At 48.3% G+C, this 121,896-nt stretch overlaps 5 protein-coding genes across 7 annotated transcripts; 3 read left to right on the top strand and 2 right to left on the bottom strand.

The window, feature by feature from the left end:
* Positions 1–1,148: 1,148 nt before the first annotated feature.
* On the bottom strand, positions 1,149–11,977 carry CD300LG (CD300 molecule like family member g). 3 transcript variants are annotated; one of them, XM_059906981.1, is made up of 6 exons: positions 11,828–11,977; positions 10,566–10,892; positions 9,804–10,050; positions 9,001–9,113; positions 6,440–6,492; positions 1,149–2,945 (listed from the first exon to the last, which is right to left on the bottom strand). In XM_059906981.1, exons 1-6 carry the CDS (start codon positions 11,868–11,870, stop codon positions 2,832–2,834), a joined length of 897 nt encoding a protein of 298 aa, XP_059762964.1. In that variant the 5' UTR covers positions 11,871–11,977; the 3' UTR covers positions 1,149–2,831. The 3 variants fall into 3 exon arrangements, with proteins under 3 accessions (XP_059762964.1, XP_059762965.1, XP_059762967.1); XM_059906982.1 differs by having other exon boundaries at positions 9,804–9,978; positions 11,828–11,975; XM_059906984.1 differs by having other exon boundaries at positions 9,804–9,888; positions 11,828–11,974.
* A 17,065-nt stretch (positions 11,978–29,042) lies between these two features.
* Positions 29,043–55,159, top strand: MPP3 (MAGUK p55 scaffold protein 3). Its single transcript, XM_059907052.1, has 19 exons — positions 29,043–29,120; positions 30,312–30,368; positions 30,612–30,730; positions 30,921–30,998; positions 32,274–32,354; positions 32,593–32,730; positions 35,754–35,835; positions 37,352–37,437; positions 38,825–38,899; positions 41,966–42,162; positions 43,998–44,062; positions 45,483–45,503; positions 46,064–46,105; positions 47,258–47,422; positions 47,517–47,597; positions 50,663–50,756; positions 50,973–51,081; positions 52,462–52,584; positions 54,614–55,159. Exons 2-19 carry the CDS (start codon positions 30,344–30,346, stop codon positions 54,788–54,790), a joined length of 1,758 nt encoding a protein of 585 aa, XP_059763035.1. The 5' UTR covers positions 29,043–29,120; positions 30,312–30,343; the 3' UTR covers positions 54,791–55,159.
* Positions 55,160–63,589: 8,430 nt separating this feature from the next.
* CFAP97D1 (CFAP97 domain containing 1) lies at positions 63,590–67,155 on the bottom strand. The gene is made up of 6 exons (XM_059908237.1): positions 67,032–67,155; positions 66,463–66,533; positions 66,073–66,191; positions 65,005–65,128; positions 64,407–64,463; positions 63,590–63,900 (listed from the first exon to the last, which is right to left on the bottom strand). Exons 1-5 carry the CDS (start codon positions 67,153–67,155, stop codon positions 64,416–64,418), a joined length of 486 nt encoding a protein of 161 aa, XP_059764220.1. The 3' UTR covers positions 63,590–63,900; positions 64,407–64,415.
* A 1,510-nt stretch (positions 67,156–68,665) lies between these two features.
* Positions 68,666–81,066, top strand: DUSP3 (dual specificity phosphatase 3). Its single transcript, XM_059907588.1, has 3 exons — positions 68,666–68,861; positions 71,772–71,998; positions 77,333–81,066. Exons 1-3 carry the CDS (start codon positions 68,737–68,739, stop codon positions 77,536–77,538), a joined length of 558 nt encoding a protein of 185 aa, XP_059763571.1. The 5' UTR covers positions 68,666–68,736; the 3' UTR covers positions 77,539–81,066.
* Positions 81,067–86,355: 5,289 nt separating this feature from the next.
* Positions 86,356–89,704, top strand: SOST (sclerostin). Its single transcript, XM_059908271.1, has 2 exons — positions 86,356–86,572; positions 89,283–89,704. The coding sequence occupies exons 1-2, from the start codon at positions 86,356–86,358 to the stop codon at positions 89,702–89,704; spliced, it is 639 nt and encodes a 212-aa protein (XP_059764254.1).
* The last annotated feature ends 32,192 nt before the right edge of the window (positions 89,705–121,896 follow it).

Genomic DNA, 121,896 nt, shown 5'->3' with positions numbered 1-121,896 from the left:
GCGGCTTATTGCAATTCTTTTGTTCAAGGGCCTCTCATAGGTACACAAGATCGCAGAGCTGAAGATGTGGGTGTACAAATATAAAACCAAGGTGTATCAAGATGGGGGACTGCAGAGTGGCAGCTGGCGAGGGAGTAGACTTCTTCCCCTGGCCAGGAGGGTGGCGCTGGGCCAGCACTGTGGCAGCACTGGGAGCTAGGACAGTGTGCCAGGGTCTATGAAGGATGCTTGAGCATCTAATAAATCCATGGAAACTTGGAATCCAGTGGATGCCAATCCTAGGCTGCCTTGGAGAGAGCTCTGCTTCACAAAAGACATAGATCTCTTTAGCAGGCACATGGTCTGAAATCGGGCAAGGGGTGGGACTGGGTTGACCCAGCTGACCACTCCTGGTCCCCCAAAAGCTCTGGCTGCTGTAGGTGACAGGCTGAGAGGACAGGAAGTTTCTTTCCCTTCTGAGAAGCCCCTGTTCTCACCAGCCTCCAGCTGAGGGATGTCTCATGGGGGAAGCCTGCTTTGGAGGAACTTCTGGGGTCTCTCTGAGACCACCTGAAACTTGCTAATTCCTACTTCCCCCAACATCTGGGCACACACTGTGCCCAGATCCTGGGCAGAGTCCCTAGAGCTCAGACTCGGGTCTCCCTTTCCACTCAGAGAAGGTAAAAAGTGCTCACTACTTCACCCCCCGGGGAACTGGCTGCCACCTTCTGGCGAGTTTCCCTTGCATCTTCAGACCGGCTCCACCTTGCCCAGCCCCCTAGGCCCTCACTCCATAGGCATTACGGGTGGTTTCTCCTCCCACACCCACTGGGACGGGTGCAGAGGCTGGTGAGGACTTTGAGAAATGCTGGCTGATAGGCCCTGGTGGGGGTGAAACTGGTACTGCCATTTCTCAAAGCTGTTTAGCAATGGGTATCAGTAACTTCAGAAATGTTCACACCCTCTGACCTGGCGCTTCCACATATGCAAATCCTTCTGAAAGAAATCTCCAAATGCAGGCAAAGCTATGTGCCTAGATTCACCATGCTGTTATTTACAACAAAAATAGAAACAAATTAAATATCTAGTGAGAGAGAACTGAAATAAACTGAAGCATACCAATCTGAAATATTATGCTGCTGATCAACATTGAATTTATAAAAGGTTTGTAAAAACATTATGCAAAAACATGCTTATGATATAATAATTAAGTGGGAAAAGCAGGATATAAAGTTGTATGTACAAAATAATTTGTAGAAGCACATCAGCAAGTGATGTGGAGAAAAAAGACTGGAAAGAAATACAACAAATTGCAATAATTTTGTCTTTGGGTAGCGGTGAGATGATGGGTGATATGTTTTCTTCCTTTTATCCCCCCATCTTTCTAGGTTTTGTATATTGAGCAGCCCCCGGTTCATTTTTCAAAAACCCAGTAGTTCTGTTATTCTACCTTCCGTCCGCCCACTCCAGGGGACCAAACTCCAGGTCACCGTCAGGTTCCCCTTAGGGTCCTGCCCTGTCCCCTCCCTCCTCCCTTTTAGATACCCACCTCCACCTGTACCCTGTGTTTTCCTACCCCTTCCCCAGCTCTCAGAACCCACAGGTAGTCAACCCTTTCTTCACAAGGAAGGAGCCGTGCTTTTTTCCATCCTCCTTCCAAAGCCTGGAATGCATGGCTGGGTAGGGAGATCAGAAAGACAACCACTCCCCGCCAGTCCTGGGCTCACCCCTTCCAATGTGCACTTGATCTGGGCCTGGACTCGGGCAGGTCCAGGAAAGCTCCCAGCTGGGTCATGGTGTCATGGGCAGAGTAGGCCCTATAGGGGGCAGAGGGGAGACTCCACACACCAAATGTAGACTCTCTAAACTGGAGGGGCCTGAGAGCTCAACCAGCCCACTGGTGCTCAAACTCAAGAGTTAGAATCACCAGGGCACTTGTTAGAAATGCAGAGTCCTGGGCCCAGCCTCAGAGATGGTTTTGGTAGTTCCTTTTTAAAAATTATTTTTGGCTTCATTGCTGCGTGCGGGCTTTCTCTAGTTGCGGCGAGTGGGGGCTACTCTTTGGTGCGGTGTGCGGGCTTCTCATCGTGGTGGCTTCTCTTGTTGCAGAGCACGGGCTCTAGGCACGTGGGCTTCAGTAGTTGTGGCGCATGGGCTCAGTAGTTGTGGTGCATGGGCTTAGTTGCTCCGCGGCATGTGGGATCTTCCCGGACCAGGGATCTGATCTGTGTCCTCTGTGTTGGCAGGCAGATTCTTAACCACTGCGCCACCAGGGAAGTTCCGTTTTGGTAGTTCTTGATGGGACCCAGGAATTATCCTTTTAACCAGCTTCCTGAAGCACTGGGATGCAGGAGGTTCACAGCCCGGCTTTGAGAAATCAGAATCCCGTCTAACCCAGCAGTCTCCCTCCTCCTCACCAGCTTATGTAGGAGAACTTGACCTTGAGTCTGAGGATGGAAGGAAGGGAAGAGGAGGTAGGGTCTGGAGGGGGAGTTAGGAGCGGCCTGTGGCTGGGCACCCAGGCCCAGGGGAGTTCCCGTAGCAGAAACAAACTCGGACCAGACCCCCTGAGCCCTGCCTGGCCCCTTGAGGGTCCAGCGGCTGCACGCTTTGCCCAGGAATGCGACCAGCTTGGGGAGGTCCCCGTCTCCAGCTGGAACCGTGAAGCCACCACTCCAGGCCCCAGTGCTGACGAAGCCTTCCGGGTCAGCTGGGGCATGCAGGAGGAAAGCTTGGGGAGGGTGGAGGAGAGCCCTGGACTCTGGCAGGAGGACTCTGAAGCCGTAGCAGAAAACGTATCCAAGTTAGCGCAAATTCAGCCCTTCCAGAGATTCACGGAGGGCGTTAGGTGGCTAGACTGAGATGAACTTAGAAAAGTCTGGCTCGTCCCCAGACACGGGGAGGGGAGGGCCTGGGGTCATGTCTCCCTCAGGGGTCTGCCACGAGGCTTCGTCTTCCTTTGAAGTCTGTAAAGACAACAGTAGGGGTTGAAAAGCACAGCCCGGCTGGGGGGCTCTCCAGGTAGCTGCTGGGTCCAGCCCAGTCTTTTCTGCACATTCTGGGCCTGTCCATCTGGGGGACACAGGACTAACCACTCCTTTTTCCCAGAACCCCCAGGCTTTGATTCATTCCCCACCTCCCAGGCCCCCATTCCCTGGGAGATCAACCTCATGGCCTCGGGCCCGGTTCTGGCTGCAGATGTGGGAATCCTGCCACCTCAGAACTCTTTAAGCTGTCACTCCCACCATGCTATTCAAGAATTTTCTGGATCAGAAGAAATGAGGATGTGAGGTCAGGAGCCCTGGCTTCCTGGGTGAAATGGTCTAAGGTCTGGTTATGATGGGGGAGGTGGGTGGATGCTGAGGGCAGAGACCTCCCCCACTTCCTTGCATTGTCTGAGTGGAGCCAGGCTAGGTGGCTCCAGACCCCCAGAGCCCTCTGTCCACACCTGGCTCAGGCACCGGATCTCCACGTTGGGGCTGGCAGAGGGCTTGGGGCTGGCAGGAGGCCCAGTGGGCCCTGCAAGGTCTATCCCAGCATACTCTGGGACCCAGCTGTTCCCCAGTGGCTGAAACACAGACTCAGTCAGAACAGCCTGTTCTTGGCAGCAGGAATGGTCCGCAAGCCGGAGCAGGAGGAGGGAAAGGCAGGGGGGTGGATTGCAGAGTCAGAGTCTTTACGGCCAATTTCCTATGTCTCAGTGTGACCTTGGGCGAGCCACCTAACTTTTCTGAGGCCCAGTTTCCCAAGCTGTAAAACGGGGATAGAAATTTTTCCCTTAGGGTTAGAATAAATATTTCTGATAATGTTTTATGACTCAACAACTGGGAACTCCTGGAATGATTAATTTGTTTCCATGATTATTATTTCTATCCTTGAAGCAGGAAGAATGTGCAGGCTGCAGGTTCTTTGTAATAGGCCCGGAGAGAGCAAAGTTGGACACCTCAAAGATTCACCAAGTAACAAAGAGCACAGGAAGAATTCTTTAGGGATCATGGGTCTGAGCAATCCCTCCCTGATCAGATGAGAAAACCGAGGCCCAGGGAAGAGAGGTGCGTAGTCCAGAGCGAGTGCGGAAGCCCATCTCCTGACCTGGGCTCAGCTGCTCCCATGGGTGCTCAGGTCAGAATGCCGGGCCCCTCCATCTCCTGCTACCTTGCCAAGCAGCTGAGCAGAGTGGAGGCTGGAGCTGGCCAAGGCCCCCAGCCATGTCTCCTAACAGCACAGCTGCTCTGAGGTGGCCCGGCCAACAAACCCCTGGCCTGATAGGCACCGAAGCCAAGGAAAGAAGCTCCGATTTTCTGGATAACTACGAGGTGTCTCATCTCACTTGTTCCTAACCACAGTCTCGTGAGATGGGGAAGCCGAGGCTCAGAGCGGTGATGTAACTTGCCAGAAGTCACACAGCTGGTGAGTGGCTGAGCTGGGCCTTGTATTCGTGATTCTTTGGTCTCAGACTCTTTCCTACACTACACTTTCCTGCCTACATCCTGGCAGGGCGTCCTGCACACTTCTCTTTGTGGCAGTGTCCCTTGTCTACTAACTGGGCCCCTGCTTCTATCAATACCCTAGGTGTGGGAGATGTGGGCAGAGGTAGATGTTTGAGCCACCTCTGGTGACATCTTCAGTTTTACGGGGACAAGGTAAGAGTCAGAACAGAATTCCTCAGGTGAGATGTGACTGGGGGGATGAGGGCCTGAAGGAATAGGGGAGGGGGAGGGAGAATTCACAAATGCTGTCACTCACGGCCCTCGTGCATCCAAGCCTGCCTGTGGGGAGGACATGGCAGAGCTGGGGCTGGACCAGAGAACTCCTGACATCAGGTCCATTTCCCATGGATCCCATACTGACAGCTTTGTGATTTGGTCAAAACCCACCCACTGCTGACCACTGACCACCAACAGCTGCAGAAGTGTCACCTTCTCAAGGGTGACAGAATTTGAGGAAAGAACCTCAGGGGGCAGAGAGCAAACCACACATGTAGGCTGTGGCCAGGACCGCTACCCTCTGTCCGGGGGGGAGTCTGCATCTCTCAACGGTCCCTCTGTCCACGCAGTGGACCCTGGGCTGTTCCAGTGAGCGTGGAGGCATTTTCTGGGTTGTTGACTATACGAGATCTATATGAGAGCCTCTACTTCTAGGCACTAGAAAAACGGTAGCAAGGCATGGAGGGTCTCCCTCCGAGCCCAGCCCCTCTTCCGGAGTTGGGGGAGGGGTGAGCCCCAGGACGCCGAGCCGGGAGGAGGGCCCTGGCAGTGGCCGTGGCAGCCCCTCCATCTGTCTCCATGACCTCTCCCTCACTCCCGTCCACCCCTTTGGTCTTGCTGAGCTTCCTGAGATAACAACAGCTGCTTCCTAAGTGAAGGAAGGCCCAGTACCCCATCCCACCGCAGCCCCTCCCTAGGGGGATCGTGCCTGAGTGTTTTGTCCCTGCTGGCGCCAGGAAAGAAGGCAATGGCAGCCCCCCTTTCCTGCTCCAGTGTTTAAGGGAATCAGGGTGGAGGCATCTCAGTAAACAGCTGAGGAAGGAGAGGCTGGGGCGGTGGCGGGGGGGGCGGGGGTTGGTGAGGCAGATGGGGCTTCAGTTTCCTAAGCAGTGACTCTCTCCGTAAGAGTGCTGGTGTGGGAAGAGGGTCTCTCTTTGCAGGGGTCAGGGGAGGGCCCAGCAGCAGGTAGACTCAGGGCAGCTTCCTCTCTCCAGGATCATGGGCGCAGGGACCCCCATTCTTTCTGTCCCCCGGTCTCCAGAGCACCACCCGCAGCCCGAGTGTCAAGGTAGCCACACCACCTTGGTCTCAGAGCCAACAAAAACTCAGAGAAGGGTGTTCTGGAAAGAGGAGAGATGGGAGTCGAGAGCTCTGGATCCTGCTCTCTATCTGGGCCACAGCCTGCTGTGTGACCTTGGGCAAGACTTTTTCCCTTTCTGGGCCTCAGTTCTCTCTTCTGCAAAAGCAGACTAGAGTCTACTGGTAGTCACATTCTGGTGTGCTATCAGAATCCCCCAGGGCAGCGTTTAAATTTCAGGTTCCTGGCCCCTACCCCAAGAGGTTCTGGCTGGGACCGATGTCGAGGAGAGTGTATTTCTGATAGCCGCTTCCCCCCCCCAACCCCCAGGTGTTCAGTAAGGGATTTTGCACCAAATTTAGAGAAAGGCTGGACTAGATGATATCAAAGCCCCCCTGTGGAGCCAGCTCCAATGTTCTCTGATTCTAAAAGGGGGGATGGGAAGAGGGCCTTGGGCCTGGAGCAGAGCCCCGCTGGCACCCGGTGGGAAGTCTGGGTGAGGAGGGCAGCCTGAAGGGCTGATCTCGGGGCTTACACAGATTCCCTGGATGTGGGAAGCAAGTCCTGCCTTGAGGTCAGCCGTGGAGGACCAGGCAGGGAGACGGAGAGGCAGGGCCCGGGAGTCCTGACTTCTGGACCCACAGGGATCTGAGCTTGGACTTGCCTCCTTCCTTACCAAGTGGGAGAGATGGACCTTCTCCTTCCTCGGTGTCTCCATGGCCAGTTGAGCTGAAAGAGACCAGAAGTGTTAAGGGAACCACTGACTGAAACCGCCCACCCTGGCCAGGCCTGTTAGTAACCACTTGCATGAATTATCTTAAACAGGAGGTCCTGGTAAGGAACGCAGAACTAACAAGCTACCACCAACTGGAAGAATTCGGGAAACGTCAAAAGGAGAGAGGAGACTCCAGTCCATATGTCCCGCCAACCTCCCAGAATCCTTCTCGCTGGAATCCATCTTGGGTGAGTGATGCGTGGGCCACCAGGAAGGACCCTGAGTCAGAATGATTGGCCAGAGATGACCCGGAAACTAACCCTATTACCATAAAACCCGAGACTGCGAGCCACGAGGCAGAGCAGTTTTCCTGGGTTCCCTTACCCTCCTGCCCTCCACCCGGGCTCCCCTTCCCAATAAAGTCTCTTGCTTTGTCAGCACGTGTGTCTCCTCAGACAATTCATTTCCGAGTGTTAGACAAGAGCCCCACTCTCGGGCCCTGGAAGGGGTCCCCCTTCCTGCAACAGAAGGAGCACCTTGAAGCCAGGAGTAGCCGGGAGTAGCCTGCAGCTGCTCCCACATAGGTGGACTGATTTCCTTGCACCTGGGGCTTCCCAGAGGGAGCTGGCAAGCCGATTGGGCCGAGAACCCCAGCACCTCGGCAATGACCTGGACTTTTGAGATTGGTACATGGAAATCCCCTCGTGTGGGCCAGAAACTGGCTAGGGAAGTGATCCTGTATGCCAAGGTCATTGCTTCTTAAATCTCAATGTGTGTACAGGAGCCTGGGAAATTATATTCAAATGCAGATTCTAATTCAGTAGGCTGAGGTTGGGGCCTGAGAGTCTGAGTCGCTAACAGGCTACCAGGGGATGTTGCTGCTGCCAGCTGGGGACCACAATTGGAGAGGCAAGGTGCTAAGAGGCTCTGAGGTTGTGATGGGAACTTTCTCACCCTGTGTGCTCCTCCCGACTCCTCAGAGGGGGCCTAGGGACGTGGGCAAAGCTGACATTTCTTCCTGGGGGCCACACAGAGGGGAGTCAGGTAGCAGGCCCAGCGTTCCCCACCATGGCCACCAGCGCTGGGACAACATTGCCAGTTTGCAAAGTTGGCTTCCCGGTTCTACCGCTTTCCAGATACACAAACACAGGGCAAGCTGCTTAACCACTCTGTGCCTCAGTTTCTTGCCCTGTAAATTGGGGGTATTTGTAGGTGTTGTAATAAGTAGTTCCTAACTCGACAGTATCGAGGAGATTAAAGGAGATAAAAACAACATAAGCCACACCACAGTGCCGGGCACAAGGCAGCTCCCATTACTGTTATTACAGTTAAACCCTCTTAATCTGTGCCATCCACCACGGGAGCTACACACGGCCATCGAGCACCAGAAATGTGACTACTCTGAATTACACTGGGGTTGAAAGACTCAATAGGAAAAAATGAATGTAGAATGTGTATCATTAGTATCTTTTTTTAAAAAATAAATTTATTCATTTGTTTATTTATTTTTGGCTGCGTTGGGTCTTCGTTGCTGCACGTGGGCTTTCTCTAGTTGTGGTGAGCAGGGCCTACTCTTGGTTGCGGTGTGCAGGCTTCTCATTGAGGTGGCTTCTCTTGTTGCGGAGCACGGGCTCTAGGCACGCGGGCTTCAGTAGTTGTGGCACGTGGGTTCAATAGTTGTGGCTTGCAGGCTCTAGAGCACAGGCTCAGTAGTTGTGGCACACGGGCTTAGTTGCTCCGCGGCATGTGGGATCTTCCCGGACCAGGGCTCGAGCCCGTGTCCCCTGCATTGGCAGGCGGATTCTTAACCACTGTGCCACCAGGGAAGTCCTCATTAGTATCTTTATATTGATTCCATGTTGAAATGATAATGTTTTGGATATATCATGTTAAATAAAGTGTATCATTAGAATTAACTTCACTAGTTTCTTCTTTTTTTCGTGTGACTATTAAGGAATTTTAAATCACACGTGTGGCTTCTATTCTATTTCTGTTGGGCATATATCTGAGGAAGCTGAGGCTCAGGGAAGTTAGATGACTTACCCAAGGTCACACAGCTAAAAAGTGGCAGAGCTGGAATTTGAAGCCAAGCCTTGAAAGGAGCTGAGCACCTCTAGAGACCCAGCGGCAGGTGCGGGGCCGTAACGCACATCCTGCTCAAGTTCAAGTGCTCAGGCCTGCACTTCCCCCTGTAATCAGTCCTCGTACAAGAAACAGAACCTACAGAGACTGGACATGGATTCACTGGGATCAACAGGGAGAGAAGCGGCTGATGAGCTTGGTCGGACAGACCAGAGCAAGATGAGAGCCCCCCAGTCTCTTGCTCCCCCATTTGAATTGCTTGTGCTTAGTGTGGACGGCCCTGCGGGTCTCTCAGAAAAGAGGAGCAGGGCTCCTGATGCCCACGTCTCGGACGCATACACTGAGGCCCGCGAGGTCTCTCTGGGGCGGTGGGGGGGACTGTGGGTCTCAGCGAGGCCCCTGGCTGACAGCCTCTCACCCCTCCCGTCTACACTGCTCACCTTTCTTCCTCCACTGGAGCAGGTAGCTGCCGAGGGCGGCCAGGCCCGTGGCCAGCAGAAGGGCCAGCAGCACCAGGACCGGGGCCAACATGCGGGTCATCGGGATGGACACCCTGCGGGCGAGATGGAAGGAGTCTGGTGGCTGTCACCAGACGGCGGCACACTGGGTGTTCTTGTTTTGAGTCCCAGTCATAGCCCTCACCTCTCCCAAGGAGGTCAGAGGGTACCAGGGACCACAGCATCCGGTTAGTTCCAATGGAAGGGACCTCAGCCCCCATCGCCAGCCCCAGGAGGCACTTTCAGCTGGGTCTGAACCTGTGAGCAGTTACCTGGCCACCAGCAATGGAGGGCAGTTATATATAAAGACCCAAGAGCCAGTCCTTCAGGCTGGGACTCCAGTTGGGTAAGAAAACATCACATTGTTTGGTTCCACAGTTTCCTGCTTAGCACAGGGCACAGCGTAAAGTGCACAAACAAGAGCTACTGAACTGGGGTGGCTGTCCCTGAAGCCGGAAAGGGAGCGAGCTGGGGACTGGGGCCATGGTGGACCCTTCACCTTGGGTTGGGCCTGCATGTCCAAGGCAAAAGGGCTGCTGGCCCCCGTAATGTAGGTCGTTCACTGCTCCAGGGCCCTGCTGGGTAGGGGGTGGGATGGGGGCTGAATCTGCCCTCTCTGCATGTCTGCGGCCACGACAAGAAGCTGTGTTCTCCCAGAGGAAGGAGTATTGGGTTCTTATTCGCTCAGGGGCACCTTATGGTTTAGTGATGACCTGAAAAGGTGGCCTTGGTCTCCTGGGGCTCACCTGGGCTTGGAACTGCTTCTGCTGGGGACAAAACTGGTGTCCTCTGTTGTGGTGGAGTCCAGCTGTGTGGCTTGGCGGGAGATCCCTGCAGGAGGAGAGGTTGCCGGGTGAGGAGAGGTCCCTGCATTTGGAAGGGCTGCTGCATACGGAGAGGTCCTTGCATATGGAGAGGTCCCTGCATACGGAGAGGTTGCTGGGTGAGAAGAGGTCCTGGCAAATGGAGAGGTTGCCGGGTGAGGAGAGGTCCCTGCATACGGAGAGGTTGCTGGGTGAGAAGAGGTCCCTGCATACGGAGAGGTTGCCGGGTGAGGAGAGGTCCCTGCATACGGAGAGGTTGCTGCACGCCCGGATGGGGAGGTCCCTGTGCATGGAGAGGCCTCTGCCCCTGTCTTCCCCAGCTTGGCTGTGGTGACTGTCAGGTGGAGACCAGCAGAAGCTACAAGTCCAAAAGCAATGCCTCAGCACCTTCCCTGATCCTCGCTTCCCAGCATTCCCAGACCTCTGACCCTTGACCCCTGAACCCTAATCTCCCCAGGACCAATTTCTCAGAACTTCCCCAGCTACACTTCAAACAGAGGCCTTGAGGAAGCCATTCTGAGCAAGCAGGTCATATCTCAGGAACACCCCAAACCTGTGCGTGGCTCTCAGCTCCCCCCCCCCATTTTGAGCTGCAGCCTGTCCTTTACTGTGGGGAGGTGCCATCCTCCAGCCCCCACCTCCATGACCCTGAACCCCTCCCAGGGAAGGAGGGACATTTGTTACCTGGAAAGACGAGCAAAGAAACCGGGAAAGTCTTATCGAAGCCCACTCTTTTGACCCCACACCAGTACTGCCCCATGTCCTTCAGGGTGAGGTTCCTCAGGACCACCTCAAACCTGAGCTGCCGGGGGTTGTCGTGGACGGACACCCTGCCTTCCTGGCCATATTCTCCAGAGTAGACAGTCCCAGAGCAGCGGGAGATCAAGAACCCGCTCTCCCGGCACCAGTATTTCCTGTACTTCTTCAGCTCTTCCCCGTAGGTGCACTGCAGGGACACGGTGCCACCTTCAAAGCCGCTGATCTCCTTCGGGCCCACCAGGGATCCGTAACCTGAAACCACAGCAGGGGTGAAGGTTGGAATTCCCTGATTCAAGTACCAGGATCAAGGCCAGAAGGCTTTCCTCAGTCACCCACTTCTTGGGGCAGCCCTGGTAGGAGCTGGTACTCCACTCTGCCACCGAGGGACCTTGGGACAGGACTGTTGCTGTTTCCCTAAGCCTGGCATATTGAAGGCTGGTGATGGGGAAGATCTAGATTCAGACAGCCCAGAGTTTGAATCCCAGCACTGCCGCTTAGTAGCTGTGTGACCCTGGGGAAATTGCTTGACCCCTCTGAGTTTTCTCACCTGTAGATGATGACAATGTCCTATTTCAGTGAATTAAGATGCTATCATATGTAAGAGCCACCATAATTTTATATAACATTAAGAAAAAAACACTGTCATTTGAACAACTGGTATCAGTTATAAGGTGCATCCTAATTTTTTATGTTAAAAGGTTAAAAAACGAAAGAAAGAAGAAAAAAGAAAAGCAGGCTTGTGGATTGATGAAACAGGATAATTTATCTCTCGGGGCTGTTGTGAGTGGTACAGCAGAGGTTCAAGAAATACTTGCTGAGTTTAATGTGGCAACATTAAATAAGGGGCGTCTTGTCTGCCCCCAGGCTGGCACAGAGCCAGGAAATGAAGACAAAAGAGGTAAAGGTACTCTCACAGCCACTTGGACATGAAGGGTCTGGAGCCCACAGGTCTGGGGGAAGACCTGGCTCTGGGTTCCAGAAACAGCAAGTGCCGCACCCTCTGAGGGCTAAGGACGAATGGGGTGGGGTGAAGCCTGGAAGGATCGGGTGGCTGGGCTGGGTCACCCCCACAAGGAAATGTAGGTTCAGGAGGTCCTCTCTCTTGCAGATGCAACGGGCAATAAGGATAAGCAATAAGGACGTTGGGGATAAGCCCCACATCGCTCCATCCCCGCCCCCCATCTCACCTGGGAGCACGAGGCAGCCCCACAGCAGGACGAGGGGCCGCATGGTGAGCGCTGGCCAAGCGGGAGTGCACGCCGGGAGCGGGGAGTTCCTCTCCGGGCCACGCGGGACTTTAACTTCCTCCAGAGGCGAGATCGAGAGAAGGAAGGGAAGGGAGGGGCCGTGTGGGTCCCCCCAACCGGGGGAGGCGCCTCTGCTGTTCCCTTCAGTACTTACCCTTGGTTCACGGCGACCCGCACCCGAAAACCCACCGAGCGCTTCTCCCAAACCCATGCCCTTTCAGGGGGTCTTAACCGTGCCCCCAGCCGCGCACCCCAGAGGGCCTGTGTGTAGAATTCAGGGAGTCCATGAATCTGGGTGGGAAAATAGTACATCTTGACTTTTCACTAACCTTTAAGTAACATTTATCTTTCCTTATATGATGAGTGGTGTTCGCAGTGCCGTGACTGTCACCAATGAAAAATCACAGACACTAGCAGTTCAAGTTGTCCCCGATAGCTTGAAATACTGTGTACGCACCTCACTACTTGGAAAATCATTAGTTGTTAGATCTGCCACTGGAGTTGTTATTTAAAGTGCTAATAAAAAAAATCACATTTATTACGGTATTACACAATTATATTTTGATAACCAGTTCATTTATTATTGGTTTTCTTTTAAGCATGTGTATATTATCTTATATGTTTAGAAAGACCATCATTCTGAGACGTGGCGCATAAGCTTCACCAGACTGCTGAGTGGTCGATGGTACAGAAGTTACGGGGTCCACAGGCAGCGCCCACTGCCCCTCCTTCCCATCACCTCCTGGAGGGCGCAGTACCGCCCTGGGCCACGGGGCGGCGGTGCAGGCGGAGGGTGAGGGAAGCTGTCCGGCTGGGCTGAGCCGGGTACCTGGAGCCACCAGCAGGCCGAGCAGAAAGGCTGGGCTCCGCAGCCGCGCTGAGTTGTCTTGCATTTTAAAAAGTTAATTAGCGGCTTCCCACAGCTGAACTGAATCCTTCTTGAAAGGAACAGAACAAACACGCACACTAGAGGGAGCCCTGACATACCGTTTTTCCAAAATAGTTCTGTTGGTTGTTTTTTCTGATTGCAAAGGTTACACAGGTTGCAAGCAAAATTTTACACCGTGCAGATATGTTAAAAAAAAAAAAAAAGGTAACGTTTCCTGTTATTCTCCTCCTCTCTTAGAAAACCACTGTTAATATTTTGGCATATATACTTCCATATATACAGGTGGAATTTTTATCCACTTGCTGGGCTAATATTTGAAGCATTAACTCAGTGGTTCTGGGAGGGGAGATTGTGTGCGTGCGTGTGCGTGTGTGTGTGTGAGTGATGTAGGAGATATGTTTGAATTTCACAATGTTGGCGGGTTGGGGGGCGCTGCTGGCATTCAACTGGCAGGGACAGGGGTTCACATGGGTGAAAACTCTGTTATTATCTCAGACCACAAAAGGTAATCACAGTTTGTTTTTTTTTAATTAATTTAGGCTGCGTTGTTGGGTCTTCGTTGCTGCACATGGGCTTTCTCTAGTTGTGGCAAGCGGGGTCTACCCTTGGTTGTGGCCCACGGGCTTCTCCTTGCAGTGGCTTCTCTTGCTGCGGAGCACAGGCTCTAGGCATGTGGGCTTCAGTAGTTGTGGCACATGGGCTCAGTAGCTGTGGCTCTTGGGCTCTAGAGCACAGGCTCAGTAGTTGTGGTGCGTGGGCTTAGTTGCTCCACGGCGTGTGGGGTCTTCCCGGACCAGGGCTCGAACCTGTGTTCCCTGCATTGGCAGGCGGATTCTTAACCACTGCACCACCAGGAAAGTCCCGGTAATCACAGTTTTAAAAACACAGATTAAAATAATGTTTATTCTAGTGTTTAATAGTATATCTCTGCTCTTTTATTTTTTGGTTCTTATACAGAATAATTTCTGATCTTCTTGCTTTTCTTAAATCCTAACTTATTTGTTATAAGCAGGGGCAAGCATCTGACACTTTATTGTGTTTTCTAGTGCCATGAGGCCTCAGCAACGACACTTTGAGTATGTGTTATTTGGTTACAAATCGTTTTCCTTCGATTTTTTCCCCCTCTATTACAGCTCAGACACTATATTGTGATTTTTAAAAATTAAGTATGCGAGAAGGCATATTATTGATGATTGCCATTTTGGGAGAGTAAAGGAAGCGTTACCCAAATTTTTATTTTTATGAAGAGGGTGTGGGGTGTACCGTGCATCACCCCTGATGCCTTCATGTGTATTGTGAGGTCCTTTCGCTCCACCCCCACCAGCCCCACACCTAGCCAGGAGTGAGGTTTGAAGACTCCGTAAGAAATAGATCCTCCAGGCACTTCCCTGGTGGCACAGTGGTTAAGAATCCGCCTGCCAATGCAGGGTTCGATCCCTGGGCCGGGAAGATCCCACATGCCGCGGAGCAAGTAAGCCCGTGCACCACCACTACTGAGCCTGCGCTCTAGAGCCTGTGAGCCACAACTACTGAGCCCGCGTGCTGCAACTACTGAAGCCTGCGCGCCTAGAGCCGGTGCTGCGCAACAAGAGAAGCCACCGCGATGAGAAGCCCGTGCACTGCAGCAAAGAGTAGCCCTGGCTCTCTGCAACTAGAGAAAGCCCGTGTGCAGCAATGAAGACCCAACGCAGCCAAAAAAAAGAAAAAGAAATAGATCCTCCAGGCCCAGAACTGGTGCGAGAGCTGGGAAGAAGGCCCTGGAGTGAGGCACTGGTCTGGGCCCTGCACCTGGTCCTGCCCCATGGTGTGTAGGGGGGCAATGGATAGAAAGCCCCCCCCCCATACACAGTAGGTTTGGAGATCTGAGAGGAGGGGACACTTGTGTCCTGCTTCCTACCTGGAGCACTGGCAGGTGCCCTGCCATCACAGGATGGGAGAGCAGGGAAGCAAAAGGGTTGCTGGACCAATGGGCTTGCGGCAGCCTCACCACATCCTCGTGACATCCATGTGCCCAAGAGTGGCTTGGCCATGCCTGGTGGTGCCATGGCTGGGATGAGGGGATGGGGCAGCCAACATGGGGAGGAGGAAACAGCCACCCTGGAGCCCACGGGAAATCGGAGAGCCCAGTGAGGCTAGCACAGGCAGACAATGAGGAAGGCTGCCCCCTGGTGCTCTAGGCCCTGATGGTAAGTAAAGACCTCCAGGATTTAGAGTCCTTCAGGGAGAAAGAAGGAGCAGAGAGAACCCTAAAGAGACTGAGTTTGCTCTGAGTCACGTGAGAAAACCCGGGCTGAACGTAAGTCCCAGCTGCGGGGAAGGGTTTAGAAAGGGCTGTTGGCAGGGCAGACAAAATCTGGCCCCAAAAGGGCCTAGCTTGACAGGTGCCACTTTGTCACCCCCAACCATTCCCCTCCGGTTTGGATTTGCTCGGACAAAGTCACTTCTGCTGATCTAAGATGGTCATTTGTTCCGCTTAGATTAGGGTTTCCCAATATCAACACTGTTGACATTTGGGGACGGATAATTCTTTGCTGTGGGGAGTTGTCCTGTGTGTAGCAGCATCTCTAGCCATCACCCGCTAGATGCCGTCAGTCTCCTCACTATCCCCCAGATACAGGCAATCAAAAATCTCTCTAGATGTTGTCAAATATTTCCCTGGGAGGCAAAATTACTCTGGGTTGAGAACCACTGCCTTAGATGATGCATGAACCTTTGGGGAAAAAAACAGTGTAAGTTGTGTTTACATAGGTCCAGTAACCAGGTTTTGGATGTAGGAGAGTGAGCTTTCTACTCCTGAACCTCAGAGTTAGGCACACTATGCATTCACAGGCAGTGCAGAACACACAGTCTCTGCAGGCGAGCCAGCTTCCAGGAGGAAGGGAAGTAAAAAGGGCTGGGTGACACATGCCTTGTTCCTCCTTCCAATTCATCAATCAAATAAGTAAAGGTGTGGGGAGAGACCAAGAGTGTTACACCCAGCAAAGATGGGTGAGCCAAAAGCTGGAAAGAACCTTGATCCTTGAGTCACCACTTGGAAGAGAGCTGACTCTCTTCCATGCCAGCAACAGACTTGCTTTTATGAGCAAGAGAGGCTTTTATGTGTTTAGCCACTGAGATTTTTTTCCTAAGATTTATTTATTTATTTATTTATATTTTTGGCTGCATCGGGTCTTAGTTGTGGCGCACGGACTCTTCATTGCAGAGCGCGAGCTTCTCTCGAGTTGTGGTGTGCGGGTTTTCTCTTCTCTAGTTGTGGCACGCAGGCTCCAGGGCACGCGAGCTCGGTAGTTGTGACATGTGGGCTTAGTTGCCCCGCAGCATGTGGGATCTTAGTTCCCTGACCAGGGATCAAACCCACGTCCCCTACATTGTAAGGTGGATTCTTTACCACTGGACCAACAGGGAAGTCCCTAGCCACTGAGATTTTGCAGTTTGTTTCTGGGGCATAGCCTGAGCCAACACAAAGTTTTTGTTTTCTCACATACATTTCATCCTCTATTCCGCTTACAGCTCCCCCATCCCCAGCCAGTGGCAAACTCAATTGTTCAACTTCCTCCACTATACAAATCTAAAAACTGCTTTCGAGATTTTTATGTTGACTGTTTAAAGGATTTTTTTTTTTAATTTCTAGGAATGCCAGTGAAACAATGGGGGAGGGCAGCAATGTAAGACGAAGTAAATAGGACAATCCTCCCTCAGAAGGTGGATGAAATAGACATATATTTTAAAATAGTCTCAGAAACATTGAAGGCTAACTGCAATGTGGTGTCTTGGATTGGATCCCAGAACAGAAAAAGGATATTAGAAAAACTAGCAAAATACTAAGAAAGTCTGGAGTTTAGTTAATAGGAATATACCAATGTTAATTTCTTAGATGTGACCAACGTACATGGTTATGTAAGATGTTAACATTAGGGGAAACAGACAGAGGGAAGGGTATTCAGGGACTTTCTGTACTAACTTTGCAACTTTTCTGTAAATCTAAAATTATTCCCCAACATAAAGTTTATTTTTAAAAAAAGCACTGAAGAGCTAACAAAAGTGTGAAGGATTACCCGGCTGAGGTCTGCAAGTAAAACCCCAGAAAGATGAACTGAGTAGGCAAGGTACCTTTGTCCTTGGGAGCATTTACTGATTCAGAGGAAGCAACTAAGGGGATGAGCTAGGAGTGCGGGGCCCTCCAAGGGTGAGAAATCTGGTATATATGTAAATTTTTATCACCTTAGGCTAGGACCCCAAAGAGCTGCACTTTGGGAGAAGGGTGAATTGCAAATAAACCAAGCCACATGGACTTCACTCAGCTTCCTGTCTTTTGGGTGTCCCAGGAAACCTCAAACTTTGAACTTGAATTTTAAATGGTCTTGGTCCGACAAGAGCTTAATCTCCAAAATATACAAACAGCTCATACAACTCAACAACAAAAAAATAAAGAACCCGATCAAAAAATGGGCAGAAGCCCTTAATAAACATTTCTCCAAAGAAGACCTACAGATGGCCAGTAGGCATGTGAAAAGATGCTCGCATCACTAATTATTAGAGAAATGCAAATCAAAACTACAAGGAGGTACCACCTCACACCAGTCAGAATGGCCATCATTAAAAAGTCTACAAATAACAAATGCTGGAGAGGGTGTGGAGAAAAGGGAATGGTGGGAATGTAAGTTGGTGCAGCCACTATGGAAAACAGTATGGAGGTTCCTCAGAAAACTAAAAATAGAATTACCATATGATCCAGAAATCCCACTCCTGGACATATACCCGGACAAAACTATAATTCAAAAAGATGCATGCACCCCTATGTTCATAGCAGCACTATTCACAATAGCCTAAACATGGAAACAACCTAAATGTCCATCTACAGAAGAATGGATAAAGAAGATGTGGTACATATATACAATGAAATACTACTCAGCCATTTAAAAAGAATGAAATAATGCCATTTGCAGCGACATGGATGTGACTAGAGACTTTCATAGTAAGTGAAGTAAGTCAGAAAGAGAAAGACAAATACCATATTATATCACTTATATGTGGAATCTAAAATATGGCACAAATGAACCTGTCTACGAAAGAGAAACAGACTCACGGACATAGAGAACAGACTTGTGGTTGCCAAGGTTGGGAGGAGGGAGAGGGATGGACTGGGAGTTGGGGGTTGGTAGATGCAAACTATTACATTTAGAATGGATGAACACCAAGGTCCTACTGTAGAGCACAGAGAACTATATCCAATCTCCTGGGATAAACCATAATGGAAAAGAACATTAAAAAAAACATGTCTCTATGTGTATGACTGAGTCACTTTGCTGTACAGCAGAGATTGCCACAACATTGTAAATCAACTCTAAATAAATAAATAAGTGCCAATAATGAAATTGTCCTGGTCTGGTAACACCCTCCTGGCCCCTACCTCCAGGTATCATAAAGATACCAATGAAACATCGTTTCTGGAGGAAAATAGCAACAGCCTAAGACTCCAATTATTTTAAAAATCATTTTCTTTTCAAATAAAATCCAATATGCAATCAAAGATAACCAGATGTATGAGGAGACAAGAATCCACTAGTGAGAGTGTTCAGGGACAGCCAACAACAGAAACAGACCCCCGGAGAGTCCAGATATTGAAAATAGCAGGAACGGCCTTAACACAACTATTCTTCAAGGAGAAGAGGAGGTAAAAGTCAGGCTGGAAATTTTTGGCAGGTGACCAGAAAGTATAAAAAATGACACAGCAGATTTGAAAAAGAACGGCATAAAATTCTAGAACTGAAAAAATACAATCATTAAAATGAAGAATCCAACAGGTGAGTTTCATATTAGACACATTTGAAACGATAATAGTGAACTGAAAGATGTATCAGAAGAAACCATCTGGGATGATGCACAGAGAAACAGAAGGATGGGAAATAGAGAAACAAGGGTAATAGAAATGGGGAATCAATACGTTTTACTGGAGACATAGAAGGAAAGAAAACAGAAGATGTGACACAAGCAATAATGTTCCAAATGTGAAGAAACACAGTCTGTGTTTTTTAATACGTGAGAGTGTGTGTGTGTGTGTTTATAATATGTGGGATGATAAGCCTGTGGCCTGGGGCATGACCCATCTTCCCTGGGTCCAAGAGAGGTACAGTATGGACACTGGACGGATGACAAAGGTGGCACAGTAGAGTCGTGGGGGAAGGGTGTTCTTTTCAATAAGCTGTGTTGGGACAATTAGGTACCCGTGCAGAAAAATATGAGACTTGACCCCAGCCTCCCATCACACACAAATGTCAGTTTTAGGTGGATTACAAAACTAAATGTAAAAGGCAAAATGATAAAGCTTTTTAAAGATAATAGAGCATATCTTCATGACCTCGGTGTAGGGGAAGAGTTCTAAAACCAGACACAGAAAGCACAGACCACAGAGGAAAAGACTGATAAATTAGACCATGTTAAAATGAAAAAGTGTTCATCAAAAGATGCCTTGAAGAGCGAAGAGACACACCCACAGAGAGGGAGAAAAGATCAGCAACGCACATGACAGACAACATGGATAGATCATAAAAAAAGATAATGTTGAGTGAAAGAAGCCAGGCATATAAAAGACTGATTCCATTTAGATGAAATTTAAAAACAGACCCAACGAAATGGCATTGTATTGTGATATATATACTTAGAGGGTAAAACCAGAAAGCAGAAGTGATTCCTATAAAAGTCAGGGTAGCGGATGTCTTTGTGGGAAGATGTTGTGCTCTCAGGGGTCACATGGGGGCTTCTGGGGCTGGAAGGGTTTATTTCTTCATTGGGGTTGTGGCTACCCAGGTGTTCGTTTTTTATTAATTAGTGAAATTGTCTTGTTTATGCCCTTTCCTGCGAGCATATTTTATATCACAAATCTAAACTTTCTTTCTGAGATGGAGTAACAGAAACAAGAAATAGGAAAAGTTATCAGAAATCTCAAAAAACAAAACAAAGCAGAAACAAAAACCCAAGGTTACAGTACTTTCCCTAGTTCTCACTGAGATGTAAATAGGCTGAGCCCTCCCTTTCTTCAGACCCTCTGACTCACTCTCTTTGTCTGGGAGTGAGCCCATTTCTCCTCTTGGAATCATTCTTCATTCTCTTCGGTGTCTGGGCTGAGTGCCAAACCAAACGATGCAGACCTGTAGCCTGAAGCAGAGATTCTGTCACCTCTAGGAGGATCAAGGACCACTGACATTCTATCTTTGCCAGAGCATGCCTCCTATACTTTCTCTCCCTGCAAAGATGGACCCCCTAGTCATTCATTCCTCTGGCATCAAGCTCATCTTCCTATTCCATTTGTGGCTGCCCTGGCTGGAGCACCTTGACCAAGCCCTGGGCGGGTGAGGTGACCCTGCCTGGGCTTCCAGCCATCTTGGCCAACGCCGCCCTGAGTTATCTTCTCTGTCCTGGGGTTCAGCCCTCTCCTCAGCTCTCCAGGCTCTAAACTCTCATTCATCCAAACATCTAACACTACGTTAGTTTCAGGTGCACAACATAGGGATTTGATATTTCCATACATTGCAAAATGATCACCACAATAAGTCTAGTTACCATCTGTCACCATAGAAAGTTACTACAATATTATTGACTATATTCCCCATGCTGTACATTTCATCTCCCTGACTCATTTATTATTATTTTTATTTATTTATTTATTTATTTTTAAATGTGTTGCTATTTTTTTTTAAATTTTATTTATTTATGGCTGTGTTGGGTCTTCGTTTTCTGTGCGAGGGCTTTCTCTAGTTGCGGCGAGAGGGGGCCACTCTTCATCGCGGTGCGCGGGCCTCTCACTGTCGCGGCCCCTCTTGTTGCGGAGCACAGGCTCCAGACGCGCAGGCTCAGTAGTTTTGGCTCACGGGCCTAGTTGCTCCGCGGCATGTGGGATCTTCCCAGACCAGGGCTCGAACCCGTGTCCCCTGCACTGGCAGGCAGATTCTCAACCACTGCGCCACCAGGGAAGCCCCTCATTTAGTTTTGTACCTGGAAGTTTATACCTCTTAATCTCCTTCACCTATTTCATTCATTTCCCCACCCTCTTCCCTCTGGCAACCACCTGTTTGTTCTCTGTATCTATGAGTCTTTTTCTGTTTTAGGTTTGTTCTTTTGTTTTGTTTGTTAGATTCCACATTCGAGTGAAATAATATAGTATTTGTTTTTGTCTGACTTATTTAACTTAGCATAATACCCTCTAGGTCCATCCATGCTGTTGTAAATAGCAAGATTTCATTCTCTTTTATGGCTGAGTAGTATTCCATGGTATATATGTACCACATCTTCTTATATCCTTTCATCTATTGATGGACACTTAGATTGCTTCTATATCTTGACTGTTGTACATAATGTTGCATTGAATATAGGGGTGCATATATCTTTTTGAATTAGTGGTTTTTTTCTTCTTCAGAAAAATACCCAGGAGTAGAGCTGCTGGATTGTATGGTAGTTCTACGTTTACTTTTTTGAGGAACCTCCATACTGTTTTCCATAGCAGCTGCACCAATTCTCATTCTCGCTAACAGTGCATGAAGTTTCCCTTTTCTCTACATCCTTGCCAACACTTGCTATTTGTTGTCTTTTTGACAGATGCCATTCTCACAGGTGTGAGGTGATATCTCATTGTAGTTTTGATTTTCATTTCCCTGATGATTAGTGATGCTGAGCCCATTTTCCTGTGCCTGTTGGTCATCTATATGTCTTCTTTGGCAAACTGTCTATTTCAGTCCTCTGCCCATTTTTCAATTGGGTTGTTTGTTTTTTTGATGTTGAGTTGTATGAGTTTTTTGGTATATTTTGGATATTAACCCTTTATCAGATGTATCATTTGCAAATATCATGTCCCATTCAGTAGGCGGCCTTTTTGTTTTACTGATAGTTTCTTCTGCTGTGCAAAAGCTTTTTAGTTTTTTTTTTTTTTTTTAAGATTAACAAAAAAAATTTATTTATTTGGTTGCACCGGGTCTTAGTTGTGGCAGGCGGGCTCCTTAGTTGCGGCATGCATGTGGGATCTACTTCCCTGACCAGGGATCGAACCTGGGGCCCCTGCATTGGGAGTGCGGAGTCTTATCCATTGTGCCACAAGGGAAGTCCCAAAAGCTTTTTAGTTTGGTGTAGTCCCATTTGTTTATTTTTGCTTTTGTTTCCCTTGTCTGAGAAGGGAAACAAAAAAAATCTAAAAAATAAAAAATCTAGGGCTTCCCTGGTGGTGCAGTGGTTGAGAATCTGCCTGCTAATGCAGGGGACACGGGTTCGAGCCCTGGTCTGGGAAGATCCCACATGCCGCGGAGCAACTGGGCCCGTGAGCCACAGCTACTGAGCCTGCGCGTCTGGAGCCTGTGCTCCGCAGCAAGAGAGGCCGCGATAGTGAAGAGGCCCGCGCACCGCGACGATGAGTGGCCCCCGCTTGCCACAACTGGAGAAAGCCCTCGCACAGAAACGAAGACCCAACACAGCCAAAAATAAATATAAAAATAAATAAATAAATAAGACCTGGTGCAACCAAATAAATATTTAAAAAAAAAAAAGTTTAAAAAAAAATAAAAAAAATAAAAATAAAAAATCTAAAAATATCTAAAAAATATTGCTAAGACCAATGTCAAAGAGTATGCTGCCTTTGTTTTCTCCTGGGAGTTTTATGGATTCAGGTCTAACATTTAAGTCTTTAATCCATTTTGAGTTAATTTTTGTATATGGTGTGAAAAAGTAGTCCAGTTTGATTCTTTTGCATGTAGCTACACTATTTTTTTTTTAGTAATTTCTCCCCCCCAACTTATTTATAATGTCATCTTTCTTAAAAGTTAAATTAGCATATACATGAGGAATATTTCTGTACTTTCTATTCTGTTCTATTTGTCTAGCTGTTGATGGTTTCTTCTGTATAAAACTTAAAAAAAAATTGTTTTCATATCAGAAATATTTCATATCTGATAGGTCTAATGCCTCCCCACCCCCCAATCTGGTCCCATAACTTTTCTTTTTCAGAATTTTCCTGCTATTCACCAATGTTTATTTTTCATGAAGAACTTCTGTACCACTTAATAAGTTCCCTCTGCAAATCCTCTTTATATTTTAATTGAGATTGCATTGGGTTTGGAGATTATTTTAGAATGAATTGACATATTTAAAGTATTCAATGGTCCCTTTCCCTGAGTTATAGTTTGTTGTATATGTCCTTTACCAGTGTTTTAAAAGTCCCCCCATCTATATCAATAGGTCCTTTACTTTTCCTATTCAGTTTATAACCTGGTATTTAATCTTTTGATTGGTATTTTAGTTTGGAATTTTTTTCTTACATTATGCTTTATAAATATTTTTGTTCATAGGAAAGTCATTGAATTTTAATATCAATTGTGTACTCTGCCATCTTATTTAATTTTCTCATCATTTCTATTTCTATTTTTAGTCAGTTGCCTTGGGTTTCTAGGTATACCATGTGTAATCTGTACTGCCTCCATCCTTCTAGTATTTATGCCTGTTATTTCTTTTTCTCATCTACCCATATTAGCCAACACACCCAGAGCGATGTTGTTAAATGACTCTGGTGATGGTAGGCACCTTGAGATTTGATTATTACAATCATACACATTTAGGGTTGATATATTTTCTTGATTAACTGATTGCCTCATCATTATGAAATATTCATCTTTATGCCTGGCAATAGTCCTTGTTTTGAGGTCTACTTTGCCTTGTATTAATGTAGTCGCTTCAGCTTTCTCAATTAGTATTTCCATGTAAGTCTTTTTTCACTCATTTTCTTTTAACATGTGTGTCTTTGTGTTTAAAGTGAGTTTCTTCTAGCTAGTACATAGTTAAGTCTTTCTTTTTTAAATCTATCCTGACAATCTCTGTCTTTTATTTGGAGGATTTAGACCATTTACTTTTTACAAAAACAACTTTGAGATATAATTTACATAACATAAATTTCATGCATTTAAAGTGTACAAGACAATAGTTTTTAGGATATTCACAGAGTTGTAAAACCATCACTATAATCTAATTTTAGAACATTTTCATCATCTTAGTAAGAAACCTCACGCCCACTAGCAATCGCTCCCAACCTCCATCTCTCCCAGCCTAGGTAACCACTAATGTACTTTCTGCCGCTATAGATTTGCTCATTCTGGATTTTTCACATTAATGAAATCATACAATATATGGTCTTTTGTGACTGGCTTCTTTCACTTTGCATTATGTTTTGAGGTTTATCCACGTTGTGGCACAGATCAGTACTTCATTTCTTTTTATTGCTAAATACTATTCTATTGTATGATTATAACCCATTTTATTTAACCCTTTATCAATTGATGGACCTTTGGATTTTTTACACATTTGGCTATTATGAGTAATATTGCTTCAACATTCTTGTGTAAGTTTTTGTGTTTTCATTTTCATTTCTCTTGGGTATATATCTAGGAGAGGATATATATGAAAACTCTATGTTTTACCTTTTGTTCACCTTCATTTTTGAAAAATCAGCATCTGTGGACATAATAATATGAAAATTTCACTTTTTATTCTATTAATAGATTACTTTATATGGAGTTATAGTAACAGATCTCCAGAGAGTAAACCATTTAATTTCCAAATATTAAATCATTTTTAGAATACACTCTACTTGATCATTTGTATTATTTTTCTGGTATTCTGGTGACACTGTCAGCTAATATAGTTTTTAGGATTTTTTAATAAGGGAGACTGGTTTGTAGGGTTGGTGTGCATGTGTGTGTGTGTGTGTGTGTGTGTGTGTGTATGTTGCTTTCTTTGACAGGTTTTGGTATCAATGTTATGTTCACTTCATAAAAAGAACTTTGAAGATTTCCTTTTATTTCTATGTTCTAGAAAAGTTCAAGATAACTGTTCCTTAAATGTTTGGTAGAATTCTTCTGCAGAACTATCTGGTGTTTCTTGAGGGAGCAATTCTTTGACATCTCTACTCTATTAAAATCAGCCTGTTAGTATTTCTCTTCTGGGGTAACTTGCATAATAATAATAAACTGGGTTTCTGGACCAGCCAGGTCAAGGCCTCTGAGTGCAGTGACAGCATCAAGATCACAACCCCCCAAGAATCATACAGTGAGTATTTTTCGTGTCTTCCTTCTTTCATTCAGTATAATGTTTTGACATTCACCCATGTTGTTGCACGGTGGGGATAATCTTTGAATATTAGTTTTTTTTCACTGATGGTTCAATATACCACTGTACGGACGTACCACAATTTATTTATCCATTCACTTGTAGATGGACATCTGGATTGTTTCCCTTTTTTTGGCAATTTTGAATAAAGATGCACTGAATATTCTAGTACAGATGTTGTGGATAGATGTTTTATTTCTCTCAGATAAATACCTTGAAGTGGAATTGCTAGATCATGGGATAGATGTATGTTTAACTTTTTAAAGAAGCTGCCAGACAGTTTTCCTAGGTGATTGTACCGTGTAATACTCACATGGCAGTTTGACAGTTTCAGATGCTCCCAGTCCTTATGTGTTCTTCAGTCTAACACTCTAGTGTATGCAGAGTGCTACCTGCTTGTGGATTTACTTTGCAATTCCCTAACAAATAATGTTGGATGAGCACTTTCTCATATGTTGCTTATTGGCTATTTAATTATCATCTTTTGTGGAGCATATGTTTACATGTTTTGCCTGATTTTTGGTTGGGTTGTTTTTCTTTTTATTATTATTATTTCTTTTATTATTGGGTGGCAGGAGTTCTTTATTGTGGATACAAATCCTTCGTCATATATATATATATATATATATGTTGTGTTTCCTCTCAGTCTGCTGCTTGCCTATTTATTTTCTTGACAGTGTTTTTTGATGAACAGAAATTTTAAATTTTGATGAAGTCAGTTTTGGTTTTTTTTTTAGAGTCCATGCTTTTTATGTCCTTTCTAGGAAATCGTTGGCTTCCAAAAGATTGAGAAGATAGTCTTCTATGTTTTTCTTCTAGAAGCTTTCTCAATTTAATTTATGTTTATGCCTATGGTCCCTTTTATTTTTTAATTTTTAAAAAGTTTAGTAAAATATTTTATTCAGCCCACTATGTCCAAAATATTATCTTTTCAACATGTAATCATCATACAAATTGTTAATGAAGTATTTTACATTCTTTTTTCTGTATCAAGTCTTTAAATCTGGTGTGTATTTTATAGTTACTCACACCTCAGTACAGAGTAGCTGCATTTAAATGCTCAACATGCTAGTGGCTGTAGTATTGCACAGTGTGTATTATACTTACATGTCTCCTCACCTCATGGATACTCTTGTGTATGACCTACTTGATCATCAAACCAAATACAGTCTTTTCCCCATACACCTGCTCCTCAAACCTCTCCATCTGGACCTATGGTCCCATTTATTTATTTTTGAGAGATGGAAAGAAATTCTCATATATTTCTTTGTTCTTTTTTTTTAATTTTTAAATTTAATTTTATTTATTTTTTTATACAGCAGGTTCTTATTAGTTATCCATTTTGTACATATTAGTGTATATATGTCAATCCCAATCTCCCAATTCATCAGCCCCCCCCCCCCATTTCTTTGTTCTTAATGATATGAGTGTACTTCACTCATCCTCCACACGGTCAGTATAGTGTTACAATATCAAATTAAGATGAGGACACAGAAGCTCTTGACCAGAAGCTAAAGGCGAAGGGGCAAGTCTGCATATTACCCAGGGTCCCTTCAGGAGACACATAGGTCCCTTGGCAAGGTTAAGGGAATGAGGTGAGTCACCCAGGGGTCTGTGACAGTGGGAAACTCTTGCCTTTTACCAAAAAAGGGCCGATGGGAGGGAACTGTGTGGGGGAGCCTGGACAGCTGGAGGTGTGGCAAAGGAGGGGAATAGTCCCTGACCTCTCTCTCCTCCCTCCCGCCAGTTTCCTGCTGTGGCTCCCACTGGCCAAATCCAACTGGAAGTCCAAAGTAAGGGGAGCCCAGGTAACACAATCCATCAGGGTCAGTCTCCAAGGGCACAGAGCAAAGCGGAGTAGGATAGAGAAAGAATCGGGGGCAGGGTGTGGAGGGAGGGACATGGAAAATACCCAGCATGGTCTGATAACCATAATCCTAAAATGTGGCTGACGTCCTCAGCACAGGCTCTGCATTTCTGTGTGATTTTCTAAAACCAGAGAACAGCAGCCCAAGAGCTGCGCTTGGGTGGCCAATCGAACACCTGAAAAGAATCTGTTTTTTCAATTTTCCAAAGAAATTAAGAAATTTCCATCATCTTCCCCAAGGCTGTGATGTCAGACTGTTTTAGTCTCAGCTCAGCTACTTCAAACACTGTCACGTATTTCTATAAACTTGAACCATGGGAGTTCTGCTTTCACGGTTTCAATATACAGTCTAGAGGCAAAGACTGTTGCGATATGTCACGGATGTCCTGGTCGCAGGATGCACTGCCACCCGGCCCGGACGAGGAGCCAGCGGGCCCTGCCAGACCCAGCTGACCTCATTTGGCAAAGCTGGCTTTGGGGGATTTTATTTTAAAACCTGAATATTTATACAGTTTGCATTCTTAGGGAGGTGAGAGATTCTGTGAAACTTCAAGAGCTCTCGTTTGCTTTATCTTTTTGCTAAGAGAAGCCAGGCAGTCTGGCTGAGGGGACCTAGCTGACTTGGCTTAGCTGAGCCATACCTGTTGTTATTAAACACAGAGAAGAATTATTTGAAGTTCAGTTTCTACGTTAAACATAATATTTTGCTCTGTTTGGATTCCTGAGGGCTCTTTGAATTCTGTAATTTATTTCATTGTTATGATGCTGCGCCTCCCCCCTCCCCCTTGAATTCCAGACTCTTCGGCCCCTATGGTCCCTTTTAAACTGAACTTTGTATGTGGTGTGGGGTAGGGATTGACCCCCCCCCACCGCCCCCACCCCAGAATAACTACTTTTTCCAGCACATTGGTTGGTGCCCTCGTCAAAAATCATCTGACCCTATATCAGATGACTCTTGATATCTGTCTAACTCTAAGCACCCCTGGTAAAAAATGTGTCTCATTTAGGCTTTTCCTACTCAAAGTGAGGTCCTAAGACAAGAGGTATCACATCACCTGGGAGCTGAAATGCAGAATCTGGCACCACTCCAGCCCTACACAACCCCCAGATGATTCATAATCACATTACATTTTGAGAAGCACTGGTGTAGATAATTTTTGAGGAAGGAGGGGAAATGTGATCACGACATATTCTGCCACTGACAGCCTCCCCAAGCACCGCCGGCTGTGGGGGCCTATGGATCCATTTGTTCTCCTTGACTCACTGGACTTACTCCCATACTTAATCCCTGGGTCCACGCTCCCGCGGCGTGCTGCGTGCTGGGGGCGAGGGGAGGGGACTCACCGGCCCAGTCCTCACCCTCGAATACCCACAACCACCTGCTCACTCATCCAGCGGCTCTGCCCCCTCCTCCGTACACATCCTTCCCTCTGAGCCTCAGTTTCCTCAATCACAGAGCAGAGATAATAATGGTCTCTACTATCTCAGGAGTTAATGCGATGCGAAGTGATCCGAGGAGTGCCTCGGGCATAGAGACCGCACAATAAAAGTCAGTGATCGTCACGGCTGTTTCAGAGCCGGTCCCCCAGGAGAAGCCCCTGCCCACAAGCCGCCGTTTCCCTGGCAGATCCACCCCCGCCTACTACCGCGGGGCAGAATTGAACCTTGCAGTCTTGCCGACTCGACTTCTCCTCTCTCCCTTCCCCGCTCCCCCAGGAGCCGGTGCACCGATAAATCTTTCCCAGCACCGTTGCATTGTTACAACGAGTTGCCCTCGCATCTGACTGGTCCCCCGCCCCGGCCTGGGGACTCCTCAAATCCAGGATCTCTGCCTTGGTGGTCTCGGAACCCCCAGCCCCTGGCACAGTGCCTGGCACTTGGAGGGCGCGCAGTAAATGTTTGCAAAACCGAATTCTGCGTTAAGCGAGCGTCCACCTTTCAGCACGCGTTTGGGGGGGTGGTGGTAAGTGCGGGCTATTGGGGGGGAGGGAAGGCTGGCTGTGTGCCCGGGTGGCGGACACAAGGCAGGGAGCTCTTCCTGGCTCGGGTGGGAGGACACTGAGGAGGGGGTACTACGCGGGAGAGCGGAGCCCGGGCCGGCAGAGGGCTGGCGGTGCCAGACGCCGCGGGCCCCCTCCGCTCCTCCCCCTCCGCTCCTCCTCCTCCTCCCGGCGCGCCCCCTTCCCCCTCCTCCTCCCCGTGCCTCGCCTCCTCCGGCTCCTCCACCCCCGCCAGAGCGGCCGTGGCAGGGAGGGGCCGGGAAGGCGGAGCCAGCGGCGGCCGAGGCTCCCGGCACCCGCTCGGCTCCCGGTCTGGAGCTGAGATTCCGGCGCGCCGAGGTAGGAACCCGCGCGGAGGACGGACCAGGGACTCGGAGCCGCAGGGGCCGGGCGGGAGGGGAGGATGGGCTGAGACCCGCCTCTCATGCACAGGCAGCCACGCGGCCCACGGGGCCCCCAGCTTGGTGATGGTGGGGCGGGGGGTCTCAGTCCCCGCCCCTCGGCCCCTGGCCTCCTCTCCGCACCCACCCCCTCCTCCGTGCGCCCTTCTCTTTTCCTGCCGCTCCGCATCCTCCGAGACCGCCCCGAGCGTCCCCCCAGGTCTCGCCTCGCCTTCGCCCAGCCGCGCTCCTTGTTGGTCCCACAGGTTCCTTCCCAAAGCGAGCTGGAGTCTCTGCTTGGCTGCCTGGGGGAGTGGGGGGCACAGCTAGAAGGAGCCAGAGGATGAGTCTGGCGTAGGGGGGCGGGGCGTTGGCTGGAGGATCGAGGACCATTCTTATGCATCTCGGTGTCAGCGGGGCTCGGGCGGGCGCTGTGGGGCTGGCTCCATGTTTGCGGAATGAATGAATCATTACTCTCCTTATCTCCTTCTGAAGGAGGACTTTTTGAGGTCCACGTGCTGCAGAACACGTCGGGGGGCCTGCCGAGATAGGGCTCCCCCCGCCGGCATAGTAGACACTGACTCTCATCTCTCCACCTCCTCTCTATACGCTCTGTTTTGGGGGCAGGCTCCCTTTAGGTTGGGGCTTGGGGATGGCGGTGAAGGAGGGGCTTGTAGGCCCAGCCAGGTACTTGTTGACAGTCAAGGGACTTGAGTGAGGCCCCTTAGAAGGTAACAGGGGAGGGGTGCGCTGTGGAGGAGAGCACCCACGGTCAGGCAGGGGCCACTTCTCATCTCTGAGACCTACCTGGAAGGGCCAATCGAGTATGGATTCTGACCTACAATTTACTGAATCCTCCAAGCCTCTGTTTCTTCATCAGTAAAATAGGAATATTAGTGTCAATTCCTCAGGGCTTTGAACAGATTAAGAAAAATGTCATATGAAATCACCCAGGACAATGCTTGACACACTGGGAGCACTCAGCAAAGCTTTGCTTTCTTTCCTTCCTCTCTGAAAAAACTGAGCAGAGAATTATTTATTCCCATCCCCTCTGACCTGAAATTGATCCCCGACAGACACAGTACATGTGTAATCACTGTTTGTTGAATGAATATGCTTGATGGAATTTCACCCCCCCTTTTTCCCCCAGAATCCACAGGCAGAGATCTGACCAGCACAGACATGCCGGTGCTGTCCGAGGACTCTGGTGAGTGTCTCCCGGGGCTGGACCTGCCACAGTCTTGAAGGCAAAACCCTGCCTAGCAACCTGGGGCAGCAAAGAAAGCAGCTGCTACCTAGTGTCAGCTCCAAGCCCTGGGAATGAGAGCTGGGGGAGAAAATATGCACACAGCAGGGCTGAAGTGTTGTTGGAGGGTCCGCTCGGGGGTCCCACAGGGCAGGAAGTACCCACTGCATTGGTTATACTGTGTTTTTCTTACTCTCTCCTCAGGTTTGCATGAAACCCTGGCACTACTGACCTCTCAGCTCAGACCTGACTCCAACCAGAAGGAAGAGATGGGCTTCCTGAGGGATGTTTTCAGTGAAAAAAGCCTCAGCTATTTAATGAAGGTAAAGGCCCCCCTGCCCCGGGAAGGTCTTCACTGGCCCACTGTGCAGGGCTTTCTCTTATGCTGCCCCATGGATGACCCGGTCTGCAGCCCCAGGCATCCCCACAGCCGTGGGTGGGGTGTGTGACGTCCAGGGTAAACCTGGGCAGCTGGCTTGGGAGGCCCCAGCCTGAGATCGGCTGTCTTTGCAGATTCACGAGAAGCTTCGCTATTACGAGAGGCAAAGTCCAACCCCCGTTCTGCACAGCGCTGTGGCCCTTGCCGAGGATGTAAGCCCCAGGTTTCTCCTTACGGCCTCAGCCCCCCTCCCACCTGTAGCTCCTTCATCTGGCCTGCATGCCATTGCTTAGTGAGGGGACATCGGGACTCGGGAGCCCCAAGGTGAAGAGCGTCTCCTCCCCTTCCCCTCCTCCCCGGGCTTCCTAACAGGCAGAGAGGAACTCGTGAGCCTTGGACAGGGCCAGGGGACATGGGGACATGGTGACGCCCACTTACTTTGTGTTCCGGAGAAAGTCTGTTTCCCCAGCTGTGAGATGAGGGCAGTTCCCAAACGGTTGAGAACTGGCGACAAGAACAGGTCAAACACGCACATTGTGTATCTGTGCTTTGGGGAGGCCCAATGTGAAGTCCTGCGTCCAGGAACTTGCAGCTTCTTGGGGTTTTGTTGTTGTTTGTTTGTTTGTTTGTTTGCTGTACCCGTGTGGCTTGCGGGATCGACCAGGGATTGAACCCTGGCCCAGATAGAACCCGGGCCCCGGCAGTGAAAGTGCCGAGTCCTAACCACTGGACAGCCAGGGAATTTCCAGGCTTTGTTTTTTAAAGGAATTCTTCCTCATTTCTTGTGGACCTGTCCGCTGTGTTGTATGGTTGGAAAAGCTGTCCCGGTTGATTACTAAGGCTGGCTTCTGAATAAACTCACATAACCCCAGGAGATGGCCTAGCGAGGGGTTGGGGCAGATCCCCTGCCTTTCTTGGCTGTGGAATGCCATTAGGAGCAGGTTAGGTTGCGAGGCTCCCAGGCTCAGCACTGCCTCTGCTACTAGCTCTGTGACCGTAAGCAAGTGACTTAACCTCTCTGAGCCCCAATTTCCTCATCTGGAAAATGTGGTGAAGGGCACAGACAATAGAGCCAAATAAGCCCAGGTTCAAGTCCTGCCTGTGCCACTTACCAGCTTTGCGACCTTGGGCAAGATACGTAATCTGTCTCATTTACTGCTTACTTCTGAAATGGCAGAATAATAGTACCTGCTCCGTCTAGTTCCTTGTGAGAGTTAATCCACATAAGGCAGACAGCACCCAGGAAGAGCTTAGTAAGTTAGCTCCCATTAGAATTAGAGGCTGCTCAGGGTCTCTGATCTCTGGTGTGATTTCCCTGGGAGTGTCAGTCCTGGGGTGGCTGAGGGTCCAATGCCCCCTGGTGCTGTAGTAGTGGCTGGGAGGGCCCTTGGGTCTGAAGCCCAGGGAGCGGGGTTTCCCCTGGGCGACTCCCAGCAGGCTCGCAGCGCCCACAGCTGTCTGTGGCCTTCTCTCTCCTTTCCCCGCAGGTGATGGAGGAGCTGCAGGCCGCCTCCATGCACAGTGACGAGAGGGAACTGCTCCACCTGCTGTCCACCCCTCACCTCAGGGTAGTCACGCCACAGTCCCTGGCCACCCACACATCTGTGTCTCCTGGGATGAGGGCAGGAGGGAGCGCTTGGCCGTGAGACTGAGGAAATTTCTGAGCAAGCGCTCCTCAGTGCCAGCGTCCAGGGTGGTTGTCTCTCTGGCATGAGATTCGAGACCCCCAAACCACTGCCCGGCCAGGTCCCCCAGACCCATGTAAGCTCTAGGGCCAGCCCTTCTTTTCTCTTGCTCTCCTGACAGGCCATGCTCATGGTACATGACACGGTTGCCCAGAAGAATTTTGACCCCGTTCTCCCCCCTCTGCCCGATAATATTGATGAGGATTTTGATGAAGAATCAGTGAAGATTGTCCGCCTGGTGAAAAACAAGGAACCCCTGGTATGTGGCCCCCACCTCTATGCCCCACCCTCTCCCTGTTTCCCACCTCCACCCACCCAGAAACCCCGGAAAAGACCCTCCTGAAGTCTTTGGAGTGAGTGATGGCAGCTTTGTCAGGGCTGCCACTAGTCCCTGTGACATCTTTGTGTGCAGAGTATCCCTTTCTCTGGGTGATTACAGCTTCCCTCCACAGTGGTCAAGCTCCTTTGTGCAGTCAAGAACCTGCACAGCTGTGCAGGGCAGTCCTGGTCATCAGCTCTGAACCAGGGGTTGGCAGACTACAGTCCAAGGGCCAAACCCCACCCACTGTCAGTGTTTGTAAATAAAGTTTTATTGGTGCCCTGCCATCCCGTTCGTGTACATATTGTCTGGGGCCCCGCCTTTACATGGCAACGGCAGACTCAATGGAAACTGTGTTGCCCGCAAAGCATAAAATATTTACATTTGGCTCTTTCCAGAAAAAGTTGGCCAAGCTTGTTCTGAATTCCAAGGAAGCTCAGGGCAGCAGCCATTCTTCTCCCCAGCTGACAGATTGTTATCATTTTGGTCCTGGTTCAGCACTGATTTACTGAGCAAAGGGACAGAGTTGTTTATGAGATGGAGGGAAGTAATGGCAGTTCAGAGAATTGAGGGCTTGCCCTAGAGAATACCACAGCTGGCCCTCCTTATTGTCAACTTTCACCAAGTGACCTCAGATGAGCCGCTTCCCCTCTGCCTCTGTTTCCTTACCTTCAAAATGGGCCAGTCATCCATCCACTCAGCAAACGTATCGTGATCCCCCCCGCTCCTGTGTGCCAGGCGCTGTGTTGGGTGCGGGCAGGATTAAGACTTAGTCCTTGCCCTCTGGGAGTTCACAGGAGGTAGTGACTGGGGGTTTCCTGGAAGAGGTGATGCCCACGCTGAATTCTAAAAAAAAAAAAGGAACAGGAGTTTTCCAGAAGGAAGAGGAAGAAGAAAGGCATTCCACCATAGAACTGCATGAGCAAAGCCATGGGAAGGTAAACGGCCTGCTATATTCAGGGAACTTGCCGAGTTGAAGGTAAAGTGTGACAGAGGCGAGGCCAGATCAGTGGGAGAGCGGAAAGGTCCAGATTACAACACACAGTTGCTTGGCTGGATCCTGAAGGCAGTGGGGAGCCATTGAAGGGTTGTAAGTGAGGAACGAAATGGCCAGATTTGCAGTTAGAAGTATCATCCTGGCCACGAAGTAGAAAGTGGCCTGGAGGGTGAGACCAGAAGCGGCGGACCAATTTGAGGGTAGGAGCCAAATACGTGAGGTTCAGAAACAGGGCTTGACCTCGGTTTGTGGGAAGAGGGAAGAGAAATCCAAGAAATATTTCAGAAATAAAATTAATGTCACTTTGTGCCCGCCCCAGTTTGGGCAGGAGTCTGGGGAGGCATCTTGGGTAAGGCCCAGGTGTCCAGCTAGGATGATGGGTGGACACTGGGACCATTACAAGGAGGAACTTAGGGTCTGTTGAATTCAAGAGACCTGTGTGCCCGCAAGTGGAAATATCCAGGAGGTGAAGGCTTATGTGTGCAGAGATACGGACTTGGCAGCTGCCATCTTCCAGGAGGGGTTCTCACCCCGCCCGAGAGGTTGAGACCACCGGGGTAAAGCGTATACCCTGGCCCTTTAATCAACATTTAGAAGGCGTATAGAGGAGGACTCAGCAAAGGAGACGAATTGTCACTGAGAAGCACTGGGAGAGAAGTGTCACCAGGGCCCAGGCTAAGAGAGCATTCCAGCGGGAGGGTGAATCAGACAGGAGATGAGAGAGAGAAGACTGAGGATGGCGAGCTGGCAATTGGCGGGTCGTCGGTGCCTTTGCTGGTGCATTCGAGGCAGGCGGGGAGTGAGTCGGAGGGCAGGAAGCAGAGAGAGCAGAAAGGAATGGAGACTGGCGGCTGCCGGATGGGGTTGCCAGCTTTTTAATGATGGGAGAGACTTGATAATATTTTTAGGACTAGGGGAAGGAGCCAGTGGGGAGGGGGCATTGAGAATGCAGGAGAGGGAGGGAGGGGATAGAGGGCAGCTTAGCCAGGAGGAGCCCCTCCCCTGAGATGGGGGAAAGGAGGAAAGGATGGATAGAGATGCTGGCAAGTTTGAAAGTCTAGGCGGCAAGAAGCCGTAGGGTTTTTAGCTGCTGGTCTCTCTTTCCAGCAATATTTATCTTATGGACTTTGAATGAAGTTAATAATGAGTGTGCCAGTGGTTTGCACTTACAGTCAGTAACAAGTGGTTAGCATTTATTGAGCACTTACCGTGTGCTAAGTGCGTTGCATGCATTACCTGATGTCAACCTTGCAACAACCCTGTGAGTTAAACGCTTTCCCACACCCCAGATGAAACAGTCGCAGAGAAGATAAAGAGCTTCCTCGCTAAGGGCACATACTCTTAGTAAATGGCAGGGCCATCCAGCTCCTGACTGCTGCCCTGCCCCGCCACAGTCCAGTCTGTGTGGTGCACGAACTTGAGGGCTTGCTAGTGCCTTTTTCATCCTAGATATCATCTCTGCCATGCTTCGTGGGCCCCATCCTGGTCCCGGAGCTCCGGCTGGGGCATAATTGGTTCCCCTTGGCAACAACAGAAGGCCTGGTAACCCTGTGCTTGGTTAGAGGCAGGTTGGGAATTTGCTGGCACATACTCTCCTCATTATTAAATGTCTTTGCAAGAGGCAAGGGCTGCAGTACAATAGAGAAAGCAGTGGGTGTGGCATCGCAGAAAGCTGGGTGACCTTGAAGTTGCTTTGCTTCTCTGTGCCCCAGTCCCTCATCTCTCAAACGAGATTGTGACAGCATTCTCGTGCTTTCTTTAAACTGTAAAGTGCTGTGCTATACTAATTTGAGATGTGGGTTTTATTTTATCCTCAGCCTTGGAAAGGTGTCCACCGATCTGCCCCCTGGAGTGGCAGAGAGAGGAATGGGGCGGTGGCGGGGGGAGGCTTTGCTGGGTCCAGAGAGTCGGGGTCTGAGGTTCGGGGCTGCTTCTCAGGAGCCTGCCTGCTCTGTCTCTGATGCAGGGGGCCACCATCCGGCGGGATGAGCACTCAGGGGCTGTCGTGGTGGCCAGGATCATGCGAGGGGGCGCAGCAGACCGGAGCGGTGAGTGGCATCAGTGCCGGCCTAGCTGAGGTGATGGCCGTGGTCCCCCAGCCTGCCCCCTTTGGCCACGGGTCTCCTTTCCCTCTCCTGTCCACTCACCTGTTTGGGATGTGCTTTGCTTTCTGGGAGTGGGGCTGGAATTCTCTTCTTCTTCCTAAGCTCGGTAGAAAATTTAGTTGTTTGAAAATATCTCAGGCATGGAGTACTTTGAGGGTGATCAGGAGGGTTTGAGCATTGGCTTAACCTGAGACTGTGGTAGTTAAGCTTGGTGTAAATCCTAACTGGGGGGGCAGGGACACCCTTCTCCGACACCCCAGTTGCCTTAGCAAGCCACAGTTACTGAGGGGAGGGTGTTCATGTCCCAGATGTGTTTAGGTGGAACACAGGTTAAGAATCACTGGTGTGAAAGAGACTCACAGACTTAGAGAACGAACTTAGGGTTACCAGAGGGGAAGGGTGGGGGGAGGGATAGTTAGGGAGTTTGGGATTGAAATGTACACACTGCTATATTTAAAGTGGATAACCAACAAGCACCTACTGTATAGCACAGGGAACTCTACTCAATATTCTGTAATAACCTAAATGGGAAAAGAATTTGAAAAAGAATAGATACATGTATGTGTATAACTGAATCACTTTGCTGTACACCTGAAACTAACACAACATTGTTAATCAACTATGCTCCAATATAAAATTAAAAGTTAAAAAAAAAAAAAGAATCACCGGTATATGGAGGAACTAAACTGGGAGGCAAATCTCCTGGTATAGGGGAGTGTTGCCCCAGAAGTCTGGGGATCATTGTGGTGGGACCCCTAGACCAGTGCTTCCCAAACATTAACAAGCATGGAAATGGCCTGAGTGTCTTGTTAAAATGCAGATTCTGATTCAGCAGGTCTCAGGTGGGCCCAAGACTCTGTACCTTTTACTGCCTTCTGGATGCTGCTGCTGCTTCTGGGCCAGTGTCCGCACTGAATGGCAAATAGGGCCCGATATGCAGAGATGCTAGTCATTAAAGCAGAGGCCAACAGACAGGTGTGTCTAACACTCTTGACACCATCTTCCCTGGTGCCCTTAAGTTTTCGTGTAAAATTTGAGAAGGGACATTCTTGGAGTTAGGTCTGTACATTCAGGAAGGTGAAGAGTTAATGATATTTTTAAAGAAGCAGAGGTTATAGCAGAAAGAACACAGGGTTTCTACAGCAAAGTAACTGCATCTGCGCACTGGCTACATTTTTTCTTAGCAGTGTGGCCTTGGGCAAGCTGCATCTTTTTTCTGGATCTCAGCTGCCAGTTTGTAAACTGGGGGTTTCACCACGTGGTTGTAAGACTGGGATGCCAAGTGAGGCACCTGGAACCCTGTGAGAATTCAGTTCATCCCAGTCCCGTCCACTGTCTTTAAATATTGCGTCTCCCCTGCAGTGGGTTCCGCAGGCAGGTGCCAGCGGTGCCCAGAACTCCGTGCTCTGGGGACCTCAGCCCCCTTCCCGTGCTGACGGTCAGCCCCCGTGTCTCCTAGGCCTGGTCCACGTTGGAGACGAGCTCCGGGAAGTGAACGGGATCACGGTCCTGCACAAGCGGCCTGACGAGATTAGCCAGATTCTGGTCTGTGCTGCGCGCATGTTGGGAACGCGGTGGTTCTTCAGAAACCCAGAGCAGGGCGCTTCCTGGAGCCAGGGCTGATCTGGCCCAGTGTCCCTGTTTGCACGGGGAGGCCGCAAGCCAAGTGGCCTTACAGAGTGCCCTGTATGGAGGGTGAGGGACAGGAGGAAAGAAGCGCCCAGACCACCCGCTTCTCTCAGACCCCCTCTTCAGCACAGCCGTCCTCCCTACCCCAGCCTTCTTTCCTGAGGACCCGTCTGGAAGACCCTCTCAAAAGGGTCCCCTCTTCCAAAGGGCTGAGGAATATGGAGTAAAAGGCTGTAGTCCAGCAGAGCAAGGGCTTTGGGATCAGTTGGTCCTGGCCTCGAATCTTGCCTGCATCACTTTCCAGTTGAGTAACCTTGAACAAGTCATCAAATCAGTCTGAGTTTCCATTTCCCTTCCTGTACAGCAGGGATAGGGATGGTTTCTCAACCAATGCATAGTTATCGTTAGGATGTAAATATCCAGAAGAGGATATAGCACTTTACAACTGCAAGGGCATTCTAGGGGATCACGTGCTGGGATGGAAACAACCTTCTCAGTCTATTCTGGGGGTTCAAGTCAAAACTGAAATTATAGAAAGCCCCCATCATAGTTCTGTCCTCTTTATCCTCAGGCATCCTCTCCCAACACAACAGTCTTTGCTAACTTCTGATGGTTTGGGGGGCAGAAACGGGATGAGATCTGAAGCTCTGAGGCCCGCTCTTTAAGGCCCCTGCTGTAGGGGGTCCTGGTTACAGGCAGACACTTCAGTCTTCCTGCCCCCACTCCCCTTTCCCTGGTTCTGGGCACCGACTTCCTCGTGTTCCAGAGTGATGCGGAGCCAGGGATGGCATTGGGTGAGATGCACTCTCATGGGCTGACAGTGTGCTTCCCGTGGGCCCCCCACATGGGGTGCAGGGCCTCTCTCCAGTAGAGGGGAGGGGAACCCCTGGAAAGGTAGCAGTGGCCTGAGATTGGGGAAGATGCAGGCAAAGAGGGGAGTACTATTTGGGAACCAGCCCCAAATCAGGCAGGAAGGAGGAAAATGAAACTGAACTAGGTTATTAAAATAACCCGAGAGAAAAGAAAGAAGGGCAGCCTTTTGGGGCACTAGCGGTCAAGAGGGATGGAGAGCTGTACTTGGTGCATGCATTGTCCTCGGGTTCTCATTTTAAGTCTTCTGTCCCTTTGTCGCATGAAAATGCTTTAGTTAAGTCAGCCGGCTCCCACCATAGAAGGGTGGGTCACAGGGGACGCAGCACGTCCCCTTTATTTCTGAACGTGAGTTTCCGGATCTGGGAAGTAAGACGTGACGTCTTACTGTTCGATCTGGTAGATGACACGGCTGTGTGCTCTTTCCTTTCAGGCGCAGTCCCAGGGGTCCATCACCCTGAAAATCATCCCAGCCACCCAGGAGGAGGACCGCTTGAAGGACAGCAAGGTATGGGGGAGCTGGAGGCGGCGGGGCGGGGCGGGGGGGCAGCGGGGGCGGCGGACTCCAGCCCAGCCTTTGAAACAGTCATCCGGGAAGAGATCATCCGTCTGGTCCTCGGAACAAGCGCTCAGTAGAGACCTGTAATTCAGTCACAGAGTGATTTATTTGTTTGTACCCGGCCTCTTCTAAACAGGATTTGACGTAGCTTACTAATAAAAGACAAGGTTTTTCTAATTGAAGTCGAGAAGCAGGGCCGTGAAGAGGAGGAGAAGGTACCAAATGTTCTGGCTTCAGGACCAATTAAGTAACTGCCATTTGTTTAACTCCTCGTGGAGCCTACCTTTGGTAGGCACCTCCTCTGTGCCCAGGCGCTCAGCCAGATGCTGGAGACCGGGATGATTAGTAGCTTCAAGGATTCCTGGGTCAGAAGGGGAGGCTGGCGAGCCATTCTCTCCTTGCTATGTGATTAAGTGCTTCGGAAAGATTCTGTACAGAGTGAGAGGCACTTTGGAAGGTGTCATGTAGTAGGGGTGTTGGAAGTGAGGCTTGAGGAAGATGGAGATGAGAGGGACTTCTCTGGTGAAGAGGAGGCGGAGGGAAGGGCGGGCAGAGGGGTCTGCATATGCGGGGGCTCAAAGATATGGCAGAGAGGAGTATGGGGGGGTCAATGAGGAAGTGCACGGTGGTGGGGCTCCAGGGGGAGGATGGGGGGATGTGCTGGGGAGGTGGGTCAAGGCTACCTTCTGAATGGCCTTGAATGCTTTGTTAAGGGTTTTGGCATAATCCCTGCTTAGTTTAGGATCTCAGAAGCCGACTCTGATACAGGGTTTCAACTACAAATAGTTTATTTGGAGGTGACCCCAGGAAATACCAGTACAGGAGTGGGGAAAGGAAGGCAGCCAGTGCAACAAAGGGTGTGTTCTCAGCAAGTTACCGCAGGGAGCAACCAGAGCTTAATCCTGCTCCAGAGCTTGGCATCCCTTGTAGACCGTGCCTCCGTCATCCCTCCCAAGAGCTGGGAGATCTGGGGAATCTGTACGCCAACTCCCGCCAGGCTGCATCCCGGGGGTTAATTCCCAGCAGTTCCTGCCGGCCAGGTTAGGGGAGAGCAGATCCCAGTGGCTGGAGAAAGCCATTAGGCAGTCAGCCTGGGGTGCCCTGAAAAAGTAAGGCCCAGGGGGATATGGGGGGCCCCCACAGCCCAAGTTACAACCCCATAGGCGGTGAGAAGCTCTTAAAGGTTGTTTTTTTTTTAAGAGGGAAGTGATGCAACCACATTTGTGTTTTGGAAAGCTCCCTGGGGCAGTGAGTAGAGGAGGGTGGAGACCGGGGCCAGGGCACCTGGTAGGAGTCTGTTGTGAAAGCCCAGGTGAGAGATTGTTAAGCCCTGAGCTGAAGTGGTGGTAGGGAGGATGCAAGAGGGCATTACTTTTATTTCCCAATGAATTTGGATCTGCACTTTCTGGCAGCCAAGGCAAAAAGGAGAACATAATGAATTACAATAATGAACGTAATTCATCAGAGTATGGAAGGAAGCATGCCAATTTTTCAAGAAAGCTAATTCCCAGCCCACATGAAAGATGGGACATTACAGCACTTGGCACAGAGTAGATGTCAATAAATATTTTGATGAATGGCGATTAATAGTGGACAATGTCTTTGACAGTTTTTTATGGCAAATGAAGAAATCATCTTTATATGACTGTTTCTTATTTGCACCTTCAGCTGAATCACAGGGCACACATAATACCTGATGGAAGTGGTTCTTCCTGGGACAAGCTAATATGGTCTCCATATGCAGCTTTTGCAGGTTCTAATTTGATACAGGGAGAGGACTTGGTTTTCCTATAGGACAAAATGGGTAGCCTGTCTCTTAGTCCATCCTTTCTAAATATTTTTCTTTGAGCTAGATGCTTGATCAGGGCTGGCCATTTAAGATTATGCTTTCTTCTGAGTGCCTAGGACCCTGGTAACATCTGTGGCTAAACGAGGGTATCTGTCCTCATAATATATGGCCAGAAATTTCTTACTATTGTCAAACTGCATCTTTTCTGCTTGGCACATAGAGGAATATGATTTGGATTTGTCTAAGGAAACCCTCTGGCCTTTTTTTTTTTTTTTTCCTATTTGCTGTTAAAGTTATTGGGCTGTAATAATCTGGAAATAGAAATAAATAAATCCATGCCACAGAATTATAGAAGAGAACGAAGAAGTGTGACAAAATGCTATGTCTTCCCATCCTCTTCTCTAGAGGGATGACTTCAGGGTAAAGGGGAGAGTTGGGAGTTGGCTCAGTATGTGACAGATGAGGCAGGATTGAGCTGTCAAATATGTAGCTGTCAATTACCCACTGAAAAGTGATGATGAGGAATCGGTAACAGTAGTTTCATTGATGTTTGTGTTCTTATCAAAACATCTAGATTACTTATTTACAGGTGGCTGCTGACATCATTAGGGGCAGTTAGCGTATCAGAAATAACATTTGAGTTAGAAATTGCGCTTGACTTTACTTTTTGCTCCCGGGACTAATGGTTGCTTTGTGTAGGCTGAGAGGCTGTTGTGAGGATAGCAGATCAGGTCAATAAGGAGATGTTCAGGTTGGAAAGGGAAATTCATGGGGCCCAGCTATTCACTTTCTGATTCTTGATGGATTTCCCAACTGGGACATTGAAAATGGTTGAAGAACACTAAGAAAATCGGTGTGTGGGTTTCTGATTAACTTTCTATTCTTTTTTTTTTTTTTTTTTTAAACACAAATAAATAAATAAATAGTTAGTTAGTTAGTTGTACTGCGTCTTAGTTGTGGCAGGTGGGATATTTGTTGCCACGTGCGGGATCTCTGTTGGGGCAGGCGGGATCTAGTTCCTCGACCAGGGATCAAACCTGGGCTCCCTGCACTGGGAGCACGGAGTCTTAACCACTGGACCACCAGGGAAGTCCCAGCTTTCTATTCTTGAGGCTGCTTGTTCTTCCTAATTGTGAATGGTGGTTGTCCTTTGGTTTTACGTGTGGCATAGACACATCTGTGCTTACACAGTGAAGGGCTGTCTCACTGAGCCCCTCGCCCTGCAGGTGTTCATGCGGGCCCTCTTCCACTACAACCCTCGGGAGGACCGGGCCATCCCCTGCCAGGAGGCAGGCCTGCCCTTCCAGCGTAGGCAGGTCCTGGAAGTGGTGAGCCAGGACGACCCCACGTGGTGGCAGGCCAAGCGAATGGGGGACACCAACCTTCGAGCTGGCCTCATCCCCTCCAAGCAGTTCCAGGAAAGGTGGGTCTGGGGTGTGTTGTAAGGGGGTGTGGTTCTGGAGTGGCCAGAGGCATAAGTACATGACAAAGCCCCAAATCTCTGCCAGCACAGCCAGAGGGGCCCACTGGGTGTCCTTCTCTGGGCTAAGTACCAATTATGCTTGTGTTGGCTCTTCTTCTCCCATCATCAGTGGTGATGGCTGTTTGAGATTTCAATAAATATTGATATATGGAAATCTATGTTATTAAATTAATGTATATTATATAATGCATACTTAGGGCAAGTTGAGAAATCAAATATAAAAATACAGAAGAGGAGGACGAGGAAAAGAAAATTACCCAAAGTCTCACTACTATCTAAACAACATAATTTATTTCCTTCCTGTGCCTGTTATGTGAGTGGTGCACATAGAATTCGAGGTCTTGCTTTTTTTTTTTTTTTGGTAGCTTAACATTTTGACATGAGCATTTCTTATATTACTATAGCATAATATTATTCTATACTATTAATTAATGGTAATATAATATTTCATCAGGAGATGTACTGTTCATTCACAGGCAGCAACTATGGTTTCTGCCCTGGAGGAGCTTACAGTTTAGCTGAAAAGTCACACATGGTTCAGACGAACACTTTATATAAATGTGATGGGTGTGAGGGAGGAGGACACTGGGCCCCGCCAGGTCCTAGCAGGAGGGCTGGCCCTCGTCCGGGAAAGCATGGAAGGCTTCATTGAGGAAGGGTCCTACCTAAGTGACTTTGCTTCCTCCCTGTGGCTGTACTTTGACGCTGTCTCTAATGTTTCACTGCTACAGTCTATGTGCAAATAATTATGTTGCACATAGACTGTTCCTTATATTTCAAATTGTTTCCTTAGGATAGCTTGCCAAAAGTGTAAATCCTGGGTCAGAAGGTGTGGCACTTACACCTGCAAGCCTCTCCTGAGGTTTGTAGCCCTCTTCCATTTTTGGGGTGTGGAATGATGCTGTAGCAACAGACCTCAGGGTTCATCTGTTTCAGTGGCCCTCCGGGTGTGGTCCCCAGGCCAGGTGCGTCAGCGCCCCCTGGGAACTTGTTAGAATGCCAGTCCCTGCCTGGGCCCTGCCCCAGACCTGCTGAATCAGAGACTCCAGGGGCAGACTCTGAGCTCTGTGTTCTAACAGATATTCCAGATGATTCTGAGGGGCTGAAGTTTGAGAACTGCTGCTTTATTTCCTCAGGGGAGCCTCAGACCCATCTGCATCTTTTGCTTCACAGGTCTTGGAGGAAGGCTCTTTAGCTGCATTTATATGTGGAAATCTAGAGACCTCTAGGAGCCCTGGGTGTTTTCTCAGCTCAAAGAGGCCTTGGAGGTTGCTTCTCCACCCAGGACCGCAGTGAATAATGTGCCAGGCTGACCTCTCCGTTGGGCTGGGGTGGGTGGGGAAGGGCATTAAGTTAGGGTGACTTTCACCCTCGGCTTCTCCTGGGAGTCGTTCTGCTGTTTTCCAGCTTCCTCAGAGATGGGGAGGCCGGGTGAGTTTGGAGAAGGGACCTCCTTTCCTTGAGAATCAGCCATGGGCAAGTAACGACCAACTGCTGACCATGGGCACTGGGCTGTACCCCTGTGTGTGACCATCTTGGGCTGGAAAAGCTTCTCCCAGAGCAAGAAACTCAGTTTCTTCCTCATGAACCAGTGAGAACCTGTGAAAATGTCCCTCTTCACTGGAACTCAGTGTGAAGCAGGAGGCCCTTGGAGTGCCAGGCTATCCCCACCTGTGGGTTCCAGGCCTCGGTTTCCCTGAGTTTTCCAGAAAGTTCCCTATGACTGGTTCTCTGGTCCAGCTCATGGGCCTGCCCATCCCCTTGTGTCCCCACAGGCGACTAAGCTACCGGAGAGCCACGGGCACCCTGCCGAGCCCCCAGAGCCTCAAGAAGCCCCCGTGTGAGTAGATTGGCAAGATGGCACTTCAGGGAAGCAGTTCAGGGAGGGTCTGGGGTTAGGACTCTGGGGCTTCGTGTGGGGAAGAAGCAAGCACTGGGCTGGAGGGGGCACCGAGGGTCCTGTGTGAGCTCTCAGGCCTCCTGAGGGAGGAGGGGATGGGGAGAGGGATGAGGAAGGGAAATGGGGGTAGGTTGCGGAGAGCTATTCCCTGGAGAGGAGCTACTATATTTGGGGCCCACAGATGACAGTGCGGGGGCATGGTAACACCGCTCCCAAAATTTTGTGCAAACTGTGTGTGTGTGTGTGTGTTGTGTATCTGTGAGTCTGTGTCTGGGAGAGGCTCCACAGCTTTCATTAGATCCCCAAGGGGCTCTCTGACCCTGACAGTTTAAGAACCACTGATGTTGGAAGGGAATGGAGATGGCTGTGAGCGATCCCGTGCCTCTGAGTCAGCAGTCAAATCTGGCAAATAAAAATAAAGGCTGCCCAGTTAAATTCGAATTTCAGATAAACAATGAATAGGTTTTTAGTATAAGTATATCCCATGCAATATTTGAGACATACTTATACTAAGGAATTATTTGCCGTTTATCTGATATTCACATTTAACAGAGTGTCTTGTATTTTGTCTAGCAACCCTACTCTGTGCATCACTTACCTGTTAGAAAACACATTCACCTACCTTCTTGCCTTTTAATCATCACAGCAGCCCTGGGTAGTAGTGGAGTCAGGGCGTCCCTTTTTCCAAGATGGTTAAACAGAGGCTTATGAAGTCAAGGGAGTGGGGCTGGGGTCAGGTTTCCAGAGGGCCTGTGATCAGAGCCCCCAGGTTAGAGCCCCGTATGGAGAGGAAGCTTCCCCAGGGTATGGCCTCCCTAGCTGGGGGTCGGGGGGTAGAGGGGAAGAGGGGGGGCTTGGAACCAAGTGGGGCTCCAGAACAATGCCAGATGAACGGAGCACAGCTGGCCTGCAGCCCTGCGCTGTGCCACTCTGTCGTCTGGCACCTGCATTTGCCCAGGAGAGTCTCAAACCCAAGAGAAGAGAGAGCAGGTCCTGGTCCCACTGCAGGCATCCTAGGGCGAGCTGCTCCCTTGGCTGGGTCGCCACTGCCAACAGCCACCTTTCCAGACTTGCTCTCAAGTCGGAGGGGCTGCTGAGTAAACTGGCCCTGAGGCTGCTTATGCCAGTGAAGATCTGGCTTTCTTTGGGCCGCTAATGAGACACACACAGGAGGACTAATTAGAGCAAGTCTTGGTTTAATAATGCACTGCAGCTCAGATCACAGGTTTGTTGGAGGAAAGAAAGAGGGGACAGATGGAGGGCTCCTGAGGCACCCGAGGCTGCGGCTGCCTCTGGGCCACAGGGCCTCGCGGTTCCCCTCCGCTAACGCTGTTCCATCTGTCTTTTGTGCAAACCGCAGATGATCAGCCTTGTGACAAAGGTAGGCCCAGTATTTGTCCCCTGTGCGCATGGACAGGCCCCTTTTCTGTAGACTGTCTGGGGCTGGAGGGGCTTGTTCTCCCTTCTGCCACCCCTCTCTGGGGTCGCTGTGCCCCTCTGGCTCCTGGCACCCCTCTCCCTGCTCTGCCAGCTGGACCGACCTGCTCCTTGAGGCATGCAGAGCTGGTGGGGACGTGGGGCCTGGCCCTCCCCGGCCTTTGGCTGGGCTGACCACGTGACCCGGCTGGGTAGCGGTAGGGCAGGGCGAGTGAATCTCCCCTCCTTATTCTCACTGATCCTAACTCAGAGGGGCTGGAACGAGGTCTGCTGGCCCAGAACCCCAACCAGGCCTGGAAAGGCTGTTTGTGGCCTAAGCATGGAGAACTGGGTGAAACAGAGGAACTTGTTTACCTGGGGTGGCCGGCACATGGCATTTGTCCTGGGTCCCCCGAGACTCCATCCCAGAGGGCTCTGCCTGGCCATCTGGGGCCTGGGTCCCTCTGGGCTGGGGCATGTGTCCAGCATGGCTCACTGGCCTCCCTCTCTCTGTTTGGTCCCCAGAGACCTGTGACTGTGAGGGGTATTTCAAAGGACACTACGTGGGTAAGTAATGGGGGCTCTCCCCCCGAGACCCCCTCCCCCGCCCATGCACAGACCACCGTGGGCTCCTGGGTTACGGAGAGGTGATCCGGGCCCAGGAACCCCTCAAGAGCAGCTGAGTCTGCGGGACCCACATTTTCCTTCAGTCTGTGTCTGCCAGAGGCTGGGCTGAGCCTGCCCAGGCCTGGGGTCCCCCACCCCAACTTTCACCCAGCCACTGGGAGCAGTGCCCTGGCAGGACCCCTACATTAATCCTGATTTTATTATTACCATAATCTCAATTGTAGTTTATTCAGTGTTTCTGCCACCCCCATACAGCAATGGAGCCTTTTATCAATCTCCAAAGTACCTTCACTTCTTTTATTTTGGCAAATCTTTTCAAAGGCCTTAGAGACAGGCGAAGAGTTTTTAAACTTTTCATTCAGAAGCAATTTCAAACTTTCTGAAAAGTTGTGAGAATTGTACAAAGAACTCCCATATACTCTACACGCAGATTCACCGGATGTTAACACTTTGCCATATTAGCTTTATCATTCCCTTTTTCTGCATGTACACATTTAACCCCCTCCCCCCCGAGTCATGTAAGAGTTGTGGACATCATGTGCCTTCACTCCTAAATAGCTCAGCATGTGTCCCCTAAGGACAGGGACATTTTCTTGTATAACCCAGGGCTATTATCAAATTCTGGGAATTTATTTTTTATTTTATTTATTTTTAAAAAAAATTCCGGTAATTTAACATGCATACAATTCTATTGTTTAATATGCTGTTCATATCAAAAGTTTGCCAGTAGTCCCAATAATGTCCTTTAGAGCATTTCCCCCGATCCAGGATCCAATCTAGGAGCACCCATTGCCTTTGTAGATTTGGATTCCCTTTCATGGATAAGGGAACTGAGGCGCAGAGGGGCGATGACTTGCCTGAGGTCAGTCACATACCAAGTAAAACAGTAGCTTTGAACCCTAGATTTTGGATGCCAGGTAATCACACTTTCGTCATATTACTGTCCATCCTGATCAACCCCTTCCTGTAGCAGGAGGTGGTTGGGAGAGGCCTGTGGGTCTCAGTCCCACCTCCAGGTCTGACTAGGTAGAGAAAGTCTATAGGGAGATACTGGGACAAATGCCGCAGTGTCCCCTTGCCCTTCTCCCCAAGCTGGTCTTCGGAGGAGCTTCCGGCTGGGCCGCAGGGAGAGACTGGGAAGCCCGCAGGAAGGAAAGACATCCGCAGTGGCCGAGTCTCCGGAGCTGCCGACCTACGAGGAGGTGACCAGGTACCAGCACCAGCCCGGCGAGCAGCCCCGCCTGGTGGTTCTGATCGGTAGGTGACATCTCCAGACAGTGGGCTGGTTCCTCCCTGGAGGGGTGGGGAGGGAGCTCAGCAGGGACCTTGCAGCCTTCCCTTTGTTTCCCAGGGTCTCTGGGAGCCCGACTGCACGAGCTGAAGCAGAAGGTGGTGGCAGAGAACCCACAGCACTTTGGTGTTGCCGTTCCACGTAAGAGGGCCCGTGTGTGTGTGTGTGTGTGTGTGTGTGTGTGTGTGCAAGCATGTCTGCACATGAACTTCTCGGGGACTTGACTCCATGTATCCATCTTCATCCTTACTTTGGGTCTGAAGGACCGCCAGGCACTGCCTGCTATAGGCACATCAGGGGACCTAGGCATGATGGGAAGAGACCCCCCTCTCAGTGGTCCACTAGGACCCTCTGAGGCAGTAACTGGAGGACCACTTGCCTGGTTCTTGCCTGGGATGGGAGGTGAGTCTAGAGCTCATTGCAGGTAAAGTGGCAGCTTCAGCCCAACACCAAGGGGCCCCCAGCAGTGGGTGTATTTCAGCCTCCTCTTCCCAATGACTCTGACTCCTATGGCCCCTGCTCTCTGCTTGGGCAAGAGAGTAGGTTGGGGAAACCAGAGAGCCCGTGAGCAGTGTTGCTCAGGCACTCCGCCTGCAGCTGGATCCAGTCCGGCAGGGTGGCTGTGTACACTCCTGAGTCCAGAGACAGCGGGAGATGCTGAAATCCAGTAGGCAGAGGTCCTGGTTCTGAATGTGATGAGGAGACTGAAGAGTGCTAGGAGCTCTACCAAGAGCTTTTATGTGCAGTAGCTTGGTCGCCTTCCCAGTATCCCTGAGAAGAGGATCATCATCATCCCATACTGCAGAGGAAGACACTGAGGCTCAGAGAGGTTAAGTAACTTGCCCAGTGTCACACAGTTGGTAAGTGGTGGAGCCAAGATTCAAACCCAGGCAACCTGCCCCAGTCTCATTCTTTTTTTTTTTTTAATTTAATTTATCTTTTGGCTACGTTGGGTCTTCGTTGCTATGCGCCGGCTTTCTCTAGCTGCAGTGAGTGGGGGCCACTCTTTGTTGCGGTGCGCAGGCTTCTTATTGTGGTGGCTTCTCTTGTTGCAGAGCACAGGCTCTAGGCGCATGGGCTTCAGTAGTTGTGGCGCTTGGGCTCAGTAGTTGTGGCGCATGGGCCTAGTTGCTCCGTGGCATGTGGGATCTTCCCAGACCAGTGCTCGAACCCGTGTCCCCTGCATTGGCAGGTGGATTCTTAACCACTGCGCCACCAGGGAAGTCCCCACAGTCACATTCTTAATGAGGCCACACAACAGCCTCTCACCTGCTGCTTGCCACTTCCTGTCCTTGGCTGTTCCTTTCTGGGACTCTCAGTCCTCTTCCTCAGAGGGATACAATGTGGGCACCTGATGGCCACTGAGAAAGGATGCTGTGGTGGCAGTAATGGGACCTTTCTGGAGTGTTCTGAGGAAGCGCACCTATGTATTCTTTCTTTTGCTGTATCACTCCCCTGGGCCTCAGGGCTCATAGCTCAGTCTATGGGTTATGAGAATTGTCTTCCAGAATCCTACCTGAAGTGGCAGGGATGTGGTGGCGGGGTCATGGGGGGTTGGGGAGGCCATTCTGGAAGCACCTGTGATGGACCTGGGAGAACTCTGGGGGGGGGGCCACAGCCTTCTAGGCTGAAACGATGGACTGAAACATGACGTGTGGAAGTTGTTCACACATGGATCCTTCAGAAACTTCCAGACCCATCCTCTTGGGGTGGGGTACCTGGATGGCTAGACCTACCTGCTTCCAGAAATCCCACAGATAGGTGACTTTCTCCCTGCTATTAGGAACCGGGTGAGTCAGGGAAGGCTTCCCAGCAGCAGTGACTTTTATCTGGGTTTTGAAGAGTAAGTAAGAGTTTTCCAGGCAGAGAAGGAAGAGTTCTCTATACCAAGGGAACAACATGTGCAAAGGGACAAAATATGACCCAGTATAGCAATGGGAGGGACTGGGGAAGTTAGTGTGGGTGATGTCGGGGGAGATGAGCTGAGTGGGAGGCTGGGTTGATTGAGAGGGTCTCATATACTCATCTAAGGTGTTTAGAATGTAATCAGTGGGTGAATAAAAGTTTTAAAGCAAGGACATGGTCAGAAAAGGTGACCCTAGCAGCTCTGCCAGAGGTTGGACAAAGATGTCACACAGCACACAGAACATCCCCTGGGTGGCCCCCAAGGGAGAAAACACTGTCCTCTGAGACCCCCTCTTTTCTTTTGGAATGCTCTGGAAAAAGCTGTGTGTTGCTTCGTGTGTGCTCTTGTTCTGTGGAGGATCTGATTTTCCCCAGAGGTGCGTGCTTCGATTCTACTATGGAAATCAGAGGGAAAAAACTGTGTTTAAAAATTGTGTGAGGGGGGCTTCCCTGGTGGTGCAGTGGTTAAGAATCTGCCTGCCAATGCAGGGGACACGGGTTTGAGCCCTGGTCCAGGGAGATCCCACATGCCGCGGAGCGACTAAGCCCATGAACCACAGCTACTGAGCCCGTGAGCCACAACTACTGAAGCCTGAGCGCCTATAGCCCGTGCTCTGCAACAAGAGAAGCCACTGCAGTGAGAAGCCCACGCACCACGACGAAGAGTAGCCCCCGCTCGCCGTAACTAGAGAAAGCCCACGCAGCAACGAAGACCCAACACAGCCATAAATAAATAAATCAATTTTTAAAATAATTATGTGACAGCCAGCTTTGCGGAAACATCTAGTCCACAAGGGGACTCTCTATCTTCATGTCTTTTCTCCCCAGATGAGAAATAATTGAATAAAAAATTAAAAACATACAGCAGGGTCAACTGAGTTTTTGCCCCCTTGGCTCTCAAAAAGAAAAACAATTAGGAAATAAAACCTAGAGGACTAGGAATTCCTTAGGCGATTCTTTAAAAGCCACAGCATCAGTGAGGCAGTTTGGCAGAGTGGTTAAGGGCATACGCTTGGCCTGAGACAGAGAGTGTTCAGACCCGGCTCTGCTCCCAGCCGTGGGATATCCACACGGTGCTTAACCTCTGCACCTCTGTGTCCTCACCTGCAAAACCGGAGGCCTCCTTTTGCCTACATTGCAGAGCTGTGCAAGTCAGTGATGTGCCCGCACACAGGGACCCTCGATGGAGGGAAGTGGGTGGTTTGTACACAAATCAGCGACCAGCTCCTGACAGGAATGAGGGCACAGGCTCGCTGTGCTGTGACATCTCTGCCCAGCTACCCTCTTCCTCTCTTTCACAGATACCACCAGGCCCAGGAAGAGCCATGAGGAGGATGGGGTGGAATATCACTTCGTCTCTAAGCAAGCATTTGAGGCCGACTTGCATCACAACAAGTACATTTCCTTGACGGACCAGTGGGGCCTCCGTGCAGCTGTGTGTCTTTGCATCTGTCCAGTCTTCCACTTGACCTCCTGGGAGGGCTTCTGGAAAAGTCAGGGGAAGCAGAGGGTGGGAGGAGGAGGGGGGAGTCATGGTGGGCCATTCACCTTCTGTGTTAATTCAGGCAAGCTCAGCAGCTGAAGGCCTTTTCTCCTGTGGTGCTGTTCTAGGTTCCTGGAGCACGGTGAATATAAGGAAAACCTCTATGGAACCAGCCTGGAAGCCATTCAGGTTGTGATGGCCAAAAACAAAGTGTGTTTGGTGGACGTGGAGCCAGATGTGAGTTCCTGGGCCAGTTCGGCATTTCCTGTTAATGGAATTTATAAACTAGGGGGTTGTACATTTTACAGAATATTCGACCTTAGTCCAGGCACTTTTTATTCCAGAGCACTGGTGGTTAATATTTCCTTGGGTCTCCCTCTGAGAATCTAATGAAAGCTTTTTTACCCCAAAATGTGCACCGCTGTACACAAAAATGACATGAATTGGAGGGACCCTCTTGGTGGCCCACAGGCCCAAGATAGTAACCTCTGCATGGAGTAAATCATGCAGGAGATGGTGGCACTGACTGGTCCATTATGACCTGACAGTCAGGGACTTAGATGTAAATGCACCAGTGGAAGCTGGGCCATCCCTTCCCCGACGAGGACAAGTGAAATCAGAGAACCACTTAGAGAACCACTGAGGGAGGTGGTCAGGAGAGCAGTTTGAAAGGGAAAAAGGGGGGACTTGACCCTGTGAAGTGCTTCAGAGACATTTCCAGTCCTGCACACCCCACAGGGACTTAACCGTCTTTTTAACCTTGTCTTTGAGAAAAATTTGTAAGCCTTGAACTCAATAGGGGCTGAGCTCTGATTTTATGACATAAACTGTAGGCTTTATTTTACAGAAGTTGGCTTGAAATGGATTCCAAAAAGCACCTTATGTCCAGAAAGGAAAATCCTCACTAATTTGGACGTACTGGGAGTTGGTAGTGGAAATTAAAAGTCTGAATTTCAAAAATTTTTTTGAAAAGTGATTTTATTGGTTTAGAGGGGATGCAAGCTGTACATATAGCAGTTTAATACCAGTGTTTCCAAACACAGGCCCTTACATCATAAATAAAATGCACTAATTAACAGGACGATTTGCATATTGAAAACCTTCTAAAGTCTTTACAATTTGCTTCAAGGCATCTCTTAGTCTCTTCATTTGCTTGGCAAAACTTTTCTTCTTTGAATATCATAAGGAGGCCTGTGTGATAGCACAAATTTGCATTAGTCCAAATTGATGACGTCTGACTAAATAGATATACACATTAAATCCTGCTGGTTCTTCCATCAGGACTAGGCAGGCAGAGAAGGGTGTACGAAGGCTAATTAGAGCTTGGTGGAGGGTAGTCAGAGCTAAGAAAGATGGCAACTCTCGGAGCTGAGGCTTTGGAACCTCCTTTCTCGGCAAGTGAGCCTTCAGGGTCCAGCTGAGGCCAGCATCATAGTGAAGGGCAGGAAAATGAGCAGGTGGTCTGCACGGATGAAGGCCATTGTCGTATGACCGTATAATCAGGACCTTTGCCATTGGGGTTATGTGACGAAGCACACCATTACTGAGTATTCAAGAAGTGCGTTTCACAATAAACTATTTTCTAAGTATATAATATTCCTGAACTTTCTTTCTCAGGCACTGCCACAACTGAGGACCTCAGAGTTTAAACCCTACGTTATATTTGTAAAGCCTGCAATTCAGGAAAAGAGGAAGACGCCACCCATGTCCCCAGCTTGTGAGGATGCAGCAGCCCCACTTGTAAGTTTAAAGTTGATCATTTCTCTTCCGAAGGCCTAAAAGGGCCGTTAGCTGCATGTGGGTGCCCATACCTTCTATACAAGACCATCTGTCCGTTTTGCCTGTTGGCCAGACTCAGATGGTCATGTGATCTGAAGACTCAGGGTGGGGCAGCCAGAAGTGCCTCCCAATTCACACAGGAGTGGCTTTGCCTGGGTTCCCCACCCTCCACTCCCTCACCTAAGGACCCCGTTGGAAAGTTAAGGGACTGACATCTATCAGGCACCTGATCTGAGTGTGACATACCACAAAAATTTGTTGAACTCCTAAGCCAAACCCAAATAATTTTTAATTGAAACACCAACTTCAGATCCAGCAAGCTAATCCAAGATGGAGGCAAGGGGCATCACGGGGGAATCTTTCCTATGTGCTGCTCAGGACCGTGACTCTCTTGCTGAAGCTGCAGGTGGTTGAGTTCCACCTTTACAGGGCAGGAAAAGGGTTCAGGGGACTGACAGCTGCAAAACAAATGTCACACATTTTACTCCATTAGAGATTTACTTGAGTTCTTTCAAGAGGCAGATATTTATTAGGAAGATTGAGGGATTTAGGGGAAAAAGAATGTTCCTTCTATAATTTCTCAAATAGATAAATGCTTCTAGGATGAACAATGAGGGTGCCTGAAGGAGGGGAAACTCCAGTAGCGGCAGACAGTCTATAGGATATATGTGTGTAAGGGGGTGGGGGAAGTGGGATGGAAGATCCAGGGGCAGCAGTGGGACACTGCAGGGTGCTTTTGAGTAGGAGAGGAGCCCTGCAAGATACCATATAGAATTGGGAAGGTCTGCCCAATTTAATCTAGGTTTTTCCCTCCTGGGGGAAAGAAGCAAGGAGAAGAAGTTATCTAAGCCTTCCTGTAGGTCTCTTCTGTCTTTGCGGTAGCATGCAAAAACTGTTTCCTAGACCTTTAGAACATATTTTCTGAAAGTATGGATGCTCTCACTAAAGTAGGAGTCTGGTTTTGATTGGTGACAGAGAGGGGGAGGGAATATTTTGGAATATGGGTCATTTTAGGGGAAGACATCTTACCCCCTCCATGGCAGCATAAAAACACTGAGCCCCTAGAAGCAGAGGCGAGAAGGCAGCAGAGGACTAGGAGATAGAAAGGGAGGTGGGTGAATGCCAGCAACAAATTTCACTTTGCAGTTTTACTCAGAGTGGATCCTGCCACTTTCCTTTCTTCCAAAACCCAAGCTAATAGTCAGTGAACTACCTGCTTGAAATTCTACTTACTAGAGGTATTTTTGAATGAAGAAGCAAACACTGGGTAGGTTGGGTAAAGGAGGGATCATTGGCTGTCTATACCTTAGGGTTAGGTGTCAGGAAAGCAATCTGATTAAAGAAGCCAGGTATCCTAACGAAATGGGGGATTGGGTCAGGGTTGTCCCAGCACTTTCTTAAATATCTCTGCTTTGTCAACTGTGCTAATGTTTGGCTCTGGTTTGAGGAAATGAAAAGAAGAACTGAGTTCTACATGATGAATTTAGGAGTCTTCAGAGGGCATTTGAGTTACTTATTCTCCTTCTTTTCCCCCTAGTTGATTCCCGAAATGCTTGCTTTGCTTTTATATAGTGAATACTATTTTTAGTTCTTTCCTGTGATTATTTAACCAAATTGCCATGCAACAGAATAGTACTGCTAGTTTGGAAATACCTTTGGACAGGAAGTGTGATATTGACATATATAGACATGCAGATATAGAATCAGCATCCGCCCAAAGCACGGCTCGCAGTTAACAGGTCCTCAGTAGATATCTTGTGAATGACTGAACAATGATTATGGCTGCCGCCCATGAACTTTCTTGGAAGTTTGATAGGCTAACATCACTATGCTCTGTTCTTGTGAACCCAGTTGGTTATTCAAGGGCCGTAGTCATCCACTCATCACCTAAACATTAGAGGTTGGAACACTGCCCAAGACAAAGGCTGTAGGTTTCTTATTTGGGGGGAGAACAACCCAGTTGTTCCCTAACTGCCCCTTTTCCTTGCAGGATGAGGAGCAGCAAGAGATGGCCGCCTCTGCTGCCTTCATAGACCAGCATTACGGGCACCTGGTAGACGCTGTGTTGGTGAAGGAGGACCTCCAGAGTGCGTACAGCCAGCTCAGAGTGCTCTTAGAGAGGCTGAGCAAGGACACTCACTGGGTACCTATTAGTTGGGTCAGGTAACTGTATCCTAGAACATCCAGGTTGGAGGGGACCTGGAAGACCACCTGGTCCAGGCTCCCCCATGTTACCATCAAGGAATCTCAAGCGAGAGGGGCAGAATTTTCCATAAACTTCATCATCAAGAAGAGTCTATGTGGGGAGTCTTGTTTGTTGCTGGTTTTTGTCTGTGGCTTTTCACTGCACCCCTTTGGAGCTGAAAATACAAGTCGAAAGGGAGCATATCACAAAATAACACATGTCTTTCATTAAAGTATCACAGGCAAGTTGACCCTGATTCTCTGTACCAAAGTTGAGTAGCCACTGTCTTTTGGAGGGTGGTGGTGGTGAATGTATACAGTACCAATTTGCAGAGGTATTTAAGCTTTATAAACAGAGTGACATTTCATTTATCCGGCTTTGTTGGAAGTTGAGTTGTTTTACCCAAGAGGATTTTCCATGCAATTGAAGTTCCCCTGTCTTCAGGCACTAAAATGTTGATTTTAACCTTTTCGATAGTGTGTGTTTGCCTGGTAATGGAAAACATGGTTCTCTGCCTTCTTAAATAGTGAGCATTCATCAACTTTTTTGGCAGACTAAGGCACACTTCCCTGTCACCATGATTTACTGTACTCTTCTATGATACAGTGGTGTTTTCAGGGACTCTTGCAGAATGTAAGGCTGCTTGTGCCTTTTCTAAATATTCTCAGACTCTGAAACTTGACGCTTGCTTGCTTTGATTTATTTTATTCCATCACTTGTCTTTCTTGTTACTGACAGCTCTCCTGGTTCTCAGCTGTCCCTACCTTCAGATTATAGGGGCTCCTATCCTGCTGCATCATGGGAAACCAGATGATTCCCCCCTGTCATAACTATGCCTAAGTCACAATAAATCAGTCCTGACCATCAAAATCAAAGTATATAGACTCTGAGTGTGGGCCTGATGGGTTGTCTCTGAGCAAAAGTGCTTAATGGCACACAGGATTTGTGATATATCTTAGCTTCAGAGAATTGTATTTCTTATTAATAGCCAATGTATATAAATCTTTATTCTGTGCCGGGAGCTATGCTAAGGGCTTTACATACGTGATTTTGACAGATGCACCAAGCCTATGATGTAGGATTCTTTTTTTTTTTTTGGCCGCACCACGTGGCTTGTGAGATCTTAGTTTCCTGACCAGGATTGAACCCTCGCCGCTGCAGTGAAAGTGCTGAGTCCTAACCGCTGGACCGCCAGGGAATTCCCTGATGTAGGATTCTTATCATCTCTATTATACAAACGAGAAAAACAAGGCTAAAAAGTTTAAATAATGTGTTCAAGCTCACACAGCTTTAAAAAAATGGCAGAGCCACTGTATTTGAGCCCAGGTCTTCGTAATACCAGAGATGGTCATTAATCACTATACTCTACTGCCTGTTTCTTTTGTGGTCCCATAATTGAGGCTACCTGTTAAATTATGGACTTAGAAGTGAGGAATGTGCTCCCAGCTAGAATTTACAATAATGTGCAGTGTGGTTGCAGCTTCTAAGACTGAAAATAGGCTGCTTACACGTGTAAATTTTCAAGCTCTTTTCCTCATGAGAAAAAAAAGGAGGCCAGGTGAAGGGCGAAGCACCAGGGAGAAGATCTGCTGCCCGTTTAGAAATTTCCATTTTTTCCTTCTTACACAAAGATACCTATGCCACATTCTAGCTCATGAACCTGGTAGGTCCACCTAACAGGATCACATTCTTCAGACCTTTCTAGCAAAAGGATGAGGACCTCTTTGCACTTACAAAGTACTGGATTCTTATCAAGTGAAATTAGTCTTGAGCTGTTCCACATAGAACCAGCACAGGGAGGGCAGCTGCACTTTGAAGTGGAATGGCATATGCCAAGTTGTGTGGATTATTCAGGAGAGCCAGGATCTAAACTCAGCTCTCAGGCAAAAAACACATAAGCTAAAATTACTCCAGAAAAATCACCTAGGGAGGCCCCTTGGTGGAGATGCTCACCAACTCTAAAGTCCCACCTGGGTGGTTTTTTCCCCCATTGTAGGAGCACAGTGGTTGAATAACAGATGATTTTTTTTTTGTATTTCATACTACAACAGACATTTTCCGCTTCTTAATATTTTCGCACAATTGTCAGATGAAATAGTAATCATTCCCTTCATGTGTATTGTGAAGCAAGGCATTAAAATGTGATGCCTGCTTTATTTCCTGTCAAAATAGCCTTCTCACCCTCTAAGGCAAGCTGTGTTCACAGCTGTTTGGCTGCTACGAAATCTGTGAGTAGAATGGACAGGGCCCCAGAGACAGGTCATTTGTAAAGTGTTTTTGCTGTTCATAAAAAGAAAAGTCTTATTTAAAAAAAAAAAAGCACCTGTTTACAGATATATATTGGTGGAATGTGTGTAAATTCAACTCCCAGTCCCATTCCAGCCAGTAGCACATACGTTCTGACCCCCTGGGCAGAATTTTTGCAAAAGTCCATCACTCTGGGTCTCACACCAAGAAATCTGCTTATTTCATACCTCTCAAAATGTACCTTTTTTCCCCCCTTGGGCCCCCAAATGCTGGTAAGCTCTCTGCCTGTGTCTACAACCAGAGAGAATGTGAGCTCTGGAGGGCTTTTCTAGGTCAAGGATGTTAGACGGGTGGGGCATATGTGCTGCCATCAACCATTCTTATACCCGTGGCAGACAGCACTAACGGATCACAGTGCTCTCTTGCTGAATGTAGGCACTGCTTTGGATCTTTCAGGATATAGTATCCAGTCTCAACTGAGCAGAACTGGCAAGTGAGTTATCCTGTTTGCCATCCTTGATCCATAAATTTGTAATCTTCTCTACCATCCACTCCACTCCCTGAAGGAAATGGGTTTAAGAAAATTATAACCATCTGTCCTTCACAGGCAATGCTTAGCTATGTTAAACATTAGCCGATTGTGCTTTTACCATTGTATGTTTGAAAACATACGTGCTTTAAGACATGTGACCCATCAAAGTTTTACATCCACTTACCCAGGGTTACATCATTTATGCCACCAATCACAGGATCATGCGTCCAAAAAAATGAAAGCATTTGGTGACTTATTTAATAACTACAGACCAACATATGCACAAAACCCATTCTTGAATCATATAGTTTAGAACTGATAAGCAGCATTTCTCTAACTGGTGGAGTTGATAGGGATTTTTTTTTTTTTTTCCTGCCCTTTGAATACAGTCTCAAACTGCTTCCTTTAAAAGTCAGGCTTGTGGTTTCAGAACAAGGTGATGTAGAATCATTTTTCCCTCCTCCTCAACTCTAAATACAACTTAAAACCTTGGAAATTTATTTAAAACACAATGATAAAAGGACTCTGAAAGCTGGAAAGAAGATGGTGGATTGATTAGGGAACCTCAGGATTTGAGGAACAACAATGTGGTGACTTTACTGGGTTTTCTTTTCATCTCCCACACCCGACTGGGCTCTGGAGAGGCCTGCAACCCAGAACCACCAATAGACAGAGACAGGGAAGAAAAAAGGAAGGAAGGAAGAAAGGGAGGGAGGGAGGGAGAGAGGAAGGGAGAAAAGCTTGCTTTCTCTGCCAAAGGACAGGGAAGGGGAAGCCTAGTAGAGACCTACTGGGGAGCTCCAGCCCTAGCTCCACACCTGGGTACCAGCAGGTGGCCCAGTTCATTCAGAGCAGGATTGAAGCCCTATGTCTCCCTGCCCTCCACCCAGTGATATTAGGAGACCCAGGCCCAGCAGTGTCTGCCTGCCCCTCTGCAGAAGGTGGTCCAGCAACACTGTGCAGCCCAGGGAAGCACCTTCTTACACTGCAGAAGACACCAGCAGGGATTGAGTGGGAGTCCTGGCAGCACCCAAAGAACAAGCCGACCAGAATAGTATTGCGAAGGCTCAGAAAACTATAATGTCATTGGAAATAAAACCCATAAAAGAAGCAGAAACTTATACACTACACCTAAACAGGACTCCTACCTAGAAGATGTAAATAGCATTAAGAGATTCCTAACATAATTACCCAAATATCCAAGATACAATAGAAAATCACTCATCATATCCCAAACCAGGAAAACCCCAAACTAAATAAGAAAAAAAAAAAATCAACCGATACCAATATGATATGATTCAGATGTTGGAATTTATCTAACAAGGATTTTAAAGCAATTGTAGTAAAAATGCTTCAACAATCAATAACAAATTCTCTTGAAAAAAATTTTTTTAAACAGAAAATCTTAGCAAAGAAATAGAAGCTATGAAAAATAACCAAATGGAAATTATAGAAATGAAAAGTTATTGTAAAATTAAAAACTCAGATGAACTCAATAGTAGAGTAGAAATGACAGAAGATCAAATCAGGGTACTTGAGGACAGATCAATAAAATTCACTCAATCTGAACAACAGACTGGGAAAAAAGAAAAAGAGAGAGCCTCAAGGACCCATGAAACAATAACAAAAGAGCTAACACTTGTATCATCAGAGTCCCAGAAGGAGAGGAGAAAGTGTGGGACCAAAAAGTACTCAAAGAAATAATAGCTGAAAGTTCCCCAAATTTGATGAAAGATATAAACCTACATATTCAAGAAGCTGATAAACTCAAAATAAGATAAGCCCAAAGAAATCCATACCAAGATACATCATAATTAATCTTCTGAAAACTAAAAACTAAGGGAAAAAAAATCTTAAGAACAGGGAGAAACAATGGGGAAGGAACACTAACACAAGTTCTATTTTAGTATTACTATCAAGGAGACTGTGGAGGCCAGAAAAAGTGACACAACATTTATGAAGTGCTGACAGCAAAGACTGTCAACTTTGAATCCTATATGTGAGGAAACTATCCTTCAGGAACAAAGGGGAAATAAAGACATTCTTAGATGAAGGGAAACTAACAGAATTTGTTGAGACTGACCCTTAAAGAACGGCTAAAGGAAGCTCTCCAAACAAAATGGCAGAAGGCTGAGACTTTCAGAAAGGAAAAAAACAACTGAAAAGGTAAAAATAGAAGTAAACATAATAGATTGTTCTTCACCTCTTGAGTTTCTTTATCCATATTTTCTGGTTGAAACAAAAGTATCCCCATCTGATGTGATGCTCCGTGTATGCAGAGGAAATACATGAGATAATTATATTCTAAAAGTGAGGAGAATAAAAGGGCCAATTAAAAGACAGAGATTGGTAGAGTGGATTAAAAAAACTTGACCCAACTATACGTCATCTACAAGTGTACATAGGTAGTCAGAAAGTAACGATGGAAACTTAATTATGCAAACAATTTTTTAAAAAACATCATTTTAAAAGGTTATATTATTATCAGATAAAGTAGACTTCAGAGAAAGAAAATTACTAGGGACAAAGAGGGACATTATAAAATGGTAAAAAGGATCACTCCACCAAGTAGGTATAGCAATCCTAAATGTGTATGCACCAAACACCAGAGCTTTAAAATACATGAAGCAGGGACTTCCCTGGTGATACAGTGATTAAGGATCCGCCTGCCATTTCAGGGGACACGGGTTCGATCCCTGGTCTGGGAAGATCCCATATGCCGTGGAGCAACTAAGCCCATGTGCCACAACTACTAAGCCTGTGCTCTAGAGCACGTGAGCCACAACTACTGAAGGCCGCGTGCCTAGAGCCCGTGCTCTGCAGCAAGAGAAGCCACCACAATGAGAAGCCTGTGCACCACAATGAAGAATAGCGCCTGCTCGCCACAACTAGAGAAAGCCCACGCTCAGCAATGAAGACCCAACACAGTCAAAAATAAATAAATAAAAAATAAATTCATTAAAAAAAACAGATTGAGCACCAGTTGCTTTAAAAATAAATAAGATACATGAAGCAAAAACTGATAGAGCTAAAAGTTGAAATAGACAAATCTACAGTTATAATTGGGGAATTCAACACCCTACTCTCAGCAATTGATAGAACTAGAACAGAAAGTTATCCAGTGTATAAAAGAACTGAACACCATCAACCAACAGGATCTAATTGACATTATAAAACACTTCCCCTGACAGCAGCACAATATACATTCTTTCCAAATGTCCATGAAATATTCACCTAGATAGGCCATATTAATAAATTTTAAATAATTGGAAATATAGAGTATGTTCTCTGACCTTAATGGACTCAAACTAGAAATCAATAACAGAAGGACAACAGGAAAATCTCCAAACATTTAAAAGAATACCTAATATAACCTGAGCAGTTCATGGGAACTTCCTAGAGAATGGACTCTCTTGTATAAATAATGTATAGGTGTTTTCCAGGCAAAGACATAGAACTATGGATTTTCCAGCTAGAGGGGACAACAGATGAATGGGGTGAGAAGAAAACATGTCTTCTGTTAGTTGAAAAAGGCAAGGAATGATGAGATATAAGTTTGCAGACATTTGTCATTTTTGTGAAATTCTAGTATCTGAGCCTCATTCTAACTGGGGGGGGAAATTTACTATTCTGGTGAGATTGAGAAGCAGAACCCATGTCCAGCATTGGAAAAAGGCAGATAACTCATTCTCCCAACCTCCCTTGCAGATAAGGAATGGGCACATATGATCTAAGTTACACCAATCAGATACACGTTCACTGACTTGGAATTGGGAGATAGTGACACAAAATGGTGGGGACAATGAAGACTTTTCAGAGGCAGCACTAGCAGATCAGCAAGATCCAGTTCTAGATAGAGCAAGGGCAGCTGTGCTTGCCACAGCGCCACAGACCAGTTCTACAGCAAGACTTGGGGCGTTGTCCCTTGATGTGCCGCCTGAAGCTGGGTTCTGCAGCTTTCTAGCAAATACTGTTAACTATTTCATATTCTTTCAATAAATTATTTCACTACTTAAATCAAAGTCAATTTCTGTTGCTTGAACTAAGAATTCCTGTTGATGGAGGCTTCCAAGACAGGAGGAACAGGATTGAGGGGGGCCATATGAAGAAGTGTGGCTCATTCTGGAAGGAATGGCAAATCATTGAAGGTATTCAGCTAGAAAGTGATATGGGCATATTTTTGCATTAATTATACCGGTTGTAAATCACAAGTGCCTGAAATGGGCAGTAGCACATACAAAGACTGAGAAGCAGGACTGGTAGATTAAAAATATGCAGGAAGGAGGAAGGGATGAAAGAGAGGGAGTAAAGGATGACTGCCAGGCTTCTCACCTGGATGTCTAGAAGAATGGTTCCTCAAACTGAGATGAACTGGAATCAGTTTAAAAATGAATTTACATTTGGACATATTGATTTTTTTCTTTAAACTTTTTATTTTGAGATAATTGTAGATTGACATGTGTGAAAGAAATAATACAGAGAGATCCTGTGTACCCTTTACCCAGTTTCGCCAGGTGGTAGCACCTTACAAAACTATACACAATATCACAGCCAGGATATCAGTATGAGAGAGTCAGGATACAGAACAGTTTCACCATTGATAAATTGAATGTCATCAAAATTAAAATGCTTTGCTCTGTGAAAGATGAAAAGATAAATTACAGAAAAAATATTTTGCAGGTCACATATCCAACAAAGGGCCTGGATCTAGAATATGTAAAAAACTCTCAAAATTCAATAAAAATAAACAATCCAATTAGAAAATGGGCAAATGCGCCAATATTTTACCAAAGAGGATATACAGATAGCAAGTAAGCATATGAAAGATGTTCAACTTCATTAATTAGAGAAATGCAAGTTAAAACCATACGAGATGTTACTGCACACATGTTATAATGCCTAAAATTAAAAATGGTGATAACATCAAATGCTGCTGAGGATGTGGAAAAACTGGCTCACTCATCCATTGCTGGTAGGAATGTAAATGGTACAGCCACTTTGGAAATAGCTTTACAGTTTCTTTTAAAATGTTCTTATCATACAACCCCACAAATACACTCTTGGGCATTTATCCCAGAGAAATCAAACTTATTTTCATGCAGAAACTTGTGCACAAAAGTTCACAGCAGCTTTATTCAAAACGGTCAAAAAACTAGAAACTACCCAAATGTCCTGCAATAGGTGAATGGTACATTCATAAACTGTGGTACATTCCTACCATGGAATACTACTCAGCAATAAAAAGGAATGAACTATTGGTATACACAACCTGGATGAACCTCAAGGAAATTATATGGAGTGAAAAAAGCCAATCTGAAAAGAATGGATACATACTGCATGACCCCATTTATGTAACACTCATGAAACAGCATAATTACAGAGATGGAAAACAGATTAGTGATTGCCAGGGGTTAGGGCTGGAGGAAGAGGGAGGCTGTGGCCAAAAGGGGTAGTACAGTAGAGTATTTCCATAATGGTACAGTTAACTGTCTTGAATGTGGTTGTACTTACACAAAACTAGACATGCTAGTTACACAAAACTAGCTATACACATACATACAAATGAGTGCATGTAAAATCATGAATTTATATATGCTCTATAGATTGTAGCAATGTCAACTTCCTGGATTGATACTGTACTGTACTTTACACAAGATGTTAACATTGGGGGAAGCTGGGTGAAGGGTGCAGGAGGCCCCACCATACATTTATTTGCAACTTCCTGTAAATCTAATTATTTTAAAATAAAACATTTATTTATTTGTGATAATATATAAGATCTACTCTCTTTCAAAATAATTAGACCAATTACAGAAGACATGCAGCACTGTCTTGTCATGTGTTTTGAGAAATTTTTGACATTTTCAATCTTGTTTCTCCCTATAAATAAACAGAGTCCATGGAAACTTCAATGAAGCATTCTTTTCCAATCCTGTGTATTCACGGAGAAACTAATGGCGTTTGTTCTCTGTGTTGTCTGAACCTTAATTTCCTCATACGCTTTTGTTTTCCATTTTGACAGAGCTGAACTTGTGGCTGGGTCATCACACCCCACCTATTCTTCCCCCAGGGGTGGTGGTGATGGTGTGTGTTTTAAAAAGTTGTCTCTTTCTCTCTCTCATTAAATGTAACTTTACATTTAATGGGTACATTTACATTTAAATGGGTACTTTAAATGTAACTTACTCATTTTATGTTCCAAGCTTTATTGTAGCATCCTAAGACCTAGCATTCAGCCACTTAGGAGTGTCTTGAAATCCTAAGCAGCTAAGAAATCCTAGGGCCTTCTCTTGTCTTTTCCATGGTGAGTAACCTTGTATTCAGGGAGAGGACAGGGAGAGAAATGGAGAGCCATCAATTATACAGAACTGTTCTTTGGAAAGCTTGAGTGTCCATTTATCCTTCTCCCCAAGGGCAGCGGCAGAGCGGGGAAACTTAGTCATTACTAATAATATGAAATAATACAAAATGCCAACATAATATTACTTTTGAACAGTGACAGAGATCTGTAATATAAGTTTAGCATAATATTAAAGCCACAAGGCCTCCTGTTTATGTCTTATTGAAACAAATCACTTCCCCTTAGACTCACGTAAAGCCTCAAAGCTGATGACAAAAGGCAGTCATTTCCTACTTGTATGCAGAGAGGAAACAAAGACAGAGCTCTAGTCTCTGACTGGATGGCCAATCAATATTACAAAAGAGCAAAATCCACCCCTTAGTTGGGCCCCTCGTTCTCCATCTACACGGTTTTTAGGACTTTCGCATCAACTGTGATCACCGTGTTCTCTAATAAAGAGCAGCCATGTGAAGACATACCTATTCATCTCAGGAGAGAGGATATTTGGTTGTATTTCTGATATAGCGCCTTGAATTCTTGAAGGAAAAGAATCAGAAAGATTTATGTCAATGCCAGGGTGCTGATGCGAAAGTTGAAGTTCTAAATCCTATGGATGGCTTAGAAAAGGCTTCCAGACCAAAGCCAGGGAGTGGAAGTTTATAAAAGCACTGCAGATGGCTTTTTTTTTTTCCTTCTTGAAGACCCATTCCTAAATGAAGCAAATCAACCACATACTGAATTGTATACCCTCATCCCCTTTGCTTGTCCATTCATCCTGAATGGATTAAGAGATGAGGGATACCAGATATCCTCTGATATCCTCTGATATCTACCAGATATTCTCTGAAGCTGACACATAATGGCTTTGCTACCAAGGAGCATAATGGCTTTGCTACCAAGCTGGTGGATGGTTTGCTCCTGTTGTTAGCTTTGTAGGCTCTGGGTAGTTTTTCTTTCAATGATTGTTGCATTTCTCATGATTTCACCCTCAGCCGCTTAGGGGTCTCTCCTGAGATTGGCTCTACTCTGAACGCAAACTCTGCGCGTGCATAGGAATATCACAGAGTACCCACGTGCCTGCCAGTCTAACTCCAACGACCTGCGGTCATAGTGGGGTTTGCGATCACCAAGCCTCTTCAGAATGCCCTGGTTTTCCATGGTGATTCTCACTAGCTCCCGGTTCCTTGTTTCTCTGTTTAAGCTGAAAAATACAAAATCCCAAGATGCGTGAAGAATAAAGTTCTCCTCCTGGATGGGAGTGGGGGAGATGAAGTCGTGATGTCATAAATCCAGGCTGCCAAAGTGCAGGGAATCAGCTGTCCCGCGGAGCCCTGAGGCCCTCTACGCCTGTTGAACCAGACCACACTCTGGGAAACGTGCAAAGCCTTTTCAGCTTAAGATCAGTGGTTCTCAGCCCCGCTGCCTACTAGAAAATTCTACTTTATTGGTCTGGGATGGAGCTTGGGCATTGGCATTTTGCAAAAGCTTCCCAGGCATTATCATGTGAAACCAAGATTGAGAATCTCTGGTTTAGAGGATGAAGGTCTTGCCTACAGATAAATCACAAATGGCTGATGACAAGTTTTGGTTCACCTCACTCCCCTCAGCTTTCAACTCAATTTCAGAATACAAGGATTAGGAAAGACTTCTTGACACTCCCCCTGCCCTACACACACACACACACACCACTTTTCTTTCCCTGCATACGCTCCTTTTGTAGCCCTGATCACACTGCATAACTATTTACATAAATGTCCCCCTTACCTGACATTGGGTTCTTTGGAGTTAGGAAATATACTTCTCATTTCACCTCTATAGTCCTAGTGCTTAGCACATGGTAGTTCAGGAAATATTTGCGGAAACAATTTTAAGAGTGCTGTAGTCCCAGCTATGGTCACCATTTTACAAAAGTGCTTTCTTGTGACAAACTCTGAATAGGACTCTGAAGAGTCTCTTAGAGGGATAAAAAAGCTCTTTAACGCTAGAGAAAGGTCCCTGTTTGGGGTGGTTTTCTTTCTCCTTAACTTAGTCTCTTTGGTTATCCCTCAAGATAACTTCCCTTAAGTATTCCTCTGGCACTAAAACCCAAGAAGGGTGAAGTCAATTTTGACTTTTGGAAAATGAAATGAAGAGAAAGAACACTACCTCTTGGAAAAATATTCGTTCCAGCAATCCACCTTGGCGGGGCCGCGGTGGGCGTTGGCAATTTTCTGACACAGTTGCTTGTTTTCATATTCGATTTTGTCGATTCTCTTTTGTTCACCCTGGTGAGAAACCCCACCCCGTCATGGTGACGTCATTGCTACATGGTTCTCCATCACACAATGGCTGAGCATCCCCCTCCTCTGGGATTGTGCGAAAGGGGCATATTGGGGGCCACAGTGGAGACTGGGAGAGAAGCTGAGGAATCCAGGGGTGGTGTGTATGGGGAGGAGAAGGATGAATGAATCTTTGGTGAGGTGGGTATTTAGAAGGCTCTGGGAAACTGGCCTTCTTTAGGACATAGATAAAATCAATAATGGCAGGGACAAGTACCTGTAGTTTGCTCAGTTTTAAAATGTGATGTGTGTGCACCACTGGAGGCTTGGTATCAACAGTAGGCTTCACTAGAGAGGGGGGAAAGAAAGCAATGTTACATCACAGGTGTCCTCTTAGTAGCCTTAGAAAATCTGCTTACATTCTAGACAATGGCCCTGATTAAAACATTACAAGTTTGAATTCTGAACTAATCCAGTTCAGGAATTTTGGTTTAGTTGACTTTCCCAAACTGACATCTTTTGGAGAGTTTTGAGCAGACATGAGAGAATGGTGAGGGCTGTGAAAAATAAAATTTACAGACATAAATATCCTTTATATCTAATGAAAGAAACCTCTCTCCCACCCTTTCCCAGTACGAATAGCCTGGCTACTGGATGCTGAAGTCCTATCCTCTGTCTACCTTACTTTGGCTTTAAAGAGTTTAAATGAGCATATCCATCAAATGAACTCCCTGGTGGAAGATAAATTTGCAAAGCCATCTATTGGTCTGGTTTACTGTCAATATCTCTAAGGTGGGCCCTTCCAGAACCCTAATCGCAGTGTCCAGTTCAAATTGCCCCACGTACCTATTTGTATTCTATTCTTATGAAATACGTAGTGGCCAAAGTCCAGTTTCTTCCTGAATGATGTGCTCTGTCTATGATTAGAGACGATTACAGGGTAGGCTAGATAATCCAGGGAATTGTTCATCTTCTCTTCCTAGTCTCACTTCAGAAATGAGGCACCCAGGCTCCTCTGTGAGGTACTTAGCTGTGCCCATGACAGGCTGTCATAGTTACCCAGTTATGACATCAGGGACAGGTCCCCCGGGAGAAGGAGGAGCCCCAGAGCATCCCTGGCTGTCCCTGGGCTTCTCTTTTGAGAGCTAACCCAGTCAAGATGAGGGGGGAGGCTCAGAAGCTTTCCCAGCTGTCTGGAATGCAGGTGCCACCAACAGCAGCAGGAAAATGTGTGGTGTCTGGGAGGGGTGGGAAGGCACGGGGTGGGAGTGGGAAGAAATCCACCCTTGGTTACATACCTTGAGCTATAAGTTTAGTCTCCACTGCAATGGTTTCCCTGAAGGTGTGAGACTACAGCTTTTTGCAGAAGTAAAAGACCTTAATGATAATTTGATCCAATTTCTTCATTTTGCAGATGAGGAAACTGAAGTCCAGAGCAACAGCCAAACTGCTGTAGAACAAGTTAGTGGCAGAACTGGGCTCAGGATGTGGGGTTTCCTGAATTCCCAGGACCACAGGTGCTTTTTGGAGAGATGGGGGGATCTGCCATTTTCATGGCAGTGGAGAACAGAGACGGTCTTTTGCTGGCAGTTGGACCTCAGTAAATGATGAGTTGCTGACATCGTGTGGCTCATAGTGGGCTGGCAGCTGCTCCAGGAAGGGCTGCAAAGGAGCGGGATTCATGTCCACACTAGCACAGGGTGTAGCACCTAGTGGGTGCGCTACACGTTTGCTGATGAAGAGAGGGAGAACGCCTATCCAGTGCTCACTATGTAGAGCTGGGCGCTTTCCTGGCATGTTAATCTTTCAAACAACCCTAGGAGTTAGGTGCTGTTATTACCCTCATTTTTTTCAATAAACGGGCTCAGAGAGGTTAAGTCATTGCCCGGGGCCGGAATGCCATGCTTGCTTGTATAGACCCCAAGCTTTAAGCACGATGCCAACTCTCACTGAAGGCTGGAAGAAATGTGCCCCAGAGTTGGGCTTCTCAAACTTTAACCTTCGTAGGGATCCCCAGCGGGGCGTATAAAATGCACATTCTCACTCAGCAGGTCTGAGCTGGGGCGGAGATTCTGCATTTCTGACCAGCTCCCGGGCGATGCCAACGCTGCTGGTCCGCAGCAGGCAGAGCTCACAAACGGAATCCGGGTGTCCCTGTAATCCTGAGAAAATTCAGCGACACTAGGGTGTACCCCGGTCAAGAGAAACTTCTATTGGGCCCTGCATTTAGTCCAGTGAAGTTACTGCACTTCCATGCCTTAACGGGGGGTGGGAAGAGGACCCCCCCCCCCGAAACTCCGGAGTAGCGGCATCTCAGCCCCCTAACTCAAGCCCAGAGATCTTCCCCCGCGTCCGCCTGGCGCCTGGCGGCGCGCATACTTCCCGGGAGCGGAGCGCGCCTGGCCGCCCGCGCTCCGCTGCTTCCCGCGCCCGGCGGGCCCGCCTCCGGGGCGGGACGGGGCGGGTTCCGGCTCCGGAGCCCCCGCCCAGCTGACCCGGCCGCTCTCCCTTAGCTTGCTGCTGCCCCGGCGTGCAGGGCCCGGCCGCCGCCATGTCGGGCCCGTTCGAGCTCTCGGTGCAGGATCTCAACGACCTGCTGTCGGACGGCAGCGGCTGCTACAGCCTCCCGAGCCAGCCCTGCAACGAGGTCACCCCCAGGATCTACGTGGGCAACGCGTGAGTCGCCGCTCCCGGGCCCCGAGACACCCCAACAGCCCCTCCTCCCCGGGGTGCCCCGCCCACCCGAGGGCTGGGGGTGGGGGCGTCGGCGGGCGCGGGTGGGGGGAGTCGGGGCGGGGTCGCTCCTCCGGAAGCCAAGGCGGGAGCTGGGCGGGGGCTGGGCGGGGGCTGGAGTCACCGCCCACCCTCGCGCTTAGGGCGGAGGGGCTGGACCCCGCCCCGGCCCAGCTCTGTCCTTTCCTTCGCAGGGTGGCGGAGACCGGGGCGCAGCTCGGGCAGCCCGGCGTCAGGCCCGAAGCCACAACCCACTAGGGGCTCGGCCTTGGGCGGTGTCGGGGCTACCAGGTTCACTTAACAGGTGGCCCTCTGTCCCCCGGCCGGTCTCCGGCCCGCTCGTCATGTGACAGCTGCCTGGTTCTGCAGTGAGGTCACCGCGGAATGTCTGCCTTCGCTGCCATGGCAACGGGCTGACGTCACATTCGGGCGTGGAACTTTCCCGGCCGGGCAGGCCCAGATGTGGGAATTGAAATATCGCAAACTAGGGGTCCGGAGATCTGGGCCCGGGCTTCCTCGCTCCTCTCCCTGCCTTCCAGTTAGGGTTTGATTTATCTAGAATTCTAGAACGATCCAATGATAAACCCCCCCTAAGGACCTGAGCCATCACTTAGAAAAGGCTGCCGACCTTCTCACCACCAGGAAATGCATTTATTATTTATCACTGAGGAGTTCTTACCAAATTGATTTTCTCATTTTCTCATAGTCAAACTACCAGTAAGAATTTCTCAGCAGCAGGAGAAAACCAGTGTTAACCATTCAGAGAGGTGCTGAAATACCAGCCAAATGCAAAAAAATAGATTCCCATGCCTGTACAGCCTTGGGAGGGTGCAGGTTGGATTTTTTGACACCCAGTTACCAAGGCCCTAAGCTCCATGGGCCCAGGGACTGCATGTCTAATCCGGTTCTCTCCTTTTACACAGGAAGAAATGATGGCCCAGAGCACTTTAGGGATTGTGAGGATAGGGTCAATGTCTTGTTCATGTCTGTATCCCAGGTCCTGGACTAGGACCTGATGCTTAGTCTGTCAAGGACTGCCACAGAAATGGGGGTCATCACGGAGCTAGGGGGTCTGGAAGGCAGGCTGGGCCTCATGGGGGCTGGTCTCATCCATCCATCACTCATTCACCACTTGGAGCATCGCTATGTGACAGACGTTGAACACGTATTCACAGTATTGATGACGATGATAATGGTAAAGTTGTTGAATGTTGACTTAGAGAAAGAAAATGAATGATAGTGACTCTTCAAAGTTAGTTATTTTAGTGCCTTTTTAATGAGCCACTGCTTTACAATTGTGTGCAGTGTCGTGATAGCTAAAACAGGGTCCCAGAATCTCAGCCAAAGGCCTCGATAATTGCCAAGTTCTGAGGATAAGCCCCTCTCCAGCCACCCAAGCAACAAGTGGCCCTGGCCTTCTCGGAAACCTGCTCTCTTGGGCGGCTTGGCACATTGGGCTGTCACCACTTCCCGAGTGGAAACTAAGGTTGTGAACAAGTAAATCTGCCCTCAAGTAAATCTGCCCTTGACATAGCCAAGGGTGTGGGGGGCGCTCAGCAGGGAGGATGGACTGAGTACCAATTCCACCCCGCCCCCCCCTGCAGTTGGGAGCGCCTTAAGAAAATCAGGCCTCCTGATCAGGGCTCACAGGGCAGAGAGGAGCCTGGATGAGCCACATTTTCTGCCTCTTGAGATGTGCAATTGATATGGGCATGAGAGGCAGGGTGAGGAGGAAGACAGCAGGGCTGGCGTCAGGAGAAAGGAGGCCTCCTCCCAGCCCTGCTGCGCAGCAGCCCATGTGAGCATATGCACATCCTTCCGCTGTCATGTCGGGCCAGAGCTTAAGCTCTGTCCTTCCTCCCTGGGCTGCTGTGACAGGCAAACAAGAGCATGCAGGAGAAGGCGTTTTGTAAAGTATAAACTGCTGTTTGAATTGGGACGTTGTTGTGAGATGAAATAAAGGAGCCCTTTGACTATTCAGATCGAATGTTTTGTAACCCCCAGAGTTCTGTTGAGGCCACTTGCTCCCCAAGTGCTTACTCACCCAAGAGAGCTTCAGAGACGTGGCTAGTGGACTGTGGCAGAAAGGATCCCTCTGGGGGATGGGAGGGGGCTGCTGCACTTTAGAATCCAAGGAAGAAGGCTGCCTGGGATGTGCTGATTTCATTCTTCACTGATTCACCACGTATTCAGCACCTACTGTGTGCCAGGTTCCATAGGACGTGCTGGGCATACAGACATGAAGTAGGCATGGTTCCTCCCTCGAGGAGCTCATTAGGATAGTGGCAGTGACCACGGTGTCAGGTTCTGTCTATAGAACAGCTCATTTGACACTCAAAACAACCCCAGGGGTAGGTACTGTTATCACCCCCATTTTGCAGATAGGGAAACTGAGGCACAGAAAGGTTTAGTGGCTTGTTCAAGGTTGTCTGGCTGGTAAGTGGCAGGGCTGGAATCAGACCCGGGCAGTCTGGCTCCAGAGCCCATTTTTAGCCCCGTGGTGATACCACCACCACAGTATAGGGAGCACAATGCTGAATGGAGGGGAGATCAGGAAATACTGCCAAGGGTGGTGAGAAATGAGAGGGTACATTTCCATGAAGATGGTGGAGAAGGGCATTCCAGGCAGAGGGAACAGCATGGGCATGAAAGTGCCCAGGCTATTTGGGGCAGGTAATTAGATCTGGCTGGAGTGAGGGCAGAGGGTCATAAGCTGGGGCTGGAGAAGTAGTCAGGGGCCAGAGCATGGAGGGTCCTTGCTGGGCCAAGAGGCTTAGGATCTTCTCCATCTTTCTCCCCCGAGGGCTGCCAGGTGGTCAGTTGATCATCCCCCCGCTGCTTTCTCCTGTCCAGGTCTGTGGCTCAAGACATCCCTAAGCTGCAGAAACTGGGCATCACCCATGTCCTGAATGCGGCTGAGGGCAAGTCCTTCATGCACGTCAATACCAGTGCCAACTTCTACAAGGACTCTGGCATCACCTACCTGGGCATCAAGGCCAACGACACACAGGAGTTCAACCTCAGCGCCTACTTTGAAAAGGCGGCGGACTTCATCGACCAGGCCCTGGCTCAGAAGAACGGTAAGGGACCTGCCACCCAGGAAACTATGGGAGGCACCTTTGACTGGACTTTCTCTAGAAAACAGGCCCCACGACAGGCCTCTTCTTGGAAAACCTGTTGTTTCCTGTCTCTTGTGTTGAATGACTGAGAGCTTCAGGTCTCTCTCTGCTCACCTGGCTGCCCATCAAGTGGCTTCACATTACACAAGATGTACAAACCCATCACACAGTGGCAGCCCCGGGGTCCTTGTGTTTGATCTGACTTTGGCTGAGAATCAGTTGCCAGCCCCTCCCCCCATTCAGATAGCTGCAATAATGAAGATCTATTATTTTCCGTGATAAGAAATCCTGAGGTGAAGGGGCTCCAGGGCTTATCGATTCAGCAGCTCTGTGGTGGCTTCAGGACTCTTCTGCCACCCTTAGTGTTGGGGACTCCCATGATGGTCCCAAGATGGCTGCGGCAGATCTGGTTACCACCTCCCAACAGGACAAAGTGCAGCAAAAGATGAGGCAGCCGTGTCTTCCTCATGTTTCTCTCTTTTCTTAAGAGCGAGTGAAACATTCCCTAGAAACCCCCCAGTGGAGTCCCCCTCACATCTCACTGGCTAGAGATGGGTCACGTGAATACCTGGCAAGGGGAGTGGGGGCAGTCATGATTAGCTTAGGCCCAAAGTCAGCAAACTTTGGCCCAGTTTTTAAATGCTTGCTGCAACTCCCAAATATAAGGTAAGACTGAAGCAGAACTGCTGAGGTGCTGGCAGTTGGGCGAGGTGTGCCAGAGAGAAATCCTAGAAGGCCAGAGGATAGACAGCAGCTGAGCAGGCTGGGCCGCTTGCCCTTTCCGCTTTTAGCTTGTTTCTCTCAGCAACTGCCTTTACCTTCCTGCCGCTTCCTCCAGCCTCTTCCTTTCTCCCCACCCCAAACCTTCCCAGGGGGAGTGACCCCCACTGAGGCGTCATCAGCCCTGTTCGCCTGATTCTAGCCTGTCTCTGCTACCCTGATGCTTCTTGTCCCAGCAGCCTCCCCACTGGAATGATTTCTAGGGAACAGAGTTTACTAGCCGCTGGTTAGAGTTTTGGGGCCCAGGAGGGAAGTTTTATTGCCTGGGGAATCTGCAGACTTTATCATCAGGCCCTTCGTGGTCCTCCACTGCCTTGTACACCTCACCCACCTCTTCTGCTGCTGTTCTGAGCTCCTGTATAAACGAGAACAAGGGGCCCAGTTAAGGGGATGGATTTCACTCTTCCTGTGTATTGACTGGTCATCCATTCAGGGAACTTAGAGCCCTCTGATGGTTTCCTCTTTCCATACAACTAGGAACATACCCTGACTTTGTGTGACCTCCTGCCTTAGCCCGCGTGGGTTGGGTCATTAGTCTGGAAGGCGCTCTCTGCCTCTCCCTGCCCTGTCCTCTGGCAGACTCCACCTCGTGCTTGAGTACTGGGCATAGTGTCCTCTCTTCCATGAAGCCTGCCCTCAGGCTGGGTCTGCTGTGTCCCTTGTCTGGTCTCCCTAGCACCTGACGTAGATCAGGCCCATAGCAGGTACACTGGATTACTGCACCAGTGACAAAAAGGAATTCCAAGGGTTCTAATGCCCAGTGTAAATGCTTCCAGGATTGACTGGCCAAGTGAGTCAACAGAAATGCGCTGGCCTCCAACACTGCGCTGGGCTCGGGGGAGCTGGGGGCCCATCACTTTGGAGAGGGGAGAGTAGGGGAGTGGCCAGGGGCGCTCAGAGAAGGAAGCAGTCACTTCCATCTGGGAAGATCAAGGGAGGCTTCGTGGAGGAGGTGGCATCTGGGCGGGGCCTGGAAGGATGGGCTTTGAACCCTCCCCTTCCGCACTGGCTCTATGAGCCCTGGGCATGCTGAGTCCGTTCCTGGTTCCAGGTGGTGAGGCAGCTGCTCTGCAGAGGGTCCTGTTGCCAGGGCGGGGGCAGGGAAAGCCCCACTCTGAATACTTTGGGTCCACCGGCCAGAGAGTGAATGGGCAGGAAAGTGGAGGACTCCCCGTTCCTGCTCATCAGCATTGGGAAAATAGGGTTATGTTTTGGGGATAGGGTAATGGGAACGGAAGACACTCTGTTTGTTTCTGGGCCAGCAGATTTCCTTCAGGATAATGCCCGTGTAGAGGTGTTGGTGGGTATTCATTCACTCAACTGGTCAGCAAATATTTATTGAGCACCTAGTGTATGCTGGAGATTGTAGGGCATCTAAAATCAGTACCCCACAGTCCTTACCCTTAAGGAACTCACACTCTGGCAGAGGAGGGTCGGTCTTTGTGTGGCCGACACTAACACAGAGCCAGGCTGCTGTAGAAGAGGAGGTACCAGGTGCCAGCAGAGGACTCGTAGTGTTGGCTAATATTTATTTATTGAATGTTCCCATCTGCCAGGCACTAGCCTAAGTCTTTTTTTTTTTAAATTAATTTATTTGGCTGCGTTGGGTCTTCATTGCTGCGCACGGGCTTTCTCTAGTTGTGGCGAGTGGGGGCTACTCTTCGTTGCGGTGCGCAGGCTTCTCATTGCAGTGGCTTCTCGTTGTGGAGCATGGGCTGTAGGTGCGCAAGCTTCAGTAGCTGTGGCACGCGGGCTCAGTAGTTGTGGCTCATGGGCTCTAGAGCGCAGGCTTCAGTAGTTGTGGCACTCGGGCTTAGTTGCTCCGCGGCATGTGGGATCTTCCTGGACCAGGGATCGAACCTGTGTCCCCTGCATTGGCAGGCAGATTCTTAACCACTGCGCCCCCAGGTAAGTCCCTAGCCTAAGGGTTTTATGTGTCGCTTCCTTTAATCTTCCAACCACCTTGTGCCATGAGTACTATTAGCACAGACAAGGAAACTGAGGCACAGTGGGCTTAGGTGGGTCATAGAGTAATAACCAGTGTATTGGCCAGGGTTCTCCAGAAAAACAGAACCAATAGAATATAGCTATTATTTATTTCAGAGAATTGGCTCACGTAATCATAGGGGCTGGCAAATCTGAAATCTGTCGGGCAGACTGGCAGCTGGAAACTCGGGCAGGACTTCTGGAGGTAGAATTCCTTCTCCAGGAAGCCTCAGTTTTTTGCTCTTAAGATCTTTAACTGATTGGATGAGGCCCACCCACCTTATCAAGGGTGATCTCCTTTATTTAAAGTCAACTGATGGGAGGTATTCATTACATCTACAAAATCTCTTCGAGACTAGTGTTTCACCAAGCAACTGGGCATCATAGACAAGCCAAGCTGACAAGTTTAACCATCACAACGAGCAAGTTAAAATTTAAACCCAGATTCACATGACTTCAAAGATTTGGGTTCTAAGTCCCGATGCTGACAAAGGAAATACTTGAGCTGGGGTCTTAAGGTATGAGCAGGAGTTTGCCAAGTAGCCAAGAGGGAGAGGATGTTCCAGGTAGGCGGAACAACACGTGGAAAGGCACAGAGGTGAGAAAAAGCCTGGAAAGGTGTCGGGGCCGTGGGCGGTTGGCCTGGTAAGTCACACCTTGGGGACTAGACTACCCGGCTAATGGTGGCAGGTCACATTTATATTTTAGAAAGCTCCCTCCAGCTGGAGTGTGGGTTGGTGGTGGTGAAGATAGAGCGAGAGCTCCGTTTGGAGGTGAGGGGGCAGAGTGGGAGATGACAAGGACCTGAACTGAGGCTTGTAGCTCAGGCTAGAAGAACCTTGTTGACAATGCCTCTGACCTCTCCTGACCATCCCTTCCTTCCTTCACCCAATGCTGGGGATACAGCAGGGAGCAAAACAGATGGACATCCCTGCCCTCGTGGAGCTTATGTTTTGGGGGAAGATGACAGCAAACAAGTGAAAAAGATATGTGGCCCGTCAGGGGGTGGGGGGACCAAAGCAGGGAGAAAGGGATGAAGGAGTATGGGGAGTGGGCTGGTGTTGCCAGCCGGCTGGAGGGAGGGAGGAGAGGGAGGAGGGGATTACGTCAGTGGCGGATGGCAGGGCAGATTTAGTTGAGCCTCGTGGGACATTTGGGGGACCACGAGAGGGTGTTTTTGTTTGTGTGTTTGTTTTGATTTCTTGTGTTTTTATTTGACATGCATGTACCTTTTATTTTTTAAATGGCTTTGTTGCAGCATAATTGACATTCAGTAAACTACACATAGTTGAGTTTGGTAAGTTTTGACATACGTATACATCTGTGAAGCCATGACCACAACCAAGATCATGAGCTTATCCATCACCCCGCAGATTTCCCTCATGTCCCTTTGTGACCTCTCCCTTCTGCCCCTCTCTTCCCTCTGTTCCTAAGCAACCACTGATCTGCGTTCTATCACTAGACATTAGTGTACATTTTGTAGACTTTCATATAAATGAAGTTGCACGGTATGTCCGCATTTTTGGTCTGGCCTCTTTCACTCAGCATAATTATTGTGAGTTTCTTCCGCGCTGTTGCACGTATCAGGAATGCCCTTTTAACGCTGAGTAGTCTTCTGTTGGATGGACATACCACAGTTTGTTTATCCATTTACCTGTTGGTGGACATTTGGGTGATTGTCATATTTTGCTTTTGCTTGAAATAGAAGATTCACATAGAGAAGTACCCATATCACAGTGTATCAGTGCACTGCACACACCCATGTACCAGCCCCCAGATCAAGAAACAAAGCATGACCAGCACCCCAGAAACCCCCCTACGTATTCCCTCCCAGTGTCACATCCCCCGCCTCGCATACCAGTATCCAGACTTCTAACAGCATAGTTCAGTTTTGCTGTCTCTTTTTTTTTGTTGTTAAAGTTTTGTTTTTGTTCTTGACCACACTTTGCAGCACGCGGGATCTTAGTTCCCCTGCAGTGGCAGCGCAGAGTCCTAACCACTGGACCACCAGGGGAGTCCCCTGGCTCTTCTACCCTGTGGGATCATACACATCCTGTTTGTGTGTTTCCTCCATGTTGTTTCTGAGAAGTTGGAGATTGCTCATACTTAGTATTTATCTACTCTGCTGTTGACGGGCCTTTGGGAGTTTCCATCTTGGGGCTTTCGTGAACAGTGCTGCCTGCAGTCTTTTAGCAGACGTGTGCGTGCATTCCTGCCGGCCATGGGTCTGGGATGGAACTGCCAGGCCCTGGGGAACACATGTGTTCAGCTTGAGTAGATCCTGCCACACGGCTTTCCGAAGCTGTGCGCCGGTTTACACCCCGTCCCCCAGCCACAGATCAAAGTCCTAGCTGCTCTACATCCTCACCAATGCTGTGTGTTTTGTATTTATCTTTTTCATCTTAGCCATTCTGGTGGGCACACAATGGCCTTGCATTATAATTTTCATTTGCATTTCCTGGAAGGGTTTTGACTGGAGTCGAGGTGTGACGGGACGGCCCCAGCTCACTGTGTCCCCATCTTTCACAGGCCGAGTGCTCGTCCACTGCCGTGAGGGCTACAGCCGCTCCCCGACTCTCGTCATCGCGTATCTCATGATGCGTCAGAAGATGGATGTCAAGTCTGCCCTGAGCATCGTCAGGCAGAACCGTGAGATCGGCCCCAACGATGGTTTCCTGGCCCAGCTCTGCCAGCTCAATGATAGACTCGTCAAGGAGGGGAAATTGAAACTCTAGGGCGCCCTCACTGCCTCTTCTCTAGAGGTCGGATGGAGGGGGGGCGCCCTGGTGATGGTGTCCCAAGCTGCCATGTTTAGGAAACACACTGTACCCTGCTCCCAGCATCACCAGGCACTTGCCCACAAGTCTGTCCCAACACAGCCCTGGGCCACTTTCCCCCTGGGGAGCATATAAAGAAGCTTGCTGAGGAGGGCATTCCTGCTCCCTGGTGTGTCCTGTGCCTGCAGTTTATGATGTCCTCACCCTGAGGAGGGGGCGCAGCGGGGGGGCAGGCCTGTGATGGGCGTGCTTCTCCTGGATGGCCCAGGGCAAGAGGTGTGTGGAAGTGTAAGGCCTGAGACGCTCACAGGAGCCCCTCCCCGCCCCCCCGCCTCCCGCCCCTGGGCCCTCTCCTGAGTGGGGACCCCCGCCCTGTAAAGGAACTATGCAAACGCGGGCCCCTCTCCCCCCACCGTGTCTGCCTCCCCTGTCCCCTCACAGCTGTCCACACCCTGCTCGTAGGCAGAGGCACGTAGTGAGGTCTGAAGCTGGCTCAGGGTCAGTTGTCCGTGGGTGGAAATTCCCATGAAGAGACTGCATTTTAATGATTTAATCTTAGGATTAAAGATACCGAAACAAAGAGGCCTTTGAGTGGGCAAATACATGCCCCTGGAGGACTCTCCTAAATTAATTGTTTAAAAAATGTGACTCCTTGGAAGACTTGAGTTCAGAATCCACCTCTTTGGGGTAGCCGGCTTTCAGAGGTCACTTGGTCGGTTAGAAGAGCGATGCCTTGGGCAGGGTTTTATTTTTCTGTTTTAGAAAACAGGGTGTTGAAGTCCAGCCTATTTAAAAACCCCACCATTTGGAGAATTACAAGGGTTTTGTCCTGAATTATAGTGTTGGCGAGCCCAAGACACTCGTGCTCACTGTTTTTTGTCTCGGTTACTATTCCAAGAACAGGAGGAGGAAGTTGGCCAATTATAGCACGTGTGTGCACGTGCGCACGTGTGCGTATCTGTGTGTGTGTGTGTGATAGAGAGAGAGAGCAACACAGCCAGTGGCTGGACAAGCAAGGGGATGAACGGGCCCAGGCTCACATCCTGCCCACTCCCAGGTAGTTCTTACAGCTCTCTGCTGCCAGAAAAGGTCCAGGAGCCTTGGCAGCAAAAATGACTCAGCCAGGCAGAAAGGAAACATGGCGGAACGTCCAAATGGAGCCTTTACTGGTGGTAGAGCAAACAAGAAGAAACAGCCTTTGTAAGGACTTTTTTAGGATGATGTTGGAACGCACAAGCACTCACACTCACACGTGTGCGTGTGCGCACATTTGTCAGAATATAGGAGTTTTGTTTTGAACACAGTCTTGTTAGCACTTGACATGATTGTCATCAGGGCAGGTGATGCAGGGCTGTCATCTTCAGGTTCCCTAATGGCAGAGAGGTGGTCCTCAGCTCTGCCCCCAGCGCTTGGCACGTAGATGTCTGATAAAAGTTTGTGGAATTACTTTTTTTTTTTTTTGAGCACCAAATATATGCAGGGTGTTGTTCTGGTGGGTGTTTCAAGCTCCCAGAAGCCTGACTTGGTGGTAGGATCACTTGCAAGGATCTGCAAAGGAGTCTTACCTGAAAGGAAATATCAGGGACTTTTGTTGAATATTTAAAATTCAGTTTTAAGTTTCAATTCAGGCAGCGTTATTACTGTATGGAGGTGGGCAATGTGCCTTTTCCAGAGTTGACCACAAGCTTCCAGCTAGGTTGAGGAGAAGCAGGTGTGCCTCGGGCTTCACACCCAGGTGTAATTGTCTCTGTTGTGGCAGAAGCAGCACCTCCGCAGCCTGGATGTCCCCTTTGTGACCTCAGCAGCCCCGAACAAACTAGAATCTGTCTTCTTTTTCAGCTACGAGGCTGCCCCAATAGACCCACCTAAGTGAAACGGCCATCCTCTCTCCACTATGTCCCTCACAGTGCTGGGATAACTCTCGCGCTTAACCTATCTTGATCCTCACAATAACCTATTAACTTGGTAGGGCTTATTCATGTATTGTTACCTTTCAGAAAAGGAACTGGGGTTCAGAGTGAGTAGGGGTGTAGCGCTCAGGGCTGCCCAGCTCGAAGGCAGAGCTGAGGCGAGATTTCAGGTTGGCTGCTCTCTGAAGCTGAATTCTTTCTCTCATACTACACTCCTCCTCAAGAAATGAGCCCCTGAGCATGTCCGTGACCCAGCTGTTGTGCACAAGAGCCAGTTAGTTTTGTGGCCAGAGGACAGCTGTTCAAGGTGTGGTGTCAGGGGCGGTGGGGCTCTGCTCCAGGACAAGGAAGTAAAAAGCGTGGGTCCCCAACCGGGTCAGAATGTGTGGCTCTTCTTCTAGGAAACATGTAGCATCCCTAAGTCAGAGCTTTCTGCTCCACTTCCGGAAGAGGCCCAGGAGCTGGGGCTGGCTCCCCGCCCCATGCCCAGGCAGTGGTCCCTGCACAGGACAGCCACAGCTACTTAGGCCGGCTGACCAGGATCTCGTGAAGGACTCTTTGTTAGGGGTATGTCGGAGAAGAGGCCATGGGGAGAATTACTGCCTTCACTTTGGGGCTACTTTTTTTGCTGATAACTTGGGTTTTCCTGACCCAAGAAACTTGGGTCTTTAGTCCCAGAAACGCCATACTTACTTCACGAGATATAGCTCCTCAAAATCAAATTCTATTGTTTGAGCCAACACATGCCCAGCTGTGAGTGGAAAGCTGTTTCTGGATAGCTTTCTACCCCTGGGAAGTGATGGAATAGGAACTCAGGGTGCTTCTACCCCCTCCTCTGACCTGATCTCTTTCTTTGACTAGCAAACCCCTATCTAGGCCAGATGAGAGCACCAAACAGTTTTCTTCTAAATTCTAAAGCAGTACACCTTCCGCCGGCTGGTCTGTTTCCCTGCCACTCTGAGTGAGCTGGAGAGCAGAAATCACCATCTGTTAAGCAAGGGAACTCAACTTGAAGACCTCTAAGGTCCGTTTTGGCTCTGACACCGTAGGGTTCTTTAAGAATCCGCATTGATATTGACCGCCATCTGGAAATTATAGGGTGTGTGACAATATGATGACCAGCAGGTGGCGTTGTGTTCCACCCGTGGTGATGGACGTTTGGAAGAGGAATGTTGGTGCCTTTTGTGTCACAAGTTAATGATAAGATGCTAATGTTTTAATCGAAATAAGCACTGATCTTAAAATGTGAAGATATTAGCTTTTCTCGCAGGAAATTTTCTGTCATAAAACCTGCACAAAAATCACTGAAGAGCCAACAATGATGGTCCTTCCAAGTCAAGATCTTATCCTGATTGGAAAGAGAGGCCATCTCCGGTTGGGAGAGCAGATTGTTTGGAAGCTTTACTTACCTCCTGTCAGCTTTTAGGGTAATTTGATTGTGAAAGTGTGAATTTTCTGGACAGAAAAGGGGAAGATATTAAATTGGTTTAAAAAAAAGTAAGTTTAATGTCTATCACAAATCAGTGTTAAAACACTAAAACTGTAACCAAAATAAATGTCTTACATTACAAAGAAATGGTCTTTTTTGTCCTTCTTATCATAGTTGATTTTCTTTTATACTTTTATGCTTAGCTTTTGTTTGCTTTTTCTAACGTTTTAAAGTAATCATCTAAAAATTAGCCCTCCTGATTAGTTACAGGTTCCATGATGATTACATTCATTCAGTAAATATTTATTGAACATCTCTCCAGTACCAGAAATGTCCTGTGTTAGGAATAATCTTTAAAAATAATTTAATTAAAAAAAATTCAGCTTTATTGTGGTGTAATTGACTGGAATATTCTTTTTTTTTAAATTAATTAATTAATTTATTTATTTTTGGCTGCGTTGGGTCTTCGTTGCTGCGTGCTGGCTTTCTCTAGTTGTGGTGAGCGGGCTTCTCACTGCAGTGGCTTCTCTTGTTGTCGGGCACGGGCTCTAGGCAAGCGGGCTTCAGTAGTTGTGGCACATGGACTCAGTAGTTGTGGCTCACGGGCTCTAGAGGGCAGGCTCAGTAGTTGTGACGCACGGGCTTAGTTGCACCACGGCATGTGGGATCTTCCTGGACCAGGGCTCGAACCCATGTCCCCTGCATTGGCAGGCAGATTCTTAACCACTGCGCTACCAAGGAAGTCCTGACTGGAATATTCTTGATTAGAGGGGTCCACTGCAAATGAGGGAGGTAAGATTTATGTTCCTAAGAAAGCAGGGGACAGGGGTGACAGTCTCAAGGTGACCTCACGTGAAGATGACTGGGTGGCATTTTAGGATCTGAGTCATCCTGCAAGCAGGCAGTCCCCAACATCCCCTCCCTCCAGATGTCTTATAAATTCCTCCCTTAGCAGTAAGCTCCTTTATGATAAGCATTGCCTTTTTTCCCTCTGAATAAAAAACTTAGAGAAAATTGGGTGCCTTTTCTCCAGACAGAAAGAGCCTGGGCAGAAAAAGAGCCTCTCTGCTCTCCAGCTCCCCATCTGCAGCAGGAGGCAATTAGACTAGCTCAGCATTTGTCAAGCTTCTTTGGCAACATAATCTTTATATTTTCACACAAAATCTTAAGGCAGGGCACTGATATATAAAACTGGTAACATGTTTTTTTAAGTGTAAGTTACACTTAAGAAACATTTTAATTAAAAAGGCAATACTGTATATATACACAGTAATAAATTCAAACAATACAAAAGGCTTAGAACAAAAAGTGAGTCTCCTACCCCAAACCTTCAATGCCTCTACCCCAGAGGAAGCCACTACTAAGTATGTCCTTAGTATAAGCCCGTGCGCCACAACTACTGAGCCTGCTCTCTAGAGCCCGTGAGCCACAACTACTGAGCCCACGAGCCACAACTACTGAAGCCCACGTGCCTAGAGCACGTGCTCTGCAATAAGAGAAGCCACCGCAATGAGAAGCCCGCACACCACAAGGAAGAGTAGCCCCTGCTCACTGCAACTAGAGAAAGCCCGCGCGCAGCAATGAACACCCAACGCAGCCATAAGTAAATAAATAAATAAATTTATTAAAAAAAAATTCAATAGGGGGACTTCCCTGGTGCCACAGTGGATAGGACTCCACGCTCCCAGTGCAGGGGGCCCGGGTTCGATCCCTGGTCGGGGAACTGGATCCCACATGCAGGCTGCAACTAAGAGTTCGCATGCCATAACTAAGGAGCTGGCGAGCTGCAAGTAAGGAGCCCTGGAGCCACAACTAAGGAGCCTGCCTGCCGCAACTAAGACCCGGTGCAACCAAATAAATAAATTTTTTTAAAAAATAAATAAATAAATTCAATTTAAGGGACTTCCCTGGCGGTCCAGTGGTTAAGACTCCACACTTCCACTGCAGAGGGCCTGGGTTTGATCCCTGGTCGGGGAACTAAGATTCCGCATGCCACGTGGTATGGCCAAATATATAAATAAATTCAATTAAAAAAAATTTAACAGCCCAAACCCAGGGTTGGCAGCCTTTTGGAGAAACATGCTGTTACGGATTGAACTGTGTTCCTCCAAAATTCATATGTTGAATCCAAGGACTTCAGAACGTGACCTTATTTGGAAGTAGGGTCGTTGCAGATGTAATTAGTTGAGATGAGGTCATGAGTGTGGGCGCTAATCCAATATGACTGATGTCCTCATAAGAAGGCGGAATTAGGACACAGACGTGCACACAGGGAGGACACCATGTGAAGATGAAGGTAGAGATCGGGGCGGGGGGGAAGCTTCTGCAAACCAAGGAATGCCGAAGATTGCCAGCAAGCCCCCAGAAGCTAGGGGAGCGGCACGGAACACTCTTCCTCGCAGCCCTCAGAAGGAACCAACCCTGCCAACACTTTGATCTCAGACTTCAGCCTCCAGGAACTATGAGACAATAAATTTCTGTTGTTTAAGCTACCCAATCTGTGGTACTTTGTTTCAGCAGCCCTAGCAAACTAAGGCACATGCCCACTTGTATGTTGCTCATGGGCCTGGGGACTGTTTATCCTCTCAGACCCAGAATTCACTTCTGAAATAACCCTACAGTTAAAATAAAATACTTCGTGGAATACTACTCAGCAATACAAAGGAAAAAATTGCTGATACATGCAACAACTCAAATGAATCTCCAGGGAATGATGCTGAGTGAAAAAAGCCAGTCCTAAAAGGTTACATCATGACTGATTCCATTTATATAACATATTTATTTGAAGTGACAGAACTGTAGAAATAGAGAACAGATTAGTGGTACCATAGGTTAGGAGTGAAGGGGAAGGGTATGCTTATAAAAGGGCAATGAGATCAGAGTTGTTCTTTGTCTTGACTGTGATGGTGGTTACTTGAACCAACACGTGATAAAGTTGCATAGAAACACACACACATGCACACACACACACACGTACAAATAACACTGGGGAAATCTGAATAAGACTGGTGGAGTGTATCAATGTTAGTATCCTGGTTTTTGCAAGATGTTACCATTGAGAGAAACTGGGCAAAGGGAACAGGGAATTTTCTCTGTATTAATTCTTACAAGTGCATGTGAATTTACAATGACCCCAAAATAAAAAGTTTAATTCAAAAAAATGACTCTGTCCAAGGATGTTCATAGCATCCCTACTGAGGATAGAGGAGCATCGGAAATAACCTAAACTACCCACAACAGAAGTCAGCTAAAGCCCTGAGGGTTTAACCCTGGGAAGTGTTGTCTAGCTCTGAACAATGACAAGTTTGTGGACTGAATAAATATAAAACTGAATTAGTGTTACGTGAAAAAGCAGATGGCATCACAGCAGGTTCTCTCTGAGCCATTTTGTGAAAAGCATGGCTATACCTTGGCAGAGAGTTAATTCAAAAGGATGGAGATAATTTAGAAGTTCAAGTCCACTGGATCCTTCTTTTCCTTCTCCTCCTCCTTCTCCTTCTTCTTCGCTCTACCTCTTGCTCTCTCTTTAAACATTACTTCAGTTTCAAATAAAATGATAACAATAAAATGAAATGAAATCCTGAGCTTTGCCATCCTCTGATCGTTGGCTCCTCCTTCCGCCTCCAGCAGGTGGCAGAAGTATTCCAAGGATGGTCCCCACGGTCTCCGCTTCCTGTGGATGAGCTGCAGATCCCAACAGCAGGTGGGGCTCCAGCATCAGTCCCGCCAGCTCAAGGAATCCAGACATCAGAACTGCCCTCTCCGAAATCCAGGGCAAGAAGGCAGTTGTCCAGCCACAATGGGGTTAACGGTCCACATTCCAGAGGAAGGGGATAGGAGGCTGGAGGGTCACAGACAAAGGGAGAGGGTTCGGAGGGCCCCCTTCTCACAACATCACCAGCTCTGTTGGGAGAGATAGATCACCCGCAACAATGGCCACAGCTGTTTTCGTCTGCCCTGAAGGAAACTGACTTAGGAAGCAGGTATCAGAGAGGGCCCTTCCTGCAGGGGCTTCTGTCTGGCTTGTAAAACTGTCAGAGCAGCTGCATTCATGTGTCGAGTGATGGATGATGGAAAGGAGGGACAGAAGGCCGCAGATGGACACGGAGACTTACAAGTCGAGGCAGGTGGCAGAGGCTTTGCAGAGGCTCTGCAGGTGGGGTGCACTGATTCATTGCCCACTGAAAATACCAAGGGACCTGGGCCACAGCCCGCTTCCCAGCCTCCTTCAGGGCCAGGAGTGGGTGCGCCTCCTCAAACAATCTGTCTGCAATGAAAGCTTCCGCTGGCCCTCTTTCCTTGTCCTGCATCTCAGGTGTGAACATTCCTCCCCCGGGCCCCTCTTTCTTCTCTGGGGCCAAGGTAGCAATTCCTTTTGGGTTCTCTGTGGCTAGCTGGACCTGGGATGGCTTCACAGAATGCACCCGTGCTATGCACCAATAAGGTTTTCCATATAGGACTCAAAGCTGGTTTTGAAAAATGTAATGGGCTGGGAGACAAGAAAAAAAAAAATATCAGCACTAAAAATGCTGGCTTTCACTTTTGCTAAGAAAAGGGGTTTTGTGCTCTCTACTCCTACCCACAGCCTGGCCCAGGAAATAACTGCCTTTGGTCCATCAGCCTGCCAAGAAGTGCCTGTCACCAAGCACAGGATCCCCGAGGAGCATGAGCTGAGTTTTCCTCCTTGACTCCATCACCAGAGCCTGTTGACTTCTCATCCTGGCCTTGAAGCCAGAATCCCTGCCCCCTCTGCCAAGTGGAAGCCCTAGCTGTGATCCTCCAGTTTTCCCTCTTGCCTTCCAGAGGGATGACAAGAGGGGCTTTCCTGGTCAGGATAATTGATGCTGAGCTGCATGGGGTTGGGACCAATGAGATTTCTTAAAAAGTAGCCTTCTGCCTCTGCCTGGGTCCGTGAGGGCCAAATAGACACCCCTAGGGCCGTTTTATTTTGGTGGGGTGACAAATGAACTTGGCCTGAGAAATGGGATCGGCTGGGCTAAGACCTGTGGAGAACTCAGAGCTGCTGTTTTCTATGTTAAGTTGGTCCAAAGTTTGTTTCGAGGAAGCCCGAGGGGCCCAGGGAGGTAGAGATTAGGAGCTGGAGCTCATTTTGATATCTGAAAACCGCAGCCGCCTGCACGCGGGAGGCTCTGAGAGCAGGCTTGCCTCACACGCCCCCTCACTGTGGGTCACCTGGGAGAACCAGCAGCAATTTGGGAGATTTCTGAGCTCAAGGAGGAGTCTTTGGGGAGGGCTTGCTCGGAGCACACCCCGTTCCCTCCCCCTGGGCTGAGGGAAGCATGGGACCAGCCCTGCCCCAGCCTGTCCTCATTGGCTGGCATGAGGCAGAGGGGGCTTTAAAAAGGCAAACGAGTCTGGGCTGGGGACCAGAGCCTGTGCTACTGGAAGGCCGGGTGCCCCCCTCCAGCTGGCACCATGCAGCTCTCTCTTGCCCTGTGTCTCGTCTGCCTGCTGGTACACGCAGCCTTCCGCGTGGTGGAGGGCCAGGGGTGGCAGGCCTTCAAGAATGATGCCACGGAAATCATCCCCGAGCTGGGCGAGTACCCCGAGCCTCCACCAGAGCTGAACAACAAGACCATGAACCGGGCAGAAAACGGAGGGAGGCCTCCCCACCACCCCTTTGAGACCAAAGGTATGGGATGGAGGAGAGCCTTTTCAGCCTAAGGGTCCTGGGAGGGTTCTCTTTGGGAGGTTTTGAAGACTGGGGTAGACTGTCAGTCGCTGCCAGCACCAATGGAGGGACCATCTTGCCTGTAGGCAGGGTAAGGATGGCATGCCAGCGTAGCCCTGGAATTCAAGTGCAAGGGCGTGGGGCTGGTAGGGGGCTGGCAGTGAGAGACCAGAGCAGGAAGGAGGCTGAGTTGGTGAGGGACAGCCTCAGGGGCTCGGAAAGGAGATTTCAAAGAATCCCCTCCTGAGAAGAGAGGAGCAGGGTCCAGCTGCTGACACCACTGGGGAGGAAATAAGGCAAGGGGGCCTCACATCATCTATGAGCACCTGCTGGATGCAGATACTACATGGGCTGTGCCTGAGCCATACCCTGGGGAGCTCCCAAGTTGAAGGTGAAGAAACGGAGGCTTCAGCGAACTAGTAGCTTGTTAGTGAGTAGAGAGCTGAGATTTGAAGCCAGTTTGATCCAATTACAAGACAGCCCTGGTGGGGGACTGTGTGGGGGGCATCGGAGGCCGAAAGCCAGAGCAAATCCCTGCAAAGCAGTGGGAAAGGACACCAAAGAGGCACCCCTTCAGCTCCCACCACCCATGGTCTACCCAGTGAGCTGGCACTTGAGGGAATGGGAGCTGCAGGCACAGTTTTAGCTTCTGACCTGGGTGGTAACTGGGTCCAGGCCCTGGAGGGGAGACAGCATCCTCTGTGCAGGGCGTGGACACAGGTGGCAGCATCTGTCCTGAATCCCCACCCCAGACCCTGACTTGCCTCCCTCCTGGGAGGGACCCTGACCCTAGCGGAAAGGCAGTGGCCCCAGTGGAGGGCACACCTGGGTTCCTGGTCACGTCTGCACATAGAAGCCTGGGGGGCAGTGTGCACAGCTGGCTCTGCAGCTGGCAGGAATGGCTGGGGGCGGGGGCTGGAATGACGCTTCAGAGTGAGGCCCTCTGGCTATGGTCCAGGTGGGAGAGGAGTCCACTGCCCGGGCCCCTGCATCCCATCCTGCCCTGCCTCACAACCAGCTGGGAATGGCGGTCTGCAAAGGGCACCACCCAAGGAGGCCTCTCCCCTGCTCCTGCCCAGGGAAGGTCAACTAAGCTCAAGCAATGGACTGTAGGGGACCCAAGCACAAGACGTCCTCCCTGGGCTCCCATGAGAGCTACAGGCCCGGAGGAAGCCACGTGCTCAAAACAAAGTCGCCCTTTGCAGAGGAAGCGCCTAACCTAGGGGTACTATTCTTGGAAAGCCCCAAAGCCTCCTTCCCTGGGCAAACAGGCCATGCCCACACACCACCCCTGGGGCTTGGGAGCAGAGGTGAGGATGCCAAACCAACCCGGAAACCAGGAGGCCAGCCATGGGAGAGAGGGAACCCCGACATCTCCCCTGCTGTGCCTGTTCTCACGGGGGCGGCGGTGGAGGGGGGTTGGCCTTCTTTGCCTCCTCTCTGGTTTTGGACTTAGGACTATTTTTCATCCCTTTGTGTCACATTGGAACTGTCCCTATGAGACGCTTGGGGATGGACAAGTGCTCACATGAGGACAAGCTGTTTAAAAAAGCTCCCACCCATCTAAGCCCACACTAGGAGACATGACCAAGGTGCCTTCGGGGACAAAGCCAGGCCTTAGAGGCCAAACTTTCTCTGCCCAGGGAGCAAGCCTGTGCCACCACTGGGTGTCCATCAAATGTCACAGAAGAGATTCGCCCAGCATGGTGCCTGGTACACAGCACATGCTTAATAAATGTTTGTGGCGGCCAAAGCTGTAGGTTTTCAGTCAGAGCTTGGTCTCCCTCTGGTAGGGAAGTAACCATAGTAAAATTAGTAAAAAGCAGCCCTTTTCCCCCCACCCAGCATCCCTCGGTGCTCGGGCACACCGCTTCCACCCCTGTGGGAGGTGAGAAGCTCTGGGACCCCAGAGGAGCAGACTCAGGAGACCGGCTCTGCCTATCCGGAAAGAGCTTTTCCCTCTCTGGACCTCAGTGTCCACAGTGATAATGAGGGGGTTGGACATGCTGCCATTGGCTCCTTTCAAGTCTAATGACTTCAGTCTCCTCTCCACCTCCCCTTCCATCCTTCTTCTCAGTAGCTGCCCTGATTTATTATCTTCAATTAACCCCTACAACTTTTTCCATCCCCCGACCCCCGGTCTCCCCTCCCAACCGGCTGGAAAAGGAATTTGGGAGAAGCCAGAGCCATTCAGAGAATGTGGCTAATACCTACCCTACTGAGGCCAGGGGCCCTGTGGCACAGATGTGACTTAAGTCTGGCAAAGAGGGCCCCCTTGGAGAGGAATAATAATAACATAATAACAGTCAACACTTCCAGCTCTTAGTATGTTCCAGGCAGTGTCCCCTGCATTACAGATGTAATGGATTAGCTCACTGAATCTTCAAGACAACCCATTTTACAGATAGGAAGCACAGAGAGGTTAAGTAACTAGTCCAAGGTCACACAGTCATGGAGCTGGTATTTGAGCTGAAGCAATCACTCGGCTCCAAAGTTTTAGCGGGAGAGGGTGGATCGGAGATCTTTCCCCCCAACTCCAGAGTACCTGGGCCCTTCCCGTAATAGATCCCCAGAGGCAAAAGCGTCTGGGGAGAGGCAGGTTTGGAAGAGGCGGAGTGGTTTGGAGGGAGGCGGGACGGATGGTCGCCCTCACGCGCGCTTCTCTCCGCAGACGCCTCCGAGTACAGCTGCCGCGAGCTGCACTTCACCCGCTACGTGACGGACGGGCCGTGCCGCAGCGCCAAGCCGGTCACCGAGCTGGTGTGCTCGGGCCAGTGCGGCCCGGCGCGCCTGCTGCCCAACGCCATCGGCCGCGGCAAGTGGTGGCGCCCGAGCGGGCCCGACTTCCGCTGCATCCCCGACCGCTACCGCGCGCAGCGGGTGCAGCTGCTGTGTCCGGGCGGCGCGGCACCGCGCGCGCGCAAGGTGCGCCTGGTGGCCTCGTGCAAATGCAAGCGCCTCACCCGCTTCCACAACCAGTCCGAGCTCAAGGACTTCGGGCCGGAGGCCGCCCGGCCACAGAAGGGCCGGAAGCCGCGGCCCCGCGCCGGGGGCGCCAAAGCCAACCGGGCCGAGCTGGAGAACGCCTATTAGAGCCCGCCCGCCGCGCCGCGCCGCGCCCCCAGCGGGCGCCCCCGACCCAGGCGCCCCAGGTTTCCGCCCCTTGCGCGCGCGGTTTCATCGTTTGTGTTTCACTTTAAATACCTGCAACCCAGGGCCGGGGGCTGAAACCTTCCCGGCTGCAGGCCCTGGGGATCCGGGTGTCAGCAAAGCCCCCCACCCCCCCGCCTGCCGAGGGGGTCCCCAGGGGCAGGGGAGGGAGCTGAGAGTCACAGACACTGAGCCACGCAACCCCGCCCTCCGGGCCGCCTACCTTTGCTGGTCCCACTTCAGAGGAGGCAGAAAAGGAAGCATTTCACTGCCCTGGAGTTTTAAGGGAGCAGTGGAGAAAAGTCCAGGGACTGGTTAAGAAAGTTCGATAAGATTCCCCTTCCCCCCACCTCTCTGCCTGCCAAGTTGTGCCCAGAACACATGACTGGGGTCCGTAGACAGGGTGTCTAGTCCTGGCTCTGCCACTGACGTGCCAGGTGACCTCGGATTATTACACTCTTCTCTTTCTGGACCTCGATTTCCTCTTTGTAAAATGGAAGTGGGGGTGGGATTAACATCTGGAGGAATTAACATCTGGAGGAATCTACTGTCATATGATTCCAAGGACTGGGGTGCCCTTTGAATGGACAGAGGAGAGAGCGTTTGGATTGAATCACTGACATGGTCGCTTCCAGAATTCGGAGTTGTAATCCTCTGATCTGACAGCCAAAGATGAGAAACGAGCAGGAAAAAAGAAAAGAGTCGATTTATGGCTGACAAACTCGTGGAAGAAGCTGTGGTGTGTCCCAGCCTGGCCTCCCAGATGATTGGCTACCTCCAACCCTCCATCTCAAAGGACGCAGAAACAACACCATCAACTGGGGTAGAGGAGGAGGTCCCAAGGGTGGTGGGAGGCACAGAAATCACCCCCTATTCCCAAAGAGCAACAACCCCCCGCCACCATGGCCATATTTTAACATCACCCTCTGCAGAGAAGCTCAAGGTCCCAGCACCCTGGGCTTCCGGGCCCAAGAGAGCAGGCACCACCCATTCAAAGGCCAACGGGTCCCTTCCAAGGCACTTCCTCCTGCCTACCACTCACGGACACATTTCTGTCTGGAAAAGAGCTTCTTACTGTTGTTATGTGTGATGGCATAGCTTACATTAAAATAATATTATTGGGGAAAAAATTACAAGTGCTGTATATATGCTGAGAAGCTGCAAAGCTTAATGCTGCCATCCAAAAATCTTTTGGAAAATCATTTCCAGACACCACTTACTTTCTGTGCAGTTTTTAATTGCTAAAAAAAAAAAAAAATTTTTTTTTAAACAGAAGCACATGCCATGTGAAAGCCTGCCCAGCTGGTCGTTTCTGCAATCTTTTCATGTGGAATTTGTCCACAAGAATGAAAGTAGCAGTTTTTAAAAAAAGTTAAGTTACATATTTATTTTCTCACTTAAGTTATTTATGCAAAAGTTTTTCTTGTAGAGAATGACAACGTTAATATTGCTTTATGAAATATCAATCTGTTCTTTCAGAATCCAGAAGCATTGTTAATAAAGACAATGAATTGTTAAGGAAAGGATGTGGTCTTGTTTTGTCAACCACACGTGGTCATTTCTGTCAACGTTAACATCCTTCTCTTGGTCACTAGAGCTTAAACCTGGGAGGCACCTTTGATTGTGTTATGGTGGCCCTTGTGGCAATTATGTCCTTCCTTTGAAAGGTCATGTTCATCCCTTCCTTTCCAAACCGAGACCTCATCCCTTCACCTCGGCCATTGTATTAATCTCAGCCTGGTCTCCCTTTAGCAGCCTGCCCTTCACACTGTCTTCTCAAATCACTGTTCTCATCATGTCCTACCCCTGCTCAAAAATCCCTCAAGAGCTCCTCCTTGTCCAGGATCAAGTTCAGGCTTCTCACTCTGCCATGGAAGTCGGCTTGATTCCCATCCCCCATTCTCCCAAGCTCCCTTAATTACTCCCAAGTGGCCGCAGACTGTCCTGATCCTTGCCCGCCCGGCTTACCGCCCTTGCTTACCACCCGCAACAACTCCTGCTCTTTCTCTGGGGTGCATGTTCTTTGTCACCTCTACCGTGAACCTTCCAGAGATAATCCAATCCCCGATGATCCCTCTCTCCTCAGACGTCCAGCCCCTTTGTCCGTGCCACTCCTTTGGTTTCTGATTCTGTGTCTTCCATTGGACATTCACTCACGGGCCACCTGTTTCACCTGGCCGAGCTGTGCTTAGTACTGGGATAGACACAAAGCCAAGTACATGTTAGGACCAGCTCACAGGAGCTCAGTCAAGCTTTTTCCCAAATGTGAGTTTTATGCCTCCCCAATGAACATGTAAACCCTTCACAAGCAGGGACAATGTCTTGTACTTCTCTCAGAACTCTTGCCTCACCTAATAGTTCTGGACGCTAGCTGAGAATCAAGAAATATTCTTCCATTGCCATCAGGAGGGATGATCAATTGCAAACCTTTGAATTAAGTCCAGCCCATCTTGGGGTAACCCCACCCTCAAAGTAAGCTGAGCTCCTCCTCCTAACTTTTCCCTTTAACTCCCAATGAGCCCTCCTAAATTCATTATCATCATCAAGTCTTTGATAGGTGTCAGTGGGTGTTGCCACTTCCAGGCCCCAAGGAGACCTCAGTGAGACCCTACAGGGAATCTACGCATCGTCAGGAGTGTCCCAGGGCCCAGAACATGAGAGCAGGTAGGAAATGGATACATCGTGCAGCCCCCAGGGGCAGTGTGGCACAGGTGGGTGGGACACGGACTCTGGAGCCTGGTTTGTGTTTGAATCTGAGCCGTGGGCTCAGTTCCCTGCCCTGACACTCACTCGAGCTGCTCAGAGCCTGGTTGGTGGGCACATGGGCAAATAATCAGGTCACATTTTTCTGTACAAAGTATTACGAGGACCAAGGATGGCAGTAATTTACTCTGTGGTGGGTGGGGATGAGGGATAAAGCTTAGGGAGGGTTTCACGGAGGTGGGTGCTGCTTAGCAGTTTGCCAGGTGGAGAAGGGAGCAGGGACATTCTAGGTAGAGGGCACGGCCCAAGCCAAGGCGCTGAGGCTGAAGGTTCGTGGGCAGAGGAGACTCAATTCCTTAACATGTACTGAGTCCTCGTCAGGTGTAAGGCAGTGTGGGGGAACTGGGGATTCAAACAAATGCCCCAACCCCGAGATACACCTAGGGTTCTGCTTCTGGGACCCGGAGATCCAGGAGGGATGAGCCCAGGCTACACTCCCATTACCACGAGGGGAAAAAAACCCAAATCTAAATTGTAGGTCGGGCTAGGAGTTATTTATGGAAAGTTATATTCTACCTACATGGGGTCTCTGAGCCTGGCGCCGATCAGAAACGGAACAGACAGCAGGCTCAGCTGGGAGGGGCAGCGTTCTGCTGCAGGAGCATATGTTCTGGGGGTGCAGCCAGACGTGCGGCTTGTATTAATAGTCTGAGAGTCAGACAGACAGAGGGACAGAAGGAAATAGGTCTCTCTGTCTCTGTCTCTCTCACACACACACACACACACACACACACACTCCAAGGGGCTCCACCTAGATTGCAAGTACAAACCAGACCACCTTTGCCCAAGGAGGTAGAGCGAAAGAAACTCAAAGAAGCCAAACGGCAACCAAACGTCCCCATTTTCCTTGAAGCAGGCAGGACTTGGGCAGTTGGGGAGGGTGGAGAGCCTGCAAAAGCTACCTGCGTGTGAGCCGAGCTCAGAAACACAGCAGCTGGAGGCTGGTGCCATAGCCCACACCCCTCGTACCTGATCCCAGACGCAGGCCTGCCCTAATTCCGGATCATTGATTCTAGCTCTGGGTCCTGCAGTCATTCCTGCCCTCCCCTCCCCCACCCGTTCCTGGAGTGCATCCTCTGTCTTCTGCCTTGTCCAAGGGCAGGCAGAGGCTCAGATCTGGCAGCTCTGACCAATAGCTGAAGTTCACTTTGTGGCCAGAGGGGCAGACGGCAGGGGAACTGTCGCTCTTAATTAATGCAATCACGCACCTGGTTTGTCCAGGACACCTATTGGCGCAACGTAATTATTAACAACTCCCACTTTTACTCTCAAAAATGTCCTGGTTTGGGCAATAAGCTATATGGTTCCCTTGCTGTTAAAAGATGCAACTTTCTTTGGACTGGCTGGGGCCCAGTTACCCATTTGCAAATGCTGGTCCTCTGCCTGGGATGCTCCTTGCGGGCAGGGACTCTTGTCTGGTGCTGCTCCCCAGGGCACCCCCAGTACCCAGCGTGCAGTAGGCGACTTATATGCATTGTGGTCGCATAGTTGTTGTTCACTTTATTTAGGATTTCTTCCCTCGTGAGATCAGGTGGATGGAATAGACTGGGATGTATGGATGATGGTGGGAGCGGGGAGGGGAAGATCTGACTTCTGTGCAAAGAAGCTGTTTGCCCGGATTGTTTTACGTTAGGTTTCTGAGGATAAGACACAGCTTCTACCCTCAAGCAGTTTATAATCTTGCTGAGGGTCAAGTAGAAAATGAGGGCACTAGGTACAACTGTGGAATATGTGACCATTTGTCACCAGAGTGATAGAGTCAGGGGAGGGTGGGAGCTTGAGGAAACAAGGCAGGAGTGGGGTCCACCTGAGCTTTGAAGGCTGCCAGGACTCAGAGGGGCAGAGAGGAGAGGCAATAGAAAGAAAGGGAGCAAAGGGGGCCCACATCGGGTGGGGTGGGGTGATGCCAGCATGGGACCTGGCTCTCTCTATGATTATTACAGAAGGAAGCAGAAGCCAGGAAGGAGAGAAGGGTGGGGTGGGGGTAGATACTGTCAATCACGGCAGGAGAGAGGGGGCATCAACTGGCAAGGAGGGAAGGGCTGAGTCCCTGTAAGTGTGGCATTGACTCCCGTGAGGAAGACAAGGGGCTGGGTCGCAGGTGCCGAAGGGTGCCCCAAACGATGTTCCGTTCTCCACCAGCCTGGCAGGGCTGCTTTGGAGACTAAGTCCTGTCTTTCTTACGACCTCCCTTGGCCCTAGTTCCCAATTTCCCTCCAATCACCTGGGCTGTCTGAGCTTGGATCCTGCCCACCAAGAAGGCCAGAGCTGGCAGTGGGCAGCTGCAGGTAGGAGATGGGTACCCATGAAGGAGAGTGGGAAAGGCAGATGGACAAAGAGGAGCCCAGACCACAAACCTCACTTGCTTGACAACTTCCTGAGGTCTGATCTTGCCAGCAGTTTGAAGGCGGAGGCAGGAGATGAAGTAGGAGAAAGGAGAAGACGGACATGGAAAGGAGAAGAGGAATAATCATTCATTCATTGCACCGAAATTGACCGAGAGCCGGCTGCATGCCAGGCACCGCCCTAGGCTCCAGGCGTGTGGTCGCCATCACGGAGCCTCTCGAAGCTCACGGTCTAGTGCTGGCAGGGGGATGGATGTTAGACAACAAGGAAATGCATAGTATAATGCCCAGGAGTGAAAAGTCCTGTAAGGAAAAATAAAGCAGGTGAGCAGACAGAGAGCCATGGAGGTGGCCAGGCCAGGCCTCTCTGAGGAGGTGGTATTTGAGATGAAACCTAAATGCAGGGAGGGCGTGAGCCACACAAGGACAGGGGATGCGTGTGCCTGGAGGGGAACGGCAAGTGCAAAGCCCCTGAAGGTATGGAGGGGGTGGAGAAGCGACACCACTAATTGCCTTGGGTGGCTTTCAGGCGTCTCTGTGCCAAGGCTGCTAACCCCTGATCTGGAAGCCAGCGTGGTAATTATAATTATAGTGGGGAGAGGCACGCGCGCGTGTGTGTGTGTGTGTGTTTGTGTGTGTGTGTAAAAGAGAGTCTCTCTTTGTATGTTCTTCTGTCTCTGTATGTTAAAGACCAAATGGTCCCCAGAAAAGAATAATTTGCATATTATTAATTATGTAGCTACACATGCCTTTATTCTTTTATTTGAATTTTATTTTATTACACATCAGGTTCTTATTAATTATCTATTTTATACATATTAGTGTATACATGTCAATCCCAATCTCCCAATTCAACCCACCACCACCGCCCCCCCGCCCTTTCCCCCCTTGGACTCCATACGTTTGTTCTCTGCACTTGTGTCTCTATTTCTGCCTTGCAAACCGGTTCATCTGTACCATTTTTCTAGATTCCGCATATAACGCATGCCTTTATACTTAAAGCACATGATAGGTTTGCTTAAATAAGGTCATGGGCATCGGGCAGGTTTCTTTCTAGGACACACATATGTTATGAGATTCATATATAATAGCAGAAAAGTCTGCAGTTTTCCTTTAGTGGATGCCCACAAAATCCAGCCTGGGATGGAAGCAAGGATTAGCTCGGCTTGGGAAAATACAAACATGGATGTGTTGATTGTTTTTTCCTGCCGTGGCTCTAGCCTGGACATATACATATACGTAGAAGTATACATGTTTATTCTGAGACCCTGGATCAAGGGTTGGAGATCTGAAGGGTAAGCAGGAGTCTAGAAATGAATTCCTCCTGGAAAGATTCATTCTTACTTCTCGGAACTGGATAAGAACGTTCCCATCAAGGAGCACACTCACGTGACAGCATCCACTGCAAACCCCCTCCTAGAAGACTGGCTTTCAGTCTGCTCTTTGGTTTTTGCACATGTGGTCACACGTGGGTGCATGCGTGCACGTGTGCACACACACCATCTTTACTCTGAACATATAATGTCAAACGTTCCCAGGTATTCTACAAGCCTCCTGTTTCTGCCCCTTCGTTAGCAGGTGTCCAAGAACAGTACTGGCGTCTGGGGACTGAGAACGATGCTGAGATCCGGAAGTCACATCAGATCACAATTGTGGCCAGTTATGGACAAGACAGAGCCCCTTGTCTTCCAGGGACACCAGACAAGAGGCCAGGATTGCACCACAGCTCTGCCCAGAGGACAAAAGCCACCCAAGAAGGTGGGGTGTTTTCTGTATGTGTTGCCCTCAGGGGCCCCCCAAGATCTGCCTCCTCCATCCAGGAGAAGCTGTGTGGAGACAAAGAGGCCAGCTTGGGGTCCCTTCTCTCAATCTCCCTCCTTCCATCTTCTACACCACTACCAGATGGACCTTTCTCTGTTTTTTAAAAAACAAAGTTCAAATTAAAAAAAAAAACAACTTTGCTCCATTATTTCTTTTATATATAAAAACAAATAGAACATTATAGACAAAGTTCTCTGTATTTCTCCCCTTCCCCATGCCTTTCTCTCACTCTTCAGAAGCAACAATCCATGTTTCTGTGCTTTTCTACATATATTATTTGTAACCATATACAAATGTGTGGTTTTAAATTTTACATGCATTTTATCATACTATACATGTTCTGAAACTCACCTTTTTTTTTTTTTTTTTTACTCAAAATTATGTTTTTAAGATCTAGCCGTGTTGGATCATTTTTAACTACTGAACTCTATTACATTTTGTCACTATTTGCTTACCTACATTTTCCCACTATTTGCTTACCTACATTTTCCTATGGATAAGCAAATAGTGGACATTTATTTTGCTTCCAGAGTTTTCACAAGCAATGCTATAAGGAAGTTGCCTGCATTGTTTTCCTATATAACAGAGTTTGTTCAAGACAGAAAGAAGTGAGTGTTCTAATATAAAAATTTAATCATGTTGCTTCCTTGCTCAAAATTCCTCCATGGCTCCCTATTACCTAAAGGATAAACTCTAAACTCCTTAGCTTCTGGTTTCTGCCTACCTCTCCAGCCACACATTAGACCACTGGCCTCCTTAACACTTTATTCCCTGCAATATTATATTTCTTTCAATTTCCAAAAAGCCCAGATAGTTTTAAACCTCTGTGCTTTCACACATGCTGTTAAGTCTGCCTAGGACACCCTCCTTCCACTTCTCTGATCTGGAAAGTTTTCTTCACCTTCAAGTCTCAAATGCTGCCCCCTCTGTGGGGGCAGACCACTGTGCCATCATGTACATACTGCATCACAGGGCATCACATGGGCTGAACTTGGCTACCTCCCCTACCAATTGTGAGCCTAGGGAGGGCAGAGTCCCAGCCTTTGCACATTTGTAACCCCAGTGCCTTTGCACAGGCTTGGTCAGAGTCAGTGCTTAATAATTGTTTATTGAATTAATGGATGTTTGGAGCAGCAATGAAAACTCCAGCTTCCTTCTAGCTCAGCAGCAGGCAAGAGCTCTGGGACTACCTTTCCAAATGCATTTCTTTCATTCAAGTCCTTCTATAGCTTTGCAGTGTTGTTGGGGGCAGTGGGGCCCCTCCCAAGAAAACCAAGTCCGTGGTTGTTTACCCGGGACATTATCACGCGTGCAAATTACAGATACCTCTATCACTTGGCCAACAATTTGGTGTTGTGGTGTGAGGTTATTTCTATGTCTGAAGAAAACAGCTTGGCTCTGACTAAAGAAATAAATGATATCATTTTTCGTTCAGGCAACCAGATTCCTTGGTACAAAAGGCTCCCTGGGGAGAAGCGCCGGGACAGCGTGGCTCCTCTGAGGCTATTTACATCTGTCAGCTTCTCTAATCTCTGGCCTTCCTTCCTTTGCCTGTTTCCTTCCCTTCACACAGAGGTCGGTGTTGAGCCCCGTCCTTGCAAGGAGGGTACTGGAGCCACCGTTCTCACGTATGCTCTGGGGGTGGGTGCGGGTGAGGTTTTAGCCTAGTGGCATTTGGGTTCCCCACCCCCCTTCTCTTTTTTCTTAGAAACCAGCCTCAATTTAAGATAATGACTCTCTTTGCTGGCTGGTGATCGCTATTTGTAGGGACTTATTTTTCCCTGGTCAATTTGGCTAAGAGAAGTTGGATCTAAAAGGGAGCATTTTCTAAAAATGTTGCTGGACAGTTTGTAGGGCACCAAGGGCGTCTTCCGGATCACCTTTACCATGAGAGCCTGGGTGCCCTTGTCTTAAAAGGAGAGTTGGAGATGGAAACAGACTCCCGAGCCTTCTATGACCAACGGGGTCAGGCTGGCTCTTTAAAATGTCACTGAAACCTGGGGTAACAAAGGCCCTGAGAAGTCATTCGGTCTGGACTTGGCGGAAGTATTCCAGTTCCTGCACAGCCAGTCCCCAGCTCCTCTCCAGCCCTGTCTGCTGTCGGTGTCCCTCACCCCTAACCGCTCCTGGCTCCCCCCTCCACCCACGCTGCTCTCTGAGTTCCTCGAAAGCACCGGTTTGTAACTTATGGCAATGCTGTTCCCTCCGCCCGGAATGCTCTTCCTGAATTCTCTGCACTCCAATCTCAGCTCAAGTGTCACCTCCTCCAAGGCTTTCCCTGACCTCCCCATCTGAAACAGGACTCTACCGTTCTCTTTCCCAACCCTTGTCGCAATTTGTCATTTTGCATTAGTGTCACGTCGTGTCTGCTTCTGCTGCCCAATCGTCAGTTCTATTAGGCAGGGGCTGAGCTGGCCTCCTCTCCACCCTATGCCCTGTGCTGAGACCCAGGAGCCTGGCACACAGCAGGGCTCAGGAAATGTTTGTAAATGAATGAACTGGCAAGGAGCAAGGGGGCCACCAGCCCAGGCCCTCTACTATTGATGTTAATAGGACCATTGCAGGTGTCATTTAAATACTGGATCACAAACACAGCCGAGCTGCGGTCAGCTCACACAGCCCTCCTCCTGGATTGGGAATAAGAGACTCCAGATTTGGAAAAATGTTTTGAGCTTTTCTATTTCTCATCCTTTGTTTCTTTAGCACAAGAAGCTTTCCTTCCCTTAATCACTGTTTTGCCCTGTCACCCCCCACCCCGCCCCTCCCCAGTACTCACACCTTCATCAGAGACTTCATTTTGCTAACAATACCGTTTGTAGACTCCATTTCATGTTCTCCTGGTCTTGTCGTGCTGTCTGGGGAGACCCAGGCGCACCTCTGAAGTCAGGGTGGGGCTTATCCACTCCGCAGCTTCTGCTTGGCTGGCCAGCTGGGTGCCTCCAGCCCCTCGGGGGCTGCAGCCAGACACCTGGGATTCCCGATGACTCCCCCGTCCCCTCATTCCCTACATCTAACCCACTGACCACCACGTATGTGATTTCTACCTTCTTCTATCTGCCTAATGTCCCTTGAACCCATTCATTTCTCTCCAGTGCCACCTGCTGGTTCAGCCATCCTCTCCCCTGTCCCTGCCTCCAAGGTTCTCCGGGCCTCTGGACTTACCTCCTCCAAGCCAGTCTTCCCCAAGGAGTGGAATCCGATCCTGCCCTTCCTCTGCTTAGCACTGTGGCCTCAGGATGGTGAGCCCTCACCTCGACCGGGCCCTGGGCCAGACCTGATCAGACCTCCCAGTTCCAGCTCCTTCTCTTCCCAGTGCCTGGCAAACTCCCAGGTGCCTCGCTGGGCATCTCTCACTTCCCCCAAGACCCACGCTCTCTCACACCTCCAGGCTTTATGCAGCTGGTCCCTCACTTAAAAGCCTTTCCTGCATCACCTACTACTCTTGTCTCAGCTCACATCACTTCTCCCACTGAGCTTTCCGGCCTGGGCTAGGACCCTCCCCTGTATTCTCATGACAGATCATACCTTCCCTTCTTTTGCTCTTGGCATGGTGCCGTTTCATCACCAATTTACAGTCTATTTTCTCTGTTAGACTGGAAGCTTCATGAGGACAGGGACTGGCTGTCCTGCTCAGGGCTGCAGAGAAGACCCTGATTTGAAAATTCTGTAACATGGATGTGCAGGAGCAGCCAAACTTGAAGGATATAAATTGACCCAACTTTGCCTCAGGAGCCCAGCCAGGAGGATCTGATCTCCCAGGACTGGAGTTTGGAGACCTGTGGGAAAGGAGGAGCCCCAGGCATCCTGTGGTCTGATCTTGTCTTCAAGCAGGCAAAGCTGCGTTCCAGAAGGACAAACCATGGGACAGCCCTCTGAGACTTCTAGATGGAAGTCTGGACACACCTCCCCCTCCTCCTGGCAGGTGGCCTGAAAGAGGGCACAGCTCTCCTAACATTTGAGTATGAGAGTGCCTGCTCCTTCTCCAGCCCTGGATATTAAGAGGTCTACCAGATGCACCGTGTGTGTAGCGGGGGGAAGGTGGGGTGGGGGGGATGCTTATGGAGTTTTTTTTTTTTTTTTTGCTCTTAAAAAGGGACTCATGATAAAAACTGTATTGGGCTTCCCTGGTGGCGCAGTGGTTGAGAGTCTGCCTGCCGATGCAGGGGACACGGGTTCGAGCCCTGGTCTGGGAAGATCCCACATGCTGTGGAGCAACTGGGCCCGTGAGCCACACAGCCAAAAATAAATAAATTTAAAACTGTATTGATCAGGATCCAGCCAGGGAAGCAGCTTATATGGGAATAAGGGATTTATTGTAGGCCTTAGACTTTACCCCACAGTGGGAGGAGCTGGGGAAGTGACGTCCTGAAAGGGGATTTGGACCATCAGAGAAAGTATCACTTGCCACAGGTGACAAGTTCGAGCTTGCAAGGAAATGTGAGAAACCAAGGACGTCCAGCTGCCCAAGGGGGGCCGTGAAGGGAGCTTGCGGAAAGGTCTGTAGGAGCCGGTGCTCCGCAAGGCCAGCAGGCAGGAAAGGGAGCAGAGGATACGAGGACAAGCTGGGGCAGGCAGGACACCGCTGCCCCTGTCCCTCATGGTGTCTGACAGTCACGGTGCTGAGAGTCAGCGCGGCTTCGCTTTACTTTTCCAAATCTCGCGGAAGTTCCTCTTTTGACCAACTCTACCCCAGACCCATGTGGAGAAAAGGATTATGGGAAGTGTCATTCCCAGACTAACCAAGTTGGCATAATACGAAACCAGCACGAGGACCTGCCCCTCATCTACCCAGCCTCCCTGTCCTCCACCTCCTCCCGGGCCATGGCCCCTATTTACACTTCCCCACTGTGCCCCGCCCATGCTCTGCCCTTTATCTGCAATGCCCTTGCTCCCTTCTTTAGCCAGTCAACTCTAGTTGACTTCGGGATCTGAAGTTCCTTGAGAAGTCTTTCCTCTCTGAGAGCCCTGCTCCCCTTGGGGCTCCCAGAGGACTTGGTACAAACCTACTTTGCAGCTGCCGTCGCCTGCCATGTCTTCCTCATCCCCAGGCCACGGAGTATCTAAGGAACAAGGAGCCTGCAGTGCCAGGCAGTGCCCAGCACGGGGTGGGGGGCTCCGGGGGGGGAGCCAGGTTCCCCAGCACGGAAGCCACTCAGCCACTGGTTCGGTTTGCTGTGCTTCAGAGTGACCCGGGGAGCTCGTTCAAAATTCAGGTTCCCAGTATTCACCTCCTTGAGTTCTGGCTGGGTAGCTCTGGAGCTGGGCCCAGGACCCTGCATTTTGTAGCAAACACGTTGAGTGATTCTGATGCAGGCAGACCCACCATGCGAGGTTGACTCTGACTGGGCTGAGCTTTTTTATTTTTTTAAACAGTTTAAGTCTGATTCTTTTATAGAGGAAAGTTCTGCCTCTTTTAACAGAAAAACAAATGACTTTTACATAGTTTATTAACAATACTTACTGTCAAAATATTTCTAAGTCCCTATAGGTCATATTCTGCTTTCATTGAAATCCCTGAAGCCCAGACTATGGGATTTAAAAGTTCCCACAGGGCTTCCCTGGTGGCGCAGTGGTTAAGAATCCGCCTGCCAATGCAGGGGACACGGGTTCGAGCCCTGGTCTGGGAAGATCCCACATGCCGCAGAGCAACTAAGCCCACACGCCACAACTACTGAGCCTGCACTATAGAGCCCGAGAGCCGCAACTACTGAAGCCCACATGCCACAACTACTGAAGCCCACGCGCCTAGAGCCCGTGCTCTGCAACAAGAGAAGCCACTGCAATGAGAAGCCCGCGCACTGCAACGAAGACCCAACGCAGCCAAAGATAAATTAATTAAATAAATCAATTAAATAAATAAAAATAAAAGTTCCCACATTTCCTAAAGTGTTTGGGGGCGGTGGCGCCAAGGAGAAGACAATGGGGACAAGTGTAGAGTATAGGTGTGGAGCCCTGCCTGGGGCCCGCCCTGGGCACAGAGGCCCAGCAATGCCTTGGCCCCAAGAAAATCTCCTTGCCTTCTTGGGAACCCATGCTGAGACACCCGGAGAAGGCAGTCTTTAAGGACTGGCCGTTGTCCTCTGACCCACCCGTTATCCACTATGTCCTGTCCTGCTCAAGCCCCAAATCCTGGCCCTCTCAATCCAGTCCCTTACTCCCTGACCTCTTCCTGAATTCTTCTCACTGCTCCAGACTTTTCACTTTGTCTCCCAGTTGGTATGTCACACTCACCCCTCAGAACTGACAACTCAGAGAATGCCATCTCAAAGACTGGAAAAACCTGATTTCCCATCGATTTTTGAGGCTGCTAGTATATTACAAAATACAGCTATGCCAAAAGGGGGTTATAAAGATTGCCAGCTATTTTAATGTTTACACTGAACAGATTAATACTCGTATCAGACAATAATATGGTGAAACATTGTCATGAAACTCACCAGAAAAGTACAAATTCATAAGGCATCACAGGTGGTACTGACTGTCCAGGGGTGAGAGACAAGATCAAGGCCAAGTGACAAATGTCCTCTTTGGGTCTTGTCACAGTTGCTCTCTGGGACTAAGCATGCAACTTCATTTGAAAATAATAGCAGAAGTCTAAGTTTGAGACCCACTGAGAATATTAGACCCGCAACAATGGCTCTCCAGACAGCCTCCATGCTCACACCCAGTTAAAAAAAAAAAACCCAAGGCAATTCAAAATGCTTCTCTAGAACTGGCCTTTGCCCTACCTCCTCAGGCTGAGTATGGCACCCATCCTCAGATCTGATGCCTTTTTGCTTGGAGTACCTCCTCCACCAGGCCCAGCCCCTGGGTCATGCCTTTGGCTGTGCAAGCAAGCATTTGAAACAACTAATGATTTATAATCTTTTTATTATTGTAGATATGATGGATGGGGTTCTCTGGCCTTGTCAGCCTCTTTCCCCTCTCTGTCCTCATCGCTACTGGAGTGGGAGTCTTTTAACATGATAAGTCATTAGAGTGATACCTTGAGAATCCACCGTAACCAGAGAGGCTGATTATATTGAGGGTCCTCCACTCAGAGGATGCAAGGCAGGTGGTTGTGTCCACCCTGGACATTGAACATCTTTGCCCAGGTGGATTCTTCTCTATTTAGGATTACTTATTTTTCCAGAAAAGGGAAATTTCTGTGGTTCCTGACATATATCGCCTGATTGCTTTCCAGTCGATAGGTACCAGTTTACAATCTCATGACCCAAACAGGTGGAGAAAAGGTCCCCTTTCTGGCACATATTAATATGCAATAAATAAATGTTTAATAGCAAGCGGAACGGAAAATCCCGCAGGTGGTGGGGCAGTGGTGCTGTTGCTGGAGAGAGAACATCCGGATCTGTAACCCCTGGGGCCGCTTCAAATACATTTGCACAGGATTTAAGGGTCATTAGTAGATGTTGCTAAACTAAATCGATAAATGGATATGGCACACTCTCTGCAGGTCTTGGAGCAGGGGCAGATGGGGTGTAATTCTCAGAAATCCCACAAGGCCTTGACATTGCAGTGTGATCCTCGTGGCAGGGATTAATTCAGGGCCCTGGCAACAGAAGTCTTCTGTGGGAGTCCACTGATGACTGCCTCCAGATTCAAATTCCTGGGGGACAAGTGTGATTGCTCTAGCTGGGGCAGCAGTGCCCCTGACAGTCACATCAGGATTGCATGGAATGGGAGAGAGGTAACTGCTCAAATTAAAATAGGATGAAAGCAAAAGCAATAGCTTGCCACTAGCCAAGCTACTAAAACATTGGAGGTTGCCATGGGTTGGCAAAGTATGGTCCCAGGCCAGATCTGAGCCTTTGCCTCTTTTTTGTTTTGCTTTTTTTTTTTTTTTAACAGCCTGCGAGCTAAGACTGGTTTTTCCAGATGCACATTTGGAATCGATTTGATGAATTCCAATTCAGTGAAACGTTATCCCAAAAAAATCCATTCTTCTCATCAGTAAACCGGTATTACAAAAAACTTTTCCTGAATATTATGATTATATTTAAAATTTTGTCAGTAAAAATTGGTGGAAATTTGTTTACTCTCTTGTTACAAAAGAGCATACATAACATTCTTGATTTTGCTTCTTGGCGCACAAAGCCCAAAATATTTACTCTGACTCAATCAATGATCACTCTGACTCTTTACAGGAAAAGTTTACTGCTCCTTGCTCTAGGCAGTTCTTCTCAAATTCTGGTGATCCTAGAATCACCTGGAGAGTTGGTGAAATAGGTTCCTGGACCCCAGCCCCAGAGATTCTGATTCAGTGGGTCAGGATTGGGGCCAAGATTTTCTAACAAACTCCCAGGTAAGGCTGACGCTGCCGGTCCAGAAATGACACTTTAAGCAATGAGGCTCCAACAGGCACACCTTGGGAAGGAGGCAAGAACGCAATCCTGAAAATGAAGTTCTAGAAAGTACCACCACAATTCTAGACCTTCACTTCAGATGTGTTCTTGTGACTCATTTTGAACTAAGGATAGCATTTTCTTTTGTGCATCTGAAAGATGTACTTAAAAGTATTTTTTGAAAGCATCTATAAACCCATACAAGTATGGCCACTTGATTTTTTAAATGTTTTAATTGTGGTAAAATACCTATAACATAAACTTTACCATCTTAACCATTTTTAAATGTACAGTTCTATGGCATTAAGTACATTCACATTGTTGTGCAACCATAATCACCATCCATCTCCAGAACCCTTTTCATCTTGCAAAACTGAAACTCTATACCCATTAAACAATAACTTCCCATTTCCCGCCTCCCCTGAGCCCCCAGTATCCATCTTTCTACTTTCTGTCTCTATGAATTTGACTACTCTAGGTACCTCATATAGGTGGAATCGTACAATATTTGTTCTTCTGTGACTAGTTTATCTCACTTAACGTAATATCCTTAAGGTTCATTCATGTTGTAGCATGTGTGAGAATTTCCTTCCTTCTTAAGGCTGAATAATGTTCCATCGTATTCCACATTTTGTTTATTCATTCATCTGTTATTCATTTTGTTCATCCACTTTTTTTTTTGTTTTGCCCATTCTGTGTTGCCTTTTTACTCTGATTGTGTCCTTTGATTCACTTAAGTTTTTAATTTTGATGTAGTCCAGTTTATCTATTTTTCTTTGTTGTCTGTACTTTTGGTGTCATATCCAAAAAAAAAAAAAAATCATTGCCAAATCCAATGTAATGAAGCTTTTCCCCTGTGTTTTCTTCTAAGAGTTTTATAGTTGTAATTCTTACGTTTAAGTCTTTGATCTGAGTTAATTTTTGTATATTGTGTAATGTAAGGGTCCAACTTCATTCTTTTGCATATGGATATCCAACTTTCCCAATACCATTTGTTGAAAAGATTGTTCCTCACCACTGAATGGTCCTGGCTCCCCTGTTAAAAATCATTTGACCATATATACATAAGAATTTATTTCTGGGCTCTCTATTATATTCCATCAGTCTAGATGTCTAGGCTATATGTCTTTATGACACTCTTGGATTACTGTAGCTTTGTAGTAACTTTTGAAATCCGGAAGTGTGAGACCTCCAACTTTGTTCTTCTTTTTCAAAATTATTTTGGCTATTCAGGATCCACTGAGATTCCATATGAATTTTAGGATGGATATTTCCATTTCTGAAAAAAGAGCCATAGGAATTTTGATAGAGATTGCATTCAATCTGTAGATTGCTTTCAGTAGTATTGACATCTTAATAATACTAAGCTTTGCCATCTATGAACATGAGATCTTTTTTTATTTATTGGTGTCTTCCTTGATTTTTTTCAGCAACGTTTTGTAGTTTTCAGTGTACAAGTCTTTCACCTCCTTGGTTAAGTTTATTCCTAAGTATTTTATTCTTTTCAATGCTATTGCATTAACTGATTGAGAAGGGTGTCAAGACCATTTAATGGGGGAAAAATAGTCTTTTCAACAAACCGTGCTGGGACAACTAGATAGCCACATGCAAAAGAATAAATTTGGACCTGCACCCCATACCATATGCAAAAATTAACCTAAAAAATGAATCAAAGACCTAAATGTAAGAGCTAAAAGTATAAAATTCTTAGAAGAAAACATGGGTGTATATCTCCGTGACCTTGGATTAAATAATAGTTTCTTAGATATGACACCAAAAGCACAAGCAACAAAATTTAAAAATAGATAAATTGTACTTCACCAAAATTAAAAGCTTCTGTGCATCAAAGAATACAATCAAGAAAGTGAAGAGACAAACCACAAAAAATATTTGCAAGTCATATATTTGATAAGGGTTAGTGTCAAGAATATATAAGAAACTCTTAAAATTCAACAATAAAAAGACAAATAACCCAATTTAAAAATGAGCAAAGGGTTTGAATAGACATTCTTTCTGAAGATACACAAATGGTCGATAAGCACATGAAGCGATAATCAACATCATTAGACATTAAGGGAATATAAATCAAAACCACAATGATATACCATTTCACACATACTAGGATGACTATAATCCAAAAAAGTGGACAATAATAAATGTCGTCAAGGATGCGGAGAAATTAGAACTCTCATACATCGCTGGTTGGAATGTAAAAGGGTGTGTGCAGCCACTGTGGAAAGCAGTCTGGCAGCTCCTCAAAAAGTTAAACATAGCGCTACCATAGGACCCATCAATTTCACTCCTAAGTATACACCCGAGAGAATTAAAAACATATGTTCATACAAACACTTGTGCACAAATATTCATGGCCTCATTATACTTAATAGCCAAAAAGTAGAAACAACCCAATGTCTATTAATTGATAAATGGATGTACAAATATGGTATATCCTTACAATGGAAAATTACTCGGCCATAAAATGAAGTACTGATACATCCCACAATGTGGATGAAGCTTGAAAACATTATACTATGTGAAAGAAGCCAGACTCCAAAGGCCACGTATTGTATGATTCCGTTTATGTGAAAGGTCCCGAATAGGCAAATCCATAGAGACAAAAGGTAGATTAGTTATTGACACTAATTAGTTGGGACAGGAGGATGGGGAGTGACTGTTGATGAGTATGGGGTGTCATTTTGGTGTGATGAAAATATTCTGGAATCAGATCGTGGTGATGGTTGCACAAACTTGTGAGTATCCTAAAAACCACTGAATTGTACATTTAAAAAATTTATGGTATATGAATTATATCTCAGTAAAATAAATAAATGAAATACATAACACATGACATCTGACATAATCTAGAACTAGTTCTCAGAAAATGATATTGACTTGATGTAGAATCTACATTATACATTGAATATGATAATGGATTGTCCAATATGATAATCCAACCGATTGGATATGACAGCAGTGTAGTTAGTGACTAGACAAGCAGTAAGGTGAGCCTTGTGTTTCTGTGGAAGTGTTTGTAAAGCTTCCTAAGCTTCTATACTTTACCTTTTAGTTAATTTCTGCCCTTGTGTCAATATTCTATTAAATTTCAATTATGTAAAAGAAAAAATAAGAATGTCTACAAATTGTGACAAGCTCCAGGTGTTGCCTCTGCTACTTGCTGGGACCAAGGGTGAAACCATATAATAGATAATCCCAGTTAAATTCAAGCATGTGTGGGTGCAGAGTAAAAAGACTGGGAGAAAACACACCAAAATGTTATGAAATTAAGGGTACTTTGTGTTCTTTTCTCTAATGCCCATTATTTAATAAAAATATTAAATAAAAAAAGAAGAAAGACTGCTGCTTCTCTGAGTGGAGCGCAATTAAACTTTTTCATTAGTATCTCTCTCAACTTTTTTTCTCATCAAAGTCAATGAGAAAACAGAGTTTATGAAAAAAAAACCAAACTGCTGCTAACAATTAAGACCTAAACCCATCAGGACACCGTCAAGGACACCACGATGGAGCTCTCGGGATCAGTGACAGACCTGGACTGGCTGTTTTGACTGGCTGACTTATCAAGAAGTGAATAATGCCAGAAACAATCAAATACCGCATGGAAAAGAATTTATAGCGCTTTTTGTGTTTGTGGTTGGAATGACCGCGGATGTGGTGAAGTCAGAATGTGTATCGGCAGCCACAAAATAGATTTAGGTCTTTGTCTTGCAAAATCCATCTGAACTTCGTGGCTCCAGTCACTCGGCCCAGGGATTAAGTCATCATCCCGGGTAGGGTTTTGGTGAAGGCTAAATCAGATCCAGAGAGAGAGCACGCAGCACAGTGCCGAGCCTGCAGGGGATGTTCAAAATACACTTTCTCAGTGTTTAACTATTGCTGGAAAGAAGCAAGCTGGAGAGCACAGGAAGCTGGGTTTTTTTAAAACATTTATTTATTTATTTATTTAGGCTGCGTTGGGTCTTCGTTGTTGCGCGCGGGCTTTTCTCTAGTTGCGTTGAGCGGGGGCCACTCTTCCGTTGCGGTGTGCGGGCTTCTCATTGCAGTAGCTTCTCCTGTTGCAGAGCACGGGCTCTAGGTGTGCGGGCTTCAGTAGTTGTGGTACATGGGCTCAGTAGTTGTGGCTCGTGGGTTCTAGAGCGCAGGCTCAGTAGTTGGGGCGCACAGGCTTAGTTGCTCCGTGGCATGTGGGATCTTCCCGGATCAGGGCTGGAACTCGTGTCCCCTGCATTGGCAGGCGGATTCTTAACCACTGCGCCACCAGGGAAGTCCGAGCACAGGAGTTTAAGAAATCGGGCTCCAGGTCCCCCAATGTCTGCAGAGGGTGAGCCAGGAAGAACAAACTGACTTTTTTTCCTGGGAGTGAATATTTTCTGCAGCTCCTTGGCTGCTTACTTTCGGATGGCTCCAATCCTACCAATATATAAGGGATGCTTTATGGCTGCTCTTTCTCATCTTTGGTGCCTAGCGCTACCGATCAAGGTTGAAACCGCATGACCCCAGGGCCCTTGGACTCAGGGAGAACTCTGGCCAGCCTCTGTCTCTGCTGGATTATTCTTCCAGAATCCCAGTTAGTAATCCTGTCATTCATCTTCTCATAAACCTTCTATGACTTCCAGCCACCAACCAAATAAAGTCTAAGTCTTGAATCAGGCGTTCATGAATCTAGCGTTCTAATGTTGCAATGAATTCGACACTAACTGGAGTTAGTGCAGACTCCACAAGTTAAGGGCACCATCCCCCGCAAGACTGCCCTCACTTCAAAACTGAAATGAGGGAATTCCCTGGTGGTCCAGTGGTTTGGACTCTGCCCTTTCACTGCCAAGGGCCCGGGTTCGATCCCTGCACGGGGAACTAGGATCCCACGAGTCTTGAGGTGTGGCCAAAAAACTGAAATGAAGCAAAACATGTGATGTGCCTAGTACGGCGTCTGGCAAAGAGCAAGTACTCACTGCATGTTAGCAATTGATTGCTATTAACTGTCATGATGAAGTCTTCTTAGAAATTTTGTGTGCATTTTAGAGAATGTGCCAGGTAAATCATGTCAGTTTTTAAATGAGATTTGAACTCCAGGCTTCCAACAGATATTTGGAAGACTAGGAGAAGCAAGTATTAATAAAAAATACAAATGACTTATCATAAATCTTCCCCAACAAATATTCTATATGAAGACACAGCGCAGAGATTGATTTATTTCTACTCTCCCTTGAAAGGCATTATAACATGAACTCCTGAGAGCTGTTTGGAAGCCCCACTCTTTTTCAGTCCTGGGGGAGACTGTCTCTCTCTCTTTCTACTCTGGGGCATCTTCTCCCTGTTTTCTCATCTATTTTCACCCACTGTTCAAAGCAAAGTGCAATATCTCTCTTAACAGCTCCTTTTCTTTCTGTTATTAGTTTCCCACAGCTGCTATAACAAAGTTAGTGGCGTAAAGCAACACAAACCTTAGAGTTCTGGAGGTCAGAAGTCCAAAATGGGTCTCCCTGGGCTAATATCAAGATGCCGGCATGGCTGTGTTCCTATCTGCAGGAGAATACATTTTCTTGCCTCTTGCAGCTCCTGGAGGCGGCCTGCATTCCTTGACTTGTAGCCCCCTCCCTCTTCAAAGCCGGGAACGACTGTCTGAGATTTCTCACATCACACCCTTTTGGCTCTTACCCTTTCTGCTTCCCTCTTCCACATTTAAGGGACCTTGTGATCACATTGGACCCACCTGGATAACCCAGGATACTCTCCCTGTTTCAAGATCCTTCCTCACATCCGCAAAGTCCCTTTTGCTATGTAAGGTAACATATTCACAGGTTCCAGGGATTAGGATGTGGACCTTTGAAGGATGGGCATTATTCTGCCGATCACCTCTCTCGACCCTGAGATGTTCCCAGTTTCTCTCCAGCCTCACATTCCTCCTCTTCACCTACCTGGACTCCGTTAGCCCTCACCCTCTCACCCTCCTGCAGGATCCGAATGGCCTTTCCTGAAATAGAGGCACTGACTCCTGAGTCTGTTCTGGAGCGTAGGAAAGAACAGGGATTCTGGGGCCAGATTGCTGGTGTCTAGCCCACAGGGTAGCTGTGGACGTTTGTATATACCACTCAACCTCTCTGTGCCTGTTTCCTCATATGTAAAATGGGACATGAAGGGCACCTCCCTCATGGGGCTGTGCTTCATAAGCACGTAGAACAGTGCCCAGCGCTCAGTGCTGCACTGAGTTAGCTGCTACTGCTTTTAATATGCTCAGAGGCCTGTCCTCCTTGGGAACAGGTCCTCTACCTCACAGTCTGCCTTCTTAAAGGATGCTTACTTGTTTTTTACTTTGAATAGTTCAAAGACACTCAGCAACCTGGAACAGCTTTCTAGCAACTTTATCAACCAGTGTTTCTCCAAATGTCTTCTTGCATCAGAATCCCCTGGGGTGCTTTGAAAAACACACTTCCGCTGGCAGTCCAGTGGTTAGGACTCAGCGCTTTCACTTCCATGGGGCCTGGGTTCAATCCCTGGTCGGGGAACTAAGATCCCACAAGCCACGTGGCACAGCCAAGAAATAGAGAGAGAGACAGAGAGACAGAGACAGAGAGAGAGAGAGGAAGGAAGGAAGGAAGGAAGGAAGGAAGGAAGGAAGGGAGAAAGAAAAAGAAAGAAAGAAAGAAAGAAAGAAAGAAGGAAAGAAGGAAAGAAAAACACACCTGATTCTTCTGCATGCTGAAGTTGGAGAACCCTAGTGTGGAACTCCAGAACAGGAGTTTACAACTTGCCTCCACTGCTAAGGACAGCACTGGCTACAGGGCCAGGAGCAAAAGTCCTCTGGGGAGGATGTTTAGCAAGGCCGGGACCTTCTTGGGGACCCGCCATTGAGTGTGAGGGATGGCCTTGTCCCAAGAACGGCACTTGAGGGCAGGAAATAGGTAGAGGGAGGTAGACACTGACCATTTGGCTGATGACATTTATCCTTCTGGAGGCTGGGCCCCTCTGAGAACCTGATAAGGGTCACAGGTCTTTTCTCACACGTGGGAGCCCAGCTGGGCCCTATGATCATCTCCAGAAAGGGAGGAAGCTAGAGCTTCCAGCCAAAGCAGAGGATGGTAAAACCAGGAAGAAGCCCAGGTCATGTCAAAGGTTCAGGCCATGAGAAGTAGGGCTTGGTGTGAGCTCAGCCCCACTGCTGGGATCCCTCATCTGATGTCAGGGAAGCTTCCAGACCTACTAGAACCTGCAGAGACACCCCCCCACACACCAGACCATGCTATTTAATGAACAGGAAGATTCTCCTTCCCACCTTTGAGACATTCAAGGCCTTTCCAGAGCCCACCCAGAACTTAAATAAGCATCCTACCAGGATGGCGAGACTCCAGAACTAAAATAAACTTAAATAATATCCCAGAAAATTGTGTATTTAGGAATTGGAATGTATGAGGCAGGGTTTTCCCTCCCTCTATTACAGCTTTCATGGAAGGGAAACAAATAATAACGCTCCCCCAGGCTAAAGTTAGAGTCGACATATAGTTTACACCAGAAAATATACAGTTAGTTGTCGATTTGGAATGCGTGTACTTCCAGTGTGAAATCCTCTCCATGACCACAGGCTCCTTAAAGCCAAAGCCAAAAGCAGGGGAGGCTTCTGTGTGGTCCGAATGGTCAGGAAGGGAGGGGAGTTGAATTTATTGAATGTTTACCATCTACCCGGCTCGGCTCATAGCTCCCTCTGTCTTACAATGTCCTTACAACAACACTGGGAAATCGGTTTTATTCACCTCATTTTACAGGTGGGGAACTGAGGTTTGGAATAGACAAGTAACTTGCCCAATATCATGGATGGAGGGGGACCATTAGCCTGAAAACCAATTTGTCTAATGATTTATCTGCCTAATCACCTGTTTGCACCTTTTAGTGTCCTAGTTTTCCCTGTTCTTTTGAGTATTCTAAGAGCTTTATAAAAAGTTCATCTAGGGGTATATTTTTAAAAATAGTCTGCTGAGAGACTTCCCTGGCGATCCTTCCCTGGTTATGGCTCCGTGCTTCCACTGCAGGGGGCATGGGTTCGATCCCTGGTCAGGGAACTAAGATCCCTGCGTGCCTCCCTGCACAGCGTGGCCCAAAAAAAAAACCAAAAACTCTGCTTTTTTTATTTTTCAAAGCTGCTGTGTCCCGCTGCTAGTGAGTAGCAAGGCTGGGATTCACACCCAGCCAATCTGAGTCCCCTGCCCATGACTTTGAGTTCCCCCTTCAGTGAGAGGAGGAAGACAGGATTTCCCCTGAAATCTGACAAAGCTGGAGTTTGGGGGCAGAAGCAGAGGCTGAATGTCCACACCGGACCTCCCATCTGCTTCCTCCAGGGGACCCTGTGCTGAGGACCCCTTCTCCGGCTTCTGTTTTCTCCTCTGTCTGCTGAGGGCACGGGAGAGGGTGCTCTAAGGCAGCGGTCCCCAAACACTGGGGTATGGGTGCTGTGCGTCAGGACACCAGGGGAAACTTAAGTCTAGATTCCTGGGCTTCACTGTAGACCAACCGACCCCAAATCTCTCAGGGTGGGAGCCAAGCCTTTGTTTGACCTCTTCTCCAGATGCTTCTTCTACAACCCAAGGAATGGAACCCACTCCTCTGTGGTATCTCCAGGGGACTCTGGGTGTCCCATCTCACCTCTTCTCCCTTGGCTTTTGGGTCTTGGAATCCAAGCATGGGTTAGGGGTCCCAGCTGTTGCCTCTAGGTTGCTTATACCTCAGCTGGCTATTCCTGCCCCCATTTAACAACTGATGAGTGTGGCTGCCCAGGGACTTGGAGGTGACTTAGGAGCCCTGTCAGCCCTTCCCTGTAGAAGGCCAGATGCGGGTGGCCCTGCTGGATTAACAGGCACCCCTGCCTTCCCAGGGTTACTCCTGGTCCTTCAGAGGTCGCCAGCCTGAGGGCACTGGCCCAGCTCTCTCCCTCTTAGCCAGCTGCATTGGTCATTTGTGCCTTGCCTTTCTGGTTGCCCTTGAGGGCCCTGCCCAGACTTCTCTTCAGTCTGATGTCTCCTTTGCTGAGTAGCCTTGGGAAGGTCAGTTAACCTCTCTGAGCCTTAGCCTCACCTTGCAAAAAAGAAATGATAATAGCCACCTCAGAAAGATGTTATGAGGATGAAACAAGCCCCCACCCACTCTCAGGACACCCTACACTTTTCATTCAAAGTGTGTGCTTTAAATAATTGTTTAATGTCTGTCTCTTGCTAGACTATGAGAACTGTTGAGGCTGCAGGCCTGTGTCCCTGTCCCAGAGCCTAACGGGGCCTGGCACTTAGCAGTTGTCCCAAGACCCCTTGTTGAATAAATGAAATGAGGATGGGCGGGGCCAGGAATGGAATTTGTTGTCAGTGAGTCATTATTCCCTCACTTTACTTCCCTAAGATACTGCCAGGGCCACTTCTCCAGAATATATATTCCCTCTAGAATACACATTCCTTTGTTCCCAGCCGTACACAGTAACAACTTCATTCACCCAAGTTCCCTAGAACAAGGGTCACCACCACACACTCACTGGGCTTCTTGGTGGCCTCCTGGTGGGAGCAGGTGTGGCTTAATGGGTGGCAGAAGCATGGATAACAGAGACTGGAGGATCCTGGCAGACCAAGACGGCACACTGTTCAAGTTATCTACAGCTACATAAAAAAACACCCACACTTGGTGGCATAAAACAATAGGCATTTTATTAGGCTCACAGATTCAGAGGGTTAGGAACTGAACAGGGGCCAAAGGGGTGGCTTGTCTTGGCTCTACAATGTCCATGGCCTTAGTTGGGAAGACTCAATGGCTGGAGGTGGCTTGAAAGGCTGAGGTCTGAAGTCATCTGAGGGCTTCTTCTCTCACATGTCTGGTGCCTGGGCTGGGAAGACTCAGTGGTGACTGTCAGCCAGGGTGTCTACACGTGGCCTCTTTGTGGTTTGTGCTTCCACACAGCATGGCAGCCTCGGGATAGCTGAAATTACACAAAGGCTCAGGGCTCCAAAGACAAGTGTTCCAGCTAACAAGGCAGAAGCTGATGGCCTGTGATGACCTAGACTTGGGAGTCACATTGCATCACTTCTCTATACTCTATTGATTGAAGCAATCACAAACTTGCCAATATTCAAGGAAAAGAGACGTAGACCCTACATCTCAAGAGGAAGAGTGTCATAGAATTTGTGGCCATGTTTTAAGACTGTTGTTGGGACTTCCCTGGCGGTCCAGTGGTTAAGACTTCACCTTCCAATGCAGGGGGTGCGGGTTCGATCCCTGGTCGGGGAGATAAGATCCTACATGCCTTGTGGTCAAAAAACCAAAACATAAAATAGAAGCAATATTGTAACAAATTCAATAAAAACTTTAAAAAAAAAAAAAAAAGACTTGTGAATACCCTGTTGGCTGCAGTTACTTGTGATAGAACCTGGGACGGCCTGGTTCAGGAGGAGGGCTCAGGAATGGTTTAACAAGTCCCAAGTTCTTGGCCTGATGCGGCTACTCACTCATGTCATATGGAATTGAGTGAGTCTTTTCCTCTTTCTTAACCTCCATGTCCCCATGTGACATTCAGGGGATAAAATGCTGCAAGGTCAACCTTGTCCCCTCACTGCATTTCCTTGTTGCTGGTGACCCTCCCCTTCATGTGCATCCATAACTCACAACAGAGACAGCGGTCAAAATGGAGTTGGGGCACCAACAGAACCCACCCCAACCAGTTTGGGAAATACCAGAGCAGAGGGGACTGTGCCCCAACTGTCCATTGGGAACCCTGCTTTATCAGGGTATCCAGAGGCAATGAGGGCCTCCCTGGGCCCCCGGGGTAATAAGGGCTCTGCCAAGCTCTCAAGCTCTCAAGGAGGCCATGGAAGGTGTTGGGCAAGGGTGGTGGTCCTGGAGGCCTTTGTGTGCAGGATGAGGAAGAGGCAGAGTGTGTGGACTGATGATCACTGGGAAAAGGACATGGATTTAGCAGACACCAGTGAAGTGGAGTGACCATGCCCCAGAGGCTCACAAAGACAGACACCAATGACCATGGCTCAGCGCCCACTGTCCTCCGGCTCCCCCTCCTATGCCACAGAAGCCCTTGGAACTAAGGAGCTGCCCCAGGGTGGGAGATGAGAAAATCCTGAATAGGTTGAATTTAAATCTGAAATTTCTGAGTTCAGCTGAAATTGATTAGATTAAGTTTGCTGCTACTGGGTGGAATGGGATTCTCAAAGAGAGATATGGGAAAATTAAGTTGCATTTTTAAAGAAACCCCCAATTGTAGCTAGTTCATTTCCTCTTTCTGTTCAATCAGGGGCTGGCTGAGATCTTGGGCCTTTCCAGCTGTGACATCTGCTATGGGTCTGATCCCTGGGCTTTCTGACTTTGTCACTGCCACTGCTGCTGCTGCAGGTCAAGGAACTGCCTAAGGAGACACAGGGCATGTCCACTGGGGCTCTGCCTGACCAGCCCTGAAATGTGGTTTGCCCCCGAGTCCTTCAGTCAACAGATACTGTTGAGAAACCACTGCGTGCAGCCCCGGGCAGGGCATCATGCCTGGTTCTGGGGACAGCCAGTTGAATAAGACACTGGCCTCATCTTCAACATGTTTACAGTCTTATGGCATCAAACACTTAGAAGCCACTGGCTCTAGGACCTTCATTAGGATTTGCTCCTGATTGTCGCTTTTGTGAAGAATTGGCATCAGCACATCTCTGGCTGATCAGTCAACAAGTATTTATTGAACACCTACTACATGCCAGGCTCTGTTTAGGTGCTGGGGATACATCACTGAACAAACAATAGAAATATAAATAAACGGGCCTTGGAGGTCTCTTTTTATCTCTCTGCCCATCTTGGTCCTGGGGAAGCAGGTATTGGTGCTTCGAGCTGAACGATCAAATGATACATTTAATTATAAGGCATTCCCCACCCCCATATTTACGCCCTGAACTCCCATCCCCTTTTGATCCCCAGTCAAGGCCAACTTCAAAACTCTACTGGCGATCAGCTGGGAGCTTGTAGGCCCCAAACAGTCCTTCAGTGGCCTGTGGGAATATCCCAAGAGAAACATTTTTTCTGTCAAAAGAATGCCAGGAGTTTAATTACTGTGTGGCCTGTGTCGCTGATTTCCATTTGACAGAGGGGATCCCAGAGAGTTCCTAGAAAGGCCCGTTGTGAGAGGCTGCGTCTGCTGGGCCGGCTCTAGCCAGGACAGGAACGAGCCTGCGCCCTGAGCCAGGGCAGCAGAAATACTTTGAATGCCTCCTCTGCGTGCAGCCTTGGGTTTTACCACTGGCTACTGGGGGCAGTTTAATTAATAACGTCCACTGCTTGTCATTTATCATTAGCCAAACAGGAGGGGTTGAGGGTGGGGGCAGCCACGAGAGCAGGGGAGGCTCTCTCAAAAGAAAGTGCATCAATAAGTTAAAGTTATAACCATCAATCTCACGGGGTGGCCGCTGCCGGGCTGCCCCACGTTGTTCTCCTCTTGTTCTGAGGCCAATCTCATCTTTGCAGCAGCTCGTAGGGGGGTTGCATCAATGACTGTGTTTTTCCCTGTCAAATCTCAGTGAAGGACTGTGTTGTGTGATACCCATGGGAAGGAGAGAGAGCAGACTGTGTCCTGGGGATTGGTTCCCATTGGGGCTGCAAACTGGAACTCTAGAGTGGATCTAGTCTGATGTTGGATATTGTTTGGCCTCAGTAGGGTTTGACAAATTGGAAAATTCACATGAAAATCTGGGTTTCTGACTTGTCTTGAAAAAGCAAGATGTGACAAAACCAAACTGTCTTTCCCAGCAGGGCAAGATGTAGCTGATGGCCAGTTTAGGGCAGCCATGTGAGGTTGTGAGGGTTGTGAACTGCACAAAGGCACCTAGCCGATGGGGCAAATGGAGGCTGAATACAGCCTAGGCTGTCCGCCCAGCAGAGGCCATGTAGGCAGGATGTGGGCCTTTCAGCTCACCACCTCCAACAACCCCTGATGCCTTACTCCCACCTGCCCTGCTCCTGAGCTTGGTAAGCACTAGATGTTTTGATTCTCAGCATATTCAGGATGCTGTTCTGTCTTCTCTCTGGGAGGAACTCCTCTTCATCCTTCAAGGCCCAACTCAACTCTAACTTCTTCCAGGTACCTTCCTGGACTTCCCATGAGAACTGGTGGTTCCCTCCTCTGTATTTTCACAACAGCCCGTGGACGTGGCTGTTACAGCACTCAGCACAGCACTGTGCTCTGATTTGTTAACACGTCTTTGTTCCCCATAGACTTTGAGCCCCTTGAAGACAGACCCTACTTATTTCTGCTTTCTCTCTGCCTGGGGCATAGCACTTAATTGGTGAGGGCTTTGTGGATGACTTGTGGCCAAATTTATATCAGGCAAGGGAGGTCCCCAAGAGGCTGCCCAAATTCCCAAGCCATGAAGGTCAGGAAGAGGTAAAAGATTTTAGCTTTGGGGTTTTGAAATGACCTTGGACTCCTAATTCCCTCTCTTGGATTCTCTATTGGGCATTTGAAATCTTAAAAAAATACATATACATATATGTATTCAATCTTTTTTTCTCAGCATTTTTGAGATATAATTGACATATAGCAACATGATGATTTGATACACAGACATATTGCAAAAAGGTCACCACACAAAATTAGTTAACACCTGTATCAGCCCACATAATTACCATTTTGTGTGTGTGTGTGTGTGTGTGTGTGTGTGTGTGGTGAGAACATTTACGATTACTCTCTTAGCAACTTTCAAGTATATCTATCTATATCTACCTATCTATCTATCATCTATCTATCATATATATATATATATATATATATATATATATATATATATATATAAAATACAGCATTGTTAACTGTAGTCACCATGCTTTACTTTAGACCTCCAGAACTTATTCATCTTATAATTGGAAGTTTGTACCCTTTGACCATCATCTCCCCATTTCCCCCGACCCCCAGCCCTTAACAACCACCATTCTATTCTCTGTTTCTATGAGTTTGACTTTTTTAGATTCCGCCTATAGGAGATCATACAGTATTTTTTTTCTGACTTATTTCACTTAGCATAGTGCTTTCAAGGTCCATCCATGTTGTTGCAAATGGCAGGATTTCTTTCTTTTTATTGCCAAATAGTATTCCATTGTGCATATATGTACCACGTTTTCTTTATCCATTCACCCGGCAATGGACACTTAGGTTGTTTCCATGTCTTGTGAATAACTCTGCAATGAACATGGTGGTACAGATATCTCTTCAAGATAGTGACTTCATTTCCTTCAGATATATACCCAGAAGTAGGATTCCTGGATTATATGGTAGCTCTATGTTCAGTTTTTTGAGGAACTTCCATACTGTTTTCTATCACAGCTGTGCCAATTTACATTCCCACCAACAGTTCACGAGGAAACCCTTCTCTCCACATCCTCACCAACACTTGTTATCTCTTGTCTTTTGGAAGAGCACTTTAAATCTTGAGCCATGCCGATTTGGGGCAGGGGGTGTTCCTCTGACTAAAAAGCTGAGTGTCTGAGATTTTTCACATTTTGCTTATTCTGTTGAAAGGAGCTGGTACGAGCCCAGCCAGCCTCTGCTAAGACCACCTGTCAAGGAGCAGCAGAGATGGTGTGGCCAAAGAGCCTGCAGGGGAGAGGGACAGCTGCCTCTGTCTGCAGAGCAATTTCTGGGCCCTGAAATCACCGAAAATACATCCCCTCTCAAGACTAGCTGCAGCCTGAAATGTCTTTAAGAACAAAAGGTGAAACTTCCTCCTAATAATCAGAGAGAGCAATCACAGAGAGGGCTGAAGGTGTTAACTGCTCTGAGAGAGGAGACACAGTGATCTAAATTTTTTCCCACTAGGGTGTAAATGACTGATAGAAGAGTCTTTCCTAAATGCTAGTTTGGTGAGAAGGTAAAAAGAGCTAGAAGAGAGAACCAAATGCTGGAAGGGAGCTCCATGAGGAGGAAAGAGGCACAGAAAGGAAAGTCTTGAGTTATAAAAAAAACCAAAGTTGGCTCAGGATTTCACCTTTGGGGGGCTGGGGGGTGGGGGGGTGTCTGAGTTGTATTGAGATAAAGGAGCATCAGGCCCCATCCACCTGGAGCTGACACTGGGACCTCTGAGTCACAATTTCAAATAGGAAAAAGCAGGCAATACCCACTAGGGGCATCAGAAACAGCTAAATTGGGTGTGTAGATATGTGGTCCGTGGCCTGGGTGAGAAAGCGGGTGATAAAGAGGAGTGTTTGATCCCACACACATTTGCTGTGGACTCACTGTGTGCAGGGAGCTGCACCAGGCCCAGTACAGAGACTTGTTACAAAGCTTCATCAGAGCCCCGAAGCGCACCAGATTTCTGGAAGTCTGTCAACAATGCTTTAATGTGCAGCACCTTGGGCTCAAAGCTGCTTGCTTTGGGGTAATTAAGGAAGGACCATCTTTTTCTAGAAACTTCTAGGATCTGGGAAAGAATCTCTCCATGTCTTTTCCCTAAAGGTGGTCTCACAAAGGCTTTAAGCTGGGGGTGCAGTCCCCTGTGTGCGGGAGAACACTGTGGCAGGGTGTAGCTTACACGTCCTTCTCAGGGTGGCCTCCCTGGACCCCTTATTTTATTTTATTTTAATTAATTAATTAATTCATTTTATTTTTGGCCACGTTGGGTCTTTGTTGCTGTGCGCAGGCTTTCTCTAGTTGCGGCGAGTGGGGGCTACTCTTCTTTGCGGTACACGTGCCTCTCATTGCGGTGGCTTCTCTTGTTGCGGAGCACGGGCTCTAGGCGCGGGCTTCAGTAGTTGTGGCACGCGGGCTCAGTAGTTGTGGCTCATGGGCTCTAGAGCGCAGGCTCAGTAGTTGTGGAGCACGGGCTTAGCTGCTCCGCGGCGTGTGGGATCTTCCCGGACCAGGGATCGAACCAGTGTCCCCTGCATTGGCAGGCGGATTCTTAACCACTGTGCCACCAGGGGAGTCCCGGACCCCTTATTTTAAATTGCAACCCCCAGCATTCCTGATCCCCCTGCCCTGCCTTATTTTTCTCAGCACCACTTACCTCCTTCTGACATATGTTTTATCTGTGTATTTATTGTCTGCTTCCCCTAGTAGAGTGTTTCTCCATAAGAGCAAGGATTTTTTAAAAATCAACTTAATTGAGGTATCATTTACATGTAATAAATGGCGTCCATTTCAAGTGTACAATTCTGAGTCTTGTTGGATGTCTATACTTGTGAAACCACCATCACTATCGAGACACTAAACATTTTTTATCACCCTCAAAAGTTGCAGTCATCCCCCCATTTCCCACCCCACTGCTGCCCCAGGCAACCACTGATCTGCCTTTTGTCACTAGAGGTTAGTTTAATAGCAGAGATTTTTCATCTGTTTTGTTTATTTCTGTGTCCCTAGCACATAAGATGGTGGCTGGCACATAGTAGGCCCTCAATAAACCCCTGTCGAATGACTGAATGAATGGGTTCTCAGAGATGATTACGATCTCCCCTGTCTAAAGCAGACATAGCCCAGTGGAAGAGACAGGTGGAAACAATAGTTACAACATGCGCATTGTTTTCCAAACTCCACAGTCCTCCTCAGGAAGATCTGGAGGAATGGCAGAAAGTTCAAGGTCTCTGGCTTCAGAGGGATTTGAGCTCAAGAACCAGCTCTACCTCTCTCGACTTTAAGTTTTCCAGCAAGCCCCTAGACTCCACTGTGCCCCTTTTCTCTTCTGCAAATTCTATATACTGATGAGTCGTTTCCACCATACAGTGCTGTTGAAAGGATGAAATGGGGCGACACCTGGCAAGGGGACAGCACAGTGGCGAGCACACAATCAGTGCTCAGCAAACCTTACCTATTAATATTATTAGCCATTCAAGGAACATGAGCTGAGGGTCTGCCCTG

Source organism: Balaenoptera ricei, chromosome 20 (genome assembly GCF_028023285.1).
Source record: "Balaenoptera ricei isolate mBalRic1 chromosome 20, mBalRic1.hap2, whole genome shotgun sequence".
NCBI lineage: Eukaryota > Metazoa > Chordata > Mammalia > Artiodactyla > Balaenopteridae > Balaenoptera > Balaenoptera ricei.
Note: the sequence above shows the minus strand (reverse complement) of the source record. Positions and strands in the feature narration are given on the sequence as shown.

Bases quoted from the DNA above. Each gene is read 5' to 3' on its own strand.
- CD300LG (XM_059906981.1), bottom strand. From the start codon at position 11,870: ATGCGGCCCCTCGTCCTGCTGTGGGGCTGCCTCGTGCTCCCAG. The intron at 10,893-11,827 runs GTGAGATGGGGG...CTGTGGTTTCAG, and splicing joins GGGCTGCCTCGTGCTCCCAG to GTTACGGATCCCTGGTGGGC. The intron at 6,493-9,000 runs GTGAGCAGTGTA...GGTCTCTTTCAG, and splicing joins GCTCCAGTGGAGGAAGAAAG to CTCAACTGGCCATGGAGACA.
- MPP3 (XM_059907052.1), top strand. From the start codon at position 30,344: ATGCCGGTGCTGTCCGAGGACTCTG. The intron at 30,999-32,273 runs GTAAGCCCCAGG...CTTTCCCCGCAG, and splicing joins CTGTGGCCCTTGCCGAGGAT to GTGATGGAGGAGCTGCAGGC. The intron at 47,423-47,516 runs GTAGGTGACATC...TTTGTTTCCCAG, and splicing joins CCGCCTGGTGGTTCTGATCG to GGTCTCTGGGAGCCCGACTG.
- CFAP97D1 (XM_059908237.1), bottom strand. From the start codon at position 67,155: ATGAACAATTCCCTGGATTATCTAGCCTACCCTGTAATCGTCTCTAAT. The intron at 66,534-67,031 runs GTACGTGGGGCA...CCCCCTCTCTAG, and splicing joins TAAGAATAGAATACAAATAG to TGAAGCCTACTGTTGATACC. The intron at 64,464-65,004 runs GCACGTGGGTAC...TTTTCCTTCAAG, and splicing joins CGTTGGAGTTAGACTGGCAG to AATTCAAGGCGCTATATCAG.
- DUSP3 (XM_059907588.1), top strand. From the start codon at position 68,737: ATGTCGGGCCCGTTCGAGCTCTCGGTGCAGGATCTCAACGACCTGCTG. The intron at 68,862-71,771 runs GTGAGTCGCCGC...TCTCCTGTCCAG, and splicing joins AGGATCTACGTGGGCAACGC to GTCTGTGGCTCAAGACATCC. The intron at 71,999-77,332 runs GTAAGGGACCTG...CATCTTTCACAG, and splicing joins GGCCCTGGCTCAGAAGAACG to GCCGAGTGCTCGTCCACTGC.
- SOST (XM_059908271.1), top strand. From the start codon at position 86,356: ATGCAGCTCTCTCTTGCCCTGTGTCTCGTCTGCCTGCTGGTACACGCA. The intron at 86,573-89,282 runs GTATGGGATGGA...TTCTCTCCGCAG, and splicing joins CCACCCCTTTGAGACCAAAG to ACGCCTCCGAGTACAGCTGC.